The sequence below is a fragment of the Myodes glareolus genome, chromosome 6, assembly GCF_982192425.1.
Source record: "Myodes glareolus chromosome 6, mMyoGla1.1, whole genome shotgun sequence".
Classification (NCBI taxonomy): domain Eukaryota; kingdom Metazoa; phylum Chordata; class Mammalia; order Rodentia; family Cricetidae; genus Myodes; species Myodes glareolus.
Genome location: NC_142031.1, coordinates 102,971,164 through 103,095,721, shown reverse-complemented (window position 1 = coordinate 103,095,721; position 124,558 = coordinate 102,971,164). Strand labels below are relative to the sequence as shown.

Sequence of the window (124,558 nt, the reverse complement as noted above, 5' to 3'; positions counted from 1 at the left end):
AATGCTCCTTTCGTCTCATTTTGCAGGATAAGTAGAGGTGTTTCGGTAATAATTCTTCTTTGAAGGTCTGGTAGAATTCTGCATTGAATATATTGTTCCCCGTACTTTTTTTTTTTTTGGTTTGGAGACTTAATAACTGTTTTTATTCTATCTAGTGGCTATGGTTCTGTTGAAATTGCTTATCTGATCTTGATTTAATTTCAGTATCTCACATATATGAAGCTATCTAACTCCATCTTTCAGATTTTCTATTTTGGTGAAGTACAGGTTTTATTATTTATTTATTTATTTATTTATTTATTTATTTATTTATTTATTAAAAATTTCCACCTCTTCCCCACCTCCCTTTTTCCTCCCTCTCCCCACCTCTCCCTCCCCATCTCCCCCTCTCTCTCTAGTCTTAAGAGCAGTCAGGGTTCCCTGCCCCTTGGGAAGTCCAAGGTCCTCCCCCATCCATACAGGTCTTTAAAGGTGAACGTCCAAACAAACCAGGCTCCCACAAAGTCAGACCATGCAGTAGAATTAAATCCCAATGCCATTGTCCTTGGCTTCTCAGTCAGCCTTCATTGCCAGCCACGTTCAGAGTGTTCATTTTGATCACATGCTCCATCGCTCCCAGTCCAGCTGGCCTTGGTGAGCTCCCATTATATCTGTCCCACCGTCTCAGTGGGTGGACGCACCCCTTGTGATCCTGACTTCCTTGCTCACGTTCTCCCTCCTCCTGCTTCTTGTTTGGACCTAGGGAGCTAAGTCCAGTGCTCCAATGTGGGTCTCTGTCTCTATCTCCATCCATTGCCTGATGAAGGTTCTATGGTGATATGCAAAATATTCATCAGTATGGTTATGGGACGAGACCAGTTCATGCACCCTCTCCTCTGCTGCCCAGGGAACAATCTGGGGATCTCTCCTTGGACCTGGGAACCCCTCTAGAATCAAGTCTCTTACAAACCCTAAAATGGCTCCCTTAGTTGAGATATTTACTTCCCTGCTCCCATATCCATCCTTCCTCCATCCCACCCATCCCATTCCCCCAAACTATCCCGAATCCTCCCCTTCTCCCTTCTCTCTACCCAACTCCCCTTATATCTACCCCCAACCCCCCATCTCCCCCCGTGCCCCCAAGTTTGCCTGGCAATCTTGTCTACTTCCAATATCCAGGAGGATAACTATATGATTTTCTTCAGGTTCACTTTCTTTTTTAGCTTCTCTAGGATCACGAATTATAGGCTCAAAGACCTTTAATTATGGCTAGAATCCACTTATGAGTGAGTACAAACCATATTCCTCTTTTTGGGACTGGGTTACCTCACTCAGTAAAGCGTTTTATATTTCCATCCATTTGCATGCAAAATTCAAGATGTCATTGTTTTTACCGCTGAGTAATACTCTAATGAGTATATGTTCCACACTTTCTTTAACCACTCTCCTATTGAGGGGCACCTAGGTTGTTTCCAGGTTCTGGCTATTACAAATAGTGCTGCTATAAACATAGTTGAACAAATGCTTTTGTAGTATGATAGGGCATCTCTTGGGAATATTCCCAAGAGTGGAATTGCTGGGTCCTGAGGTAGGTTGACTCCCAGTTTCCTGAGAAACTGCCACACTGATTTCCACAGTGGCTGTACAAGTTTGCATTCCCACCAACAATGGATGAGTGTTCCCCTCACTCCACATCCTCTCCAGTATAGGCTATCATTGGTGTTTTTGAGTTTGGCTATTCTGACAGGTGTAAGATGGTATCTCAATGTTGTTTTGATTTACATTTCCCTGATTGCTAAGGAGGTTGAGCATGACCTTAAGTATCTTTTGGCCATTCGAAGTTCTTCTGTTGCGAATTCTCTGTTCAGTTCAGTACCCCCATTTTTTTAATTGGGTTAATTAGAGTTTTAGTGTCTAGTTTCTTGAGTTCTTTGTATATTTTGGAGATCAGACCTTTGTCTGATGAGGGGTTGGTGAAGATCTTCTCCCAGTCAGAAGGCAGCCTTTTTGTCTTACTGACAGTGTCCTTTGCTTTACAGAAGCTTCTCAGTTTCAAGAGGTCCCATTTATTCATTGATTCTCTTATTGTCTGTGCTACTGGGGTTATAGGTAGGAAGTGGTCTCCTGTGCCCATGTCTTGTAGACTACTTCCCACTTTCTCTTCTATCAGGTTCAATGTAGTCAGATTAATATTGAGGTCTTTAATCCATCTGGACTTGAGTTTTGTGCATGGTGATAGATATGGATCTACTTTCATTCTTCTACAGGTTGACATCCAGTTATGCCAGCACCATTTGTTAAAGATGCTTTCCTTCTTCCATTGTATACGTTTAGCTCCCTTGTCGAAAATCAGGTGTTCATAGGTTTGTGGGTTAATATCCGGGTCTACTAAACTCAGGAACACGACAAGGATGTCCACTCTCTCCATATCTCTTCAATACAGTGCTTGAAGTTTATTATTTTATGTGTATGAATGTTTTGTCTGCATGTATATGTCCCACAGGTATGGTGGTGCCCAGAGACATCAGAAAAATGCATCTTTGTCCAATGCTGGAACAATGCTGGGATAAGAGAATTACCTGGAGTGTTCCTTCTCCTAGTGATTTGGTTGTTTCTAAAATTGTTGCTGTCAATAACAATCATTTTATAATCTTCTATATTTATTAATTCATTTGGTTGCTTTGGAGTGCAGTGAACAACTCACATGTGAAGTCTGTTAAGTCTGATATCCAACATCCTTACAGGAAAGGAGCTTTCATGAGAAGGACCTGTCACAATAGCATGGATGCCACTCTCAGGACAAACCATAGGAGTCTGTGAAATCATTTCAAAGCTATGTAATGCACTTTCCATTTTAACATTAAGTAAAACCAGTATGCAAGATGTGCTGGCCATTTCCCACAGTAGTTACATTGCTTTATTTATTTTTATAACATCATCAAAAGACATATTTCAGCTTCTTTAGATTTTTCTAATGACATATAGGTATGAGTTTCAGATTAGGCTCAGTATTTTACCAGAATAACAGTACCCACATTTAAAATAACTTCAAGAATGCTGTAATAAGTATAAGTATAAATATATTCAAAGAAGCATAAACCTCAACACTTAGATTTTGAAAATAAATTATTTAGCAATTACTAAGTTCAAAAACTCAAAACACATTCCTTAATACAAAATATACATCTATATATCTCAAAACCATGTTGAAAGAGTGTATACTTTTGCTAAATCTTCAGAGTTACACATTCTTTCAAATCAATAGTCTACTATTGGTACAACAACATTTTAAATAAATATTATTTTATTTATTTTTAATTTACATGTATGAATTTTTTTGTCTGCATGTATGTCTGTGTACCACATCCAGGCAGTGCTCTGGAGGCCAGAAGAGGGTATTAGATCTGCTAGGACCAGAGTTACTGGTGGGATGTGACCAGTCACGTAGGTGCTCGGATTTGAACCCTGGTCCTCTGGAAGAGCTGCCAGCGCTCTTAACCACTGAGTTCTCTCTCTAGCCCCAATACTGAATACTTTAAATATTTAGCACATTATTAAATAATAATTGTTGTTCAGAAAACATTTCAGTCAAAACAAGCATTCTAATAGCAAGGTTAGGAATATATCAAAAGCTTTACAGAATTTTATTTCACTAAAAGTATTAATTTATAACTTCTTTATCTCAAAAAACTGTCCAACTAATTCTAAGTAAAATCCTTTAACCTTTTGTACCAATTAGATTAAGGAAAGACAGGAGAGCCCAGAAATCAAAGACCTAATTCCTAAGGCTGGTGATGAGAATGCTCGGAGTGGATTATTTCAGCATCAGGTCCATGAGGCAAAACCCTTGTTATTGTTGATTATCACTTGAAGTGCTTCCTTCATCCTTCCCATTGTAGAATATTTAGGCAGGTCTAGAATATTGTGACACGTCAATGATCTTGGGTTATCCTCTTCACTGAAAGTTTGAGGACAACGAAATCTTATTCCATCAAACTGTAGGCCTTCTATGTGAAACCTATCACATCCTGTAAGAAACACTAGAAAGGGACAGCTTTGTTAAGGTATTTCATCTTTTAAAAAAACCCTCAAGATAAATAGGAAGAAATTAAGGATGATATTTAATAAATATTGAGTACACTTTTTGTACTGCACAGGGGCAGGTAAAGCCTGAAAAAGTCATGACATTTGGGTTTTGTCCTAGACAAATTCATGCTATTAGTATATGTTATCTCATCCCCCTAGGGATGGGATACATGAGGGAATGGGATGGTTGAGTGGAGGGAGGGACAGGGTGGGAGCGCAATGTAAGAGATATGTCGACAGAGGGGTTAGGGAGAAACCTGGTGCTAGGGAAATTCCCAGGAATTCACAAGGATGACCCCAGTTAAGACTCCTAGCAATAGTGGAAAGGGTGCCTAAACTGGCCTTCCCCTGTAATCAGAGTGACAAATACTCTAACTGTAATCATAGAACCTTCATCCAGTAACTGATGGAAGCAGATGCAGAGATCCATAGGCAAGCACTGGGCTGAGCTCTGGGAGTTCAGTCGAAGAGAGCGAGGAGGGATTATCTGAACAAGAAGGGTCAAGACCATGATGAGAAAGCCACCCAGACAGCTGACTCGAGCTCCTGGAAACTCACGGACTTCGGACAGTCAGTTGGGGAGCCTACATAAGAGTGAAATAGACCCTTTAAATGTGAATAACAATTGTATGGCTTGGTCTTTTTGTGGGGGCCCTTGGCAGTGGGACCATGCTCAATGCCTGGTTCAGGAGCTGGTTTTTTGGAGTGGGATGCCTTGCTCAGCCTTGATGCAGTAGGGAGGGATTCAGTCCTGCCTCAACTTAATGTGCCAGGCCTTGTTGACTCCCTGTGGAGGTCTTCCCTTTTCTGAGGAGTAGATGGAGGGAGAGAGGTAAAGAGGGGAGGTTGGGGGAGAAGGAGGAAAAGAGGGAGGGGGAACTGTAGTTGATATGTAAAATTAATTTAAAATTAAAAAAGAATGATCTATTACATTAAAAATGAATACCTATCACAATACTTACAGAGGAATTTTTTCTTTTCATCTGAAGTTAATTCGTGGAAAGCCTTCCAAAAGAGTAGAATAGTTGGATGTGCTTTGTGATATTCTTCTTCATAGAGTGAATTCTTGAGAACACAAGAAAAAAAGAGAGTTTTAGGGGAGATATGTATGGGTAATTTGGAAAAGTCAGAGAAGGTTTTAGAGGACATATATATCAGTGAACTTAAAAAACTCAGGTTATCACTTACATTTTCAAATTGTTTCCAGTCACAATCAGCATTTCCAATTATTGCTTTCATTAGTTCTTCGGGATGGAACTGTCTAATTATATCCTGGTTACACACTGTGTAAAATCCTCTATGAAATTCCTCATAACTGGTTTTTACAGAAGTATTAAAAATGTAATCAACACACTTAGAAACATACTGTTGCCTTGAGGGAAGAAAAATAAAAAAATGGCATACTTTATCAGTGACTACAATATTATCTATTTTGCTTTTTTTACTCTATTGAGAAAGAAAAGTATATTTCTTCCGTGTAGTGCTATACAAGTCTATACAACACCAGAAGATTAAAAACCTGGCCAACTAGAAGAAAGGTCCTTAGAGACTATAAGAGAAGGGTTCAGACTTTGGTATGTTGTGATTTATAATTCCAATCTGAACATAAGCGCTCCTTGACTTTCAATAGGGATATGTTCCAATGAGCTCATTAAACATGGAAAACGCATTTAATAGAGCTAACCTACTAAACATTATAGCTTAGCCTCTTTCCCTTACTGGCTGCTCTCCAGCATCATGACGAAGCATTGCACTTCATGTAACTAGCTAAGAGAATCGTCAAGAATCCAAACTCTGTGGAGGATGCTAACTATGGAATGTCACATGCTTTCACATCACAAGAAAATAGGGGTGGACATAAGTCCAACCATCTGACCCTTGCTTTTTCCCCTTTCTATGTTCCTCTCTTGCTGCCTCTTGTTTGCAGGGAACAGTGCAGTGTAAACATTCTCTTTATCATGGCATGCTTCCTCTTTACCTGGGAACTCCTATCAAGTCATCAGATTGCCTTACAAAAGTAACATTCTCGGGGCAGGCACTTCTTTTCCTCCCCCAGTCTCTCTTCTAGCAACAACTAATTTGTGGAAACAAGTTCTGAAAGGTTTGTCTTAGGCAGAATGCACTTTCCACCGTATGATAGATATCCTGGTGGCAAGTGACACAGTGTGAATGTGGTTTGACTCTGTCCCATTTATGTGTTGACATTTATTTCTCCCATTGTTGGGTATTATGAAGATAGAAACTTGATCTGACTGTAGTGTTTATGGTGTGGCCTTGGAGAAAGATTCAAGTAACACAAAATTGCCATGCAAGATTGAACTCTGGTCGCCTTCTAAGGTGAGTGAGAAAGACCAAAAGGGACACATGTTTATGCTCCTTAGGTCATGTCAGGCGCTGCCCGCTCACATTCAAGATGCTGCCAGCGAGAAGGCCACGACAGGTGTACTTCTTAGATTTCCAGAACTATGGGACAAATAAAAATCTGTTCTTTATAAAGTTACCCAGTGTTTGATGTTCCATTATAGTGATGAAAAGGAGGCTAAGTGGGGCTGCTACTAGAAACAGTCTCTCTCACATACACATACCTACCCCTTTAAACTGCCTTTGTGAACTAACTTGTTTAACCCACCTCCTTCTGTCCTCCTCACAACCAGTCATATGCTGCTGGATGGTTAAGAGCTGTTTTCCAAAAGGAAGGTGGGGGAGAGTAGGATATAACAAGACAGAGAAAGGGAAATACAGAGAGAAGGCAGAGGGAGGGAAAACAGAAAGGACAGAAAGGAAAACCTCATTTGTAGCATTTGCCAATTTTTCTAATTATTCTTGCCATGACTGACATCAAGTTACTAATACTTTAAATAATAACCTTTGAACATTGATGAAAATTTGCAATCAGATTCCATAAGCTGGTACTAGCTGGTTTATTTGGTACATTACGTGGTGGTCTATTTGGGTATCTGCTTTCTACCCATTCTGATATAAGTTACACATTTTGTCTTTTTTCACAACTCCATCACTAGTATCTGGAATATAGTTTAGCATAGAATAGGGCCTAAAAGTCTCTTAGATAACAGAAATATTTATTCATGACCGTTTCTTCTCTTCTTCTACCTATTTACTATTCTAAAAGACAAGGAACTAAAATTAACATCTGAGAAGTTCAAATATATTTTAAATTGTATTGATACAAACATGTTATGCCTATTCAAAGTGGATATTTTAGGTCTTAGCTTTTACCTGTTGGTTTGGTTAACAGGTTCAGAGATCCCATTTGGAATTAAGTCAACATCTTCTTGATCCCAGTGTATCTGTAACCAAAATGCAATCGACTGATAAACACAAATGGTGTGGGAGAATTATCTGTATTCTGTCAATCATATTTTAATAAAACGCTGATTGGCTAGGCAGGCAGTATAGGCAGGAAAGCCAGACAGGAAGTAGAGGTGGAGCAAAGAGACTGGGAGTATTCTAGGATGCAGGAAGCTCCCTCTGCCATTCCTGCCCAGGCCACCGAAGAGGCAACATGTGAGCTGCCACGCTGAGAAAGGTACTGAGCCATGCAGCTAACATAGATAATGATAATGGATTAATATAAGTTACAAGGACTAATAAGAAGCCTGACCTAATGGGCCAATCAGTTTTTAACCTAATGTAGACTCTGTGATTTCTTTGGAACTTGCCGGCTGTGGGGTACCAGGTGGGACAGAAACCCCAACAAGCCGACCCTCATGTTACACACAAAGACAAGTCCACTGTTACTGTCAATGCATTTTCCCTATAAGATTTAAAATGACTTGAGATAGATAACTATTTTTCAGTTCGGTCTTTTGTTTGTTGCGACAGAGTCTGCATATTTAGCTCAAGCTGGCCTCAAGCTTGCTATTGTCTCCTGTACCTCCTAGGATGCACCACCATGTTCAACTCCAGACTTTTAAACCCACGCGTGCACGTGCGCGCGCGCGCGCGCACACACACACACACACACACACACACACACACATGCACATGTGCTTGCACACATACACACACAAATTTAGTTTCTTGAGATTTTTGAGACAGGGTCTCTCTATGTAATCCTGGCTAATCTGTAGCTTGCTATATAGACCATGCTGGCCTTGAACACAAAGAGATCCCTTGCCTCTGCCTCTCAGCTGCTGGAAATAAAGGCAGGAGCTACCATGCCCTGCCATATAAAAAAAATTAAACCCTTCTTAATACATGTTATATTTGTATATTTCAAGTACAAATTACCCTGTTTAGTTGAGGATATTGCTTGAATCAAATGAATGTTTGCTGTATTCATATATAAAAAGTCTATAGATATAAGACAAACAAAATGAAAACCAGGTAAAAGAAAAATTTTACAGAAATAAATTATCTTTTAAAATGTGGCTATTCCATGTTAAAAGTTCTATAATAAAATGGTGGTGTGGCATACTTTTCTTGGCATGGGCTCAATCTCCAGCAACTCCTCACCAAAACAAAACAAAACAAAACACCCAAAACAGATTAAAGCCAACCTATAATCTAGTTTTTTCTGTTACTCACGGAAAAATAGATGCAAAGTTCTTCGACATCACCAGCCTTACAATTGAGAACTTCTTGCAAACTCCTATTGAAAAAATAGTTTAAAATTATATATTTGATATTGAAAAGGTTTAAAGTAATAATCATTCAATGGGGAAAAATGAAGTAATAGCGACAAAATTCAGTGTAAATTTTCTCTCCTGCTCTTTCCCACTCATCTTCCTAGGGATATCTTGATTTAAAATTTGATTTGTTAGTCGACCTTGTTGATACTGCTGCATATCGTGAAATGATTGCACAGAGGAGCCCTTACCTCTAACGTGGGGAGAATTTATTTTGCAAAGTCTGGAGATGTCTTTGGTTGTCATAGTTAAGGGCTGTCATCTAGTGAGTAGTGTTCTCAGACACTAGTAAACCCATCACACTTCCCAGAACAATGTCCCACAAAGAGAATTCAAACAACCAGATGCCTGAGGTTCTAGCACAGTAGATGTTCTTGTCCAAGAGGGAGGAGACCCGAGGTTCAGACCCCAATCAAACACGTTAATAGTAGAAAAGCTAAAAATGTCAAAATTGCCAATCTTGAGAAACTCTGCTTAAATAAAAATCTACAGCTAATAGTCCATGAAAAAGAATCATTTCTCTCAATCTTTAGTCAACACTTTAAGAAAAATGTGTTGGCAGTAAAAGGATATTTCATGTAAACTCACTCAGTTACTAGTGATCCTAAGCATGCTTTTATTTTTTGATAAACCATATGCATATGAATATATGTATATATATGTGTGTGTGTGTGTGCATACTTATGGGACTATATCTATTTATAACCATATACATTTGCACTTATGACACTATATTTAAAAACCATATGTATATGCATTTATGGTAGGTTAATTTATAAACCATATATATATATATATACACACACACAAAGCACTACATTTATAAACCACATCTATCTACATAAACTTATAGCACTTTATCTCCTTATAAATAATATCTCTGTATACACATACTAATAGCACTGTATATATTTATAAATCACATTTATTAACATAGTGTACTTTTCACATTTCATTTGTAAATCATATCTCTGTACACACCCAAACTTAAAGCACTGAATCCACAAACCACACCTATGTATAAAACAAATCTATACATCTATCCACTTATAGCACTATCAATAAAGATAGTTTATAAATAAATAAAATTGCATGTATATGTGCGTATGAGCGTACCTAGTACTGTGTCTACTTATCAACCATATACATATGCACTGATACACTGCATATATTTATCAAGCATATCTATACATGTATGTGCACTTATAGCACAGTATGTATTTGTAGGATACAAACAATAACTGATGCGCATTCTGAGAACTGTCCTGAGCACTTTCCACTTTGAAAAACAGCCCAGGTCCAGACTCTTTTTATTGTGTTAGTAATGATCAGAGGAACATCTGACTTTTCTTTGTTTTGAAGGCTGACAAGTCACACTAATGATCATCTAAAGGGCACACAGCATTACAAGTGAAGACCTTCCTTGTGTGTGATACGATTTATGCTTCAGCAGCTGACCTTAATACCGTTCTTGACAAGCAACATGTCTACTTACTTCCCCAAGTGAAAACTGAGTTCTTTTAAATCTTCCAAAGTTGTCTTTTTTTTCAGAAGTTTTTTGTATAAAGCCAGTGGGAAAGGAAGTTTGACAACCTTTAAATTGGATAGGGAGAGTCCACACAAGATCCCAAAGAGGAAATATCTCTTCTTCTCAAACTTAGGCTGGGAAATAAAATAGAAAACATCCTAATGTATTATAAAGAATTAGTTATACAAATACACAATTAGACTAGTGAAGAACAAATTTTACCTCCCTTTTCTAATTAACATCACAAGTTAGACACAAACTGGGTTTTAAAGAATAAACATTTCATACTCTTTTTAAGTTATAATGAAATTTAAATATCTTCCATAACATTCTGTTGTTTATGTTTGTTTGCTTGAGACATACAGGATGTTCTCAAAACTCACTGTATAGTTATGGGTGACCTTGCCTGTACCTCCCCAATGTGGGATTATGACCATGTGCCAGTATGCCCAGCTTCTTGCACAATTTTTAATATAAATTAATAATACAGAACATTAAGTAAATGGACTTTTGTTACTGATAGCATATCTGAAATGTAGAAACAAATACTCAGGTGCAATTACAAAGTTTTCCTTTGTAACTTTAAGGTCCTGGCCTTCCGATTCACGGAAAAAAAAAAAAACAACCATGAGGAAGGAAGACTGACGCTTCAAGTTAGCAGAACAAATGCCAGATGAGTGTGATGTGAGTGCACACTCCGCAATGCAGCCCCACGTGGAGGTTTACCATTGGAGTAGCTCTCACGGGCCCCTTTCTCACTCTGGCATCCTGTCTTACTGTGTCTTCTCTTAGCCTGCAGAAGATCCTGTCATGATACCCTGTGCCCAGAGTCCTCGCGAGAGCCAACGAATGTCAGCACTATGCCCTTGGACTTCTAGAGCTCTGAGCTGCATAGGTTGTTTAACAAAGAACTCAGGTGGCTCATTAAAGTGACAACAAGAAAAGCAGGCTAATACAGCCGCCTTTACCTTTCCTCTCTGCATCGTGTAGTCCTGGGTAGAAAACCAAAACAAAGCAAAACTTTCCAGGACCAAACTGCAGCCTGGGGGGGAGGGGAGGGAGTATCACTAGAGTGACATTCAAGGATTCTTACTCCAGTGCCATTCTTGCTGTTGGCGGTCCAGGGGGCCAGTAACTCACAGAGTGATCTTCTTCCCACTTTCCTTGAGTTATTAACTCCTCAGATAGAATTTTGAAATGAGTAAAAAGTAGAGTACACTCTCGAAAGGCCTCTGCTAACCTAGTCTGTTTTCTATCCCTTAATTTGTAACACGTACTCTGGTTAAACTTTGCTCTTTTATCAAGCCATATACATTTTTTTTAAAACTGGGGATATGTATGTGTCTGTTTTCTACTGAGCAGAAGAGTATGAATATGCTTAAAAGTGAGGGCTTTGCTGAAAGTGGTGCATGCCAAATTCAAGCACTCAGAAGACAGAGGCAGGAAGATTGTGAGTTCAAGGCTAGCTTGGCATACATAGTAAGACACTGCATAATACAATGTATAAAAAGACAAAAATAAAAAATTGCAGTCAAATTAACTTTCAGACTCAACAGTTACCTCTAGTATTCTATCAACAGTTTCTACTAATTTGAAACATTCTATACTATAACTCTCAAAATTAAGGAAAAACAACCACTCCTTAGTGATTACATAATCAGTTTTAGGTTATCCATGCAATAGAATATCACTCCACGGTTGAAAAATAAGAAATGAACTATGAGCATATGCCATGGCATGGATGCATCTCAAAGTAATTATGTTCACTTTAAAAAGACAGATACTAAATTTGACCATATTTAATTTCATTTATATAAAAACACGGTTCACTCTCTAGTGACAGGAAGCAAAGCAGTGGTTGTTTAGGAAGGGTGGATGTGGAAGGAGTGTGAGAGAGTCTTTGGCAATGGTGTATACGTTTGTTATTTCACTGGTGTGTAAGTATATCATCAAATTGGATGTTTTCTGTGTTGTCTATTATATTTCAATGACACCTCATTAATGCTAAAGTCTAATATGTATACAAATCACTGTGAGGATTTTATATGAGTCATGAGTTCTGATTCTGGAGATCTTGAGTAGGGCCAGAGCGATGTTGTTTTTGTTTGTTTGTTTGTTTTATTTTGTTTTCTTGAGCTCACCAGTAACAATTCAAGCTTCCCTCAAGCTTTGCCCCTCTACATGTGCCTTGAACACTGGGGTTAAGTATGCAATACCACACCTAGATAAGCCTGGTGTTCTACATGCTGCCAGATCATGCCACGGCACAGCTGCTGCTTCGTGAGTGAGGTAGTACTCAACATGGAGAAGCCAGGTTGTACAGTCCTAATTTTACACTGTTATCTATGGTTTGCACATTGCAGCATTTACTATGTTTTATGAGAAAGACATAACTTACATTGACTGGAAACCACATTTTGGAGCTCTTTTCAGGATACACAAACATTCCATATTTGGGGTCTGTCATCTCTTCAAATACATAGTGGAAGAACTCTGAACTCACCCCTGCACTCTTAGCACTGACTTCGTTAATAAATTCAACCTATAAGAAGAAAATTTATTTCAAGGCTCTTAGTCAAAATATAGCTCTTTGCCCTTTATGGAAATATCTTGGGCCTGTCCTGACCATTCCACGAATTCTCTAGAACTGCCAGACCCACACACTGCTTTACCTTCTCATACCCTATTTTCCTTCAGTGTTTGCTGCCAAGAAGTGAAAGCCAAGATCCCACTGATTCTCAGGTTGTTAAGACCGTGAGTACATGGATCTTTTAGACGGACATACTCACCACTGGAAGAAGGAATAATGTCTTGGTATAAATTTTGATATGCTTCAAACTCCTGAGTCATGACATTTTCCAGTTATTTAACCTTATGGGCTGTCTTCATATTAGCTTTCAGACTGCGCAGACTTGTCTCTAATAATCAGCCTTTTGGTTTCTCCAGCCTCTACCTCTGGTAAGCAGCCCTCTCAGTGAGTGTGAGCTAAGCACCTTTGCAGTAAGCTCGTTGCCACAGCACCCACTCCTGCATCTGGATTTCATGACCCAGTATTGCCTTCATTTTACTCTGCCTGCTCTGACAATTCCTTTTCCGGCTGATTCCATTTCTTTCATTCATTTATATATCGAATGTATGGTGCTGGAGATTGAATTCGGCCTCCAGGCAGGCTAGGCAAGCACTCTGCTACTCCCTGGCATTTGAATATGAGCATCCTTAAGCTTTATTCCTCCGGTGTTCGCTCATTTACTCTAGCTGAGAAAGTTTTTCTGCTGGTTTTTGATCAAGCTCTTTGGACTGGTCAGGACTCATAGTAAGGGCAAGGATTAGGATGGACAGTCTTGTCATGCTTGGTCTATTTTGTATCTGTCTTGAAGCTAACATATTTCTTCTTAAGGACAGTCATTTTCTATAGAGGAAAGAATGTTCTATCGATATCCCCAGAAAGTATAAGAAAACTAGATACAAAGAGAGTCTGATTTCTAAAATCAAACTGTTTTGTTTTGTTTTGTTTTCAATTTGAATTACACACTGAGAAATCACTCTTTCTGGTCTGAGTGTTATCCTCCAGGATTTATTTTCTTTGGAAGCTTACCACATTCCATTCCCTTAATGGAAAGGGGGAGCTTCTAGAAACCTTAAGACCTTAATCACCATAGTTGTGAACGCAACTTCTTAATTATGAATGTCCCCTCCCACAATAAAAGAAGTCCAGCAAGATCTTTTTCTTTACCGTTAGTGGTTTCCTAAGGTCAGAGTTTTCAGCTTGTCCTAACTGACGCAAGGCGTCTTCAACCAGGTGACTTCGTCTGACTCTCAGTGTTAAGAGTTCTGGTCTCATGCTTCCTTGAGGTGCCATGGTGTCACACTTTTAGAAAAAAAAAACAAACAATTTTCAGTTCGTTCTTCTTTGGACCTTTAAGGCTATCAGGGATAATAGCGAATGGTGAAACAGGCCTACAGTCTCTGTGCGTGGAAACTGGAGAATCAAACATTCAAGATCTGGGGCCGGTGAGCTAGCTTAGAAGGCGAAGGAGCTTGCTGCCAATCCTCCTAACCACAGCTCCCTCTCTGGAACCTATATGCTAGAAGGAGAGAAAGGACCCAAACAAGTTGTCCTCTGAACTCCGTATGTGGATGGCAGCATACACACAAACAGCACAGAAATGTAAACATGTTTTAAAAAGAAATTAAAGACTGCCTTGATTATATACCAGGTTCAAATTCAAGACCAGCCTGGTCTACCTGATTCCCCACTTTTTTTTTTTTTACAAAAAATAATCCTAGCTTTTTTTTTTTTTGTATTTATTTTCTTTGCTCCTTTGGTTTTTCTCTTGTTGAAGGTCTCACCAGGCAGTCAAACTTCTTTGAATTCATAATACACCCCTCCATAAACCTCCTGAGGGCACAAAGTACTGGGCTTGATTTAATTTACATCTTAACATTTCTAATAAAATATCTTTTGTATCTTATTGCCAATACTCTATACATTTATAATTTAAGGAAGGTGCTATTAAACTTTTACAGTGTAAGATAATGAAATTACAGGATCAAACAAGCTGTGACATCTCATGTTTGTGTGCAAAAATTAGTGACTGGGCATGAACAGTCAAGGTATTAAAACTCTCTAAGATCCCTTCCTGTAGCATCAAACATGCTACATGAACAATCTGCCATCAGCCTTCAGAAGCCCAGTGTTTGCACCTAAACCTCAGAAATGACTCTAAGAGCTGTGGATGAGACAAGGGGAACTGTCAGCAATAGGAAGAAGACAAAGGGATGATGTTCTCTGAGCGGATACGCTCTACAAATCATAACCATCCATTTTGGAAGTCTCTAAAACTGTGCCGCCAGGAGTCACACAGTTTTGGAGCACTATTCTGACCATTCTAAACAGGAGTGCCTTGAGCCTCCTAAATCATCTATATTTCTTCCCTACCATAGGCCTTGGTCTTGCTTCTCATAAATTCCTTGGTATTGGAAGTTTAACAATGGCCTTGGCTAACTTTGATTTAACCTTCAACACACCTCGGAGCCTTCAGTTCTACCGCATGGACAATAAAGCAATATTTAGAAATCATGAGACAAGACAGTTCCCTTGGGGTCTGTCTTATAGTAGTGATAGTTTGATTAATGGATAACAAGTTTCTAGATTAGATGTGACTGCCCTTATAAGTTTTCTGCCATCTTAGGTAAGGATGTATGTGACTCTGGACTGGGGAACCCCTACTGCAGATCTCTGCAGCCACCACATACTGAGACATATATACAGTTCTACTAGATTGGTCTGTTATTCCCCTTCCCCCAGTTCTTTATTGACTTCTGTGTTCAGGAGTCTGTAGTTCTGAGATGCTTCAGCTACACTGACTTGACTTCTAAACCACATTGTCCACGGCTCTGAGGGATGCACAGACCACTGACTGTAGCAGGCAGAAATACCTGCAATTTCTCTTGCCTGGTGAAGACCTGAATGAAGACTCTCCATCTGACCTTATGGTCCAAATTATCTCCACTTGTTCTCCATACACTTCTGTAGAGAAAATACTATATGTGGAAGGAATTTTTTGAAGGAATTTTATGGGGAGGTTAAGATTGGGAAGGAAAGACTTCACTTTTCCCCTTTACCAGAGTGTCAGGGAGATGAAAATAGGAAAGACTTGATTAAACTGACTGATGACAGTGATTACAAGAGCTACTAATAGCAGAGGGGGAGCCCTTAGTTTTGGACTGATAGTACTAGGACATTCCTTGAATCTTGCTTACTTATTGCAAAAACCTGGAATTTATGGCATAGTACATTGGCAAAAGTCATAAGTCAGCACCGCGAGGCGGGCAATCACCCACTGATACAAGGGGACTGATCTAATGAGAGCTCCAAGTCCAAGGCCAGCTGGACTGGGACTGAATGAGCATGTGATCAAACCAGACTCTCTGAATGTGGCTGACACAGGGACTGTCTGAGAAGCCATTGATAATGGCACTGGGACTGCTTTCGTCTGCATGTACTGGCTTTTTGGGATCCTAGTCTGTTTGGATGCTTACCTTCCTAGACCTGGAGGGAGGGGGGAAGAACTTGAACTTCCCACAGGGCAGGAAACCCTGACTGCTCTTAGGACTGGAGAGGGAGGAGGAGAGGGAGTGGGGAGAGTGGGAGGGTATTGGGAGGAGGGGAGGAAGTGGAAATTTTTATAAATTATTAATAATAAAAAAATTTAAAAAAGGAAATATTTTGTTGTTGTTGAAATGGCTTCTTTTGTGGATGTTGTGTCCTAGACTTATTGGTTTTATAGAGATGGTCATATTGTTTAAATTTATAATAAAAAACAATAAAGTTTATGATGTTGGATTTCAATGAATCATTAAAATCTAAATACCATAAATCAATATGAACCTTTCCTGAGAAATGACCTAGAAAACAGTTTTAAAAACTGTTACACTGTCTAGGGAAAGAACATTATGTATCTAACAAGAAACGCAGAAAGAAAACATGTAAATATTGTGTAGTAACAATACAGTTGTGAGAGAGGGACAAAATGCTCAGAGTGGAAAGTAAGTTCTGTGACCAAACCAGCCGTCTTCTCAAACTCAGAAAATATATGATGGCTATAGGATATAGTTATCCCATTTACTCTACAGGCTTTTATTCTTTGAATTTTGAGCAGTTATGGGTTTCTGGGTTAATTGCCATGCACTATAAGAAGCCATTTAGTTGATGAAGTTTAAGAAATTCACTAGTAATCTATGGGTATAGCAAAAAGCTTTCAGTGATTGTTTTGATGTCATGTCCATTTGGTAGAATAATAGTAGTGGGTTCTCCCAAGGACCTAAACCCCGTTTCCTTGGCCCTAATAATGGTGCCAGGTATTGGTTTAATTCCAGAGTAGGCTTTAAATTGAACCAGAAAACAGCTGGTTATTTCCATAACATTCATGTCACTGCTGCACCACTGGGCATATCTTGCCAGGACAGTCACTATTGTAGCTTGCAGGATCCACAAATGAGTGAGATTGATGATTATTTAGCTCCTGAGGCAGTGCACATAGCACTTCCCAGTACCATGAAAACTAGTCAGTAGGAATGCAGCTTCCAAGTCTACTGCTTGATTTCTCCATGTTCTATGAATCAAGTACTCAACATCTTCAGTAATAGGGTCCATAGCCTACCCCTTCCCTACAGGCTCAGGGACTTTCACAGAAGAGAGTGTGGGAAAAATGTAAAACCCAGAGGCAGTACACACAAGGCAAACACAAGGGAAGTGTCTTCAGAACACAATAGGGCGGTTGCACAGATGAACTCATAGTGATTGGGACAGCAGGCACAACAATTGAGCAGATTCAACCCAGACAAATCCCAGCGTGGAGTCATGGGAAGGGATGAGTTCAAGCCCTCCACTCCTTGCTGAAGAGATACTGTTTTGTGATAACTGTTCAGAGGGATGTGACTGCTGGTGGGCTCGACACTCAAGAGGATTTGAGCAACACAAATTGGACTAGGGTTTAAAAAGGGAGCGGGCATGGGTGGAGAGAAAGACCATGAAGTTGGATGGGTAGAGAGGTGAGAATGGATCTGGAGGGGTTTGATGAGAAGTTAATATGATGAAAATACAGTATATATGAAATTATCAAAGAATTAATAAAATAGTGTTAAATATTGATGCTTATAAGTCAAGTTCCAATGAACTAAAAAACATCTGAAGACTGACACTAAGATCATAGCAATAGTTAAAATCAGATAAAATGAGGAGAGGAAAAGAATAGCTTATTAGGGAAATGATGTCACGTACAGACAGTGAGGACTGGAATGCAAAATGAGATGCTCAAATTAAATCAAATCATGATTGACTGGTCAGACTGATACAGGTCACAAGGTCATTAGCATTCTGCATTGGTGAAAGACTGAAAGAAGGGATTTATACATTGTTGGTGGGAACAAAGATTGGAAAAATAAATACAAAGTTTACTCTAGCAACATTTAATAATTAAAAAGAAAAAGTTAAACATTGCACTGCTTTGTTATGTGAGTAATCAAATAGCCTGGATTAACCAAGAAACTTTTTTTCAGAATTCTAAATAATGACTTAGATATGGTGGGATCAGAAATACTGCTCTATTGAGATCTATCTATTAGATAATTTTTCTATCTGTGCAAAAGTGTTAAAAGTTGGTAAGAAATTCTAAAATGGAAGAAGCGTGAGGTGACCCCTTAAATAATAAAATCAGCACACACAAAAAATGAGGTAACTGGAATTAGAAGATTAAGGGATTAAATACTGGAAAGAAATCCGAGCTGGCATTTCTCTTAAAATACTTCGGAAGAGAAAACTAGTAGTGACTGCAAAATAACTAAAGTGGGAGACCAACACTTGTGGTAAAATGTTTACACCTGATGACCTTGGTGATGAGTACCACTATTCTTATTTTATATATGTTTGAATTTTTATGACAAAAATGGCAACCCATATTGGCTTGAATATCATTTGACTATGTCTCAAAAAAAATTCTGTGAAACTTTGTCTCCAGCATGGTGATAATTAACTTCTAAACTGGACCTCTGGAAGACAATTAGGTTATGGGACACTACCCTTGGAAGGGATTTCTCTTAATCACACAGAGGTTATTCTTTATCAGAACAGGCTGTTATAAAGTGAGGCCAAACAACGCAATTGGCCCCTTCAATACATGGCAAAATCCTTTAGTGCTTCTCCTATTTTAATGCTGGTGGTGAGAGATAGGGTAGTGAAGAAGTGAGGATAGACACATCGGGATTCCTACATCACATTGATGAACTTCTAAAACTACAAGTTAAAAAAACACTTTATAAAGTATACAGCCTCAGTTATGTTGTCATGGAAACAAAAACATACATACCCTCAGTTTTGCACATAAGTCCCATTGCATTAACATAAGTTTGCATGGCAAATTGAAACCAAATAGAAAATCATTCAAAACAACAAGACCAGAGGATTCGGAAGGTAACTAAGAAAAAAATGGAAAGAAAAATAAGCAAACAACAAATTCGACAATAAAAATAAAAATAACATTCAATACTTTCCTTAATTTTATCACTTTATATACTGCTAGGATCTTTTGAATCTATTTTTAAGAATCTAATTAGCAAGAAGCACCCCCTTCCTTTTGTTCCTCTCTCTGCCTACCTGTCTTTCCTTGTTTGTTTTTAAGATGAAATGTCATAATTCCCAGTTTGACCTCAACCTCACTACATACCAGAGGACGACCTTGCACTTCTTGTGTTTTCAAAATTTAAACTATTTTACAAAATTTAAATTGCTTTATTCTTTTAAGTGTTTGGGTGTTTTATTGTTGCATGTATGTCTGTACCCCAGATGTGCGCAGTGTCTGCAGTGTCCAAAAATGCCAAAAGAAGGTCTCTGTCCCCTTGAAAAGGAGTTGCAGACAGTTGTGAACTACCATATGGGTGCTAAGAGCAGAACCCAGGTTCTCTGGAAGAGAGCATCTAGTTCTCTTAACCAGTGAGCTACCTCTCCTGCCCCAGCCTCACACTTCTGATCCTTGCTTCTCCACTGAAGTGTAGAGATCACAGGCATGCACTGCCATACCTGATTTATGCAGTACTGGAAATCAAGAATTCAGGCCTCAATTCATGCTAAGCAAACACTCCCAACTAAGCTCCAACCTTAGCCCTTGGAGGCACATTTATAGGACAATAATTTGTTTTGTGGGCAAAATGTTTAAATTTTCAATGGCCGTGCAATTTAGCCAATTTAGTATTATAATAAAGGCATTTTTAGTGCACAACTGCTAACATGTCCTGCCTTATGGCATGAACATTTTCACAAGGGAATATGTCATACTTACCTGATTTGTATACTTGAGAAACAGTTTCTTTTCCTCCACAAAGAAGTTTAAGATGGCAGAAAGCTCATTAATGATGAAAGTACTTGTTGGCAGTCGATGGTTAACCTTAAAGAGAACATGGCCTGGAATTTCACTTTCTACTAGTAAATGATGTAATGCATGACACCTACATTTACATGCATAACTGAATATGCATTTGACAATGATGGAATGGGGTGTTTTAGACAAGTTGAGTTCGATGGCATAAGCTTCATTCAGCATATTTCACCAAAAAGTCAAGAGTTTTTCACATGGTATCTATCAGTCATTAAAAAAAATTTCTGGCTTATCCATGGTGTTTCTAATGCCAAGCCCTCGGTATATTTGCAAGACAGTTGAATTCTTTCCTTTACTTATACTACAAATGTTAGCTGTCTGTCAATTTGTGTGTCTGTGTCTTTCTGTGTTTTCAATTTTACATATATTTATAGTGCTTGAGGAAATCCTTTAGATATTCGAAAATAAATCTATATAAGACACTTGTAGGCATTTTACAAAGATCTCAATAAATTCAATTAAAATAAAAAATAATCTTGAGGGGGACTAAATTCCATGTCAGAATAATGACAGAGGTAGTGTAGGCCATGGTAGGAACACAGTGATGAGGAGCTCTTTCCAATAGGGAATGTTAGGGATGGACCTCAAAGAAGGTGATGCAAGTGCTCTGAAAGAGGTTTTTGGTGGCACAAGAACCTCTGGTGTCACTTAGCATCAAATCAGTCACAGGCAATACAAAAGCAAGTCAAGAAGAATAAAGGTTCTGTTAAAGTTTTCTCTGCAGAGGGCTGGAGAGATGGTTGCTCCTCTGGAGGACCTGAAGGTATTGAGTTTGATTCCCAGCACCACATGATGGCTTACAACCATCTGTAACTAATAAAGCTTGCTTGAAGATTAGAATGCAGAGCTAGACACTAGAGGCCAGGCAGTGGTATCACATACCTTTAATTCCAGTATTAGGGAGTCACACACCTTAATCACAGCACTAGGGAGGTGGAGACAGGAGTGACATGGCTGGGCAGAGAGGAATATAAAACAGGTGACAGAAGCTTGATGCAGTCTGAGGAGCACTGCACTCTGAGGACAGGACTGGCCCTTTGGTGTGAGCATTGGTAGAGGTGAGAACTCTCTAGTGGCTGGACACTTTTTCTCTGATCTTCAGCACTAACCCCTATATCTGACTCTGGGTTTTTATTATTAATACCAATTTTAGAACTTGTGCTACAGGTTGCAGGGAAGTAGGGGAAGGGGGAAATGATACTACTGCATCTTAATTTAAAATATTTTAAAGAGCCTGCTTTAGGGTGGAGGGGTCCAGGAGCCAGCAGGAAGTGTTCCTGGCTCTGGGGCTTCTTTGTATTGTCCCATCATGCCTCCCAAGCCTGCCTTTTTATCTGCAAGGTCCTTGGAACCCAGCAAGAGGCCCTGCTTCCCTGCTGAGCAGATCCAGAGAGCACAGCCTGCTTCAGGGCAGAGGCAATCTGAGAGCCTGCTCCAGTGCTGAGGGGACCTAACAGAGGGCAGACCAAGAAAAACCCCCAAGTACACAGTCAGCCACAGCAAAGATTGGACCAAGATGCCAAGACTCTGCTGGCCTCATCTGAAGGAAGAGATGGGTAGGTACCAATGCAAGAATTCCTCCAACATCCTGAAAAGCAATATGTTAACTCCAGAATCCAGCGAACACGCAACAAGAAGACTTGAACATCCTAATCCAGAAGAAGTAGAAGAAAACAATTTTAAACATAACCTTATGAAAATGATGGAGACCCTTAAACAGGAAATAAAAACTCCCTTAAAGAAATGAAAGAGAAGACAAACAAAAAGTTAGAAGAAATTAATAAATCCCTCAAAGATACCCAAGAAAACCAAGAAAAAGCAATCAAACAGGTAAAGGAAACAGTTCAAGACTTGAAGACCAAAATGGAGGTAATAAAGAAAACACAAACCGAGGGATGGCTGGAGATGGAAAATCTGGGTAAATGAACAGAAACTCCAGAGACAAGTATAACCAACAGAATACAAAAGATAGAAGAAAGAATCTCAGGCACTGAGGATACAATAGAGGAAATAGACTCAGTGATCAAAGAAAACAGCAAATCCAACAAATTCTTAAGACAAAACATCCAGGAAATCTGGGACACCGTGAAAAGACCAAACCTAAGAATAGAGGTAGAAGAAGGAGAATTCCAGCTCTAAGGCCCAGAAAATATATTCAACAAAATTATAGAAGAAAACCTTGCCAACCTAAAGAAGGATATTCCTATGAAGGTAGAAGAAGCTTACAGAACACCAAATAGACTAGATAAAAAAAAATCCCCTCACCGTATAATAATCAAAACACAAAACATACAGAATAAAGGAAGAATATTCAGAGTTGCAAAGGAAAAAGGTCAAGTAACATATAAAGGTAAACCTATCAGAATTACACTTGACTTCTCAATGGAAACCATGACAGCCAGAAAGTCTTGGATAGACGTGCTGCAGATACTAAGAGACCATGGATGCAGGCCCAGACTACTATACCAAACAAAGCTTTCTTTCACCATCTATGGAGAAAACAAGATATTCCAGGACAAAAACAGATTTAAACAATATGTAACTACAAATGCAGCCTTACAGAAAGTACTTGAAGGAAAACCTCAACCCAAGGAAGCCAACAACACCCACAATAGCACAGACAGCTGACAACACTCCACCAACACAACTCAAAGAAGGGAAACACACAAACACTACCACCCAAAAAAATGACCAGAGTTAACAACCACTGGTCATTAATATCACTTAATATCAATGAACTCAATTCACCTATAAAAAGACAGTTTAAGAGAATGGATATGAAAACAGGATCCAACATTCTGCTGTTTACAAGAAACACACCTCAACCTCAGACAGACACTACCTCAGAGTAAAGGGTTGGAAAAAGGTTTTCCAAGCAAACGGACTTTAGAAACAAGTAAGTATGGCTACCCTAATATCTAACAAAATTGATTTCAAACTAAAATCCATCAAAAGAAATGGAGAAGTACACTTTATACTCATAACAGGAACAACTCATCAAGATGAAGTCTCAATCTGAATATCTATACCCCTAATATAAAAGCACCCACATATGTAAAAGAAACATTACTAAAATTCAAATCACACATCAAACCCCCAAAACAATAGTAGAAGATTTCAACACTCCTCTCTCACCAATGGACAGGTCAACCAGACAGAAACTTAACAGAGAAATAAGAGAACTAACAGATGTAAAGAATCAAATGGACTTAACAGACATCTATAGAATATTCCACCCAAACAGGAAAGAATATACCTTCAAAATCGACTACATACTCGGTAACAAAGCAAACTTCCACAGATACAAAAAAAAAAAAATGTAGTAATCACCTGTGTCTTATCGGATCACCATGGAGTAAAGTTAGAATTTAACAACAATTCAACCCCAAGAAAGTCTAAAAACTCATGGAAACTGGACAGTCAACTACTGAACCACCCCTGGGTCAAGGAAGAAATAAAGAAATTAAAGTCTTCCTTAAATTCAACGAAAATGAGGACACAACATACCCAAACTTTGGGACACTATAAAAGCAGTGCTAAGAGGAAAGTTCATAGCACTAAGTGCCCACATGAAGAAAACAAAGAAATCTTATATTAGAGACTTAACAGCACTGCTGAAAGCTCTAGAAAAAAAGAAGCAGATTCACCCAGGAGGAGTAGAAGACTGGAAATAATCAAGCTGAGGGCTGAAATCAACAAAATAAAAACACAGAAAACAAAACAAAGAATCAATGGAACAAAGAGCTGGTTCTTTGAAAAAAATCAACAAGATTGATGAACTCCTATCCAAACTAATCAAAAGGTAGAGAGAGAATACTCAAATTAACAAGATCAGAAATGAAAAGGGGGACATAACAAGAGACATTGAGGAAATTCAGAGAATCATTAGTTCTTATTACAAAAGCCTGTACACCACAATGGTGCAGGAGAATTATCTGTATTCTGTCAATCATGTTTTAAATAAATGCTGATTGGCCAGGCAGGAGGTGTAGGTGGGAAAACCAGACAGGAAGTGGAAATGATGCAAGGAGAGCAGGAGAATTCTGGGGAGGAGGAAGCTGATTCCTCCCACTCCTGCCCAGATCACCAAAGCAGCAGGATGTGAGCTGCCCCACTGAAAAAGGTACTGAGCCACATGGCTAACATAGATCAGAAAAATGGGTTAATCAAGATGTGAGAGTTAGCCAGTAAGAAGCCTGACCTAATGGGCCAATCAGCTTTATAACTTACTGAGTCCTTTGTGTGATTTTTCTCTGGGACTAAACAGCTGGGGGGCCAGGTAGGACAGAAAAACCCCCAACAAACAGGCTCTCTCATGTTACACCACAAAACTGGAAAATGTAAAAGAAATGGACATTTTTTTAGATAATTAAATCAAGACCAGGTGAACAATTTAAATAGACCTATAAGTCATGAGGAAATAGAAGCTGTCGTCAAAAACCTCCTAACCAAAAAGATTCCAGGACCAGGTGGTTTTAGTGCAGAATTCTACCAGAACTTCCAAGAAGAGCTAATATATATACTCCTCAATGTGATCCACATAAGAGAAACAGAAGAGTCATTGCCTAACTCTTTTTATGAAGCTACAGTTACCCTGATACCAAAAGCACACAAAGACTCAGCCAAGAAAGAGAATTACAGACCAATCTCACTCATAAACATCGATGGAAAAATTTTCAATAAAATACTGGCAAGCCAAATACAAGAACATATTAAAAAATCATCCATTATGATCAAGTAGGCTTCATCCCACAGTTGCACGGCTGGTTCAACATATGAAAATCAATAAGGTATTCCATCATATAAATAAACTGAAAGAAAAAAAATCATATGATCATTTCATTAGATGCTGAAAAACATTGGACAAAATTCTACATCCCTATATGAAAAAAGGTCTTGGAGAGATTAGGGATATAATGATCATATATAAATATAAAGCAATAAACAGCAAGCTGACATCAAATTAAATGGAGAGAAACTCAAAGCAATTCCACCAAAATCAGGAACAAGACAAGGCTGTCCACTCTCTCCATATCTCTTCAATATAGTGCTTGAAGTTCTAGCAATAGCAATATGACAACATAAGGACATCAAGGGGATTCAACTTGGAAAGGAAGAAGTCAAACTCATAATTTGCAAATGATATGATAGTCTACATAAGTGACCCCAAAAACTCTACCAGAGAACTCCTACAGCTGATAAATACTTTCAGTGATGTGGCAGGATACAAGATCAACTCAAAAAAAATCAGTAGCTCTCCTATACACAAAGGATAAAGAAGTAGAGAGGGAAATCAGAGAAACATCACCTTTCACGATAGCCACAAATAGCATAAAGTAACTTGGGATATCACTAACCAAGGAAGTGAAAGATCTATTTGAAAAGAACTTTAAGTCTCTGAAGAAAGAAAATGAAGAGGATACAAGAAAATGGAAAGATCTCCCATGCTCTTGGATTGGTAGGATCAACATAGTAAAAATGGCAATTCTACCAAAGGCAATCTCCATCAAAATCTCAACAAAATTTTTCACAGACCTTGAGAGAACAATAATCAACTTTATATGGAAAACAAAAAATTCAGGAGAGCCAAAACAATCCTATACAATATAGGAACTTCCGGAGTCATTACCGTCCCTGACATCAAACTCTATTACAGAGCCACAGTAATGAAAACAGCTTGGTATTGGCATAAAAACAGAAACGTTGACCAATGGAATCGAATTGAAGACCCAGATATTAATCCACAAACCTATGAACACCTGATTTTTGACGAAGAAGCTAAAATTACATAATGAAAGAAAAAAAGCATCCTTAACAAATGGTGTTGGCATAACTGGGTGTCAACCTGTAGAAGAATGAAAATAGATCCATATCTACCACCATGCACAAAACTCAAGTCCAAATGGATATATATATATATATATATATAATCATATACTTTCAGTGATGTGAAAGGATACAAGATCAAATATATATATATATTTAAATGTATATTTAATTTACATATTATATATGTAAATCCGACCACAGTGAACCTGATAGAAGAGAAAGTGGGAAGTAGCCTGCACAGGAGACTACTTCCTACCTATAACTCCATGGGCACAGGAGACCACTTCCTACCTATAACCCCAGTAGCACAGACAATAAGAACAACAATGAATAAATGGGACCTCCTGAAACTGAGAAGCTTCTGTAAAACAAAGAACATTGTCATTAAGACAAAAAGGCAACCTATTGAATGGGAGAAGATCTTCATTAACTCCACATCAGACAAAGGTCTGATCTCCGAAATATATAAAGTACTCAAGAAACTAGACATTAAAATTCTAAATAACCCAATTAAAAAATGGGGTACTGAACTGAACAGAGAATTCTCAACAGAAGACTTTCAAATGGCCAAAAGATTCTTAAGGACATGTTCAACTTCCTTAGCTACCAGGGAAATGCAAATCAAAACAGCTTTGAGATACCATCTTACACCTGTCAGAATGGCTAAAATCAAAAACACCAATGATAACATATTCTGGAGAGCATGTGAAATCAGGGGAACACTCATCCATTGCTGGTGGGAATGCAAACTTGTGCAAACACTTTGGAAATCAGTGTGGTGGTTTCTCAGAAAATAGGGAGTCAACCTACCTCCAGATCTAGCAATACCACTCTTAGGAATATACGCAAGAGATGCCCAATCATACTACAAAAGCATTTGTTCAACTATGTTCCTAGCAGCATTATTTGTAATAGCCAGAACCTGGAAACAACCTAGATGCCCCTCAATGGAAGAATGGATAAAGGAAGTGTGGCACATCTACACGTTTAGAGTACTACTCAGTGGGGAAAAAACAATGACATCTTTAATTTTGCATGCAAATGAATGGAAATAGAAAATACTATCCTGAGTGAGATAACCCAGACCCAAAAATATGAATATGGTATATACTCACTTATTAGTGGATTCTAACCATAAACAACGGACATTGAGCCTATAGTTCACGATCCTAGAGAAGCTAAGTAGTAAGGTGAATCCAAAGAAAAACAGATATAGATTCTTTTGGAAATTGGAAGCAGACAAGATCGTTGGGCAAAAGTTGGGAGCATGGAGGTGGGGTGGGATGGGGGGAAGGGGAGAGGGGAAAAGAGAAGGGAGAAGGGGAGGGTTGGGGAGAGCTTAGGGAAGTGGGATGGTTTAGATGGAGGAGGGACGGATATGAGAGCAGGGAAGAAGAAATCTTAATTAAGGGAGGCATTGTGGGATTGGCAAGAGGCTCGACTCTAGATGGGTTCCCAGGTGTCCATGGGGATGTCCCCAGCTATGACAGCAGAGGAGAGGGTGCCTGAACTGGTCTTGTCCCATAGTCAGACTGATGAGTATTTTGCATATCACCATAGAACCTTTGTCCGTCGACAGATGGAGATAGAACAGAGACCCACATTGGAACACTGGGCTAAGCTCCCAAGGTCCAGTTGAAGAGCAGAAGGAGGAAGAACATGAGTAAGGAAGTCAGGACCACTGAGACAGTGTGCCTGGTCTAATGGGAGCTCACCAATGCCAGCTGGACCAGGACTGAACTAGCATGGGAGCAAACTGGACCCTCTGAATGTGGCTAACAATGGGGGCAGACTGAGAAGCCAAAGACAATGGCACTGGGATTTGTCTCTACTGCATGTACTGGCTTTTTGGGATCCTATTCTATTTGGATGCATACCTCCCTAAGCCTGGATGGAGGAGCGAGAGCCTTGGACTTCCCACAGGACAGGGTACCCTGCCCTCTCTTAGGACTGGAGGGGGAGGGGGCAGGCTGAGTGGGGGAATGGGAGAGAAGTGGGAGGAGGGGAGGAAGTGGGAATTTTGAATGGTAATATCAAGTAATAAAAAATTATTAGAAAAAATATTTTTAAGCTTTTAAGCATGGGCTGGAGAGATTGCTCAGCAGTTAAGCTGAGCTGCTCTTTCAGAGGTCCTGGGTTCGATTCCCAGCAACTACACGGTGACTTACAACCATCTGTAATGAGATCTGGTGCCTTCTTCTGACCTGCAGGCATATATGCAGGCAGAACACTGTATACATAATAAATCTTTAAAAAAATATATTTTAAAGGTGTTTAACTGTCTGAGACCTAAAGAATTATTATTTAATAAATTAGTGTATGCATTCCTTTAGAGGATCCTTACCTTATGCACACATTTCATCACTTCTAAAAGAACTTTTAGACTAGGTTGATCCTTCATCATTAAACCTGGATGCCACAGCTGAGAGATGGCGGTGATGATAGTGTTCTTTAGCATCTGGACCAGTGCACTCAGAGAAGAAATGTCCAAAGATTTCCAGCACTTTTCTGAGGGTGTGAAAATCAAATATGGTAAATACATTCTTCCTCTCAGCCCTTAAATCCCGAAGTTTCTTCTGGGTTATTTATAACATATCTACCATCATAACCATAAGAAAACTCCTCTATGGATATTATCATAGACATCACACTACTCAACAGATGTATGGGAAAGCTTTACTAGGAAAATAATTCTTTAAAATTAAAGAACTCAAACTCAGGATTTGAAGAACCTTGTTAATGGCTCATACTTATGATTAGTTTATTGACCATGGTTTTCTTTGTGTTTATTGATTTTATTTGATTTGATATTTCTGAGATAGGGTATTTTTATGTAGCCCAGGCTGGCCTTGAACTTCTGCCAGGCTTCTCACCTCATCATATGAATATTGATTTCTTTACATTCAACCTAGCAATTTTGTCAAACAGCTGCAAAAATCTAAAGCTATTCAGATGAATATGCAATCAATATTATTGATATTATGCCTGTTTTCAGATTTCATAAACAACTGTAGCATACATATATACTTACTTTAAACAGCAGATACCTCACTTTTCACATTACTGAGATTAAACTGGATTTTGGTACTTTTAAATAGGAGTTCTCAGACAATAACTTTAGTAAATATTAAATCCAAGTTCTCAGAGGCACTGTCAGGAAGATGGCCATCCTGGGTTACAAGAGACTCCATCTCATAAAACAGCAACCAAAAAGGTTAAAATAAATTACCAAGCTAATGCAATTAAATGATATTACTGAGATGCATAATATGCAGATTATGGACTTGAGTACACAAGACACTTAGTACACTGCATATTCCGAAAATAAAACCTATTACTTAACAAGGGTTAAAGGGAAATTGAAAACTTGTCAGAAAGAAACAAAATCTAACTTTCATAAACTATATGGGTTAAAGATTTAAGCATGAAAATTATAATAGGAAAAGAAATTCTGACATTTTAGAAACATGGGTGAACTCAAGAACTTGTTAAATAAGCCAGGAACATGGGATGTTTTCCTGAGTGTACACTAAAAACGTTGATCTCATAAAGGTAGAAGGAACAGTGACCAGGAAAGAAGGATAACTGACTGGTACAAGTGGGCAGTTGGAAGGACTTCCAACATCCCAACATCGTAAGGCAGTTAATAATAATAATTAGTTGTTTAAAAACAGCCAATAGAGAGAAATTCAAATGTTCCCAACATAAGCATTAAATGTTTGAGATAATACATATGTCAGTTACTTTGATCTGATTTGTATACACTGTAAAAATATCATCCTGGGGCTGAAGATGGCTCAGCAGTTAAGAGCACTAGCTGCTCTTATGGATGACTGAGTTTGATTCTCAGCACCCACATGGCAACTCACAACCACCTGTAACTCCAGTTCTAGGGGACCCAACATTGTCTTCTGGCTTCCTTGGCCACAGGCATAAATGTGGAGCACAGAGATACATGTAGACAAAGCACTCGAGCACATAAAAAAAAATCTAATATAAAAATGTCATATTGTACTCCACAAATATATATAATTACTATTAGGGAGGGGAGTGGAGAAAAATGTATAGCTCAATAAAAACAATAACAAAATCTTTAAAAATAAATAAAATGGTAGTATGAAGGACTGGGAATACAGCTCAGTAGTAGGCTGTCTACCTAACGTACACAAAGTGCCAGGTTTAGTCCCCAGCTACATACATACATACATACATACATTCAAAAATTATGGTGGGAACATGGGAACTTTTTTTAAAATTTAAGAGTGAGGCAGGCCTTTTGAAATGTACCTCCTAGATCTATAAAAGAAAAGCACTTTTTGAGACAATGTTTCATATAACCTAGGCTTCACTGTTTAGCCAAGGCTGTCCTGAACTCCTTCCTGGTCCTCTTCCTCTACATCCCAAATGCTGGAACTACAAATGTTCACTCCCACACCCAGAAAAATCTCTTGTAAAAAATGCAAATGCTGGAGCTAGAGAGATGACTCCATGGTCAAGAGGCAACTGAACCCAGGTTCAGTTCCCAGCACCCACACGATGGTTCACAACTGTTTGTAACTCCACTTCTAGAGCATCTGATATTCTCTTCATGCCTCCACCAGCTCTGGTACACGTATGATGCACATAAATTCACTTAAAGTGTACACACACAAATTTTATTTATATATATAACATATATAATTTATATTTATTTATATATTTAGTTTAAAATACACTGCTCATTCAATCAATACCATTTAATAATTTAATTCTGCAACTGTGTTTTGCATTTGCCATTTTCTTGCATGTCTAAGTTTATGTCCATCCAAGAAATACATGTCCTCGCTACTATAGCAGCAGAAGAATGGAAGCAACTGATAGCACTGGCAATGTGAAAGTGATTGAAACTTTAAAAGTTGGTTTAACATAGTCCTTAAGCAACACCTGGTCTCTCTCTTGAGAGAGGGTTGTTATAAAAGTGCGTGTGCATGCACATGCGCCCATGCACCAGCACAGAGGGCAGGATATCCAGTGTCTTGATGAATCATTCTATGCCTTATTCCTTTGAGAGAGGTTCTTCCACTGAATCTGGAGCTAGTCTAGTAGCCCACAAGGCTCAGCTCCTCCTTTCTTTGTTCCTCAGAGCCCTGGGGTTACAGGTACCTGCAACCATGCCAGCTTTTCTTGTGGGGGCTGAGGATTGGAATGTGTGCACTGACCCACTTAGCCATCTTCCTAAGGACCAAAACAGGGAGTTTTGATGTTCACGCACAGAATTTAGAGTCTGTAACCTTTTTCTAAGATGCTTCTGGGATCATTTATAATTCACGTATATAAACTTTTGTATTTTTAAGCATCAAATCTTCAACATTCACTTAAAATTATGAAAATACCATTATTTTAAATAAAATAACAGTGCTAAGTTTAACCTTGCTTCTTATCACTCTTCATTAAATGTTTGAAGTTTTCAAAAAGTGAGCAAAAGCTGTAAAGTCTGATTTACCATGTTTAGACACTGTATGATTAACGAATTCTAATGCTAAAGTCCTAGCCACATCGAAGAACAACACTTGCTCTGTAGTAAGAGTGGTGGTTTCTGGTTAATCTTTGCAAAACTTCACATACCATGTACTCAAATAGGTATTATGAAATGTATCCAATATTTGCTACAATTTCTACTTCAAAAGTGATTCTACTGAATATATTTGTAGAATGATATAAAACTTACGCAAGAATTCAAATGATTCTGTATTCATTTTGTAAATAGCTTTTGCAAACTCAACTGTCAGGGTCTCCCAAAAGTTCCTAGGGTCCTGCATCATGGGACATTCCGGGAGCAAAAGAAAAACCAATAGAGCATCTTGATGTGAAGAATTGTCTGGAAGATCTTTGATAATATTACTCTGAAGACATGTGATTATCTGTGAACAAAAGGTGGGCAAGGAACAAGGCTGGGGTTATACAAGACACATTATTGTGAACAAACACAAGTTATGACTGCAGGTTTTACTCAACTGTCTTCCAGTTAGGAAGTTCATTTAAATCCTTCTGAAGCTTATTGATAAAACGTCATCAACTCTTACACATTCCATGTATCTTTGAGGTAGAACTCATTTGAGCCTGCTGCCCATTTCATTTTAGAGTACTTGAAGGAAATAAAGTGAAAGCACATTGAAATGGATGTACACACTAAATAGTTGGTTTGAAACTAATGCAAAGGCCCCCAGAAACAATTGTGTAAGCTAATCGCTGTGGCACACAGGGGGAATGCATTACTCAGAAGGCTGAGGTGGGGGATCGTATGAGCTCACAAATGAAAACCAAGTTGAGCGAGGGCTTGCCTACTGTGTCTGAAGCACTGGTTTTGACTCATATAAACCAGATGTGATTGGGCAACACTCAGAGATAGGAAAAAGGATCAAACGTTCAAGGCCACCCAAAGAGATGGAGGCCCATCTGTGATATGATAACCTTGTCTCAGAAAGAGAAAAGAGGAAATGGGAAGAAAATGCTGTTACCCTCTCTCACACACAGATACATACAAAACCCACTTTTGTCTTTATTTTTTTTCACAGTCTAAGTAGCTCTGAATTGATACTTATTCTACTCAGGGAAAGACTTTTAAGATACAACATATATAAAAAGTAACAGGAGGAATAATTGGAGGTTTGGTGGTGGTGGTTTGTATTTTATTTTGGAAAACAAATTTTATTTGGAAAAGTAAGGAGTCTTTCTGTGTACTTCAGGGTGACCTGGAACTCTTGAGCCCTTGAGCGTCTTTGCCTCAGCCTCTCAAGCGCTAGGATTACAGGCATGGGCCACTATGACTGTCTATATGGTTGCCTTTATATTTGTGTGAACATTTATTGAGTATGGATCACATGTCAAGGGATCACATGTGAATTATTCTAATAATTGTGTGAAGTAGTTTTTGCTTTTTTTCTAACCTTTTTCCCTCTATAGATGAAGAGGAGGAGTCTCAATCAAAAGACAATAGAGAGAGAAAGCTACTCAATTTAAGATAGCTCAAATACCCATATATCTGGCCCCAAATCAGCCTTGAAAAGAAACATTTTGTCCTATCTTTTTTCATTTTCCTTCTAGTGTCCAGTCAGATGACATTTCTCAGTGTTCCCTGGAGCTGAGTGGAGCATTGTGACCGAGTCCTAACTTCTGAATGTGAAGGTGATATGCCACCCTTTCAGTTATGGCCTCTATGGCCTCTCATGTGACCAAACTCAGGAGAGCCAATGAAGGATTGTATAGTCTTAGAGTCTTAAGACATTGGAATGAAGCCAGAGTAAAGAAAAAAAAATTATGAGAAAATTCTCCTCCATCCCTCATTGGGCTTTAGTGAGAGGATTAAATCTTCATTGGATTAGGTCCTTGAGGTTCAGAAGTTGTCTGCCAGATCAGCTAGCATTAAAATTCTCCACCTACTGAATGTTTGCTTTGTTAACTATAGTGTATGCCTATACATGACACAGAGCTAAATAAGATGATATATGCAGCATTGAAGTATGAAATTCTTCATGTTATTTTATTACATTTAACCCTCTTACAGTTCATTCTTTTCAGGTCTAACAGAATTTTTTAATTTTAAATAATCGAGTTTATTTTATCTTATTTGAAGACAGGATCCCATGTACTGCTGACTAGCCTCGAACTTGTTACAGGGCTGACAATGAGCTTAAATTCTTTGAATTTCCTGACTCTACTTCCGGACTGTTATAATTACAGATATCTTTTTTACCATGTCCTGTTTTTAAGGGGTTCTAGGGAGCAAATAAATAATAATTTCTGTGGATGGCTAGTAGGTGTTAAATAGAAAAACTCATCACAATGTCAATAACTCCAAAAAATAGTAAAGTTAGACTTCTTTCTGTATATGACATCATGGAGTCTTGAATTTACTAATGTGCATCATAATTCACAACAATGTGCAGCATTATTTCCCAAGGGATTTCATTAAGAACTCCCTTCCATGAGTTTGCTTCCATGAGAAGCAAACACTTCTCAGAAATACATGGAGAAGAGCACCCGGAGTTATCTCCCTATCAAGTAAATAAAAATTCTTGGCCCAAATGTACTGGATATCTACTATTCTTTATTTTGAACATGAGAATATAGTATTTATTACATAACAACCACAAGTTCCCCCATTCTCTTCCAAATGTAGAATGTACTTGAATCTTTTTAAATGGCATGGGGATTAGCTATATGTATATATGTGTGTATGGCAATGAGGATTAAACTATGACTCGTATAAGCAAGTGCACTATTACTGAAAATTACACCAGCATTGAAGATTACTTTAAACTGAAGTCAACTGAGATATAGCTATGGCAAAAACAGTCATTTTGGAGCTCCTCATACATCTGATTCAAGCAGAGACTCTTAGGAGCAAAGCTGTGATAAATCCCTTTGGGGTAACTTTATTACCAAGAAGGAAATTAAGCACTCAGATCACATACATCTGTATGAGGAACTGTATAAGGAACACCACAGGTAAACATTTTTTCTATCTGCCTCCATAGAAACCCATCTTTTCTGTCCATAGATGTCCTCTCTTTTTCTTTACCCTAATAAGTTAGTGCATAAGCCCTGTCCCTAGCTTTCAATGCAAATGAAACAGCCTGTCTTCCTTTCTTCTATGCAACAGATTGTCTGTGTCTCCCCAGAGTTCATTTGTTGAAATTCTATTCTTCAATACATTAAAGAACTAAGACAAAAATTTTGGTTGATGATTAGTTCATAAAAATAGAGTCCTCATCAATGGGATTAGTGGCCCTATAAGTAAAACCCCTATACCTTTCTTTCTACTATATGAAAACACAATAAGGACATAGTCTTCTATCAATTTTCCCCTTATCAGATACTGGTTATGGTGGCATCTTAATCTTAAAGCTTCCAAATAACCCAGCTCCAAAGCTCTAAGAAGTCAGTTTCCTTTGTTTGTAAGACACCCATACTATACTATGTTGTGGCAATCCCAAAGTGCCAAGACATCCTGATAGCTGTCTATTGTTAATTTGCAGCTTCCTGTAATCACAACCTAAACTTGTAGTTTCCTTTCTACACAGTCCAGAACCACAGACTTTAAAAACAAACTTAAAATCATAGGTAAAGAAGACATTACCCAAAGAAAGGACGGGATGAATAAGTAGCAGAGGTGGTGTAGAAGGTCCTTCGGTATTTGTGTTGCTTTCATTGGTTGAATAAAGAAACTGCCTTGGCCTTTAGATAGGGCAGAACTTAGATAGGTGGGGAAGACAGAACTGAATGCTGGGAAGAAGGGCAGTGTGGCAGATGCCATGAAGCTCCTGCCTGAGACTGACGCTGGTTAGAATCTTTCCCAGTAAGCCACAACCTCATGGTGATACACAGATTCATGGAAATGGGTTAGATCAGGATGTGAGAGCTGGCCAAAAAGAGGCTAGATATAATGGGCCAGGCAGTGTTTAAATGAATACAGTTTCTGTGTGATTATTTCGGGGCTAAGCTAGCGGGGCGGCAGGGACCAAAAGCAAGCCCCCTCTCCTACTACACAGAGGTTCACCAGAAATATGCCCAAGATTCATCTCAAAACAGACATTGGTCTTTTAAAACCACTCACCAGAGGGTCTCCTGCTTCCTAAACCACAGTTCTTTTCATGTGCATTGGTAGATGCTTTGTGTCTCACTGTTGCTTTCCTCATACTAAAAACCAAAAGACTACATCCATTGTGCATTTAGTGGTTAAAAAAAATGCCACCACCTATCACAATGTCTGGATTATAGCACCTTCATAAAGGAGACTAGCCCCCTGTTTAGTCTCATTCACAGGTCCTGGCCACCTACCTCCCACCAAAACTAGTGTGATTATGCTGTATCTTAAGTAAGCCAAATAAATAATGGTTGTTACCAAGGAAGAAATCCATGGCACTTCTGCTAACTTCTTGAAGACATCCCTTGCCATTTTTAAGTCCACATCAATGAAATTCTTCTCTCCAGGATCTCTATAAATACAGCAAATGTTAAAAACACATAAACAGATGAAAAAAAAGAACAGCATGATATTATTTTGTTTTTATCTTACCATGCACAAAATATTTATTTAAAGCTTTCCTCTTTTCAAAATGACAGACTAGAGTGACACGGAAATTGTTCAATGTGCTCTTGTTAAAAAGGAGTAAACAACAGCTTGTTATCTCTATGTCAGTAACATCAAGTATGGGCTGCAATTTTGGCAGGATTTTGTTTTATGTCACTTTACTATATTCTACTTTATGGTACAAGGATTGAGCCCAGGGCTCAATTTCAGACAGAGGGCCTTACACCTAGTATAACATATACACAAAGTTACAACTTGATCCCTAGCAAGATGTTGTATACTAAATCCAAGAAGCCATCAATCCAGACTGTCAGCTTATTCCACAGACTGAATTGCCTCCTCTCCATGTATGGTTATATCTATTTGTTTCTTTCCTTACTTATTTGCATATTTATCTATTACTTTTTGAAACAAAGTCTCACTCTGACCAGGCTGGTCTTGAACTTGTGATCTTTTCACCTCAGCTTCTAAGTGCTAGGATTACAGGTGTGCACCGTTATGTCTAGCTGCCATTTCAACTTAAGCTTCATATTTCCATGGTTACATTAGAGGTGGAGTGATGCAATAATAGTGGTTCTATTGTGCCTTGTCAGCACAGAGGTTTGATAGTTCATTTTAGAAACTTTTTGAAAGATGCATTAACTCATTGATGGAAAACATTAACACACAGCTTGTGCATTGGGAGTCTCTGAATCTTCTGCCTTAAAGCCCTTCCCTTGCTATTTCTACCAGCCCAGGATTCTTACTCAAGTCTTCTCAACCCCATCCCTTTCTACACTGAAATAATGCCCAAATCCTGTCTAGTTAGCAGTTTGATTTGGTCACATTTCATGACCAGTATCCAGCAAGTCTAGCTGCTTAAAAAATAATAAAATAGTTTGTGCTTGCTGAATTAAGTATCACTATTGATATTAGAATTAGAATATTTATACAAGCTCTAGCTGTAAATTTCTCTCCAAAATTCTTTCTCCTTTGCAATCTTTGCCTAGAAGTTTAAAATTCCCAGAAAGTGGTCATAGATATATTTCTTCTTTAAAAAGGCGGTAATGTAGAAGAGGAAGAGGACACTTCTGCCTTGTTCTTGGCCCTGAGGACTCTGTGGGTAGGTCTAAAAGATCAATTAGTATGAGGAAGATTATCAAAAGAAATGCATATAAGTTTTATTAAAATTACATGTACCTAGGAACAAGATAAGTCTGAAGAAATGATAAAAGCATGGTGCTCTATACTTTTAAACAAAAAAATACGTTTTTGAAGAAATGATAAGACTAATGGGTGGATAGACTCAGGCAGTAACTCTTAAGGATATGAGTAGGAGGAGTGTGCATGCGTGAGTGTGTGTGCGTGTGTGTGCATGCGAGTGTGTATGCACACACGTATAGCTATGAGGGTTACTCCAGTGAGTATCCATATGTGTTCCTTACAACTCCCCTTACCATTCGACTTTCTTACTTCGATATAGGGTGACACCTTTCCTTTGGCCCTTCAATTTTGATTGCTTGCTGCATGTAGAAAGAAATAGACCAGATAATCTGTTCAATAGTTATCATGTTGTTAGGTAATGTCAGCACTTGGGAGGTGAGGGCAGGGGGATCAGATATTCAGGATTCTCCTCACCTACACACAAGATCAAGATTAGCTGGACTACATGAGTACTACATGGACTACTAAGTCTGTCCTAAAATTTCAAAACAAATTGACTAACTAACCAACTCTCAGAATCAGACCTACTATTAAACCAAATGAGAGAGAAATTAAATTTTTGCGATATGTGAAAAACAAAACGAACAAGGTCTCATTTCTTTATTGATCCGACTCAGCAGGAACTGGAAAGAAATATCAGGCATAGCTGATCATCTGTAGATATAAATAGCCTGAATAAAATACCATTCCCTCCAACAAGGCAACAGAGGAAAACCCTGGAAGAGTTAGTTTATAAAATGAAAGAAACCTTTGTCAACCAGAGAATTCTCTATGTTGGACTCTGTGTGCTGACAAAATTCACACTCAACCTGGTACTAAAATTTTCATTTTAAATACCCCCAGTATTTTAAATTAAGGTAATTCCCATTGAAGTTTTACCTTTTCTTCAAAAAGCTTGCCGTCAAACAAGCAGAAGATGAAAATATAGTCTTGATTTCTCTGTAAATATAATTAAAAAAACCAAAATCACAAGTGGACAGAGTGTCCAATCTTCTGAAATTGTGAGGTAACATTATCATATACCTGATTCTCAACCTGTGGATCATGACCATTGGAACTATTTAGATATTTCCATTATGATTCATAACAATAGCAAAATTACAATTATGCTGTTGCAAAGAAAATAATTTTATGGTTGTGAGTCACTACATTATGAGGAACTGTATTAAAGGGTTGCAGCATTAGGAAGGCGGAGAACTGCTGCCATATACACATGTGCTGTGTCATACTTATAGCTAGCCTAGGATTTGTGTGGCCTGTATGCTGCAGGCTAGAGACACTTAAAGCCTCCTTTATCTTATGTCTGAATAAAAAATAGAGCTTCATGTTCATTATTAATATCCAGTTATGAATATATTACTTGTGATTTCTACCTAGTCTCACTAAAATGCTTCATAGTTGATTTTCTAGCCATTTGAATAAAATCCACCACACCGAAGACCTAAATTCTGAAATGCTAGTGAGTTAGCTATGAAAACCTGCAAACAATGCAGCTTACTGTTAAGAGTCATTTCTACATCTTCCTTCCTTAGAAAGGTATGTGGGGTATACATTCTCTCTGTAGCTCTTGTATACTAAATAAAAGACTAATTATTATGCACATCAATGGCTGATCCAACCAAGAAGTAGTAAAAGAGAATCACACCCAAAATAAAAATTTTGCCATGACAAAGTCAAACCTTCTTTCTTAGAGCTAGGACAACATGATCAACATTTGAGAAACATGGGAGTGGCTGTGGGTCATCAAGCTGGGTCACCTTTCGGCTTCTTCACGCTCTTTCTTTCTTTTTGCTGCTATCCACTTCTGTACCAGTGACTGGTTGATTCGATTAATTTCTGGCAGAATTTTCATGGAAACACTTGTAGACCTAGGATCCTTCAAGGAAGAAATTAAAGGCAAAAATGACCAGGAAAACGCCACATGTATTGAGTAACAATCAATAAAGCACCTGGCACACACGAGCCCTGCCTTCTTGGGCAGATGTTTGGACCCTTGAGCTTTGACATCAGGATGGCCTGAACGTTTGGCTTCCTAACTTGGGCCATTTCGCTTGATCTGCATTTTAAAAAGTGTAATAGCACAAGAAACATTGAAAATAGAGACTGAAATGAGCGCTTATAGATCAAAATTCATCTTACCATTATTCACATGGCCACAAGAAGAAAATAACACATGCCAATCGGTAGGTGAATGCAATTTCAATATGATAAATATAGAATATGCAATAAAAATTATTTAGCATTGAAAAAAATTGATATACTAATATAAGATGGATATATCCTAAAATATGCTCAGTTCAATAAATCAAATCAAAACAGAAGGCATTATGTGATTCCACATATGAAAAGCATGTCCATATACCAACTTTGCAGAAAAAACAGAAATTGTCTAGGACTGAGGAGGTGGGGGGAGTGAGGAATTATTGTTTAATAGATATCAGGTGTCTGGGGTGATTAAAAGGTTTGAGTGGTAGTGACAATAGTTGATGGCATTATGAATGCAATTAATGCCACAGAATACTGTAGGCAATGTGTTTTAAATGGTAACCAGTACCACATATATACATCTTATATGTAATTTCAGATAGGGCCTCACTATATAGCTCAGACTAGCCTGAAACTTGAAATCCTCCTACTCAGCCTCCCAAATACTGGGTACTTGGTGTGTTTTATATATTTTTAAAAGAATAAAAAAATTAAAGTGGTTGGACACAGGGACACATGCCAGTCATCTCTGCACTCAGGAGGCTGTTGTAAGAGGATCCTAGTGCCAGCTCAGACTAGATACATAGTGAGAGCTTGTACAAAAAGATGAAGAACAGGGAGTGGCTTTAATGTTTTGCTGCAAAGTGTACCTCTGGCTCTACTGAACTGGTCAGGAATGGCAACATTCTATATCATTTTGCTTTTCAAGAACCAAATAAAATCCTCTTGAAAAATATTTGTAACCAGTATGCTTCAAGTCCTCCACCCCATACTGGTGATGGGGTCTGAGTCAGGACTTTGTTCTCATAAGCAGAGGTGCCACTGAACCACACCTCCCCACCCTACCTGTGCTCCTTGATCTAAATCCTGGTGACTTTGTAGTTTATCAAAGGCAAGATTTATTTTCTCTTACATCCAAGGATCTCAGTACAAGGTGGCACCCCCTGCTGGCACTTATGCGTCATTTATTTTCTTCAAAGTCCTTAGCTTCTCTGTATACATGACATCAGACTGTGCCCTCTGCCCCCCCTTTCTTGGAAACTTCATCGGTCCCTGTCGCTTGTGTGCGCGCCACTGCTCCTCTCACCACGCTTCCTGTCGTCACTCTTGGCAACTTCAAAGTTGATGAGAGCCATCTATCTTTTACTCCAATATCCCAGCTCCCAATCTCGCCTCCACTCCTTCCTCTCCTCTTTTTAGCTAGTCAAGACCTGGATAAGGTTTCTAAAGTGAAATTATTGACACCTAGGGTTAGAGAACTCTTTGTTGTGACATCTCCTACACTAGTACGATATTTAATATTACGGTTCCTAGCCCTTACCCACTAGATACCAGTAGCAGTCATCGTCAGTGTGCCAACCTAAAATGTCTGCAGAGTCCTCCACATGATTGTTAGGATACTTAGTCACACTTATTTGAAAGGCCCCACTTTCCTTCCAGGGCATCAGCTGGACTATCATTAAGAATTGCTCCATTTTAAGCAACCGTTTGCAGCAGTCTTTCTGCCCATCACAAAACGTTTTCTTGATTCATTTCCTTAAGATGAAGCCCTGAATCCAGCATTGTTCATGCACTTTGTGATCATCATCATCCTCTTCAGTTCCCTTAGCTCCCAGGATTCACTACACTAACCACCCCACAGCTCCTTTATGCCTCCCTTATCGAACTGTGAAATTCCACATGTTCAAGTCTGGATTACTCCGAAGTCAATTTCCAAAAGGCGAACGCCACTAAAGACAGCTTCACAGCGTGCTGACCAATCACAATCAGTGGTACACATCTTCCTTCGCCTTTTCTCACATAGCCTGCTTCTCTCACGCTCACATCCGCCTTGGTCATCAAGCAATAAATGACCACCAACTCACCCCATTCACAGTCACAGCGGACTGTATTTCTGCTCTGGCATCTCAGTTCTCGACTTATCATAATTGTTGTCAACTTGACATAAAGCTTAGGGATTCTCAGCTGAACTGACTCTATCAGATTGCCTGTGTGTTTTTTTTTTAATCTCTAGACCATTTCCTTGATTAACAATTGAGTGGGTAGTGCCATCCCCAAACAAGTGAGCCCAGGATGTATAAAAATGGTAGTGAAGCAAGCCAGTAAGCAGTGTTCCTCCATGGTCTCTACTTCAGTTCCTGTCTCTAAGTTCCTGCCATCAGTTTCTACCCTGACTTCCCTTCTCTATGGAATGTAAGCTGTAAGCCAGTTCAACCCTTTCCTTTCCTATTTGCTTTTGGTCACAGGGTTTATCCCAGCGACAGAAAAACAAACTGATTCTGCACTGGACTTTTGCACTAGGTTTTCTTCCTACTGCTCTGGAACATTCTTCTGTCACTCCTTCAGAGAATCATGGGGAACCCTCCTGTGATCTTCTAATTTATCTTTCTGTCAAACCATCTCAGTTGTCACCAGACTTCCTCTCCTCCTCTTGTTCTGAGCACACCCCAGGCAGATTTCTTGCTCTCTGTTAAAACAATGCAATCTTCCTTTCTTTCCCTTTCCTTCTTTTTCCTTCCCTTCCCTTCCCTCCCCTCCTCTTACCTTATTTTCCCTCCTCTTCCCTTCCTTTCTGTGACCTCTGACTTGACTTTTGCACACCGTAGTTTCCCTAGATAAGCTACTTCCTAGACCCCGTGCCAGGAATTTTGCTTTCATGTCTCCTTTACTCCTCCTCTGCATTCTAAACACCCACAGCCTGATTTTGTACTTCATTCTCCCCTCTGTTCCAGGCATCTCCCCTGTCCCATCATTCCTCTCTTCTTTTGTCCTAAATCTTATCCCCACTGCCTCCATCCATTGCCTACCATCCCCACTTTGGAGTCAAATCCAGGGCTTTTGCATGCTAGACGCGTATTCTCCCATGGAGCTACATCTCCAGCCCTCTGTTCATTATTTGAGTCAAGGTCTTAAGTTGCCCACTCTTCTAACATTCAAAACCATTCTCTTAGAGGCATACATTAATCTAGTGAGAAATCTGAAAACATAAAAAATATACCGTCTCAAACCCTAGCCTGAAATTAAGGGAAAGGTGTGCATAGCTCAGGGGAGAGTGTTTGCCTAACATATACAAAGCTCTGGGTTTAGCTTCCCAGCACCAGAAAAAGAAATAACTCCTGAAATCTAGAGGGAAAAAAAAATAAGTTTAAAAATAAATAACACCTACTGATACCCGATGAGTTGTAGCAAAGTTGGCAAATGTTCCAGCAAAAATGTCTTTGACTTGAATATTCACGAGGTCTAAAAAGGTTAAAAAAAATGTTCAGAGTTTTACCTGGAAAAAATTAATCTATACATAACTAAGTCAAATTATTCATTTGTCGGAAATTTACACTCTCCTAATTTTTATTACAAATATCATAAAAATTTAACTTTGACCAAATCAAATGTTACTTATTCATTCAATAAACATTTTTGTTTCTAGGCATTTTCACAATGAGTTGGGGTTGGCATGCTTAGGCATTTGCTTAAATATATCAAAGCATGTTGTCAAGATTATTAAGTAGCCAACTTGACGTCTTCCTTTGTATTGGTTAAGTCTTTAGAAACGATTACCCATACTCCAGGGGGTGAGGAGTGCAGCAGTTTAAAATTAAAGAACTAAGAACCATAAGCATAATTCAGTGTTATATTGCCGAAGAAGGCTGAACAGAATGACTTCTTTAGCCGTGCTGGTGGGAGCACTTGTACCTTTTGCAGAGAGCAGGCAGGTGACACCAGAGTTCTCTGCTGGGGCTTCCTGGTGGGTTAGGTTGCTTGTGAGACTTGGTCCATGGCCAATAGATACCACCTGACCAGTGGTGTAGACATATGCAAGAGTATGATAGCTGCAACATAAAGTACAAATACAATGATATGATATTCCTGAGTTCAAGGAAAAACAAGACGATAGATTTACCTTCACCACTCAGCCAGCTGTCTTATTACAGTGCTAGTGTTGCAACAAACTAGGTGACGTCACTACAGGTGTCATTAACTTACTAGTAGTATTAGCAATGGGGATTTATTATAGTTCTATCGTGTGGCTTTTTTGTTTTTATTTGAAATCAAGTCTTACGTAGACCAGGCTTGTTACTATCTCTCCACGTCACACAGGATAATCTTCACTTTCTGTAACATGAGGGCTGGCTTGTTGGGGTTTCTGTCCCGCCTGGTACCCCACAACCGGCAAGCCCCAAAGAAAATCACACAGAGGACTCCATAAGATTATAAACTGATTGGCCCATTAGCTCAGGCTACTTATTAGTTCTTATAACTCATGTTAGTCCATTATTTTTATATATGTTAGCCACACAGCTCAGTACCTTTCTCAGTGGGGTAGCTTACTTCTTGCCTCTCCGGTGGTCTGGGCAGAACTGGTGGAGGGAGCTTCCTGCTTCCCAGAATACTCCCATTCTCTTTGCTCCACCTCTACTTCCTGTTTAGTTTTCCCGCCTATACTTCCTGCCTGGCCAATCAGCATTTATTTAAAACATGATTGACAGAATACAGACAATTCTCCCGCACCAACTTTCTAATCCTTCTGCCTTTATCTCCCTAGTGCTGGGCTTAGAGGCATAGCTCACCACCTCCACACCTGGTACCACTAACATGTCTAGTGCATGTGGTTGTGGGGAATCTACTCCAGGACTTGGTGAGTGCTAATAAAGGGGTTAAATTCTTCCACTCTCACAACTGAATTCAGGTTTCGGATGCCTGAGAGCTGCAAGGGCCCATTTATCCACAGCATCCTTGCATTCAGAGATAAGGGACAGAGCACAGACAAGGCCTTAGTCAGTGCCACAATATCTCAAGGACAAATCCAGCAGCCCCCTTCTGAGTCAGGTCTGGACTTGCTCAAGCTTGTGCAAGTATGTCCAAAAATGGTAAAACTAAACCTCAGCCAATTAAAAGTATACTAGAGTATCTGCTGCTTGCTTAACCAACAATGTATGAGATGAGTACTGTCCCTGAAACTCCCCTAACTGCTTAAGAGGACCTGTGTGCCTTTGTTCATGGTTATCATTCTGTACAAGAGGCTGACCCCACATATACTGGTTGTTTCTGCAGAATGAACACTCTCTGCTCTTGCATACTATTTGAGTCTGGGGTCTTCCTTCAGCATTTTCTTGGACCCTTACTCTACCAGTAGGGACTCTACCAGCTTAGCTATGTATCATGTATTTTATGTATTTATTCTTAATTTTTAAAACTTAGCATGTAAACCAGGCTGTGGTAGCACATGCCTTTAATCCCAGCACTCGGGAGGCAGAGGCAGGAAGATCCCTGTGAGTTCAAGGCCAACCTGGTTACAAGAGCTAGTTCCAGGACAGACTCCAAAGCTACAGAGAAACCCTGTCTCGAAAAACCAAAACCAAAGCCAAAAACAAAGCATGTAAAATATTAGGTTGCATCATGATGCTCTCAAATGTTTTCTTTTGTTGCTCCTCTTTGCCAGGTGTGCTCACACCTCTCTGTATCCTTCTTCTCCTGCCCTCCCACCCCTGTAGCAGCCTTTCTGCCTTCATGTTACAAGCCCTCCATTGCCCTCCTTTCACAATATGTCTTTTCTCCCTCTTTTGGTCCCCTTTATAGTTTCATGACATATCACGCTTTCACCCACATGCATACATACAAACAGTAAAAGCGAAGATTTGCCTGAGAGAGAACATGTGCTTGTCTGTGTTTGAGTCACCTCCCTTAATATAGTAATTTCCAGATCTATTCACTTTCCTAAAAATTTCACACTTCATTTTTCTTGATAGCTGAATAAAATTCTATTGTATATGTGTATCACATTTTTGTTATCAATCGTCTATCAAGGGATGTCTAGGCTGATACAATTTCCTTGCTTTTGCAAATAGTATGCAAGTATTCATGGTAAAGTATGGATTCCTTTGGGTGTGTGCCCAAGAGTGCGACAGCTGGGTTCAATGGTAGTTCTACTTTTTAAGTGTTTGAGAAATCTCCATGCTGATTTCCATGGTGATGGCACCAGTTTACACTCCCACCAGCACTGGATTTCTTTTTTCCATCCTCACCAAGATTCCTTGTGCTTTTGTTTTTAATAATAACCATTCTGACAAGGGTGAGGTGGAATCTCAAAGGCTAAAGATGGTATCCATGTTTACAGGTCATTTGTGCTGCCTACAGAGAGAACCATGTGCTCATTTCATGACCCTTTTCTTAGCAGTTTGAGGTTTTTTCCCCCTATGTTCTAGATCCTAGCCCTTTGTCTGAAGTAGCTGGCAAGAATTTCCTTTCATTCTGTTGGCTGTCTGTTCACTCTGCCAGTAGACTCCTTGCTTCCAAATGCCATGCAATTCAATTTGTTAATTCTTGGAGCTGCTTCTGTTCTATTGGAGTCCTGCTCAGAAAGTTCTACCATGCCTGAGTCATGAAGGATTTTCCTCTTGTCTCCCTCTAGCGCTTCCAGGGGTTCAGATTTCAAATTAAGGTCTGTAATCCACTTGAGTTAACTTTATTCTTTCTCCTGTATCTGTACATGGATGGTGTCCAAGCATGTAGGTATGCATGCCCACATGAGTGTGGGCAAATGTATGTGTGTGTTTGTGGGAGCCGTAGGCTGATATCAGGAATCTTCCTCCATCACATTTATTCCTTATTCATTAAGATGGAAATCTATTAATGAGGCCAGGAAAAGACTGCTGAGATGACTAGTCTCTGGGGGGTACCTTGTCTTCGCCTGCCAGGGCTGGAATGACAGGTGGACTGCCATACCCGCCCCTGGCCTTTATGTGGGTTCTGGGGATATGATCTCTGGCCTCATGCTTGTGCAGAGAGCACTTCAGTCCCTGGGCTACTTTCCAGACTAACTTTGAATTAACTTTTGGGCAGGGTGAGAGGAATAAATCTAATTTCATTTTTATTCAGGTTGATAGTCACTTTTACTAGAGCCATTTTTTCAATACACTGCTGTTGTTTTTTCCCAATAAAGAGGTAGGTAGCTGTATCTGTGTAAATTTATCTCTAAGTCCCATATTCTATTCCATGCGTTCTAAATTCAAGCATTTTATTTTTTTAAAGTACTGGGATAGATACAGAAATAGTCAAATTGCCCTCATAATTAAGCTATCTAAAACCGTGAATATATTCAAATAGTCACCATGTTCTGCATGCATGAGATTAATGTGTTTTATCAACTTAAGCAGACAAACACTACCACCTTTGCTACTTAACTCTCTCCTACCCTCTACTCATAGTAAGGTGGTCTATATATACTAAACTTCTAATGCTTATTTGTTACAAAACTGTTATCATAAATGAAAATTTTAAATTAAAATATATTTAAAAGAAGCAATTTTTCAAAAAAAAAAAAAAGCCGGTTGGCAGTGGCGCACACCTTTAATCCCAGCACTCAGGAGGCACAGGCAGGTGAATCTTTGTGAGTTTAAAGTCAGCCTGGTCTACAGAGCGAGTTCCAGGACAGGCTTCAAAAGCTACAGAGAAACCCTGTCTTGAAAAACATAAATAAATAGATAAAAGTGTAGCCACGCTTTGGGTTTCTTTCTTCTTTCCATCCTTCCTTCCTCCCTTCCTTCCTTTCTTTTTTTCTTTCTTTTTTGATATTTTGAGACAGAGTTTCTGTGTGTAACAGCCTTAGCTGTCCTGGAGCTGACTCTGTAATCAAGCTGGCCTTGAACTCACAAAGATTTGCCTGCCTCTGTCTCCCGAGTGCTGGGATTAAAGGTATGTGCCAACATTGTCCAGCTTGTTTTAGTGTTTCTAAGTAATAATCTTAATATTTTCTATTAAAATGTTTTTAAAAAGCTCAATACCTTCCACACTCTATCATCGAAACAGGGCCATCAATTCCTTCCACGAGCTGTGGGCCTCTTCTCTCACTTCGGGGGCTGTGCTGTAGCTGCCCAGAGCTATCTCCAAATGTAAACACTTTCCCATCCTGTTTAAAAATAAGGAATCAGATTAATTTCATGTTTTAAAATATAACTATCACAAGATGAAAGCAATATGTGAAATTGATTTGTATATTTTATAAGTTGATTTATAAACTTCCATACATTTATTCCAAAATTATCTATATTCATTTATAAATTTCCAAAAACGTATTACAAAATTATCCACCTTATTATTCCAAAAGTTATTTATAAATTTATCTATGAAATTTCCTTTAAAATTATGCACAAAATATTAAAAATACATTATACATTTAAAATTGCTAAGAGAGAGGCTGGAAAGATGGCTTAGCACTTAGGATCATGTACTGCAGAGGACAGAGTTTGATTCCTAGTCCATGTCAGACAGCTCACCACCTCCTGGAACTCTAGCTCCAGGGAATCTGAATCCTCTTGCACTTTCACTCACTTACACACGCACACACACACACACACACACACACATACACACACATACATACACACACACATATACACCACACACACACACACATACACACACACACATACACATACACACACATACACACACACACATATACACACACACATACACACACACACTTCTAGATTTCTCTTGTCAACTAAGATTAATATCATTCAAACAACTGAAGTCATGGTTTTAAAACAAGGAATAAAAAAAAACAAAATAATTTGGCGGACTAGGAATATAGCTAAGTGGTAGAGAGCACTTATCTTAATTCCTAAGGTCCTTCATTTTATCTATTGAAATCATAGTAGCTAGTAGTAATAATGCTATTTAAAAATCATTTGGCATATAAACTTTCTTTCTGGCATTGAAAATTAGCTCCAAAAAGTCAAGGATTCTACCATTGATACTCTACCTGGTCCTGCAGAATACACTCTTTAAACAAGCATTTAAGTTATAGAAATCATTTTCAAGCCTGTTATTTATGATGATGAGACCTCTTTGTCCCATTAGAATACACTGGACAGCCAGGGTAAGAGGCAGAGGAAAACACTAACCAAACTGGCTTGTCATATCAAGCAAGGAATGGGATGAAGTGTGTTCTTGTCTGTGGAGTGGGTTATTGAAAATGATGCCATAAATTTTTCTGTGCACCTGCACTGACAGTGATAAATGGCCTACAATGGCTCCTACATTTGCTTCTACTATGGTATCTTGAGAAAGTTCCTGATTTATGTTCAGTTTTCCACTTTAGACATTTGCACATTAAGTAGGTATGTTTTAATATTGAAATCCATCTTATGTCATATTTGAACATTTGTGTTTTTAAATTCATAAATTTAAAATCCTAATTTCTGGGAACTGGAGAGATGACTCAGCAGTTAAGAACACTTGTGTCCCAGCAGAAGACATAAGGTCTGTTCCCAGCACCCATAAAGAGTCTAACAACTGTCTGTAACATCAGTTCTAGGAACTCTGGACCCCTCTTCTGGCCTCCATGAACACTGTGTGTGCGTGTGATGCTCAGACATACAGGCAGACAAAACATTCATACCCACAAAATAATTAAAACAAAACCTAAATTCTATTATAGTGCTATTAGGAGGTAGACTGGGGCCTTTGGTAGATGATTCAACCATGAGGGTAAATCCTTCATTGGTGGAATTATTCTCTTTATAAAAGAAGACTCGAGAGAGGATACTCTGACCCCTTCCACCACATGAGAACACATCAACTGTCACCTAGCAATCAGAAGGGTACCCGTCACTATATGTAAGTCTGCTGGAGCCTTGATCTTGGACTCCTGGCTTCCAGAGCTGTGAGAAGTATGTCTATGAGCACCCCAATTGATAGGACTTTGTTACAGTAACCTGGACAGACTCAAATCACTTGTTTTTAACATTAGACAGTACACGTATTATTTTACCATTTCTCCAACGTCTAAACAGGAGAAGCACGTCTTGAATTACCTGGGTAAGCACTGCAGTGTGCTCGTAACCACAGCTGATATAAACCACACCCAAACTCTTCAGGGCACCAATTGAATAAGGCTTGTGGATTTTCACTGCTGAAAGAAAGCAGACTTTCTAAAATATAAGAGAAAGACTCAGAGACCAGCGTGGGCTACAAAGTGAGACTCTGGTGTGCGTGTGTGTGTGTGTGTGGTATGGTAGCTCAGAATTCTTCATAATTCTATAACTTTTGTAGTATCCACATCTCTGTCTTATAGATCAACAGGACTTTAAAAGTGAAAAATTCAGAAGTATTAAAAACATGTTTGAGGGGCGGAAAGTCACACTTTAACACTTATTTCTGGAAACCCTTAACTTTCTAGAAAATATCAAGCAACCTCTAACACATCAGGGCTCCCAATAAGTTTTCATAATTTGTATTCATTTCTGATATATAGCAGGTGCCAGAACGTATGTTAGTGACACAGAGAATGCGAGAACTCATCTTAAGAGAGTTAGATGGGATGCAAGTGATCTCGAAAGTACTAGCATATAGTAGGTGCTGATATGTATTAGCCAGATCCAAAGAGATAATGAAGGAGAACAGAGTTCTTTGAGAAGACTTCTTACTGAATTGGATTTTAGAGTGACAGGTGCTCAGAGACCTTTTTTTGCCCTTAACACAGGAACTAGTCATTTCCTGTAATATGATCGGTGATTCCCAAGCCCAGAAGGGCTGAAGCTTGACTGTCACTCACAGACCTTCTGACCTAATGGGCAGGGAGCTCAACCTGGGCATCAAGAGCTTTAAAGGTAGACAAGTGGTTTCCATCCCAAGCGCAGAGCTTTGCAAATATAAGTTACCTGGCAAAGGAACAATGAGGAACTCAGCTAATTAAAAATGCTAATCAGTTGACCATAAAGTAGTGAGATTAGCCTGGATGATCCAGGTGGGCTCCTTGGTATGCCTTTAACTGAGAGAATGAATGCAAAAGAGCCAGTGTCACAATGGCATGACTTAAAACAGACTTAATCTGCCACCGCAGACTTTGAAGACACGGGGAACAGCCTATTCATGCTAGAGTTCTACAGAAGCTAGAAAAGACAACAGAGTGGATTCTCACCCAGAACCTTCAGGAAGCAAGGCAACCCTGCTGCCGGGTAACAGACTACTGACTACATAAAAAGTGCATTATTTTGTATACCTAAAAGTTCTGTGGTCTTGTTCCGAAAGCAATGGGACACTGACACAGTTTCCCAGGCGATGCTAACGTGGCAGGGCTTGGAAAGCACTGTGATGTGCCATTCGGCAGGCTAGTCTTTCCACTGCGGAGGAAGAATAATTTGTTGTACAGACAAAACTATTTCCTTACCTTTGGCTTTTTCACCACTGAGGGCCAGCTGCCCAACACTGTTGCTTCCCCAGCCAAATGAAGTCCCCGTGAGAGACAGGGCAAAGCTGTGAGTGCCACCTGCAGCCACCTGAGCCAGTGGGATTCCCTCCAGGGACTTCACCTTCTGGGGGCTGGCTTGGGAACTGAAGTTCTTCCCCAGGCCCAGCTGACCTTGACTGTTACTTCCCCATGAAAACACTTGGCCATCTACAAAAATAAAGAACATTTAAGAATTGCACACCAATTACCAAAATAGAAAAAAAAATCACTTTAGTTCCACACACTTCTTTTCCTGTTTTATTGAAGTTTAATTGACAAAAGAAACTTACATATATTTAAAATGTTGAAGTAATATTCTAATATCCATATACACTCTAAAACAAATGCCAAAATTAGTGATTAAATTGCCTCACACAGGGCTTTTGGTGGTGGTGTTTTTTCATATCCTGCTTGCAGAGCTGGGGCTGGATAGATAGAGCATGCTCAGACTAAGTAAGGTCCTGGGTACAATGACTACTGTCAAGTATATAAGTAAACAGGAAAGTGGAAGAAAACAAAACCCTGTATTCTTAGTCAAGGTCGCACATATAAACCATTGTTGTTAATGGTAGGTACATTACAGAACAACAGGTTTCCAGACCGCGTTCATCTACACATGAACACTTCACCTCCCTTGCCTGCGTGTTCCTCACAACCACCATTCTGCTCTGTTTCTAGGAGTCCAGCGTTCTTTGATTTTACATGTAAGTGAGGTAGGTAGTAGTTGTCTTTTGATGTTTGGCTTAAGTTACTGCTATAATTTCCTACAAGTTCACCCATAGTGTTGCAAAGGCACAGTTTTTTCCTACTCTGTATTGTGCTTCAGTCTACAAACTCAAAAAGTAAAACAAGGACAAAGGAAGAAACAAGACTAAAATTTTCTGATGAAAGGCAAGGCATGGATGTCATCAAGTTCATATTCAGGAGCCCCTCCAAAACAACGTCCATTCTTTTCCTTTGCAAAAACAAATACTTGGAGTTGCCCTTGACTTGTGTTTCCTATAGCATTCAAACTAGAACCCTAACTCTCACCTCCCTGCTGCCAAGTGTATGCAGAATACAACCATTTCTCATCTCTCAATTATTACCATTTTAGTCAAGTCACCATGGGAAATTATAGTAGCCTCAAACTATTATTTCACACCCTCCCCGCTCCCAACAATCTTTTCTGCCAAGGGTGGTCAAAGTGAAACTGTAACAATTTAATTCCAGTTCCCAAATCATATCACCCTGCAGGTGCCTGCCAGGGCTGGCACCCAACCCCACCTCCAGCCATTCTTCTCTATGGGACTCGCCCTATAACAGGCTCCTTTCCACTAAGAACCTTCCGCTGGTCCATGTGATAAGGAGACACGGGTAACCCTTCTGCATGCTTTGGCATGACCCTTCCTGACTCTGGTCACCCCATGTGGACTGGAATAGATCCATTCTCCAGTCCAAGTCGAGTACACACATCCTGTACTAGAGTCCAGTGTCACAGCATGCCTTGTCCACATCAGAAACACAGCCAACCAAAAATGTCCGCATGCCCTTCTCTTCTTGTAGAAACATGAAAGATCAAGACAGTATATACGCCCCCAGATACACCCGTCCTGTAAAAGGTTCTTCAGTGAGAATTACTCAGATGGGCAATGAGGTACAGAACCTAAAAAGAACAACGTAAACTTCATCGAAGAATTCAAGGAGTTTTAAAAAAAAAGACACAGAGAACAAATGCCTGTCTCATATTCAAGAAAAAACAAACATGAGAAAAATGATGAAGCCAGTATGAATTTGAGATAGAAATCTAATAAAAAGTTAGAAATATTGAGGAGCACTTAAGTGGAAATGGAGATGGAATTAAAAAGAAAACACCAAAACACTTTCAAAGCTCAGTAACCCAGGTTAACCCAGGTAGAAAACTCAGAGGAAAGGCTCACAAGTAGAATTGATCAAGCAAAAAATGTAATATCAAGACCAAAAATAGAAAATTAGACAACAAAAAAAGAATGTGAAAACTATTTTAAAAGATAGAAAAGGAACAGGCATTAATTGTGAGAAAGCAAAAGCATGAAAAGAACAAATCTTGGCACTAAGGCATAGATAAAGGAGACAGATCCCGGGTGAGTGTCATAACCAGAACTTCAGCGTGATCACAGAAGGAAACAGTCCCAAACTAAAGAAAGAGCGACCCAGAAAGACACAAGAGACACACAGAATACAAAATAGACAAGACCAGAGAAGAAATTCCTCATAGTATGCAACAGTTAAAACATTAAAATGTACAGAAGAAAAGATATTGAAAGTTGCAAGAGAAAAAATAAATAAAAAACCCATCATAATAATACCTTATTTCTCAATGAAAACTCTGGAAGCAAGAAGAGCTTGGAGCAATGTATCCAAGTTCTAAAAGATCACAAAAACAAAACTATTTATCTGTACCCACTGAAACTATTAGCTGTATATAAGATAGAAAGAAAAAAAGAATCCTAATAGAATTCATACATACAAAAGTAGACCTGAAAAGAATATTGGAAGAAATGCTTCAGACTGAAGACAGGAATAAACATATCTAAATGACTGCAGAAAAAAAAGTGAAGATATAATTACTAAAACGCAAACTAAGAATAAGAACACAGACAACAAAAAAAGAGAACAAGACTGCAATCAACACACACCTTTAAGCAGTAACTTCAAGTATTAATGGTCTGGACTGTCCAATTAAAAGACAGAGGCTGAATTTTTTTTAAAAATCCATATTTCTGTTAATTACAAGAAAGTAAGTGTAGTTTTAAGGAAAGAAACAACTCTAAAGTAAAAACATAGAAAAAAAAATATTTCCAACAAATGGGACCAGAAAGCAAGCACACATTGCCATCCTAATATTTGACAAAATAGACTTCAAACTAGAATGAATCAAAGAGATAGTTAAAACTCAAATAAATTAGAATTCTTCTATTCATTCTAACCAAGGGACCAGTTAACCGATAAAACATTAGAATCCTAAACATCCAGGTACCAAACTCTAGTGCACATGACTTCATAGCAACTATAGGATCAGAATTAAAGACACAGATTAACACCACCCCAATAATAGCAGATGATGCTACCACCCCATTTTCTCTAAGTATAAAGAGATTTAGAAGCCATCTGGAGAAGAAAACATACACAAAGAAATATCAGAATTTCATGACATCATACTTCAAATGAACCTAACAGTTATCTTCAGAATATTCTTCCCAGCACAAAAGAACATACATTCCACTCAGCATCCCATGAAAACTCCTATAAGATAGAACATATACTATGACACAAAACAATTCTAAACAAATTTAGAAAAATTTAAATAACTTAGTATCCTATCTGACCATAATAATATAAGAAATTATCAACAAACAAATCTCTATTAGTATACAAACTCACAGAGATAAAACAGCTCATTACTTGGAGATGAATGACCAACAGAGAAATCAAGAAAAATAGTTCTCAACTTTCTGGAAATAAATTAAAACAAGAACACAACACACCCAAACATCTAGTATACATTAAAAGCAAGCCACAGGGGAAAATGTATAGCTCTGAGCTCCTATATTGAAAACTAGAAAGATTATAAATGAATGACTTAATGATGCAACCCAAGAATTGGAAAAGCAAGAACAAACTAATTCCAAAACCAGCAGATGGCAAGCTATAATACAAATCAGTACAGAAATCAGTGAAATAGAAATAAACAAACAATACAAAATATCGACTCTACTAGGTAAGAAAATCTAAAAGAAGTGGATTAATTTCACGATTCATCCAAACCACTAAAGTTAATTCAAGAAGTGATCAACAACCTAAATAGGCCCATAAGAAATAAGGAGATAGTAACTGTAATAAAAACCCTACAAACTAAAACAATCCCAGGCCCAGATATATTCACACCAAAACTCTGCTGGACTTTCAGAGAAGATGTATAACCATTACTTCTTAAATTATTCAAAAGGAAAGAAACAGAAAAAACACTTATCACTCTATACCATAACTGGGTAAGAACTGGGCAGATAAACCAAAACCGCAAGCCAATATCCTTTATGAACATAGTTACAAAAATGCTCAATAAAATACTTTTAAATTGTGGTGGCATATGTGAAAAAGATCACCAAAGTTGGCTTTATTCCAAAGACGTAAGGATGGCTCAACATACGTAAGTCAATAAACAAGTAACATAACTAGATGTAAGGAAACAAATGCTCATCTTAGTAGATACGGAAAAATTCTTTGACAAACTTCAACAGACTTTCATAATAAAAGTCTTAGAGAGACTAGGACTGGAGGGAACAAACTTCAAATTAATAAAGGCTACATATGACAAACATCCTAAATGGAGAAAATGTTGACTCATTCCCATTAAAATCAGGAATGAGGTAGAGCTGTCTATGGTCCTCACCGCTGTTCAATATAGTGCTCCCAGTACTATCTGGAGCAATAAGGTAACAAATAGAGTTATGTAATTTAAGAATATTTAAAACTAAACATGTCTAGTGTTTAATTACACAAATAAATAAAGGCCAACACATCTTAAGCATTTTCTATTATTGATAGCAAACTTTTAACTCTTCTAAAGTTGTTTAGTCCTCTGAGAAAAACTCTTGAGGACATATGAGATGTGAAGTTCTTATAAATGTCTGTAAAAACATACAGTTCACTGTAGCAAATGAATGGAATGCCTTTCATGCAGCCGCAATACTCCAGAGCAGTGTAAAGATGGGTGGATGCCATTAAGAAATGATTTGCACTGTGCCAACCTAAGAAAAGAATAGAATGTTTGAAGGCTTGTGGTACAAAAGAAGAAGGGAGCTTGCTGGGGTGGGAGAGTACAAAGTGTGAGCATTGGGGTAAAAAAAGGAGAAAGAAGCAGGGAAGAGAATCAACAAAAACAAATCAGTTTGAAAAGTGTCACGACAAACCTTAATCCTTAGTGTGCTCATTCATTAAGAGAGAGGATGAAAGAGGGTGGAGGCTAAGGTGTGAAATACCCCACTCTATGCTGTAAACAGCCCTTAGCACACACCATGTACATTCTCTCACTGAATTTTCTTACACAGCTTGTACATCAAGCATCAGTGTTCCTACAGATGAGAAAGAGCTGAGGCTCAGCAGTTAAAGATGCAGTTGCAATGACACATAAGACATCACCGAAAGAACTTGACAATACTACTCGTCACTTCAAGGGAATCAACAGACGTTAACTCAAAATATGTCACTATCACCCTGGTGTGAGAATTAGTTTGAGCAAGGCACCTGGAAATCACAGGCGTGAGAAGACCCCTTCCCTCCTTCCTCCCCCTTGTATAAGACAAGATGTGGTACTTGCTGTGAAAAACAGCAGAGAAAGGAGAGCAACGCTTAGACCGAAAATTAGAGCTGGCTCTGAGAAAAATCTGCACGAACCAATCTTACTAAAACCCCCTTTATCTTCAGTTATTTTCTCAAAAAAATTTTAACCATTTTTCTGTCACTTATCCACTGAAGCACAACGCAAGTCACAAGTTCTAAGTATTTCTTTTAGTTTTTTTTTTCTTTTTCGGTTTTTTGAGATAGGGTTTCTTTGTAGCTTTGGAGCCTGTCCTGGAACTAGTTTTGTAGACCAGGCTGGCCTCGAACTCACAGAGATCCACCTGTCTTTGCCTCCCGAGTGCTTGGATTAAAGGTGTGAGCCACCACCGTCCAGCTTTAGTTTCATTTCTTTTGTGTGAATTATTGCACATAAAAATACTAACAATAACTGGGTGCCTTTTTATGTTAATCATTTTTTCATTTAATTTGAAGCCACCATGACACTCCTCACAAGATAAAGTAGATTTTCTCCTGACTATGCCCCATCAAAAAGTCTGAGCTGAGGATGAGGATGGTGAGGTATGAGAGAGATCAGTGGGAAAATATACGGTCCTGAATCTGACATTCCGACTTTTGTTTTATCTAAAGGTTCAGTTTACTGATGAGGATGAGACATTGGGCATAAAGGCAGCGCTAAAGTTGGCCATTCATGTGAAAGGAAGATCCCGGATCGCGGTGAGACACACACTACTTTGAATAAGAACAGAGACATTTGGAAAAAAAATGAAGAACACCATATCTGATGAAACCTACAGTTAAAATGTTCTAAATACAGCTAGATGCCCATGCCTTTAATCCCAGCACTGGGGAGGCATAGGCAAGTGACCTTTGTGAGTTCAAGGCCAGCCTGGTCTACAGACTGAATTTCATTCAGGATAGTCAGAGCTACACAGAAAATCCCTGCCTCAAAAGAGAGAGAGAGAGAGAGAGAGAGAGAGAGAGAGAGAGAGAGAGAGAGAGAGAGAGAGAAAGAAAGAAAGAAAGAAAGAGAGAAAGAAAAAAGTTCTAAATGCATTCAGATGAAACTTGGTGGATCTGGTGAATTAAAAATCCATGCTTATAATTTATATTTAAAGTATTTTTCTAGTGACATTCAGAGGCTCCCAAAGTATTCTTTACCTTCCGATAATGCCAAGGAGTGGTAGTGTCCACAGGAAACTTGGATTATTTTTATGTCATCTGGAAATTCTATTTTCCTATAATGAAAAAAAATCACAAAAGTCTGCTAAACCTTGTTTAGGAAGAATTAGCAAAGAAATTACAGACATTTAAAAGTATTCTAGATAATACATCAGATCTTAGAGAATGATTTTATCCTCTTGTGCTTCTGTAATACCATTATCTCAAAGAGCCACACTGTTTTTTTTTTCCTTCCTTCTTTTTGTGATTTTAACTACTGAGGGGAAGGGTTTCCCTCCCAGCCTCTAAGAACTCCAGATCATCTCTGTCCCCTTGTGATGACAGGGTAGCATTTGGGGTTCCCCCACTTATTTTGCACCTTTTAGATCTCTTCATCAGGCCAAACATACTCTTCCTTCCCACCCTGACCCTGATAATACCACTCCCACCATTATAATCTCCCTGGACAGTGAAGGAGACCGCAGCAATCTCATTCACCTAACCATATTCTTTGATCATGCATCACTAAGTGACAAGACCTTGACTACCAAGGAGGACCTGCTGTCCACTCCTTCCTAATCGAATTTCTTCATTTCAAAGTACAGCACGCAGCCCAAATACCATTCCATCAGTTGGCTGTTTGGTTTGGTTTGATGTAGTTTGGGTGTTTATGTCTTTATGAAGGGGAGGGTGGGAAAAGGTCTCACGTAGATCTAGCTGGTTTCTGACTCCCTAAGCAACTGAGGATGACCTTGAACTCCTGTCTCTATCTCTGTAAAAGTCTATGTATCCTAGAGCTTCACTGGAAGAGTACGGCATGTTCCGTCAGGCTTTTTCATCATAATTTCATTCATTGAATATTTGGGAAACACATAGGGTATGGCTTAATGTGAGAAGCTCTGCTTTACTCAGATGCAAGAGAATCAAGGGAGATTTCTTTCTGAATTCTTGGTTTCGTGATAGTTTGTACTTAAAATAGTTGTTTTTGATTTTTATTTACTGTAGGAGTCCAAGTGCTTCCCCATATGTATACTATAAGAAATAAAATTGGGACTCAAGAATGACATATCATTTCATTCTGATTTTCTCCTTCATGAGCTTGAATTAAACAATTGGCTCTGTAAATAATTTTCTGACCACTTACTTCTCTTACCGCATTTTAATCCTTGAGGCTAGGGATACCTTAGTCAAGGTCATCTTTGTGTCCTGGTGTTTGAGTACCTAGCACTCAAATTTTGGGGGGAAAGGAGTGAACTAAAATACTTACGTAGGCATTAAGTTTATGTCCTTACATTCTCCAATCCCCAGCTGCCCGTTAGAACCTGCTCCCCATGCAAAGACCCTTCCTTTGTGGCTGACGGCTATGGAGTGCTCCTTCCCACAGCTCACGAGGTCAACATGCAGAGTAGCCAATGACTGGACTTGTTCTTTGGAAACAAAAATGAAGAGAAAACTCCCATAACGTTATAAGTTTCTAGAGTTTAAGACAGTAATTGCCTTCAAAACGCAAGACTTTACTCAGAGACTTTGTCTCCTTCAATGTCTCTTAAACCAAAGTCTAGAGACCTTACTAAACACCGGGAGGAAGCAATCCAATATGCTCATAGTACATATGTGGAAACACAGCGGTGTTCTTCTGACTGCCTGGACACAACTTGGCTGGCAAGGCTTATCACCTTGAGTTCCTACATAAGCAAACTGAAACCCAGCTGTTAATGACGTCACAGTCCAGGGAAATGAAACTGAAACACGCCCAGCTAACCTCTACACAGAGAAAAGAATCTGCCCAGTAACTTTAACCAGGCTCTGACCACTTTAACCAAGACAAGTATTTTGTCTTGCTCCCTTATGCTCTGTACAAGTTTGTGGAGATTTCTGTCTGGAATCTGCTCATGCCCCTCAGGGTGGCCTGAGCCCTTATACTCTGGTGCTGGCCTCTTCAAGAGTAACAAATGCTACAATTAATGCTTTAGGCTATTAATGTACATAGGTTATCTTTTTATTTCATTCTGCTTTTTCTGTTTTTGCAATACTAGGGTATGACCCTAGGACCTTACTCATATCTGGCAAGTGCTCTGTCACTATTTTCTAATGGTCCCACACAATTTATTATCCAGTAAAATCCCAAGTTCCTATCTTTTGTTAAACAGAGTACACAAGTTCCTGGGTCTAAGCACCTCTTTGGGTTTTATTTACTTTCTGTGAATTTCCATGAAGACAAATTGCTCTCTAGGCTCTCTAGGTAAAAGACTGATAAAATTGAATGCTGTTTTTTGCCTGTTGTTTTTTTTTTCCTGCTAAATTTGCAGCTTTCAGGAACTGCATCTAAAAGGACAGAGGCTGCTTTTCATTTTCCACACAGTTATTCAAATTATTCTAAACACATAATCAAATATGGTCAAGGCCTGTGAATGTAATATGGCCCTATGGTAGAGTGGATGCTTAGCATATAAAATGACAAACAAACAAACCAAAAAATCCTAGAACTTTAGTTAGATCCATATTTATAAGAATATGAATCAGTATAATATATTAAAAAACAATAGATGAATATATTTTGGTAAAAACACAATTTGTTTACATACAATACTTTATAACGACATGATTCTATAAGGATCAAATACATACACAGAAAATAAGACAAGCAGGAACTATGCCCTGTTATTAGAGTTCTTGGTGTGATTACAGGTGGCTTCTTTTGAAAAATATTTTTTTATTTATTTTATGTGCGTGTGCGATACTGTGTGCATGTGTGTGCTGGTGCCCACGGGCATCAGATCCTTTAGAGGTGATTGTAAACTGGCACATAGGTGCTAGGAACCTAACCCTTAACCACTGAGGGATCTCTCCAGACCCTACAGGTGGCTTTTTTTTTTTCTAGGTTCCTACAACAGCCTTAATGCCCAAAAGTGATATTATACTTTTGTTTAAAATTAGGAGAAAAGATGTCCCCGGGCATTGCTACAACCCACTCGGTCTGGAAGACAACCTCCTCCCCATCCCCTGAAAGTCTGAAAAGTCAAGGGGGAGGGACCTTTTTTCTGTCTAGAGGAACGCAGTTCTGATTGGCTCATCGTTTCTAAAAAAAGAGGAACTGGAAACCGAAACAAACAACGCAAACTAACTCTAGAGTCTTGGGAAACGGAAACCACTGACTTGAGCAGCTCAAAGCAGGCAAACTGGCTTCGAGGTATCCCTGGTCCAGTGACCGAGGCGTCCACATCCCGTCCGGTTCGGGCACCCACTCCTGGGCTGCGTACTCACCTGGCCTTTCGGTATTCTGCTTTCTCTTCTGGCCCAGCTGGCCCAAGCTGTTGTCCCCACAGGAGTACACCCGGTGGTTGCTGAGCAGTAGCAGGGAGTGGCGCTCCCCACTGGCTGCCTGCAAGAGCTCGCCGCCATCTGGCGCCTTCAGGCGCCGAGGCTTGCGACAGTCCGCAGTCCAGTAGAAGTACATCTCTGCACATCCCAGCCGCCTGCGACTCCGGCGCGTCATCTGGGTCAAATGGGCTCCCAAATGCGAGTGACTGGGCTTCTTAACTCCTCCTAGGAATGCTACTTTATCTCTGACGTCACGATTCTTTCATTCGTGTGAGTGTCCTCTTATCTGGAGCCACTAACCGCTTCCTCCCCGCCCACCGGGCTTCCCGGACAGGTCATCTTAAAACCTGGCTGTTTGAGTAGCAGGGAAGACAGGGAAAAAGAAAGTATCTCCACCATAAATAAGCCACTTCTGAGTCCTCTACTCTGGGCAAATTGTTAGGTTTGTGACCTATTTATTAAGTGACAAATTCAGAAGGTATAGAAATTTCAGTGGCAGCCGACATTCAGAAATTCCACTTTCCTTGGCAACCCTGGCTAAGGTTCTTTTATTCCAGTCTTGATTTTTTTTCAGATCACACATTAAATACCACAAGGTAAATCCATCTATAATATATAGACCATGGAGGGCATACAAGGGGTTAAAGGGTGAGCAGTTTCCAAGAAGCCTAGAATGTCAGAGCTGGAAAACCTATTGGAATGCAATAATGAGCCCCTGACTAAGCTGCTAGGAAGAAGCTGTTGTCCACCTGAGTCCAACTTTAGAGGCAAAATTGAGTCCAATTGCAAAGACTGAGGGCAGGGTCCACCTACAGAGAAAGTAAAACCTTCGTATCAAAATTGTACAAACCCAGCCCCTTTGTATATCAGTGTGGTGATTTCTCAGAAAATTAGGAAACAACCTTCCCCAAGACCCAGCAATACCATTTTTGGGTATATATCTGAAGGATGCTCAACCGTGCCACAAGGACAGGTACTCAACTATATTCATAGCACCATTATTTGTCATAGCCAGGACCTGGAAACAACCTAAATGTCCCTTAACCTAATAATAGATAAGAAAAATGTGGTACATTTATACAATGGAGAAAATTTACACAGCAGAAAAAAAATAACATCTTGAAATTTGCAGGCAAATGGATGGAGCTAGAAAACATCATTTTGAGTGAGGTGACCCAGACCCAGAAAGACAAATACCATATGTACTCACTCATAAGTGGCTTTTAGACATAAAGCAAGGAAAATCAGCCTATAATTCACAGTCCCAGAGAACCTAGACAAGAATGAGGATACTGAAAGACACAAATAGGGATCTAATCTACTTGAGAAGTAGAAAAAGACGAGATCTCCTGAATAAGTTGGGAGCTTGGGATCATGGGAGAGGGTTGAAGGGGAGGGGAGAGGAAGGGGAGGGAGCAAAGAAAAATGTAGAGCTCAATAAAAATCAATAAAAAAGCCAAAAAAATTAAAAATAAAAATAAAAGAAATAAGAGTTCAAAAGAAAGCCATGTAAAGATGAAAAATAAAAAACAAAAACAAAATTGTACAAACCAAGTCAACAGAAAAATAAAAGAGCCCCCCAAAGAAGGCACTAAAATCAGAGACCCACCCACCCACTCACTCACACATTTGGGAGTACTGTATAGACTGAGAGCTATAGCGCATATGCAGAGGACCTGGTGCAGATCCAGGTCGGCTCTGTGAGTTCAAGTGAATTTTGCTCAGTTGATTTAGAGGGCCTTGGTTTCCTGGTGTCTTCCATCCCCTCTGTCCCTGCAACTCCTGCCTTCTCTTTCTGGAATTCTGCGGGATTCCAGTTCAGTTCTCTGAGCTCTAAAGGGAGGAATTTAATGGAGATACCTTCTTTAGAGCTGTGTGTTCCAATTCTGTCTGTCTGTCTATCTGCCTACCTTCTTCCTTCCCTTCTCTTCCTCCTCCTCTTCCTCCTCCTTCTTCTCCCCCCCCCCCCCCTCTGAAGTCTGGCTGTGAGTCTCTGTGTTTGGTCCCATCTGCTGCAGGATGAACCCTTTCTGATGATGGTTGAATAAGGCACTGACCTGGATATAGCAAAATTTCATTAAGATTCATTTTATTGTTACCTTTTTTTTTTCTTTTGATTTTTCAAGGCAAGTAGCATTTGGTTTTAACCTAGGTCTCTGGGCTATCTAGATTCTGGTGCTTGGTCACCAAAGCAGTTTCAGGTATGGAGTAGGCCTTAAGTCAAATCATACATCAGTTGGTTGTTTCCACAAAATTTGTGCCACCATCCCCCTGGCGTATTTTTTAGGAAGGACAGATTTGTGACTGGGTTGGTGTTAATGTTTCTCTTTTGGTGGCCTTCAGAGTACGTTTCCATGTCATAGACACTAGAACATAGGGGTGAAGGTTTTATGTAGGCACCAGCTCGACCTCTCTATGTTCAATGAGTTGTGTGGGTGTTGGCTTCAGCAATGAAGCCCCTGCGATCAGTTTTTTGAGGACAACCTATAGTCTTGGCAACAACCTGGGTTGTTTGGGATTTTCATAGGGACCCTTTCAGCCAACAATTCAATTGGATGAAACTTAGTACTGGACTGTAAGCTTCCTTTGGGAACAAGAGATGCCGCTTTGTGGTTCTGTCTCCCTCGTTACTTAGAAACTTCATTAGGATCACCTTTATATATTTTAGGAAGTTTCCACTGAACTAGGTTTCCATACTGCCTCTGAAATGCTTTTCAATTCTAGTTATCCCTCCCTTCGTTTCCCTGCTAAATCCCATCCCTTTTTCCATTCCCACCAGGTCCTCCCATTCTCATACCCCCTCCAGACCACCCATAAAATCTAGTCTGTTTCCCCATCCTAGGAAGATCCACGTGTCCCCCACCCCAGCCCCTTCCTCTATGCCTAACCTCTCTAGGTATATAGGTTATAACTAGGTTATCATTATTTAATGGCTAATATACAGATATGAGTGAATACATATTTATCTTTCTAGGTCTGGGTTACCTAACTCAGGATGATTTATTTTTAATTCTGTTCATTTGTCTGAAAATTTCATGATGTTGCTTTTTAATAGTTGACTGATACTTCATTGTATAAATGGACCACATTTTCTCTATCCATTCTCTAATGAGGAACTTCTAGTTTGTTTTCTATTTCTGGCTATTATGAGTAGAACAGCAATGAACATACCTGAGCAAGTGCCCCTGTAGTAGGATGGAACATCCTTTGGGTATATGCCCAAGAGTATCTTGTATCTGTTGAGACTTCCTTTGTGATCAGTTTTGGAAAAAGTTCCATGAGGTGCAGATAAGAGGGTATATTCTTTTGTGTTTGGGCAAAATGTCTTGTAAACAGCTGTTGTGTCCATTTGGTTTATAACCTCTGTTAGCTCTAGCCTTTCTCTGTTTAGCTTTTGTCTGGATGATTTGTCTATTGGCGAGAATGGATTATTGAAGTCTCCCACTATGTATGAGGGTGAATACCTGATTTAAGCTGTACTAGTATTTCTTTTACAAATGTGGGTGCCCTTGTGTTTGGGGAATAAATGTTAAGAATTGCAGTATCCTCTTGGTGGATTTGTCTTTTGATATATAAGGACTTTCTTGTTTCTTCTGGTTAGTTTTGGGTTGAAGTTTATAGATATTAAAATTACTACACCAACTTGTTTCTTAGGTCCATTTTCTCAGAATACTTTTTCTAATACTTCCCCTGAGTTAATGTGTATCTTTGATGTCGGAGTGTGTTTCTCAAATGTAGCAAATGTTGTGGAATATTATTTTAACTAGGAAAAGATGCATTACATTTGTTTATGCTGTAGAATATTACTTTAACTGTGTGAAAGTGTGTTACATCTGTTTCTGCTGCCTTTGTTAATTATGTAAAGTTGTGTTACATTTGTTTGTACTGCATTTAATTGTGTAAAGACATGTGGCATTTGTTTTGCCTTGCTGCCTAAGGCATCTGATTGATCTAATAAAAAGTTGAATAGTCAATATCTAGGAAGGAGAGGGATAGGCAGAGATAATATTTAGGAGGAGAAATCTAGGCTAAAGAGAGAAGGAGGGGGAGAGAATGAGGGAGAAAGAGAAGGACATACCAGGACCAGAAATAAGGCATCCACCAGCCAGACTTGAGAAGCAGTGAAAGTAAGATATATAGAAGAAAAGAAAAATAAAAAGTCTTGAGCAAAATGCAGATGAAGAGAAACAGGTTAAGTTATAAGAGCTCGTGGGACAAGCGTAAGCTAAATCCGAGAATTCATAACTAATAAGACGTCTCTGTGTCATAGTTAGGGAGCTGGTTGGTGGCCCAAGGGAAAGCCTGTTACAAGCAGAAGAATAGGTCCTGGTTTTGTGTCCATTCTGTTTGTGATTTTTTATTGGGGGAATAGAGTCCATTGATACTGAGATATATCAATGACCAATAATTGTTGGTTCTTGTTATTGTTATTTTGTTGTTTTTGGTGGTGGTGATGGTGTTGATGGTAATAAAGATTGTGTGTGTGTGTGTGTGTGTGTGTGTGTGTGTGTGTGTGCGTGAGGTTTCCCTTCTTTTGAATTGCGGGTCTGGGAATATTTATTTCCTGTGTTTTCATAGTTGTAGTTAACCTTAGTTTGGAATTTTCCATCAAGCACCTTCTGTAGGGCTGGGTTTATAGATAGACGTTGTTTAAATTTGATTTTTATCATTGAATATCTAATTTTCTCCGTCTGTGGTTATTGAAAGTTTTCCTGGGTATAGTAGTCTGAACTAGAGCCTGTGATCTCTTTGAGTATTTTGAACATCTATCCATGCTCTTCTAGATCTTAGAGTCTCCATTGAGAAATCAGGTGTAATTCTAATACGTCTGCCTTTATACGTTACTTGGTCTTTTCCCCTTGTAAGTTTTAATATTCTTTCTTTGTTCTGTATGCTTAATGTTTTGATTATTATGTGGCAAGGGTACTTTTATTTTTCTGTTCCGAATCTATTTAGTGTTCTGTGTAATTCTTGTACCTTTATAGAAATCTCCTTCTTTAGGTTAGGAAATTTTTCTTTTATGATCTTATTAAAAACATTTTCTGGGCCTTTGTGCTGGTTTTTTCTGCTTTCTTGTTCCTATTATTCTTAAGTGTAGTCCTTTCATGGTATCCCAGATTTTCTGCATGTTTTGTGTTAGGGATTTTTTAGATTTAACATTTTTGTTGACTGATATATCCATTTCTTCTTTGTATCTTTAACGCTTGTATCTTACATCTCTTGTATTCTACTGGTGAAGCTTGTTTCTGTAGTTCCTGTTTGAGTTCCTAAATTTTTTTCTTTTCATTTCATTCCCAGAAGTTTGTATTTTCTTTACTGACTCTATTTCCAAATTTGGCTCTTAAACAGAACAGTTTTATTTATTTTTTTATATGGTTTGTGTTTTCCTGAATGTTTATAAGGGGTTTACTAACTTCCTTTTTAAGGATTTTTATTATCTTCAAATAATTGGTTTTAAGGTCTTTTCTTGTGTTCTAACTGTGTTGAGACACTCAGGGCCTGCTGTGGTAGGATAGCTGGGCTCTGGTAGTGACATATTGCCCTGGCTATTGTTGATTGTGTGCTGACATCTAAGCATCTGGGTTTGGGGCGATTTATAGGTCTAGGTGCTGATTTCTGCATTTGTCTTTGTTAGGTGAGTGTTTTGTTCCTTGGTTTCTGTTTCCTATCTGAGTTTTTGTAAAGTCTGATAGCTGCTGTTGCCTGTTTTCCTGGCCTGCTCAGCTGATGTGTTCACAGGTAATGCTTGCTGGTGTTGGAAGCCAGGATAATGGGCTGAGTTGGGGAAGGGAAGGTGAAGGGAGAAGATCTTTGTGATTGAGGATAGGGTCAGAAAAGAAAGGGAGACTGCATCTTGGTTCCTGCTACAGAGCGGGGGGGGGAACGAGGGATGAGATGGGGGGGGACTGTATCTCAGGAGCAGTAGGAGTGGTGTGGTATGGGTCCAGCTTCAGCCCACTTGTTGCCCTGGGAGGAGAGGCCCTTTGGTTAGCAAGGGGTGCCTGCTGGGGCTGGGGTCTTGGAAAAAGCAATGAGTGGAGTGAGGAAGGTTAGAAGTGGAAGGAAGATCTCTGGGATCTACAGGAGATGGGAGCAGGGAGTCAGGGAAGCGCCCACTGGTGTTCTGATGCAGAACTGGGGCTGAGGCTGGGGGAACAAAGCGCCTGATCTGTTCTTAAGAGGTTAAACAATGCTAATAAATTTAATGAAATGATCTCCTTTCATAATCATCTTATTTGCTGTGATCATTTGGTTACTCAGAATTCCCTTCTTACATGAGCCTAGTTTTAGTGTCTAAATGGCTCAAGTTTTGCACTGTCTCTATAAAAAAAAATTTCTCATTATTCAGTATAATTTGGATTTTAAGAATTGTCATATCCAAAAGAAACTCCAATTCCCCAAACTCCAGAAGGCAGTACACATGTCCAGAAATGAAAGTCTTGGTCCAGCTCGAACCAGGTTATAGAAGGATTGCTGGCAGTTAGAGAAAAACCAGCATTACCCAGGAACTTGTGAAATGGTTTTTTTCTGCCAAAAGAACTCATTCCCTTGTCTCGGGCAGAAGGACCGTGTGGTTCTTCATTGACACATACTGTGTTTGCCTATCAAAGCCCCTGCTGACTCCGGGCTAGTCCCTACCCACAAGAACCCAGTCTACATTTCAACGTCCTAGCCCTTCTGACCTACTCCTCTACCCTACAGTCCCAAGCCTGTTCCAGCTTACAGACTTCCCTCCCCTCAGTTATTTATTCTTCCTCCATATAACGGGCTATTCTCTGCTATCCCAACTCTTGCTCTTCCTCGCCATTTCTGCTTTCCTATCCCTGGGCATGTCCATTCTGTGTCTTTTTCTCTCTGCTCTGGACTCTTCCAGATGCCTCTGGATGTTTTCTCTCTCTTACCCACAATGAAAACCTTCCCCTAGTGGAGTGGTCATTTTGGTAGTTTCCTGCCCCTGCCATCTTCCCTCTGCATGCATCTGGTACTGAAGACCTGGGAGGACCACCTTTACAAGGGGCCCATCTGTCATAACTGAATCAAGCCACTGATTTGTCCCTTCTGAGATGTGAATCATTTGCTGTTGCTGGCTTCTACCACCCACCATATTTCACTTAGAATTCTAGAGTTCACCTCTCAAGACACTTCGTTACCTGCTGGAACCACTCATCTCTCCTTGCCCACTGGGAAAGTGTCCCCTCACTCTCTCTGGCTCCTGGAGCCTGCCATGCCCTCCTGGATGTCTATCACTTGGAAAGGTTCTGCCTCTCCTGGGCAGCCTGGAACCTTCTGTACACTTCTCCACTGTGATTCAGGGCATCTCTCTGCTAAGACACTTACCCCCCTCCTCTACTGGAATTCTCCCTCTGGCAGAGTTCCTATTTATGACCATTTTCCATAGTTTCACTCTTGTTCTGCTTCTGGCTTCCTCCCCTCCTCTCTCTCAACTCACTTCTGGAGCTTGCTCTGTAGCTCTTGCTCACCTACTGGTGCCTACACTAGCCACCGGCTCTCATTAGACTCACTGACTCTTCTCCTGCCTCTGAATCTCCCCACCACACACCACCACCACTTGTTCTCAGAGACCCCCATAGAGCCTCACTGTCTGACTGCAAACTGCTTGGCCTCACTCAATGGCCACAGAATGTTACACTCAAATCTCCAGATTCTCACAGATGATTACAACTTCTGCCACTGCACAAGCAAATGATCCCCCAAATCACTTATCTCTTGGCTTTCTCTACTCTCCATTCTTGAAAGTCTCTACACTTTCTCTACTCTCGATTCTTGAAAAATCTACTAAGACCATTGTTTACACTTTCTGTGTCTCAGAGTTAGTAAGTTTATTGGTTATGGTTAAACGATCTGCAAAATCTATAACAGAAAATTTATTTAAAACGTGTAACTAATGGGGTTGATAATGAAAGCATCTATACATAGCCAGACTTGGTTTGCTATAGCAAGTTCGTGTGACAGGACAAGAGAGTACAGAGGTTGCTTCATCCTGTGCTCTTCCTGAGACCATTTTCAGTTTGACTAGAATTTAATCTCTTTGATGAGAAACCCCTTGGAAAATTATCCAGCCCTATTCTAGGAACCCAAGGGCAAGATGCCCCAGCTAGCTTGTCATAGTTTATACTAAAATGCTTCCTTGCATACCCCCCCCCCTTACTTCAGCTGCCAAGGGAGCTGCCAGAACATGTTAGTTTTTTATTAGTTAGTTAGTTTGTTTGTTTGCCCTCAAAACCCCATGCTCTGGACATTCCATATCACACTTGGGTGCCCAAATACCTGAGTGTAGTGCCAGTGGCTGGAATAAAGGTTTTCAAATGGCTATAAACTGTATTTGAGTGGTCATCTCTTGTGGCTCCCCGTAACACTAGTATGTAACTTGGATTCAACTCTTATTTTAAAAAAATAGATTTGCTATAGCATACTATATGTGTAATTTGAATCCAAATCTTGTCCATAAATATTAAAGTTACTAACAACAAATGTTTGGTAAATAAGGTTTATAAATTCCTAAGACTGTAAAGGTCTACTCAGGATTACAAAAACTTATAGATGTATGTCTAACTACGTATGTATTTGTTAACCATGTTCAACACCAGACTTCTAAAATACCGAATAAGGAACACCTTGTATTTGATAGATAAGGCTTATGATTTCTTAAATCTATTCAAGCTGGCAAAAACTGATGTGAAAATGTATGTCTAGCTTCTTTTCCTTTACTAATTTTGTTAAGCTTTAACTCTTTGGATAAACTGAGTTATACAAGAATTGGAGAAATGAGGTTCCTAGTCTCTCTGTGGACTATATTTCTGATTTAAACTTTTATTTTGATGCTAAAGGTTCTTCAATTCAAACTATTTAAGGTTCAGATTTAACAGGGATAAAACTGTAAAATCGTAATCTTATAAAAGCTACTAACTTGTAAACTGTTAAAGAGAATAAAGACACACAAGGTAATGGTCTGCTTATAGATAGTCAGATTCTTTAGCGTGCTTGGAACTATGCTTGTTGTCATGCTGATTACAAATGTAATTCATTTGCAGGGACAAGCTTTAGCCTTCTGTATATGCTGGCCAGGTTAAGCCTAAAGCAACTAAAACAAACAAAGTTTGTTTACAACCAGGTATACTTAGTAGATTAGATAATGGCTCCCCAACCTCTCAGAGAAATCTGCTGGATATGGCACATAAGGTTTTTAATGAAAAGATTTCCCCCATAGACAAAAATACCAGCTTCTGGGAGCCCTGTGGCTATCTCCACAGAAGACACAACTTGGACTTGCTTCATGTGTGGGAATATGGATCGCTGAGCAAAAAACTGCCCCATGCCTTACCCAGCGCTAGGGCCCTGTAATAACTCTGGAGACTGTTGGGCTAACTGTCCCCCTCCTCCTTGCCAAGGTAGGCCAGTTCCCCAAGTTCCTCCTCCACAGGAAAATCTCTCCAACCTTCTGAGTCTGGTGACCAAAAGCTGATGTTGCTTTGTGTGGCAGCTGGAAAACTTAACACTTTCCTGTGTGGCAGCCAAAGACTGATGACCTCCGCACCCATGCAACAAAGCCATAGAGATAACCATGAGGGTCCCAGACTGACTGTCCAGATAGTGGGTAAGTCACTGTCCTTTGAGTTGGTACAGAGGTCACTTGGTCTATACTTCCTGGTCAAATGTATCCTTCTCAGTGATGGCCTTGATGGAGGGCCCTAGCCTTATTAGACAGTTTAGTAGCACCAATCATGAGGTTGTCTAACCATTCATAGCTAAAATGTCTGCTTTAACCTTTGAAAACATTTGGTTTTACAAAAAGTTTCAGTACATACGATAGGCATGTTACTTGATGATACAGGTTAAAAAAAATTTAAAGTTTAAATTACTTGACTCTTTTAAATTAAAAAAAAAGGTTTTGTGGTGGAAGCTTAACTACATACCAGCCTAATTTGTTTTTATATGTAAAAATCAAACCTTGCTTTGCCTAGACTAGATCTCCCTACTAAGTCTCCCATTAAGAAAAGGCAAACTCAGGTTTACCTGGCTTACAGGCGACATGCTGAGAAAGACAAAAATCACAAAACCAGTTTCAGTGTAAAAGCAAACTCAAGCTACAGTGCTGCTGTATAGGAAGTGATTCGAGGTTTGTAAAAATGATACTTCAATATTAAATGTAAGCAGAGACTGCTTGTTTCCTGGCCACCCAGACCTGAATAATATCAAAGAAACTATATTAATTACAACACTGCTTGGCCTATTACCTTAGCCTTCTTATTAACTATCTCTTAAATCTTAAATTAACCCATTTCTATTATTTTGTATTTTACCACAAGACTCATGGTTTACAGTAAGGTTCCCAGGCAACTGTCTCCTTTGGTGGCTACATGGCATCTTCCTGACTCTGCCTTCGTTCCTCCTCTATCTGTTTGGAATTTCCACCTTTCTCTATTTTGCCCTGTTGTAGGCCAAAACAGCTTTATTCATTAACCAATGGTAGCAAAGCACATCCACAGCATACAGAGGGGAATCCCACATCACCTCCCCTTTTCTGTCTAAATAAAGGAAGGCTTTAACTTTAACATAGGAAAATTACCTATAACAAAACAGGTATCAAGCAAGAATTACAGTTACAATATTTATATCTACCTTATCTTTTATCATAACTAAGGAAAACTATAACTATTTTTCTTCAACTCCATCAAAGACACCAGAAGGATATAGTATTACCTAAATTGACAAGAAATGCATTGTAAACAACTTCCAAAACTCTAGAAATGACAGGGACATCTCATTTCCTGGGCAGTCACCCAAAGTTCTTCTGTATCACTGCAGCATCCATCTTCAGCCTATAGGCCCATAGTATCTGGCAGATTTTTCCATGAAGCAGGAAATTTGCATATCTCTTATTTCTTGTACTGGCAAAGTTCATCAGTTGCTTTCTTCTGTGTCCTGGAAAATGTCTGACAGTTCTCTCATGAAGCAGGAACCCTGAAGGACTGCATCATCTTCTTAGGCAACCTCAGCAGTCATTTTTTTTGTGGGTCCTGATGTCCAGTTCATACAGCATATTAAGCAGTCCAGGCAAGAGCAGTTTTTGCCCAAATAACTAACCAACTACATAGGGAGCCTCTTCGATGCCCATCATCCTCTTGAAATAGATTGGTGCTGCCAGTAGCAGATGTGTCTCATTGTCATGAAAAGTCCTAAGTTCTTTTTTGTTTGTTTGTTTTGCATCTGTCAGTTTCAAAACTAAGTTCTTAAAAAATTTTAAATGACTTATTCTGTTAGCTTTGAAGGGTTTGAAGAATACTTACCTGTCTGAAATATATCTTATGTATCTAGAAAACCTAACAAACATAACTACAAGCTTGACTATTATAGATGACTATTAACCTGAATTTCTTTGTTATACATTACATTTTTAAATGAGCTGCACAAACACAATACCTTAAATAAGAGCAGAAATACACATTTAACAAAATTGATCTTAAATTTATATCAATAAACCAAGATCCATACAAATGCAAAGTATTTATATAATATCGCGCTTTAAATGCAAATAAACATTTATAAACAATCATTCAGGGAATTTGATCATTGTTCTCTCTACTACTTCCTGCTGATTGGGGGTGCTGTTAATCAGATCTTTTATGGGGTATCCTGTGTGTTAGGATACCATCCCAGCCAGTAGTCCTGAAGCTGTCATGGATGTTGGACTATCTGGGTAATCGCCTCAGGGAGTCTTTTTTAATTAAACCACATTAGCCAGTAAGGAATCCACAACTTTTTACCCTCTGTGGAAATAAAAGCAGAACCTCTTATCCAAAGCAACTTATCCTTAGACCCAAATTTTGAAGTCAAGATACCTTTAAAATATATATGTTGGTGTAGCTTAGCAGCCCATACGATGAAATATCTCTCTGTACTTAGCTCGTTCACAGTCAAAAAAATTAAAGAAAATGCAATAATATACATAATCCAGGTTCTCTGTGTATATTTCATCTTTTCATGACTTATTTTCTTACTCTATTACTTTTCTTACAAGCATAATATTTATTTTATTACCTTTATTCCTTTAATCTCTGGCTATACTCTTTTACATTATAACTGTCTTCACTCTTTTTCCTTTCTCTCCTGCCTATGTACCATTATTAAACACACTGTGTCTCATTTAGAGGTCTTCTATGTCTGAATCTGTCCTATCGTGTATCTGAAATCCTTTTCTGACAAAGAACATTCTAAAATGGTAAGCAGTGTGGTCGCAGCAACCCTCGATACTGGTTTTGCCTCTCTCGGCCTTTTTTACATGGTAGAGGTAATTCTCCGCTAGCTTAGGACTGTGAGTGGGAACTGAGCTCACCACCTCAACTCTGGTAAGCAGTTGACTCATACTGCAACCAAGTAGCTTGCATCATGCTGCCCACAAACCCCACTCAAGTGCTCAGCCTCCTGAAAAGGCCAGTTTGTGCTGCCAACATCAATCAGGAAGCTGCAGTTTCTTATTCTGAGTTTCTTATTTCTTTCTTTCTGTTTCTGTTTTTGTTTTGTTTTTTGTTTTTTGTTTTTTTCTTGTTTGTTTGTTTGGTTGGTTTTTTTGAGACCGTGTTGCTCTGTGTTGCTTTGGAGCCTGTCCTGGAACTGGCTCTTGTAGACCAGGCTGGCCTTGAACTCACATATATCCCCTGCCTCTGCCTGCCCAGTGTTTGGATTAAAGGCATGTACTACCAGCCCCTGGCCAATAAGCTTTTTCTTAAAGGAGCTGCAGTGCCCCTGCTTGCTCCAGCAAACAGAGCCCTTCTGAAAGAAAAATGCAGCTACCATGCAGTCCAATTTGTAGACAGAGACTGCTCATTTGTTTCCCAGCCACCCAGACCCAAATAATAGTACAGAAACTATATTAATTACAATGCTACTTGGTCTTTTAGCTTAATCTTCTTGTTAACTAACTCTTACATCTTAAATTAACCCATTTCTATTATTTTGTATTTTATCACAAGGCTTATGGTTTATCAGTAAGGTTCCCGGGCATCTGTCTCCTTCAGTGACTACATAGCATCTCCCTGACTCTGCCTTCTTTCCTTCTCTATCTGCTTGGAATCCCTGCCTTATTCTATTCTGTCCTTCCATAGGCCAAAGCAACTTTATTCATTAATCAGTGGTAACAAGGTACATCCACAGCATACAGAGGGGAATCCCACATCAATTAGGCATATAATGCTGACTTCAGAGTTCAAAGTTTAACCTTAATAAATGCAGTTCTGATATATTATTTAGCCTTGGTAACTAGCATTGGCTAGTTACTAAACCTCTCTTTTTTATAAAAATCATAATTACAAAGTTTAATTTTTAAATTTCTTTTGGACATGACAATAATAACTAGTTTTTAAAATTGACAAAAGCTTACTTTAAATCTTCAAAAGAAAACTCCATTTGGGGTACCTATATTTTAAATTAAAAATCTTGCAGCCAAAGAAAATAAATTTGTTTCTATTTTAAATGTGTGTGTGTATGTGTGCCAACTTTTATCACTATGAATATACAACAAATTAAATATTGTTCAAGGCATTTTAATATACTCAGATGTTTAACAAACTTTCTGTTTACTATAGCTAGATACCCAAAGATTTGCATTAACTCTTCTCATCAAATTCTACAAAAGACATCAATATCTAATAACAACCGCATTCATGATGTTTTATACTATAGGTATTGAAATATCTTGATTAAATTAGTGTCTATGGTGTCTGTAGTATAATAAGCCAGGATTTGTAAAGAACAGATCAAAAGCACTTGGATTTTGCTAATAGATAGGAAATGAGCACTACTACGATGAAGCCTTTGAGAGTCTCATTGTATCTCTAACCATTAGAACAAAAGTTAATGTTTGCTTACGACTATAAGGAGTATCAAATCTGATACCTAGCCCGTCTAATTTCCCGTTTCTATCACTATCAATATTTGGTGTGTAAAAGGACAATCTTGTTAAAAGAAAGTATAGGAAGATACTGTATTGTTATCTAATCTTTTCTGTAGCATAGCTTTCCATACTTTTCCAAACTAAGTAATATCAGTAAAATACATCAGACCAACTCAGTATTCACATGGAAGAGCTATGATAATTTAAATGCTGAAGACCAGTCAATCTTAGAGCTACAGCTAACAATGCCACATTGAGTTAGACAACAGGATCTAGCCAGACAAAAATCCTTAAAGAAAGAGAGGGAGAGAAAGAAAGAGAGAGAAAGGGAGGGAAGGAAGAAGGGAGGGAGGGAGGAAAAAGAATTTACTAAAAGACCCCAAATGTAAGTACAGTAGTTCATAGAACAGAAATAAATTTGTGGAAACAAATCCAGCTTTTAAAATTTAATTTTAAGTGTGGTGATCTTATATGTCACATGCAAATGTCACGTCAGGTTTGGAGGACATGTGGGAGGGAGGAGTCTGATCTAGATCATGATGGCAGATAATTTGATTTGATTCAGGACTTTCTTTCTTAATGGCTTCACCAGCTATTCTTCTCTGCTGAAGGCCACTGTCCTGCTCTCTACTGTGCCTCGTCTACATCAGATCCTAGGAATCAGAATCCTAGCTGTGGTAATAATCATGTGGCTTCCTGCGCATACACAGTGTGATGCTTGGTCAGCAGGGGGAGCTGTGAATACAAATTCCTGGGAAATGTCTGTGAAGGCTTATTAACTGACTAGAACATCAGCGATGTGGAGAGTATAAAATGTTGCTCTTTCAGAATCTAACTACAGTTTATGTGGGGATGTCTATAGTCCATAAATAACCATTGATTTTTCACCTCTGTGTTAAACTTAGCATTCTGTGACTAACAGATGCAAACCTATAATGTATTAATTTAACAAAATTTAGTTTTCGCCCATCAAAGGACTACTTCTCTTGGGTGTGTTTGCTTCTTTTGTTCTAGGGCTTTCAGGTGCACTGTTAAGTTGCTAGTCTGAGATCTCTCTAATTTCTTTATGAAGACACTAATCCAATCTAAAAACGGGGTACAAATCTAAACGGAATTCTCAACAGAAAAATCTCAAATGGCCAAGAAGGAATTAAAGAAATGTTCAACATCCTGAGCCATCAGGGAATCTCAAAACTACTTTGAGAGTTCATCTTAAACCTGACAGAATGACTAAGATTAAAAACACAAATGTCAGTTCATGTTGGAGAGGATATGGAGCATGGGGAATCTTCCTCCACTGCTGGTGGGAATGCAAACTCATACAGCCACTTTGGAACTAGATATGTCAGTTTCTCAGAAAATTGAGAATTGATCTATCTCAAGACCCAGCTATATATTAACATACACCCAAAGGATGCTCCATCCTACTACAAGGACACTTGGTCAACTATGTTCATAGCAGCTTTATTCATAATACCCAGAAACTGGAAACAACCTAAAAGTCCCTCAACAGAAGATGGGATAAGTAAATTGTGGCACATTTACACAATGGAATATTACTCAGCTATTAAAAACAATGACATCATGAAATATTCGGCAAATGGGTGGAACTAGAAAAATAATTCTGTGTGAATTAACAGACCCAGTTAACACAGACCCAGAGAAACAAACATGGAATGTACTCACTTCTAAGTGAATATTAGCTATAAAGTAGCAGATAATCATGCTAAAATCCACAGATCCAGAGAAGCTAAGTAGCAAGAAGAGCTCAAGGGGAGGAACGTATGATTCTTCCCTGGGAAGGGGAAATAGAATGGACATCTTGGGCGGAGAGGTGGACGATGGAAACAGAAAGGATTGGGTAATGGGAGGATGGAGAGAGGTAATGGAAGAGACAACTGGAATTGGGGGGCATCTCAGCTGGTATTGGGAGCATCTCAGGGATGAGCTAGAAACCTAGAGCAGTGAAAATTCCCAGGGATTTATGAAGGTGACTAAGACTACCAGCAAAGGGTGATGCGGAGCCCGGACTGGCCATCTCCTGTAAGCAGGCAGACTTCCAGTGGAGACAAAGGGACACCAACCCACCCACATAACCTAAACCCATAATTTGTCTTGCCTACATGTGCTGAGAAATAGGTGGTGAAGAAATCGGGAAAGTGGCCAACCAATGACTGGTTCAGCTTGAGACCCATGCCACAAGTGGGAGCTCACGCCTGGCACTGCCTGGAGGACCAGGACCCAGAAGCTGGATAGCCCAGAAACCTAGCATAGAACCAAATCTAACTGGCAAAAATGAATCAATGAAATGATTCCTAATGATAGTCTGCTATACTCATGGATTGGTGCCTAGCCCAATTGTCATCAGAGAGGCTTCATCCAGCAGCTGATGGAGACAGATGCAGACCCACATATAAACATTAGGCAGAGCTTGAGAAATCCTCCAGAAGAGAGGGAGGAAGGATTGTAGAAGCCAAAGGGGTCAAAAACACCATAAGAAAACCAACAGAATCAACTATCCTGGGCTCATAGGGGCTCACAGAGACTGAACCGACAACCAGAGAGCCTGCATGGGACTGACCTGGGCTTCATACATTTATGTGACAGTACTGTAGCTTGGTCTTCTTGTGAGACTCCAACAGTGGGAGTAGGAGCTATCTCTGACTCCTTTGCCTGCTTCTGGGACTCTTTTCACCATACTGCCTTGCTTTTCCTTGCCTTCAATTTGATATGTCATATTTGGTTGATATCCATGGGAGGTCTGCTCTCCTCTGAATAGATATGGAGGAGGAGTGAATGAGAGTGGGACACAGAAGGGGCATGGGGGGTGCAACTGGGAGGAGAGGAAGGAAGGGAAACAACAGTTGGGTTGTGATTAATTAATTAAAAGATCAGAAAACTAGTGAAATATACTAGGATCTCAGGAAGTTACAAAGCTCAAAAGACCCCTCTACAAGATCATATAAACAATGAGAAGTTGCTATGGAGATGAGACTTTCTGGCAGAGTTGTCTGCAAGGTGTATAGGGAATTCCAATGGTGCGGCTTTTCTGAGTATTGCTCAAGATGCTCATATTCCTATAAATTAGCCTCAGAGCTATGCTCCTGTAAGGAGTACCAATGTATTCATGAAGTTAAATTTAAGTGGGATATCTTTGATCTGTTATCAGTGCTTTATCTATGGTGAATAGACACTTGTTCATGCCCCCATCCCAGAAAAAGTTAGACAACAGAAGGGAGAGAGATATTAAAAGGAAACCCAATATTCAATGGAAATCTAAATAAGCCTTATAGTTTCACTTCCTTTTAGTTGACTTCAAAAATCACTGGCTTAGGGAATGGAGAGATGTCTCAACGGTTAAGAACAGCTGCTATTCTAAGGTCAGGTCCCAACATCCAGATGGCTCACAATCACTTTTGTGTATATGTGTGTGTGGTCTTTAAGAGTTCATTAAGACATAGTTCATATCCCATTTAATGAATCAATTTAAAATAAAAAGTTGGTCAGTTGGTAAAGTACTTGTCTATCATGCATAAAGGGCCTGAGTTTTATCCTCAGCACCACATAAAACTAGTCTTGGTAGCATACACCTGTTATTCCAGCGTTCTGGAATTGTCAAGAGGATCAGAAATGCAAAATTGGACTGATCAGGGTAAAGGCACTTGCTGTCAAGACTGATGACATAACGTCAATCCTCTAGACTAGTGGTTCTCAACCTGTGGGTTGTGACCCTTTGGGATCAAATGACCTTTTAACAGGGATAGAGATATCCTGCATATTAAAATTCATAATAGTCGCAAAATCACAGTTATAAAGTAGCAATGAAATAATTTTGTGGTGAGAGTCAGCACAACATGAGGAACTATATATACTCAAAGCTTGTGTTGTAAATCTCAATCTTATGATTTTACCAATAAAGACTTGGGAGTCAAATGTGTGTGTGTCGGGGAGAAGGGAAGTTCCTAATCAAAGAGGCAGAGGAGCAGTCAACTGGCATTCCTCCTTAAACAGCAATTCAGAAAAAGAGTTTCCCTTCCAACGTCCCAAACCAAAAAGAACCATAAAACTCAAAGTCCTTCCTCACTACTTCCCATGTGTTTCTCTATCTATTTTTCAGAGTCCCTCTAATTTTATGGCTACTTCCTGTCAACTAGTTGCTTGCTCTTACCCAAGGTTGGTTTTATTTCATTAATGCAATCTCTGGGTTCATAGTGTGATCAAATATCTTGCTACAGGATTGCACCATTAGGAAGGCAGAAAACCACTACTCTAGACCCACATTGTATGGAAAGAACAGAGGCTTGTAACTTGTGCTCTGATCTCCACACGTGGCATCATACATGTACACACACACACACAGTCATATTTTTCTTTCTGTTGTGATAAAATATATTGACAGAAAGCAAGTTGTGGAGGAAAGAATTTATTACATTTACATGCTACAATCCATCATTTAGGAAAGGCAAGACAACGCAGGAACCAAAACAGAGACCATGGAAGAACATATCTTCCTAACTTGTATACAGATGAGGTTGACCAGCCAAGTCATAGTACCACCCACAGTGGACTGGACTTGCTCATATTGTCGGAGAAACTGCCACTCAGCCTACACAAGCCACAGTGGCCCTGCTCAAGTCAGCCGCATGAGCATGCGCGGTAGATACTTTTCCCCTGAGCTAACCTAAGGCTTGCCGCTACACCCAGTGACTGCTGATGCAGAGACACCTGACTGGAGAGATCAATGAGAAGAGGACAACGCTGCAGAGTCAGCCATCTGAGCCAATAGGATCTTGGGAGGGGTATATAAACAGGCCCAGCTTCCTTGTTAAACAAATCTGCACTGAGCTCTGCTACTCACTTGATTCCTGGTTGTCTTTGACCCTGGCACCTTCTCACCCCCTCCCCCAAAGGGTGTCTGAGCAGAGTCACCTGCAACCTATCAATCATTAATCAAGAACACACTCCACAGTCCCTCCTACAAGCTCAACTGATAGAGGTATTTTCTCAACTTGAGGTTCCTTCTTCACAGATGACCCCTATCTTTTGTGAACTTGACAAAAAGTGCAATTGACCCTTTGTCACCTTGACACACAAACACATCACTATTAAAACTATAACCTTTATTTTCTTGCTTAGCCATACGATTTCAAGTTAACATCACAATATAAAACACTATAACTTTTAAAAGCCCTAGTGTTTAAAAAAATTCCAACAGTTTAAAGCCCAAATTATCTTTAAGAATTTAAATTCTCTTTAAGTATGGGCTCCTGTAAAACCAAAAGAACTTTTATATTTTCTTATTTCAAAGGGAAAAGGCCAGGGTGCAGTTAAAATCAGATCAAAACAAAATTCCTACAGTGTAAATAATGCAATGCCTATAATCTGGGATTCATGACCTTTTGGGTTCCAGTGGGCTTGGGCAATTCCACTGGCCAGGTTATGGCATCCACAGCACCCATACTGTGTCTCAAAAGCTCAGACCAGTTCTGCTCCACACCTGCTGCCATCCTTGGTGGCCATCTCATGGTTCTGGTGTCTCCAACATGCTGTGTTTATTACAACTGAGAGCCTTCTGGCCTTTCTTCAGTACTCTGATCTTGCTGCATGGTGCCAAGCCTCAGCATCTAACCATGACCTCTTCAAGTCTGTAATTTTCATGAGTGAAACCAGTAACACGTGGGAGACTCTTAATATTACTAAGTTCTGCTTCCAGCTTGCGGTGCAAGCCCCTATGGACCACAGTTTCTGTGTGGTTACCCAGAGGAAACATTTCCCAGAAGATTTTTGCCTCAATGATGATGGTCTTTTGCTCCTCACAGATGACAAGATACTCCTTGGATTGTCATGGGAAATGGTGTGCAATCTTATGAGAACTTAACCTGTCTGATCTCATTCTACCTATAGGGACACTATATCAGCATTAAATTAAGTTATAGGACATTCTATTGGTATCCTCTGGACAAGGGCTAGGTATGTAGGGGAATACTTTCACATATTTGATAATAATCAGTTCTGTTCTGATACTTTGAATTTAAGGTAAAAAGTTTTTTAACCTTCACACAAATGTGGATAAGGATGTGGAAAAAATAGAAACTTCATGCATTGCTGCTAAGATTTCATTTAGAATGATACAACTACAGCAGAAAACAGTACAGGAATTGTTGTTACCCTATCATTCAACAAATCTAACTATGTATCCGAGAAATTAAAACACACCCATTGAAACACATGCATATAAATCCTTAATCATCAAAAAGTAATTAGGCAGGGCTGGAGAGATGGCTCAGTAATTAAGAATATTTGTTGTTCTTACAGAGGTTCCAGCACACGCACAGTGGCTCACAACAATATGCAGTTCCAGTTCCATGGGATCCAGTGCCCTATTTTGGCCTCCAGAGATACATGGCATGCACACAGTTCAAAAGTAAATAAATAAAATCTTTTTTTGAAAACAAATATCCAGGCAGACATGGGGACACAGGCCTGTGACCCCAGCACTTGGGGGTTAGAAGCAGAAGGATAAGGAATTCAAAAACAGCCTTTCTAAGTATTAAAACTGATGCTGATTTGGCTACATGAGATCCTTCACAAACAGATAAATAAATAAATAAACAAATAAACAAATAGAGACAATTGTGGTGACACATAACTGTATCCTAGGAGGCATTTAGTAGGCAGAAGCAGAGAGATTACCCATGAGTTCCAGGCTGTGTAGTATACCTAGTGAGTTCCAGGCCAGCTAGGACTATATAATTAGATCCTGACTCAAAAATAAACCAAAAACAAAATCAAAACAAAAAAGAAATGTGACCAAAAAGTGGTGAATGAAACAAGTAAAGGTGATATAGTCATACAGTAAAATATTATTAAACAATGAGGAAAAATAAAATTCTGTTATATTGTATGACACTGATAAACCTTGAAACATGCTAAATTAAGAAAGCCAGTCTCAGCCACATTCAGAGAGTCCGGTTTGATCACATGCTCGTTCAGTCCCGGTCCAGCTGGATTTGATGAGTTCCCATTAGATCAGGCACACTATCTCAGTTGGTGGACCAACCCCTCGTGGTCCTGACTTCCTTGCTCGTCTTCTTCCTCCTTCTGCTCTTCAGCTGGACCTTGGGAGCTCAATCCGTTGCTCTGATGAGGTTCTCTGTCTCTATCTCCATCTGTGCCAGGTGAAGATTCTATGGTGATATTCGAAAGGGAGGGGGAGGGAGGAGAGGGAATGGAAGAGCGGGAGGGGAATGGGAGGAGGGGAGGAAGTATAAAATTTTTAATGGAAAGAATAAAAATATAAAAAGAAAGCCAGTCTCATAGTATCTCATTCACATGGAATTTTCATATTATAATACAACTTGTAAACATATATCTTTTAAAAGAACATTTTAAATAATGTGTCTTGATCATATACACTACCAGTTCTTCACATGCCGACTACCCCAGGACCCATAAACAAATCCCACCCACCTTCATGACCTCTTCTTCATTCACTTTTTTTATACCTAACAGTTTAATTCATGAAACCACTATCCACATGGATGTGGGGCAATCCACCCCAGTATGAGCAACCTACCTGTGGACATGCCCCAGAAAAGTGAGGTCCTCCGCTCAACAGCCAGTGACTGTCCATAGCTCCTCATCTGTAGGAGTGACCTTAAGAGCTCCTCCCCTGTCCATGATGGAATGCTAACAATTTATATACTGGACAGGTTACTAAACTTGTGAGTTCATGGGTACAATGATCATGTCATATTCAGAAGACATTATTTTTTAACACATATTCTTTTCCTCCAGATATTACCTTTTTTCTGTTTTCTCTTTAATAATGTTTCCTGAGTCTTGGGGAAGGTTGATATTGATGACCCATTTAAGGATGAGCACCAAGCAGTCACTCTTCTCAGCACTTTGGCCTATCTAAAATGAGTTTTTGTGTTGAGTGCTGCCCACAGCAAAAAGAAGCTTTTCTAACCAAGGTTGAGATCAACGCTATAAACATAAAGACAGAGAAGACAGTTTGGAATGTCTATTTAGCTAAACAACTGTTAGCAGACTTTTTCTCTGTCCCACCAGCTAGGTCCCAAATAATGACATGGAGACTTCTTATTAATTATAAAAGTTTGGCCAATAGCTTAGTCTTGTTTCTAACTAGCTATTATAACCTAACCCATTTCTATTAATTTACTTTCTGCCTTGTGGCTGTATTACCTTCGTTCTGTACTGTTCACGCTGCTTCCTCTTAGTTCTGCAGTCTCCTTCTGACTCCGCCCTTCTTCTCTCCAACATTCTCTGTGCCCCGAAAATCCTGCCTAGCTATTTGCCGTTCAGCTTTTTATAAAACCAATCTGAATGATACATGTTCACAGTGCACTGAAAGATTATTCCACAACAAAGAACAGTAGTAAGCTTGCCCCCTAAGGCCCATGACCTCTAAAACTCTAAGGTTTTGACCAGGTTCACAATATCAGGGAAAAAAATTCCCTTCCTTAGAGCAAGTGTCAAATCCAATCAGGAACTGCTTGGTTACCCCATAACCATCATGTCATGGTTGCAAAAGTTTCATGTTGCAATCTCTGCCTCACAAGCCAGAATTATAGCATGTGGGTTTCACCCCTGCTTACTACCATTAAGGACTGTTTTCTCCCAAAGCACTTTCTGACACTGTGAGAGCTGGCTAGCAAGAAGGTTCCAGGTCAATATTCCAGTTTGATTTCTCTGTATCCTACCTACACTTGAAATACATTATGCTTTCAACAATAGGGCCTTAATATATAGTTATTGATGGCAACCAAGAATAATGGCAATTTGTTTACAGACAAGGAGATCTGTCTCATATTTTGTAATAACATTTTCTTTACACCTGGATAAAATTCATTTGTGTCTACATAGTATAATTCATTATCCATTCGTCTGCTGATAAGCATCTAGACCTATTCCACTTCCAAGTTATAGTGGATAGAGCCACAGTAAACATGGATTGCAAGTATCTGTAGTAACATATGATAAACCTATTTTTCAAGGGGAAGGGGTTCAAGACAGGGTTTCTCTGTGTAACAGACCTGGTAGTCCTGGAACTCACTTTGTAGACCAGGATAGCTGTAAACTCACAAAAATTCACCTGCCTCTGCCTCCTGAGTGCTGGAATTAAAGGCAACCTAGCTGGATATGGTATATTTTCAATATATGCCCTGAGGTAAAATAGCTAAGTCAAATGGTATTTCTACTTATAGATTGTAAGAAACTGCCATAATTGAAGCACGATTAATAAAAACTCGGGGAGAAAAAACTTTTAATAAATTAATAAAAATATATTTATAAAAACTTCAGGTTTGCCGGGCGGTGGTGGCGCATGTCTTTAATTCCAGTACTCTGCAGGCAGAGGCGGACGGATCTTTGTGAGTTCAAGGCCAGCCTGATCTACAAGAGCTAATTCCAGGACAGGCCCCAAAGCTACAGAGAAACCCTGTCTCGAAAAACCAAAAAAAAAAAAAAAAAAAAAAAACCAACCAAAAAGCATCCAGCCACTTGCTCTTACCTTGACCTCAGTCCTCAGTCTGAAAATGGCGATCCTGCCTTGAGGAGTCTCAGAATGAGACTGTGACTGAAAACTGTCTCCTCCCATTTTATAATCCTCTCTAGTTTGGGGAATAAAGCATGCACCACTGGTATTAAAGGCATACACTGCCCCATTTCTATGGCAACAGTGTAGCTACTGGGATTAAAGGTGTGTGTTACCACTGCCTGATCTATGAGACTGACCAGTGGGACTGTTTTACTCTCTGATCTTCAGGTTAGCTTTATTTATTAAAATACAATTGAAATGCCACTACACATACTGATTTCCAAGATAATTGTACCAATTTACACTTCTACTAACAGTGGATAAGTTTTGCCCATTCCTTACATTCTTACTAGTATTTATTGACATTTGTTTTCTTGATTATAACCATTTTGATTAAGGTGAGTAGAATCTCAAAATAGTTTTAATTTGTATTTCCTAAATGGCTAACGATTTGAACACTTTGGACATTGTTTGCTAAACATATTTATTTATTTTGACAACTCTGTTCAATCTCATGGCCCCTCTTTTTAATTGGATTGCCTTCACGATGCTTGCTCCTTGAGTTCTGTGTATGCTCTAATCCTCTGTTGGATTCCCAGCAAATTTTCTATCTTTCTGTAGACATCCTTCTCTCTCAATCGACAATTTCCTTTGCTGTAAAGAAGCAGTTCAATTTTCCAAGGTCCTCTTTGTTGATTATTGATTTTATTTCCTGAGTAATAAGAGTCCTGTTCAGAAAAGCCTTGCCTGTGTCTATATCTTAAAGTGTACTTCTTTTTTTCCCTAACAGTTGATGAAGAATTTTAGGCCTTATGTCAAATTGAAGTTCTTGATCCATTTGGAGTTGATTTTTGTGTGGGGTTACAGATAAGGATCAAATTCAATTTTTGTACATGTAGATAACCAATTTCCCCACATCATTTGTTGAAATTACTGTTTTTTTTCCAATGTGTTGATATCTTTACAAAATCAGGGAGTTGTAATTGCATGGCTTTGCATCTGGTTCTTTTAATATTGATTAATGCAACTGTTGTTGTGCCAGCACCATGCTGTTTTTATTACTATGGCTTTATAGTACAATTGAATCAGGTATGGTGATAACTCCAGCAATATTCTTTTATGCTCAACACTGCATCGGCTTCCTGGGGACTTTTTTTTTGGTTTTTATATCTTTGTGAAGAATGTCCCTAGAATTTTTGATGGGACTTGTAGTGCATTGATAGAATGAATATATTCACAGTATTGATTCGTCCAATCTAGGATCATAGAAAGTCCTATGTCCTCCTCAATTTCTTTCATCATGATCTTAGTTAGGGGTTCTATTGTTGTGATAAAATATCATGACCAAAGGAAACTTGAGGAGCAAATGATTTCCATGTTACTGAGGGAAACCAAAACAAGAACTCGGGTCAGGAACTGAAAACAGAGGTCTCAGGAGAACACTGATTGATCGCTTCCTCCTTCTCGACTGCTCAGCTACCTTTCTTATACAACGAAGGACCACTTGCCTGGGGATACTGTAACCTATAATATATTAGACCTTCTGCTCATTGATCAAGAAAATGTCCCCACAGACTTGCCCCCAAACCAATCTAATGGAGTCAGTTTCTAAATTGACCCTCTATATTCCCATATGACCCTGGCTTGTGTCAGGATAGTCAAAAGCACACCAAATTCTTATCTTGATTTCTTTCTCAATATATTTGTCATTGATATATAGGTAGACTCCTAATTTTGTATTTAAATTATATTATACATTATCAATTTTTATATTAGTGTAATACTAACTTCACAGAATTTAGTAATGTTCCTTTTGCATTTTATGGAGTACTTTGAGAAGCACTTGTTCCTCTAAAAAGGAACCTCCTTCAGCAAATGGCTTTTAATAGGCTGGACCAGGTTGGGGCATGACTCGGTACCAAAAAGCTGTGTTCCCGCCCTGCTCCGCCTCTTCTTCCTGTGAGCCACACCTGGATGTCGAACCCCATTCCTATTTCCTTGCTATGATCTGTGAGCTTTCTTTTAATAAAGAAAAACCTTAGAATACTCTATTCGAAGTGGTTTGGGATTATTTGACTTGCGTTCCCCCCATTTGATGCATTCTGCATCATCGGTCACCCCACGTGAGAACAAGTCCACGCTTACCAGGAACCTCCCAGGTCTCCAGCCTGGGCATGTTTTCTTGCCTGCTAACAGCCCATCCTCTGCTGATAAGGAACCTGATGTTCCCTCCTGGCTGCTTCTCTAGCCAGCGATCCCTGCGGTGTTTCTTCCCTCAACATGAAGCACACAGTTTATGTCTTGCGATTAAAAGCTTTGGGCTTTCTTCTTATTCTGAACACTAACTCTCGGAATCACTTTGATTGTCCTTAGTAACTGCTCTTAATTTGTTAAACAAAACATGTTTATCAGTATACAAAACATGTATATCAGGTAGGCGACAGCGCAGAACCAAAGCGAAATCGTACATTCTATGCTGATACAAATAAATCAGGAAAGGAAGGTTACAAATTAGAAGATTTAAGTAAGGTGAAACAAAGCCCTTACAATCTGTCCAAAGGCAGAATTATATGCTATTTTCATGGTACTAAGGGATTTTAAACAACCTCTCAACATAGTTACTGATTTGCAATATGCAGAAAGAGTTGCCTTGTATATTGAAACTGCTGAATTTATACCAGATGTTATGGAATTGGCTTCATTATTCATATTCATTCAGGTTCAAGATATAATCAGGAATAGGCTATGTCCCATATACGTAACACACATCAGATCCCATACGGGTCTGGCAGGTCCTCTAGCACAAGGTAATGCAGAAAATGACTGATTATTGATTGAAAGTGTGCTGAAGGTCTAGAATTTTATTAAAAAATCATATCAATAGCAAAGGTTTAAATATAGAGTTTCCTGTTGCATGGCAACAAGCTAAGGAGATTATAAGGAGATGTCCTACTTGCCCTTTCTATAACGAAATACCATTACCTGCAGGGAGTAACCCAAAGGGTAGTCAAAGGAATGAAATCTGGCAGATGGATGTGTTCCACTTTGCACATTTTGGAAAGTTAAAATATGTACACCACTCCATTGACAATTACTCAGGTTTTCAATGTGCAACTGCCTTGAGCTCAGAAAAAGGCTGATTCAGTAAATACACATTTATTAGAAGTTATAGCCATCACGGGTATACCTGCACAAATAAAGACAGACAATACTCCAGCATATGTCTCTAAGAAAATGAAAGTTTTTTGCTTATTATAATATAAAGCATATTACAGGTATACCAAACAATCCTACAGGTCAGGAAGTTATAGAAAGATCAATTTGAACTATAAAGAATATACTAAACAAACAGAAAGGGATTATACCCCCAGAAATTATTGCATAATGCTTTACTAACCTTGAATTTTCTTAAAGCTAATGAGAAAGGAACAACGCCAGCAGAAAGACATTGGATAATAGAAAAAACTTCTGAATTAAATAAATTGGTGTATTTCAAGGATGTGTTGACCACACAATGGAAACCAGAAGATGAGCTATGTTAGGGAAGGTGTTTCGCTCCTGTTTTCACAAGAGAAGAAAAACTATGGGTACCATTGAAATTAATAAGGATTCAGTTTGAAAAAGAGAAACCTCTTGAGATAGAGGAAAGACGGCTCATCCACAGAGGTGACAACCATACAGGTGGTAAGGAAACCTCAAAAGGATTGGGGCAGTGTTCTGTTCTTGTCTTTGCAGGAAAATACTCATCTTCAAAAAGTCAAGAGACCTTGGACATTTGGATGCCTAAAGGGAAAATATAACTACCCAGAAAGGATCACCAAGTAAAGAGGAATATGACTCATGAGGGCGGGTCATATGTGGGTAAAACTTCATCCTCTAAATATTTATATATTTATATCTAACTTCCTATAAAGTTACAAAATCACTTAAAAATCAAAGCTGGCCTTTGAGTTGGACAATGGCTCTGTCCTCCTCTAAATCCAATCATGTTATTGAAAGAAAAATTTAGAGTTTCTGTTTCATGTCAGGAGCCATCTGGTATGGGACAGAAAGAAGAAAGAATTCAGGAAAAATTTTACTTTTCTTCATACTATTTTGTCTATGTTGTATCTTGAGTTGAATATGTGTCTATATGAATAATGTTTAAGTTTTCCACTGTGAACAATAGATTTTCATACAGTAATCTTTGAAGTTTCCAGGAAGAAGTGGGGCCCATGGTGCGGGAGAATTGTCTGTATTCTGTCAATCATGCTTTAAATAAACGCTGATTGGCCAGGCAGGAGGTGTAGGTGGGAAAACCAGACAGAAAGTGGAAATGATGCAAAGAGAACAGGAGAATTCTGGGGAGGAGGAAGTTGATTTCTCCCACTCCTGCCCAGGCCACCAAAGCAGCAGGATGTGAGCTGCCCCACTGAAAAAGGTACTGAGCCACATGGCTAAAATAGATCAGATAAATGGGTTAATCAAGATGTAATAGTTAGCTAATAAGTAGCCTGACCTAATGGGCCAATCAGCATTATAACTTATAGAGATCTCTTGTGTGGTTGATTTTCTCTGGTACCTGCCAGCTGTGGGATACCAGGGGGGGGACAGAAAATACAAACAAGCAGGCCCAACATGTTACAAGCCCACAACAACGACTCCACCTGGTTGATATGACATCGTGATGCTGATAGCACTGATATAAGACTGGTTTTGGGTACCAGCTGCTCAAGATGGTTCCAACTTGATTAGTTGAAGTGGTGCACTTTATTACAACATTCTGGCTAGAACTCCAAATAAAAACTTCAGAAAAACCCTATCAACTACTCAAAGAGCATTTGCAATTATACCAGACAATAGTTTTGAAACTTAACTATCATTTTACTTTTGCTGGATCCCATAGAAAGAAAATCACCCCCTGACAGCCAAAAGCAATTCTAGAAGATGGTGTCCTCTCTCCTAATAAAGTTTGTCCTCAGGGTTAGGGACATCATTTATTGCTTGATTGTTACTCGTATAGGGTTGGGGGTTAGGGTGGAAATTATGTAGGCCCAGAGAGCTCCTTGGGAAAAAAAGGGAAATTGGGCGAGATAATAGGTAAATTAGCGTGAGCTTACTCATACTACTACTAATAATAGTAACAGAGTAAATACTTGTGAGTTATTGTTTATGGATAATTTATATTGCTTTGGATTTTTGTTTTTCTTCTATGAGATTGATGTATCTGGGTTTTTTCTCTGTTTAGTAATCACTCATAATCTTTCTATAGAAGAATTTGCAATGATACATTTGAGGTACACAGTTCAGCAAATAATTCAGGAGCAGATATAAAGCACATAGAAAGTACAAACTTTATGTTTTTCTCAAGTAGAATTTTAATTATGAGAGCAACATAGTTGCTAGACATTGCCACTCTGCAAGTCAGTTAATGACAGTGACTCCTTTCACTTCAATAACTGCTTGAAGGTAAACCATCAAGGACAGTATGAAGTATATACAGATTTAAGTTAATAAGATTGGCATTGGGTGGGAAATAGTGTCAGCAAGGATAGGGATGAGTGACAGATTATCTTTTAAAAAAATAAATTTAAAAAAACATAGTTTGGGCTTGGGGAAATTGGGTAAGTGAGTATAAGCATGGATGACAGATTGTCTTTTAAAGGAAGAAAAATGGAGTAAAGTAGCTGGGAGCAGGGTAGTTAAACCATTGTTAGAGTTCACAGACTTTAGAAACTGTTAAAACTATGATACTTTTATTTATTTATTTGTATTTTTTAACTATATTCTTCTCTCACATAATACATTTTCCCTCTCTCTATTCCTCCCAGCTCCCCTCCACCTCCCCTCTTCCCCAGATCCATTCCTGCTGTTTTCTCTTCAAAAAGAGAATACCCATAAAAGACAACAATCAACCCTCATATCAAGGCTGGACAAGGCAACTCAACAGGAGGAAAAGAGTCCTGAGAGCAGGCAAAAGAGTCAGAGACACCTGCTTCCACTGCTAGGTGTCCCACAAAAATACTAACAGCCATAACACATACATAGAGGATAGGGTGCAGACCCATGCAGGCCCTGTGCTTGCCAACTCATTTTTTTTAACCCATGTTAGCAGTGTTTAGTTGATTCAGTGGTCCATGTTCTCCTGGTATCCTCCATCACCTCTGACTCCTACAATCTCCCCCTCGCCACTTCTGTGAGCTTCCCCTAGCTCTGAGGGGAGGGACTCGATAAAGACCTCCAATTTAGACTCTCTCTGCACATAATGTCTGGCTGTGGGTTTCTGTATCCTCTTCCAGCATCTGCTGGAAGAAGCCTCTATGATGACTACTGGTTGAGGGACATCTAGATTGTTTCCAGTTTATGGCTATTATAAATATACTTGCAATGAACATGATTGAGCAAGTGTCCTTGTGATAAAATAAAGTATCCTTGGGTATATGCCTAGCAATGATATAGCAGGGTCTTAAGGTAGATCAATTCTCAATTTTCTGAAGAACCACCATATTGATTTCCATAGTGGCTATACAAGTTTGTTCTCCTACAAGCCATGGGGGGACTGTTGCCCTTGTTCCAAATCCTTGACAACAAGAGCTGTCACCTGCAATATTGATCTTAGCCATGCTGACAGGTGTAAGATGGAATTTCAAAGTAGCTTTGATACACATTTTTCTGATGGCTAAGAACATTGAAGATTACTTTAAGTTCTCTTTAACCATTTGACATTCCTCTACTGAAAAATCCTCCGTTTAGATCTGTACCCCATTTTTAACTGATTTGTTAGGGTATTTTTGACATTTATATGTTGAATTCTTATTTATTTTGGATATTAACCTTCAGTTGAATGTGGAATTGGTAAAAATCTTTTCCCATTACATGAGGTACCTTTTTGTCAGATTGGCAGTGTCTTTTACCTTATAGGAACTTTCAGTTTCATGAAGTCCCATTTAATAATAGTTGATCTTAGTGTCTGTGCTATTGGTGTTCTGTTCAGAAAGTTGTCTCTTGTGCCAATGTATTCAAGGCTATTACCTGCTTTCTCTTCTACCAATGTTCAATGTTCTTCTACTTCTGTTCAATGTGTCTGGTTTTATATTGAGGTCTTTGATCCATTTGGGCTTGAGTTTTGTGTGGCGTGGTAAGTGTGGATCTATTTGCATTCTTCTATATGCAGCCGTCCAGTTTGACCAGCACCATTTGTTGAAGATGCTGTCTTTTTTTCCAGTGTGTAGTTCTGACTGTTTTATCAAAAATCACCTGTCTATAGGTGTATGAGCTTATTTCTGAGTCTTAAATTCAATTCCATTAATCAATGTGTCTTTTTTATGCCAATGCCACGCTGTTTTTATTACTCCAGCTTTGTAGTATAGCATGAGACCACCAGCAATTCTTTTTTTGTTGTTGTTGTTCAATATTGCTTTAGTTATCTGGGGTTTGTTGTTATTGTTGTTGTTTTCCATATGAAGTTAAGAATTGTCCTTTCAAGGTCTGTAGAAAAATATGTGCTGGGATTTTTGATGGGGATTGTGTTGAATATATAGATTGATTTTTGTAGGATGGCCAGTTTTACTGTGTTAATTTTACCAATTCAGGAGCATGGGAGAGCTTTCCACTTTCTGATATCTTCTTTAAGATAAAAAGAGGAGGGCATAAGGATGAAAGAAAGATGTAGGAATAAGATGAAAATTGTATGAAGTATGGTGGAAAAGTCTAGTAAAAATACTCTTGAGGGTTAGAGAGACAGCTCAGCAATGAAGAGCCCTTTCTGCTCGTGCACAGAGCCAGAGTTCAGTTTCCAACTCCCATGTCAGGTCACTCATAACCACCTGTAAGTCCAGTACCATGGGTCTGTTCTCTTCTGGTCTCATTTGGCACCTGTACACACATACACAGACATACAAACACATGATATAACTTTTTAAAAGAATGTTTAACAGTAATTTAGATGTAGGAACATACACAGTAATCCTAAGATATAACTAAGTAATATAAATCCAAATGCAAAACCCTCATGAGACAAACATAGAAGAGTGGGAATTACATACTATAAAAATAAGACATAAAAATATTTATGGGGTGATTTACTGCCATAGCTTGCGCTGAGTTGAAACTGGAAGATCTAAAACTCCTCTGGCTCTAGCAGGCCCCTTTATTCATTTCTAAATTGGGTTATTGGAGTTTAATTGTTGAGTTGAAAAAGTCTTTTATATATTACAAATATAAGTCCCTTAGCACAAATATGATTTACAAAGACAGTATCACCCCAGGGATACTTAAATCTTTGAATATTGTATAATTAGCACAGTGCTAACCAATAACATTTATGTGTTTTTCATATACTGTAAACCACCTCAATTATTTATAACACCAAATACCATGTAAATGTTATGAAAATTGATATTACACTATACTAAATCAGCAATGATACCAAAAAAAGAACACATCTACATCTTCAGAACAGATACTTTTTTCTGAATATTTTCTATTCATAGATGGAGAACATAAAATCTAGAAAGCCAGCTGAATTTTGTTGAGCAAACTCTATCTTAACCTAACTTTGTTATTATGCCATTGTTTGGAGTTTAGTAGTCTAAAAATCAAAATGCATCACCTAGGATATTGGAACATGCCATCAAGTTTATATTAACGTGTTATCAAAACCAAGAGAGAGATAACACTTTTCCCAAGGAAATCAGTTTTGGTCGTCCAACTTAATCCTTACAAGATAACCTGAAGTAACCTCAGCTATTTGTCTATTGTTCTGCCCCTCTTTTCTGCTTCCACATTTTACAAAGACAGTAACTTTGATCAATTAGCTCTTTGTTCTTTGTTTCTGCTTTTTTTTCAGCTCTTATCTGTCTACAAAACATCTTTTTCTGTTTGGTTCACTAACCACTTACTCTATTTTGTGAAACAAAGCATTACCTGTTTATAAAAATTGAAGCTCATTAGGTTCACCTTCTTATTTAGCTTCTCTAGGATCACGAATTATAGGCTCGAAGTCCTTTAATTATGGCTAGAAACCACTTATGAGTGAGTACATACCATATTCCTCTTTTGGGGTCTGGGTTACCTCACTCAGTAAAGCGTTTTCTATTTCCATCCATTTGCATGCAAAAGTCAAGATGTCATTGTTTTTTACCGCTGAGTAAAACTCTAATGTGTATATGTTCCACACCTTCTTTAACCATTCTTCTATTGAGGGACACCTAGGTTGTTTCCAGGTTCTGGCTATTACAAATAGTGCTGCTATGAACATAGTTAAACAAATGCTTTTGTAGTATGATAGGGCATCTCTTGGGTATATTCCCAAGAGTGGAATTGCTGGGTCCTGAGGTAGGTTTACTCCCAGTTTTCTGAGAAACCGCCACACTGCTTTCCAAAATGGTTGCACAAGTTTGCATTCCCACTAACAATGGATGAGTGTTCCCCTTACTCAACATCCTCTCCAGCATAGGCTCTCATTGATGTTTTTGATTTTAGCTATTCTGACAGGTGTAAGATGGTATCTCAAAGTTGTTTTGATTTGCATTTCCCTGATCGCTATGGAGGTTGAGCATGACCTTAAGTGTGAACCTAAAGAAAATCATATAGTTATCCTCCTGGATATTGGAAGTAGACAAGATTGCCAGGCAAAACTTGGGTGCACGGGGGGTGGGGGTGGATGTAAGGGGAGATGTGTAGAGAGAGGGGAGAAGGGGAGGATTGGGAAAAGCTTTGGGGAATGGGATGGGTGGGATGGAGGAAGGGTGAATATGGGAGCAGGGAAGTAAACATCTTAATTAAGGGAACCATTTTAGGGTTTGCAAGAAACTTGATTCTAGAGGGGTTCCCAGGTCCAAGGATAGGTCCCCAGATTGTTCCTTGGGCAGCAGAGGAGAGGGTGCCTGAACTGGCCTTGTCCCATACCCACACTGATGAATATCTTGCATATCACCATAGAACCTTCATCTGGCGATGGACGGAGATAGAGACAGAGACTCACATTGGAGCACTGGACTTAGCTCCCAAGGTCCTAATGAGGAGCAGAAGGAGGCAAAACATGAGCAAGGAAGTCAGGACCACGAGGGGTGCATCCACCCACTGAGACAGTGGGACTGATCTAATGGGAGCTCACCAAGGCCAGCTGGACTGGGACTAATGGAGCATGTGATCAAACTGGACACTCTGAATGTGGCTGGCAATGAAGACTGACTGAGAAGCCAAGGACAGTGGCACTGGGTTTCGATTCTACTGCATGGACTAAGTTTGTGGGAGCCTGGTTTGTTTAGATGCTTACCTTTATAGACCTGGATGGAGGAGGGAAGACCTTGGACTTCCCACGGGGTATGGAAACCTGACTGTTCTTAGGACTAGATAGGGAGGAGGAGGTGGGGAGGAGGAGGGAAAAGGGGGTGGGGAGGAGGTGGAAATTTTTAATAAATAAATAAATTTTTTTAAAAAATGAAGTTCATGGCAATTAAGATACTTATAATTTTGTCCTTGGAGAGATTAAATGTCTATAGTGCTGGAGTTATAGGCATGTAACCATACTCAGCTCCTTACAGGGGTGCTTGGAATTTTAATGCAAGTTCTCACACTTTTACAGCAAATGCTCTTATCCACTGAGCCACCTCCCAACTCTCCAAGATTCAGTTTTTTAAACACTCTTGCAGAAATGACCAGGTACTTGTCTACAGCACCAAGAAGTTTGCTGTGTCTTCTAGAAATGGCAGAGAAGTGACACCCATAATATCTCTTTTTTAGGCTGCCTAAACAAGACCTGAACAATGACAACATCAATAGACGTGCTAGTAAGAAAAAGGGAGGTGACATGGTACCAAGAGAGGGAGATAAGCCTTGCTTGGGGATGATTCTTCCGATTGGTTATGCAAAATAATCATCCCTGAAATCATATACACATAAGCTACACTGAATAAACCCAGAACCTTTTATTTATATATTTATGTGTAGTTGGACTTTCTTTGGACTGCCAGTTCCAAAATAATGTCATGAAGACTTATTAAGTATGAAAGGTTGGCTTTAGTTTAGGCTTGTTCACAACTTGCTCTTATAACTTAAATTAACCCGTTTATATTAATCTACATTCTGCCATGTAGCTCATTGCCTCTCTTCCATATTGAATATCCAACTTACTCCATGTCTTACTGGCAAATTCTGCACCTCAGATTCCTCCTAGAGTTTCCATTTCTCTCCAGAAGTCATACCTATCCTCTCCTGCATAGCTATTGGCTGCTTAATTCTTTATTAAACAATTAGAAGGTGCCTTATTAGAGACATTTTCACAGTGTTCGAAAAGATAATCTGATGTTCCCCTTTTTGTTTAAATAAAAAGGAAAGGGCTTAATTCTAACGCAGTAAAACTATATATAATCAGAAGACTTATCAAGTAAGAATTACATTCACAATTTCCAGTCCATTAATTTTTTGCAAATTTGGATAAAATACTCTATTATCTATCCTATCTTGGTGAGTTCAAGGTGTTATACCTAAACCACTTACTATCATAACTTGTATTACCATACAAAGATATAGTTTTAGACCTTAAAGCGTTTACTTAAACAGCTGGAGCTTTTGTTTCTCAACCTTATAAACTTTACATCTCTTTTTTTAAAATTTGCTAACAAAGAAAACAGTAAAACTAACTAGTCTCCAACCTCATCATGACATGATCTGAGAACGATAAAGTATTACCTTAGTAAACAAGAAATCCAGAGTAAACAACTTAAAAACTATAGAAATGACAGAGACAGCTATATGCGTGGACAGTCACCCAAGGTTTCTCTGCAACACTGAGGCAACCATCTTTGCCCTTCAGGCCTAGAGTATCTGACAGGCTTTTCTGTGAAGGAGGAGTTTTGAAGGATTGGCCTGCTGCGGGAGCTCCTTCCGCTCCTTCAGCCAATCGCTGTTGAGTTACCAGCCCATTGGGGCGTGGTCTCTCTCTCTTTAAGAAAAGCAGCGGCTGTCCTCCACTCCCTCTTTGGCTTCCGGCTCTGCTTCTGGCTCCTAGATTCCTTTCCTGTTCGGGCGGAGGGGCTGTTGTCTGGGACGGTAATCTGTAAGTTTTTTCCTCTTTGAATAAATAGCCATTCTATTAATCATAATTCCAAACTGGTGTGGGATTGTCTGTGACTTATGCCTTCATTGGCCTACCTTTTCTTGTCAAAGTTCAGCAGTCACTTCCTTTGTGTGCTGCTTGCCCAATTTGAACAGCATACTGTCAGCACTTGAGACGAGGGCAGCTTCTTGCCCAGTGGCTAGCTTTGCACAATGAAAGAAAACTCCACAGGTTCTTTGATACCCATCATCTTCTCAGAAGTAGATTGGTGTTGTCATGAGCAAACATATTTCACTGTCATAAAATGCTATGTGTTATTAAAACATCTTAAATGCCATATTCTTCAGATCTCTGAAGTGTTTGAAGACCAGCTATCTTCCTAAAATACATCTGATTAATTTTGAAAACATACCCAACATGACTACAAGTTTGATTGTTATAGAGGACTATCTACTAACCTGCATTTATTAATCATCCTAAATAATTTGTAATAATAGCTTTCAAGGACTAGAACTTTGTATCACATTTTTAAATGAGCTACACAGGTACAATACCTTAAAGAAGAGTAAAAACACTGTAGAGTACATTCTAAACAAAAACTAACCTTACATTTTTCTATCAATATATAAAAATTCACACCAATGTAAAATATTTCAGACTAGTAGTTGCTTTTTAGTCTAAAAGTAGAGTCAATAATCTAACATTTAATCATATTATTCCTATATTCCCTCTTTTTTTTTTCAGAAAGACGTCCCTAAATCTAACCTCCTTTGTTTAGTTTCCTCCCTAACTGTAACCAATAACAACTTGTAACCAACCTCCCCTAACATTACATGCTATCCTTTCCTATGATAAGGATAAAGATTTATATTACAGTTTAGTTATGCATTCCAAACAGACTTTGAAAGTTGACAGGTATCTTTTATCTTTTCAAACATAAAACAGAGCATCACCTTGTTACAGATATTCATAAACCACTGAATGACCAAAAACACCTAACCCACCTTTCAGGAATATAGGCATCATGTTTTTAAAATTACTTTCTGTTGTCTGAGGGCAATGACATCTTTAGGGGATAATGGTCAAGTCCTGGGAGAGCTAGCTATATTATTTGTTGCCCCATCTCTCTGGGATGGGAAAGTGCAGGACTTATCTCAAGTCCTAGCTACAGTAGCCTTTGAGGCTGGACCATCTCAACTAGCAGCTTTGAAATTTTTGGATATAGATTTTTGAGGAAACTGAAACTGAGGTATTCTGAGAGGCTGGATAGCCTGGGCTACTTGTCTTTATTGGTATCTGGTCCCTTTTTCCCCCTGGAAACACATAAACTTTTAAAGATAGCCTGTGTATCTGCATTAACACTATGGAATGTGTGGTGTTTATAAATCAGCTAAAGATTATTCTCTGCTCTGTGTTTGAGCAGGTAAAAGGCATCTGTCAACTTTATAAGTCTATTTGGATTGCATAACCAAACTGTAGCATAAATCTCCATCCTTGCCATATAAAAGGATGGCATGTAATAATAAGTTATGAGGACTTTGTAGCCAATAAGATCTATCATGTCTCATCCATTCTTAGAGCTGTCTCCATATTAGATGGATCAACACATGCATAACTTGTTTTGTAGACTTTCTTGGTTTCTTCTTTCATGTCTATAGTCTAGATTTTCAGGAGGTCTCCCCTGGTAAAATATAATCTTTATTAACATTGAAAGAATCCATATCTTTTTTGTTTCCCATAGAAAAAAAGGCATATACTCTCCCCCAAACATAGCACACTTCCTGACTTTCATTCTGAACTTAAGACATTCTTAAAATACATATGCTGGTTTAATTCAGCAGTTTTTTTTTTCTACAATGCAATGTCTCTCAGCATTGCTTGTTTTTTCTTATTAGCATTAAAATATTTAACGTTCATAAAGCATTTCAGACACCCTGCACATTTCCCATCCTTCTGTCTTATTCTTTTTTATATTACTTTACTCTTTCTTTAAAGACTTCATCTTATTATTTTTAAACTATTTTTTCTATGATTGTCTAGACCCATTTTCTTTTCTTTCTTCAACATGTAAAAACATTTCAAGAATATTGTTTAGAGGTTTTCTCAGTCTGAACCTGGCTTTTTGCATGTCTGTAGCCTTCTTTGACCATGTTACTAAGCCTTAAAGGACCAGGCTACCCATTGCATGGTTCTGCTTGGTACCTGGCACTGGTGCCTGGCTCTGTCCCTACTAAAGTCAGTCCAGCAGGCTACCCCACTGGTTCTTGGCTGCAGTGCTGTTTACCTTTCCATGAGAGCATAGCCTCATGCCTACAGGCATCAACAAGGAGTTGCATTTATCCACCCCAGCACTGAGAAGGTGAGCCTGCATGGAGGCAGGTGTTTCTATTGAATTTTGCCTCCACAACAGGACCTCTTAAAGGAGCCAAGCCTTTTAAAACCAAGAGCACAAGGCCTGCCTGAGAAACTGGTTGCTAAGAAACTGACTCTGTATTTGGAACATTTTTTAAAGTCTTTTCAAGCCCTATGTGGATATTCAAATCTCACATTGGGTGCCAAATGTAGTTGGACATTTTTAGACTGCCAGATCCCAGATTATGACATAGATACTTCTTGTTAAATATGAAAGCTTAGCTTTAGCTTAGGTTTGTTCCCAACTATGTCTTAGAACTTAAATTAACCCTTTTATATTAATCTATGCTCTTCCTCTTGGCTCACTACCTTTCTTCCATGCTATATGTCCCCTTACTTTACCTCTTGCTGTTGAATTCCAAGCCTCAGATTCCTTCCAGAGTTCCTATCTCTTTTTGAAGGCCTGTCTATCCTCTCATGCCTGTTTATTGGCCATCCAGCTCTTTATTAAACCAGTCAGAAAGTGCCTTAGCAAAGATATATCTTCGCAGAGTACAAATAGATTATCCCAACATTTATGCATATATATTGTGGTATATTGAATAAAAATGCCCCCCAAGGCTCTTATGTTTGAATACAGGCTCCCCATTTGGTGGAACTGTTTGTGTAGGAGGTTTGACTCTGTTAAAAGAAATGTGGTGCTGGAGCTGGCCTTTGAGTTTTCAAACACTGTTGCCATTCCCAGGGCTCACTCTCTCTTGGCCTCCTGTTTGCTTTCAGCTCTTTCTTCCACCATGCCTTTGCTCTACATCATGGGCTGTGACTCTCTGAAACCAAAGCCCTTAATTAAATAGTTTCTTTCATAATTTGTCTTGATTATGGTGTTTTATCAAGTAACTAAGATACACATACATACATACACACACACACACAGGAGAGAGGTTATTAATATGAGATGGAGTAAGGATACACATGGGAGGAGTTGGTGGGAGGACAGAAGTGGGAATCAACCCAATTACATTTTAGTTTTTTAAAAATTAATGTAAAAAAAAGGCCAAACAAGTTGTTGGGATCAGAAAAGCATTATGCTAAATAAAAGAAGCCAGTCTTATAGTTTACATATTTTTTAAATGTCAATTTTTTCTTTATATAGCCTAAGAGAAAAACAGCAAAATCATGCCATGAGCTTGCAACAAAAGTTTTGAAATTAATTTTGTGTTCAGTTTGCTTCCATTTTCATGGGTCAGAGATGGACCACTAATGCTATTTATAAATTTCTTATTGTTGTCCTCTTTGCACAGTTTTTCACTTGGTGTAATTTTCCCCTCAACAGTCCCCAGCACAGTACAGAAACTGAGGATTCTTCTTCCATTTGCTCATTCATTTAACAAAGATTTTGAGCCTTTAGGATCTGCTCTAGGTGCTGGGAATACCCTCATTTATATAGCAAAGATATTCCTCTTAGTGTCCTAGGAAATGACAAGCATAAGTAAATAAATACATAATAAATAGCAGAGGAGACAATCAAGAGACTAGGTAAGAAAATAGGTCACAAAGGAACTGTGTTTCAAGGTGGTGGTCAATGATGATGATGTACCCTCTAAATACACTTGTGTGTGATAGAGACCTAAAGAAAGTGAGAGCGTTTTCTACAGCTGATCTTTTTTAGATAGGGTCTCATAGTCTCAGGATGAAATCATATAGCCAATGAATACCTTGGAGATGAACTCCTAATCTTGCTTTCTCCCCTCCTGAGTTGAGGATTTACATGATGTAACACCATGCCTGGTTTATTCCGTGCTTGGAATCAAAATCAGTGCTTTGAAGATGAGAGGAGCACTCAAGCAAGCTGGCTTCATCTCAGGCCCTTCCATCACTTACAGAGATCAAGGCCTGCAATGAAGTGCTTTTGTAGAGAGAAGAGAGAAGATGAGAATATTTAGTTAACACATTTTCTGTGTTTGGCATCATTTCTGTTTCATGATTTATTTGATACACTTGAGGCTTCTTAGTATTTTGAAACAGGGTCACACCATGTAGAGCAAGCTAAATTACACTCTTAGATCCTTAAGGGCTTAGAAGCACGCAACACTCCTGGAATGATCGAGTTCTGAAATCACACAATATTGTATTTCTCAACCGCGGTGTATTTTGAAGAATACCTTCCGTTATCCAAGGGAGACATATTCTGAATTGTGGGTCAGAAATTTGGATTTATAAGAAATATATCTTCATACAAAGGAAAATGAAGTCGTTTATAGAAGCTAAATGATCTAGGAAGCACAGGTGGAAGTAAAACCTGACCTAATGCATAGTACAGGCACTTGTCATAAACATTATTTGCTCAATGCAACATTATTTGAAGCAAACAGAAAGTGAAAACAATTCCCAAATATCCACCAAATGTTGGTATCTTTGTGGTTTTCCTCTTGGGTTGGTGGGACAAGTGAGGAGAGTTGACCACTTGTCAGTTGTCCACACTGGCACGAACTCCTTATGGTCCTGCTTCTCCCTTCTGAGCGCTGGAGTTTACAGGTATGTGGTGCCACCTTCAAAGGTTAAAAAAAGGTAATAAAAATTTAAGTCTTGAGAGAGGATTTAGGGGTTTCTTAGAGTTTGCAGTAGGATCTAGGGTATGAGCCTTAAGCTTAGGCATGGCAGAAGAGTTGAGAAGCATCCTGCTGGGATAACTGTAGAAGATATGTGGGCAACCTCAGTCTTGGGGCAACTTGGAGAGGAAGGTGATGGCGAAGCACCTTTCAGCTGTTCTGCTAGGTTGTGACCTAGCACCGAAATAGCACCGAAAATTGAGCACACGAAAGGACTTGTTCCTTACCTGATGGTGCTACTCAGTGGATCAAGGTTTTCCTAAGGTCCTTCAAAATTCAGTTTAGATCAGAAAACAGACGCGCCTCTCGGGATGCCAGTATGTCATGCACCAGGAACACATTCCAAATTCAAGCCTACTTCCACATTACTCATGTAATAAGGTGAAAAACTTGATTATATGTATTAGTTGGAATTTTCATCAACAGTTCAACCACATAATTATTCCTTTAATGAGTCTTCAAGTTTCCGGTGGTCCCAAGACAAACCATCATCACAGTATACAATCAGAATTCTTGTCCCTCTCTATAGGTGGTGAACCCTGTTAATCTGATCTTGTGTCTGATTGTCTTTTTAGAGGAGACATGATTTCTTCTATGAGGTCCCTAATCCTGATAACAGTAGCAGAAAGATAGGAAATGGCCTTCTTCTTGACCAGGGTGTTACAGGACATTATTTTATTGGGCTATTTTAGGCCCTTTTGATTAAGTTCATTAAGTTCTGAAAATACCTAGAAAAATTGTACATAGTAGCTTGGTAATTTGGCATGATTATTTGAAAAAATTAAACCTACAGCAGCAATTTCATACAGAAAAATTATGTTCCACATTTTTATTCTTATATTGTTTAAGATTACAATGTAATTGCATTATTTTTTAAGATTACAATGTAATTGCATTGTTTCCCCTTTTCCTATTGAGCCTCCTCCACCTGATATACCCCTTCTTGTTCTCCTTCAAATTCATGATCTCTTTTTTTGTTGTTGTTAATTTTTATTCCATATTCATTACACTGACCTTTGATGTTAGGGCTTTGTGAAGACAGAGTGGTTTCTGCATAGGAGCGGCATGGCTCCCAGTCACTCAGAGTAGGAACGCCAACTTCAAAAGTTTATTGTATCATAAAGCAAGCATTTCAGTTTTCTACTGTCTTTTTATACTGCAATGATTTCTTATCAAATATTTTGGTGCCTATAATAGAAAATATCCATGTTGGCAGTTCTCAAATGGCTGTCTATATTTTGCTAATAAATTAGAAAATATAAATTCTCAGTAACCCATGTTATTAACATTTCATTTGAAAAGCTTAATGGCTATGTTTGAGAATGAGTATGCTGCCTAACAGAGAATTCCATAGTGATGGTCTCTAGAATTGTACCCCAACTGAGCATAAAGCTACATTATTTCATTCTAAAGACTTTAGAATTTTTAATTAAAGAACTTAGTTGATGTAGGACTGATCATTCAAAAAGTTAAGTATTTTTACATGTACATGTTTATATCAAATGACAGGGTGACTGAAAAGTCTCCTTTTCTCTTGACAAGAAGTATCAATGTGTGGTCAGAAAAGACAGCAAAATGTTTCCATACATGGATTCCTCTCCAGATATGATTTTCAAAGCCTTTCTGGGCTGCCTCTGTCTGTTAAATCTTAGAAATTTTAACATTTTCAAAGTGTGCAGGGCATTTGCGCAAGGATATGTTTATAGTGAAATTTGTGCAGGCTACATTTTCATGTATGAACATTGGAAAGAACTTTATATTAACATTTTCTGATCTTAATTTTTAAAATCTTATTTAGCAAAACTTTAATCAAAATACTGTTTCTCTTTCACTGTAAAATCACTTATAAAAATTCATTCCTTGAAAAATTTGGATTCTTTTTAGTACCACAGAATTGGTACTGTTTTCTTGCTTAATATATTAAGTATATAAGAAAAGAAAATATGTCTTTTTGTGACATCATTGACCTTAGAGGCATTTTATTCAGTGTTAACACCATATTTTTTTCATATTTATTGGTGTTAAAATTGTTAGTCTTACAGAATCTGCTGTAGATTTGCAACTTGAGATATGTTGTGGCATAATCCTCTTGTACACTGTTCAGATTTCTCACTCAGATTGGTTTAATAAAAAACTGATTGGCCAATAGCCAGGCTGGAAGTACAGGCAAGGTGGCCAAACTAAGGATGCTGGGATGAAGAAGCGCAGAGTCAGGAGTCACTAGGCAGATGCACAGGGAGAAGGAGAAGAATGTGCCATGTTAATAAAAGCACTGCCCCATGGCAGAGTGTAAACAAGGAAGATGGGTTAACTTAAAATGTAAGAGCTAGTTAGTAATAAGCCCAAGGTATTGGCCAAGCATTTATAATTAGGATAAACCTCAGTGTGTTTGTTTAGCAGTGAATGTGGAACAAGAAAACTTCACCTACACAGTGCATAGATTTTTTTCACTGGCCTGTGGATTGCAGTTGAAGCACTATAAACTGATGCAATTACTGCATCTGGTCTCTGGTTTACACTCAGATGTTCTGATTCTAAACATCCAATTCTGTGTCTGGTAATGAAGCTATGTACCAACTGAACATAGTTACATTTTTTTAAAGTTTTAGACTTATTAAACCATTTAAATTATCATTTACTTTTAAGACAAAACTTGGTTTCTTGACTGATTGGTAGAAAAAAAAACTAGCCTGCATGAGAGACTGAGTTCAGTCTCTAGCATCATAACACAGCACAGCAAAAGAGGGAGCTGGGTCCTGCCAGGAAAGCGTGGTGAAAGACTGTGAGGACCTGGTACAGTGAGTGCAAGAGAATGGCAGTTTCTGTGTCAGCCCCAGTCAGAGTCTGAGCTTCCCTTACACAGAAGAGGAAACAGCCATCCATGGACCAGAAAGAGGACACAGGAATCTGAAATCAGGATGTGTAAAGGGCCTGCATCACCCTTTCCTCCTATTCCCTGAAAGATAAGTGATCGGGTGGTGGGAAGAGCTCCCAGGAGGCTGAATCTGGTGTACTGGCAGAGGGGAGCAGGCACAGCGCCCTAGAACACAGTGCTGTGAGAGTACCTGTGACTGTGAAGTTGAGCAATCTGTGTCTCCGCCCCTGCTGTGATAGCACGCCTTAAGGGATGGAGCAAGATAGCAGGAAGGGTACCGCAGAACGTGGAATGCAGTGCAGCATCCTGATGGGATTGACAGATCCTGAGCCGCGGAGAACACAGTGGGTAGCTTGAGTGGAGCAAGAGAGTCTGAAGCCTAAGGCCTCGACACCCTCTCCCCCATGTAGCAGGAAGGAGCCGTACAGAGCACACAGCAGCAGAAGCAGCGGCAGCAGCATTGCCTGAGACCTAATGCCCTGGTTTCCTTCATTCTTCACTCATATTTGTCTCAGTTTAATCATTCATTTAAGTGTTTTATTTGCATTTTATATTCTTGTACACTTGCACGCAGTTTTCAAAGTTAGTAGGTACTCTTTTGTACCTTAGGCGTCCAGCTACTACGCGGTTACTTGTGTTTCAAGAATAAGGGTTTTATGTGGCAGTTCTCAACTGTGGGTTCTGACCATTGGAAAACAGATATTTCTAATGGTCTTAGGAACTCCAACCATAAATTTATTTTTGTTGCTACTTCATAACTGTAATTTTGCTGCTCAGTGGTGCGGGAGAATTGTCTGTATTCTGTCAATCATGTATTTTAATAAAACGCTGATTGGCCAGGCAGGAAGTAGAGGCAGGTCTACCAGACAGGAAGTAGAGGCGGGGCAATGAGAATAGGAGAAGGCTAGGGAGGAGGAAGCTCCCTCTGCCACTCCTGCCCAGATCACCAAAGAAGCAACATGTGAGCTGACAGCTGAAAAAGGTACCAATCCATATGCCTAATGTAGATAAAGATAATGGGGTAATATATGTTATAAGAGCTAATAAGTAGCCAGAGTTAAGGGCCAATCAGTTTATAATCTTATGGAGTCTTGTATGTGATTTTCTTTGAGAATTGCCGGCTGTGGGGTGCCGGGCGGGACAGATATCCCAACAAGCCAGCCCCTCACACTACAGTTATGTCTTCCTTTTTCTTCGAACCTAATAGTTATTATTTCTCGGTTTCCTTTCATACTTCCAAAGCATTGTGGTTTCCTTCTTATTCTTACTTTCCTCATTCTTGTTCTTTTCCCCATCCCCTCTTTACTTCACTATTCAAATATTGATACCCATAAAACAACACAACTACAGACTGTGTTTTCCCTGATCAGTATCCTAGCACTATCTCCAAACCTTACGGGGGACACAGGCGAAATGCACAAGTGTCTTCTGCCCCGGCCAACGCTGGGACTGCTTGTTATGTGGCAGTGTCCTCCAAGATTGAAACTTTCCATCTTGAAGGAACCTTGCCAAGACGGGACATTTACAGGCAGGAGAAATGACAGGATGTTCTAAGGGAAGGGGGAACACTGCAGGGAGGCTTGGTAAGACAGGAAGTACATAACTCAATGCAGCACGTCACCAGGAAGACCCTGAAACTGCCCAGATTCGCTAGGCCACTCCTCACCGGGCATATAAACAGTAAAGACTGCCAGAAGAAAACCAGACCACACCAATGCCTGGGAGAAACAGAGACCAGCAGAGCTGCCTAAAAGAGGTTTGGACCAACTGAGCCATCTGGAAAGGACACTTTCCAACAAGTTGAGCTGCCTACAGGCTGTGCTGTGTTCTCCACGTTGCCTGACTTTGTGAACTGTCCCCCTTGTAGGGGTGGGTTTTGTTGGTGCAGCTGTCTTTGAATCATTTTCGCTCCAATAAGAAACCCATCACCCCATATTCCTATAAACAACTGAAATAAAATTCATTGGCTCACTGACCTGAACTTTGATTTGATTACTGTACTTTGTATCTGTATCTGTACTTTGGAATTATATGAGCTCCTTGTCTGTGCTGAGTAGATGTGTGTGTGGTGGGGGGAGGTGTTGACTCTCCCTAGGAAACATCTGTCACATAGCACTGCTGTCTAACTATCATAGTTCTCGTTGCAGTCAACACTCTCTGAACATAAATATAAGTGAAGGCAACCTCCCAGAAGAACTCAACAAGATAAACTAATCAAAAATCAGTGAGAAAGAGGCAGAGAGAGAGAGGGAGAGAGAGAACATACATTCCAACACAAGGGTAAAATGCAATGGAGGAACAATATCAAAAAAACAAAATTCTACTATGATACTCACACAAGGTGATGACTACTGAATGCTGGGAAACAAAGATGTTAAGGGAGTTGAAATGCCAGAAAAAGGTTTCGAAGTCCACTTTTAAAAAGGATTAACAGCCAAATGGTGCACTCAAAGTTATGAAGTTAATCATGACTTAGAGAAGACAATAACCAAAGTGGGTGAGAGAATCATTAATTCAGAAGAATTTCTCAAAAACAGAAATAAAATGGAACGACTAATATTTAGAGTTATTGAAAGATGTGTGTTGCTTCTTGTCATTCTGTTGATGTTGTAGTGTTTGGGACTTTTTTAGTTTTCTATAATGAGTGCAATAGCATCTTTTTTTATTCCTGTAGTGTGTTTATCCTCCTCTTTAGTCTGACATATTCCTCCCAGTATTCTTCTTAGGAATAGTTTGATGGTCATTAATTCCTTTAGCCTGTTTTTGTCATGGAAAGTTTGTCTTTCACTCTCAATTTTGACAGATAGTTTTTCTGAGTGTATTAGACTGGATTAGCAGTTCTTTAAGAGTTTCAAAGACATCAGTCTAAATCCTTTTTGCCTTCAAGGTTTGTGTTGAAAAGTCAACAATTATTCCAATAGGTCGACCATTGTATGTTATGTGGTCCTTCATAATGATTAGTATGGCTATACATGTCATGGGTGCAATAGTGGTACAAGTATTATAGGAATAACCAACTACTTTCTCAATGAACTTAAGGGCCACTCTTGAGGAAGAAACATTTATCTATTTTACTATAAATCTGGCCAAAACCCATGAATGGAGATCTCCTAAACTTTCAGAGTGGAAGCCATCACTATTATTTTGCTAAAATGCCATAGTATCAAACTGCTTTCTAAACTCCTATTTTGATATTTCATAGATCAGTACCAGCTCTCTGAGCTCATTAGAGAAGTTTCTTGTGCAGGAGATAGGAGTTAACACAGAAACTCATAACTGATCAAAGTGTCTGTTGAGTGCTCAACCCAAAAAGGGACACCTATATAACCTGCCACTCAAAGCTCAGACACTATCTCTAAGGAGAGGGTGTGGATATTATAAGGTCCAGAGGTTGGGGAGGAGTGGAGGAAAACAGTGTCTTCTGGACATGGCAGTACCACTACACACATGAACTCACAGCAACCGTGGATTCCTCTTAGTAGGTTGAACACAGTAAAGTGGATACTAACTATCCCTATAGGGTTCCTAATAACTAACCCAGTTAATCCCCCTCCCACTTCTGAGATAAGGTCTTACTATGTAGTCAAGGTTGGCCTGGGACTTGAGATTTTCTTAATTCAGCCTCTCCCCCTCGGGTGCTAGGTTTACAGATCTGTCTCCTATTGATTCTTTAATCTCTTTTCATTTCTCTGAGAACCTTGACTAAGACAGTTAGCAATTGTTATTTCTATTTGCAACATAGAACAATACTCTTTATTCTGGTTCTTTGTTAAAAGCACAAACAACCTGTAACCATAAGACAACCCTTCATTTTAATCTTCCCAACTCTTATACTGGGGGGAGGGAAAAAAAAACTAGGTAGAAAATAAAGATTATTTCCTGGAAAGGTAACAAAGAGGCAAGAATGCTCCTGGCAGGTTTGGAGATGAGGAGCTTGGGTGGAGAAAGGTTCCATTTAGAAATGCAGTGAGAGTAAAGATTGTTGAGAGCCAGGATCTGCCTGAGGCAAAGTTTTAAAAAAAAATGGCATAGGCGTTTTGAAAACACCCAACTTTCCTCAGGACAGGAATTGAATCAAAACCTGCTTCTCCAGCTAAGGGTCCAAGTTACTCAGTGAACACACCTTACACACAGAAGGCCCCAGGTTTGATCCCAGGCAGTACACACAAAAGCCCCATTTCTTCTGTCCATTTCTGTCTCCTTGATTTGGGGAAGTGGCTAGTGGAGTTTATGGGTTCTAACCTTAGGGTTTAGGAATTTTTTCCCCCTTTGGTAATAGAATGTTAGTGGAGTTCTGTGAGGCATTGCTGTGAGTTGAAAAAAAGTGTCAGTGGGTTCAGAATTAATTAGAAGAGGGAGAAACCATAGAAAGGGAAAGAGGAAATATGTAGCTCATAATCAGAAAAGGAATACATTCCTTTGCTATTTACACTGGTCACATTTCAGGCCACACAGAAGTCTCCAGTGGTGGCAGGACAATGACCATTTGGTCCCTTTTCCTTCTACTCACATTAGAACTCCGCCTTCCTCCCAGATTGCAGCTTCCTGTCTCTTCTTATCTTGCCTGTTTGGAGGTAGGTTGAAGTAGGGAGCAACCATGCTGTTGTCCTTGGATTTAGCCAAGTGTTTTCTGATTTTGCTATAGAAGTATGCCTGGGGATTCTAATTTTCTGTACATGAAAGCATCTTCAGAAACTAGGCCTCTTGCCACCTTTGTGGCACACACCTGTAATTACAGAAGGTGGATGGAAAGAGGGGCTTGAGGCAGGAGGATCTGAATTTTGCAATAGACTCAGCTACAGAGACTTTGGCTCCAAACACATAGCAGAATATAACCACCATTTGGTGCCATTCATTTATTTCAATATTTTAAACATTTTCATTTCTGGAGTCCTTTTGAATCCAGTCCTGAAAATCCTTGGTTTCTATATCTATATTTGACAGGAGCAGAGAATGAAACACAGTTGTTTTTTTCCCAGAGTATGCTAATTAACAGGGAAAATAGCAGGTTCTTTTTTGCTATTGGAAGATAATGTAACCAATAGAAACACAGTTCAGCACCTACACCCACTCTATGCACAAAATAAAGGAGTTCGTGCCAGTAACTTCTGCCTGTGGTTGCTTGACAACCAGCCACAAACATGCCTTTCATCATCTCTTACAACGTTAGCTTCAGATTCCAAAGGGTAGTTTGCACGAGACCCAGACTAGAGTAGTGAGTTTAGAAAACTAGGTGTCCTTTCCAATAAGTTATAAACACATAGGCTTCTAGACCTGCAGATCTCAAAATGAGGGCAAATTTTTCCTAATATGTGTTTACATGAAAGGAAAGGAATTATTCATTCATTCACTTCATTTCACTGACAAGAATCATTTTTGGAACACTGCTTTTGAGGATTACAGGCGAAGGAACTTGGTTCTATTTCAATTATACTCTAACCCTTCAGCAATCACCACTTGCTGGTCAATACTGTGGTCCATGTGATCATGAGATTTACAAAGTTTAAAGACTAAAAGGAATCAATTAAGTCTGGCTTCTAGTGCATGAACCAATAGATGGGGCTCATCTGGGCAAATCGATACGTTTTTAAAAAGGACGGTTGTTTTGAGTCTAGCCAGTTGTCTCTGAACTCAGTGATGAGTGTCCTGTTCAGTGACAATCACTAGATTCAGAGTCATAGTTATAGTTTAACAGTAAATTCTCAGGTAATATTTATTTATTATGTAGGAGTTTGGATTCAACTTTATTTTATTAAGATGGTGCTACTGTTATTGTTTCATAAGATGGTTAGATGTTTTTACAAAATGAAAAAGAAAGCTCTAAAGCTTAAGCAAGTTATAAGGGTCTGAGAAAGTTATATAAAGTACATTAAAGGTCAAAGTTCAAGGCATTGAGGTGAAACATCTGTTTGACTCAATGCAGTTATTGATCTGCTCTCCATGGTAACTATAAAGCCTGTGTTAAAGAACAAAAATGTTTATCTGACCAATGCTTAGGTGTTTTATTTTTTTTTCCCGGGTTTTATCAAAATATTATACAATAGTTAAAAGTATCAGACTGGTCTAACTGACTTCCTGGGTATCCAATATCCACACTTGGAGGCTTGCTAATAGAGTCAGAGGGATTAAAAGGGAGAATGGCGCTTTGCTATCCAAGGTCAAGTGAGTCCCAGGAGAGTGTGGGGCAGTCTCAAATGTCATTATTGTGGGGACTCATCCATTCTCTTGTTCAGGGAGGCCATGGAGACACCACCTGGTGAGCTATAGCCAGTAGTCGGTCTACAAAGAGGACGATCAATACAGAGGAAACTTGCCATGATTCCAAGTGAGGTCAAAGTCAAGCAAGGCTTTGAATTATCTTCATGTAAACATGAATGAAGTGATAAATGAAGACTAGAGGAGCCAGAGGTTCTTCTCAAGCCCAAGTGACCCCTAAGAACAAAATCTCAAATGACCATGACAGTAAAAAAAGAAAATGGAAAAATCATTAGTTTTGGCCACTAGCATGATCTTAAACATCCAACGGAAAAGGATAACCGAAGACAACAATGACTGTTGTTTTTTCTTTAATGTTTTAAGGGATCACATTTAAGACATTCGGCTTAAAAACCATATGAGATCTTGCTTAGATAGCCATTTCTCATTAAGAATTTTCTTCATGGTTAAAAAAAAGAAGAAAAGTGCCAGCCAGATAATAGGACATCATGACCTGGCTCAACTTAGCATTGCAGAGCCTTGCTGCCACCAAGATCAATGACCCGTTATTATTTCAACTTAAAAAAAAATAGCCGGGCGGTGGTGGCGCACGCCTTTAATCCCAGCACTCGGGAGGCAGAGACAGGCGGATCTCTGTGAGTTCAAGGCCGGCCTGGTCTACAAGAGCTAGTTCCAGGACAGGCACCAAAAACTACAGACAAACCCTGTCTCAAAAATAAAATAAAAAAAAAAGAACAGTGATTAAATTTCTTCTTCCTCATTCAGGAAGTGCCTCACACCAAGTGCACCCACTCCAACAGCAATTAATATGCTTGAAAGTGGACCGTGGGCCCATCGCTCTCCAGGCCAACCTCAACAAGACTGCTCCTACGTGGGAACTTTTAGGAATGGTCCCTCTACTCTGGTATTTTTTTCTCCACTCCTTCAGCCCCTTTGTTTGTACAAATGGTCCTGAAGATGGAGCTCCAGACACACTGACTGCCAGAATTTTACCATAGCCCTCCAGTCTAGCCCCAAGAGCCTCCTTATAAAAGCCTCCTCTCTCATGGACCAGTTCCCCCAAGAAAACTCCCCATTGATATGGGATTCCCTTCTGTACGCTGTGAATAACACTGGTTAATAAAGGACTGCTTTGGACCTATAGCAGGGCAGAACTTAGCTAGGCAGGGAAGACTGAGATGAATGCTGGGAGAAGGAAGGCAGAATCTGGGAGAAGGAAGGCAGAGTCAGAGAGAAGCCATGCTGCCCCGCAGGAGATAGACACGGGAACTTTATCCAGTAAGCCACAACCTCACAGGGATACACAGATTAATGGAGATGGGTTAAATTAATATGTAAGAGTTAGCCAATAAGAAGCTAGAGCGAATGAGCCAAACAGTGATTTAAATAATGCAGTTTCTGTGTGATTATTTCAGGGCTGAGCAGCCGGGAACAAAACAAGCAGCCTTCCTACAACGCCCTGTGGCTTAATGTACCAGCTAGAGCTTTCATTCCCCCTTTTCTGGCAGAAGTTGGTCAATCTCTGCGTGGGGGCGGGGACATGAAGCAGTTAGGGGGACATCGGTAGATAAGGAAAATGAAAGCAGGCTTCATGAGATGGCTGTTTCTTAGTCCCAGAAAACATCTCAAGGTGAATCAGTGGAAAGGCGTGGGGGCAGGTATCTATCTAAACAGCACAGGGGAGGATCCAGGGGCCATATAAAATACCCAAGCCAGCACCAGGTTGTTGGATTTCCAGCATGAGGCTTCTTATATCCTGGATATAGGAAGTTGTTAGTTTTCTCTGTGGCTTGGTCTTCTGTCTTTCCCAATTGCTAAAGTCTTTGTGCCAGGGAAAGCACTGGTGATCTCCTAGACAACTGCTATCACCCTGTTACAACTGGATTTTAGATCCACAGAAGTGTAACTTAAATATAAATTCCATCTTAAAATTTAACAGCTAGATGCATGTTTATGTCCCTCTTCTATAAGATTTAAATTGACTTGGCTATTCTGGAGTTGGGAAGCACTTCATTACATAAAATGGATAGGTGATCTCTAGATGATGTCTTACAAAATATCCGGGCACTCCAGCCTAGCAAAATTGCTATAAAATTAACCCTGATGCTAACCTTTACAATCGCTTACTCCTTCTGTGCAAGGGTTATAACTCATTTAATTTTACCCTACAGTTCTGTGAGGTAGTCTCATGTACTGTGAACTGCCAGCCCACAAATAACAACATGGAGACTTATTAATTATAAAAGCCTGACCTTAGCTTAGGTGTGTCCTACTAGCTCTTGTAACTTAAATTAACCCTTTTTTTTTTTATTAATCTACATCTTGCCACGTGGCATGACTTTATCTCTGTTCTGCACATCCTGCTTCCTCTGAGTCTAGTTGGCAACTCTGCTTTCCTTCTTCCTAAAGTTTTCTCTCTACCTGGAAGTCCCACCTGTATCTCCTGCCTAGCTATTGGCCATTCAGCTTTTTATTTCTCCAATCACAGCAATACATCTTCACACACGTGTTCAAATATCCCACAACAGTCAACCTCATTTTATTAAAGAACAGAAAGGTTAAGTGACTTGCCTGAGGTTATACTGCTTGTAGATAGTTCACACTGGAACTTTCAGACTGACTACTAAATATTGTACTATTCCCTTGTCAAAAGGATAAAAACTGAACCCATTGGCTCTTTGTGTTCTGACTCTCCTTGTAAATGTCCTTGACCTACCAGTAACGTCAGTATCATGTGTCAACTTTTACACTTCCCACAATAGCCCTTGATACAGTCAGCCCCATCCTGATTTTCCAGTTGAGAGGATTTTCGACACACTGAGAAGGAATGATTTGCTGCAGCCCTCAGTGTGGAACAGAGATGATTTGAATCCTGACTCACTCTCTAAAGCTCATTTCTTTTGCCCCTCTGTGTTTGGTTATTGATGCCAAATATTGTAAACATGGCCCTGCTAATATTTTGCTTTATAGATCCTGAAGAAGTTTGGTCAAAGTCAGCTTTCTGTTATGTTGTGTCCCTCCCATTAAATAGTTCATACAAAGAGTATAAGTTTCAGGCCACTTGATGCCTCTGGAAAGAATATACAATGCAGAGAATGGCAGGGAGGAGAAGAGGAAGGAGAGAAGGAGAGAAAACTACATAACACATCAGTTGCCACGCTGTGGGTTGTTACCCTCTGGGGATCTAATGACCTTTCATAAGGGTTACTTAAGACCCTCTGAAAACACAGATATTTGCATTATAGTTCATAATAGCAGCAAATTTAGAATAAGCAATTGGGTTCAGTTAGAGCAGACTATAAACCACGCCTGTAAGGTAAATTTGATCAGATTTGCCTTCTGGCAAGTTCTTTCCTTAGAAAAGGAGATACAATCCACAAATGAGTGACTTTGCAATTGGCTTGTTACACTGGAGTTAGGTAAAGTTACCTTTAGCCTGTTTTGAAGTGACGGATGTAAAAAGCCTTACGCCAGGAGGCTGTTTCCCAATGGAGCCCAAGAGAAGGCAGAGTGTACTGTGAACTTACTACAGAAAAGGGTCATAATGACCTAACCTTTGCTTCTTCCTCCTAAATTTTGTGATAAGGTTCTTATGTCAGAAGAGATAAAGTCTGTCCAGGAGTTCCTATGGAGAATCAGATCCTGGGTGTGCACTGGCACACAGAAATGCTCTCCCTTTCCTTTTCATTCTTAAAAATACCAGAAACAGTTAGTTCCCAAGAGATAAAAAAGGTCTGCTGAGACCACAGATTGATAAAGGCCTCCTTAATACCTGTTCACACAGTGCACAATCATTAGTCCAAAAAATAGAACAGACAACAATCACCAGAGAATCTGTGAAAGAAAAGCCACGTTGTGTCAAGGCTTCAGAATGAGGTGGTGCTGCTTCTGCAGTGCTGTGGGAAGCACGTCAAGGATGCTTCACAGAGAAGGGCACTGGGTAGTGCTGCACACTGAATGTGAGTTCGGGTCATCCCACTTGCCTCTTCTAAGAGAGCATGTGATCCAACAGTTGAAACCATGGCTATGAGGAGACCTTGCCTGTTTAAGTGCAGTTTGACCACCTGCAAACTGTCTCAGGTCACTTTCTCAGTCTCTTCCCCCAGTTTCCACGGTCACAAGTACAAATGATAGCAATTATTTTTCTTTCTGTTTTAAAACATGGTTTATTTTGTTATTTTTAATTGTGTCTATAGGTGTGGTCTGTGTGAAGGTATTTGCACATGAGCTGGTGCCCTTGGGAGCTAGAGGCATTGGATCCCCTGGAGTTACAGATCATAACTGTCCCACATGGGTACTGGGAATCAAACCATGGTATTCTGGAAGAGTCGTATGTGCTCGTAAGTGCTGAGTCATCTCCAGCCCACTTTCTGGTACTAGGGATGGAACTCAAGGCACTCTGCACCATAGGCACTAACTATAATAGCTCCGAACTCAAAACTACTTCAACATCACATGGGGCTGGACCCCTTCATAAAAACAAACGCATCAATTATGATAAAATTGAAAATATGAAGATCTGAAACTGTACAGCAACATGAAAGAATCTTACAAATAAATTGTTGAACCAGAGCAGTCAAACAAAAGGAGAATGCACAGGTTATGGTTGGATTCTACATACTAAATGTATAAACAAAATTAATCTACCATGTTAGAAGTCAGCATAGAGGTTGCTTCTGGAAGAAAGCAGCAACTGCTTGGCAGGATGAAGTGTTCCTAAGTGTTAATAACATTGTGTCTTGATCTAGTGCTAGATACACAGACAGGCTGCATATTGTGAGGACCCCCTGAGCCATATTCAATATGCATCTTTTCTGTATGTCTGTCAGATCCACTACCAATTTCAATAGTTTTATGAAAATTGACTCTCTACCCAACATAATCCTCAAGTCATTATTAGAGTTTGTGAATCATCAACACGAACATTTCTGTCTAAATAGACCAATATTAAATGCACCTGATCTCCAGATGCTCTTGGACCAGGAGGTACAAGTAGGCAACACAACTTAATCATAATTTTTAATAATATTCTAATTAAAACTTTTATCATACAGTGTATTTTGAGCATATTCTTTCCCCTCCTACAGTTCCTTTCAGATCCTCCCCACATCCCTACCCACCCAACTTCGTGTGCTCTCTCCCCCCTAAAAAACAAAAAGAATCCAATTAGATAAAAATATCAAAACAAAATGTGTATACAAGAAAACATGGAGTCTGTTTAGTATTGACCAATACTCCTGTGCCTATGACCTGCCCTAGAGTGTGGTGTTACAGCCCAAAGGGTATCTGCTATTGCCTTCTTGTTAGAACCACGATTACTAGTTCAGTGGAACTCCGCGTCCTGTGTAAAAATCTGCTCCCCAGTGTTTTAGACACACACGTCAGCTGTTCCCCTCTCTTGACATGATTTATTTTTTACTCGTTTGTTTATTTGTTGGCTTGCTTCCACTTCGGTACTTGGCCGAAGATTCTAAGGGCTGTTATCTGACTATCTGAATCAGTTTAGACCTCCAGATCCTAGGCAATGTTTCTTTCACAAAGATGGAAATCCTTATGGCAGGCAGGACAGTTTCAAGCCATCCCAAAATGTCTATTAGTGCAGCCCGAAGAACAGTGCTCTGTGATTTGTCAAAGAACTTGCAAGAAAACTGGAAGGTGTACAAGCGCTATACACAAGCCAAGCGTGGCTGTTATGTTCTCGATTTCTTGGGTCATAGCCAAGATATCTCTGGCCTAAGCAACCAACACTCCCGGGCATCTCTAATCCAAGCCACCTCGGGAGGGCGGGGCGCCATGTCGAGCAGCTACTAGTCCAATTTGCCATTGCTCTGCCACACTCAGTTGGCATTTAGAGAGGTCAAATTACCGGTGCAGGAGGCTCGATCCCATCTAGATCTATGATTGGCTGAGATTGAGGGCAGGCACCGAGACTTGCAGAGTATCAGTTGGTCGGAGTTGTTGTCAATCATCAGGAGCCGACTCCTCCCGGTCTCCATTTGGCCAGCGGCTGAAAAAAATTTCGAGCTTTTCCAGAGAGGACATTGTGGCTTCCCTAATTGCTAGCTCTGGAGATCCGCATCAACAAGAGAAGTCAGCCTTATTTATCATCCAAGAAAGCCTTCTCTTTCCTTCCATTAGCTAGTTAAGAAATTTACAGACAAAACCATCACGAGGTAAGCGCTTGAATAGTTCAATTCGCTCATACCCCTAGGTTGTTGACGAGAATCTATTGGCGGTTCTCAGAATGGAGCGTTCCTCGGGAAGGCGGAGAAATATGGGATGGGCTCCCGCAGCTTCCTCGGCCTCGGTTTGAGGCCGAGCCCCATGCACATCACCCCCGGCTCCGTGTGCCGGGTGGAGAGCAGCTGTTTGCCGAGGCCCACGGAGGCTGCACCCGGGTATCCAGCTCTTTCGTTGCTGCGATTGGCCTTGAACTTGACCTCAGGCGGGAAGTGAGCGTGGTGGGACCGGGGCTAGTAGGGTGGGCAGAGTCTGAGGGAGGGATAGAGAAAGTGGGGAAACCGAAGCCGCCCCAGATTCCCTGCAGCGAGGCCCCCCAGGTGCGCTCCAGCCCGAGGGAGCAGGCGCGGCCACAGCGGGACCTATTTCCCGAACTGAAGACCCGGGCGTGCCCGGAGGTCTGCTGGGCTGCGCTGGCCCGGAGTCCTGCCGCGTCCAGATTCGGCCACGGCCAGAAAACCAACTCAGAACCCTGGGTTTGTAAGGAGATGGGTGTTGAGGAGGATTGCGGAGCGCTGGTGGTTCGGATCTGAGGGCTCGTGTTTTGCTTTGCTGGGAAAGCACCGTATCTTAAGGCCAAGTGGCTCCTGGTGCCTGTTTCTGTAGATGAGCGCATTCACCCGGAGGAGACAAAGATGAGGCTGTGGGTAGAAGCAGCTAGACGATTTCGAGTCTCAAAAGCGCCGCTAGTGTTTTGTGGTAGGAGCTGGAGAAATAGTAACAGCAAAAGCCCCCAGCCTCACTCCAGGTGCCTCCGGTGAGAAAAGCAAATGTGCCCTCTGCGGAACCTGGACCCCAGGGAGAAAACAGTGGGGGCCGCCCGAGATCTGCAGGGCTGCGCGGAAGGGAAGGTGTTGCCCTGCTAGAGTGTGTTAAACCTTGTAAAAACTGGAAACCAGATCACCACAGTATGACAAATGCCATTGAATACGGAAGCTTTGAATAATGAGTTCTTGTTAATAACTGTTTTCCTTGCAATCTGAGTCTCTTTTTCCTTGACAACGTCAGCACCCCTTTCACAGAATTGAGTAGTAAGTACTTTTCATTACTAGTCTCAGTTCGCATGTCTAAACAGACACCTGGAGCTCACTGGGGGTTTTGTTGTTTTCTTTGCTCCTGTAAGCGAATACATTTGCTTTCCTCCTAAAAGGAGGTAAGGACATTGAGTGCAGATTTGCTAAAATACATTTCAGAAGTTTTTCAGATGATTTTAGTTGCTTATTGGAGTGCAGTGGGTTTTCATTGGTGATGATAGTAAAGACATTTGGAGTTTAAGAATATTAAAAATCGGCTGGTGATGTCCCTTGGACTTGGCCGGTGAAGTTGCCTGGTGCCAAGCCTGCTCCTTGAGTTCTACCACCAGGATGGCAACACAAGGCGCACCTCCAAGACGTCCTCTGACCTTTGCCGGCTTGCACTGGCACACACAATAAACAAATAAAATGAAAAAAATATTAAAAATTACCTTGTGTTTCCCATTATGGTAAGTTAGCACAGTGCCACTACGCGGTTAATTACCGCACAGGGTTCCAGGAGAGAGGAAAATCTCAGCCATATCAGTAATGCTGCTTGCCAGAACTCCCGATTCTGTCAGGGCTTGGTTAAAGTAGCAGCAGTAAATTTCCCATTTGAACTGTTTTGGGCATTCATCAGCAGTTGAACTCAAATTCCCCATGCCAAAACCTGCTATGGAGACAGTGCCTCCTTTTTCCAGAAATAAAATGGAACAGCTCTGGGAGTTAAACTGCTCGGCAAGCATAACACGGGAGAAATACGAAGAGTAAAATTGGTCTTGCAGCTGTGTAGGTGGGCGCTTGTGCTGTAAATTCAAAGGGTGGTTTCAAAGGTTGACAAGGCAGCTGCATTTTTCAATCCTGATGATTTTGTTGTTGGGACAGGATCTCAAGTAGCCCAGGCTGGCCTTTAACTCCTGGTCATCTTGCCTCCACACCCTAAGTGGTGAGATTCTAGAGGGTAGACCACCCCACAAAGCTCCTTTCCTGATGTCTTTGGCCCGGGATTGCTGCTCCGTAGAAGTGAGTTTCACCAGTGCTGTCTTGAAGCAACTGTGCCGAGGACATCACACGGCTTCTTTAGCCTCTTGGCTGAGATTCCTGATAGATGGAGTTACTTACATGGGGATAACTTCGTTCTAACACTGACTTCTTTCTTTCCTTTCTGGTCACTTTTAGGTATCAGGTAGAGGAAGAAGGTAGGGAGACTGGCTTAGTCACAGGACTCATTGTGAAAATGGTGGAAAGGCATGTTTTCAGACGTTTATAATAGATAGAATACATAAGATATTTTTAATTATGTGCATGCACACATATAATTTTAAAGACCAATGTTGATTAAATTGTGATACTCACATTTGTGTTTTGATTGGGAAATAAAGAATTTGAAATAGTTCAGGCAAGCATTCTTTCTTCCCCTTTTATGTACAATTACCTATATATTTGTGATTGTTATGCTGTATAGCTAGGATTCCAAACATATTATGTATCTTTACTCTCTCCCTTACCATAGTTCAGAGTTACTTTACCTTACCATAGTTCAGAGCAGACTGTGCCCTGTGCATCTGTGTATGTGCTTTGCGTTCCTTGCACTTCTCTGGGACATTTTTGTGTAATAAACACAGTAAAGGGGTGATTTCACTTTGAAAGATTAAATATAATTGTTTAAATGGCTTACTAACATTGGTTAGCTTAGATTTCTAATCCTCAGATTTACATAACTCTCCCTGATTAGTAACAACTTGCTAAGTAACTGCCTTTTAGTGGACAACTGATAAGCTTATCCCAGCTCACTGCTGCTTGCTGGCCTGACAGACAAAGCCAATGCTTGGGCATTGGTCAGGCTGTTCTCCATTCTGTTTAAGGGCACAGCATTTTGTTTTGTTTATTGCTGTGTTTTAAGTGTTTGCTGTCTTTCACACTTCCCTTCTGCTCCCCCCATCTGCTGTTCAGTTCATAGTCATTTCTGCGCGTGTTCCAAGATCTCTGGGTCTGATGGTGGTTTTGTTTTTGTTTTTGTTTTTCCAAACTTGAAACAGGGGATGTCTTTCTTGATGTACAAAGTTTTGTTTGGTTTAGGGTGAGGGTGTTTGCTTTTCTCTTGCTGTTTTTATCTTTGTTTGGGGGCTGGTTAGATTTTGAGTTGAGGGTCTTCTGCAAGCTAAGACCTAACTCCACCATTAAGTTAGACTTCTGGGTTGTGTGGGGGTTTAATTGAGAGTTGTCGTGTAGCTTGGGAACACAAGTTGTCTTTGAATAGTTTTTTTGAGGCCCTAAAAGGGATCTGTGTGGTTTAGTTTTGGTGTGGTTGGCGAAGGAGATGGAACCACTTGAATCTGTTTGTCTAGGTGGTGATGACCTAGTTCCGGAGCTGCCCACACTGAATCTCAGCCAGCAGAATGCTCTCCAGCACGTGTTTCTTTGTAAGTGCTCTGCTAACTTTCTGGAGTGACAGTGTTGATAATATAAAGGAAGGTCAAATTGATGGTAACTGTTAGTTTATATAGGCTCAAAGGAACTGTCCACTTGTACTTTAATTTTATCATTCAGTAATATATCTTGTGAACATTTCTTCTCTGATGAGAAAGCAGTTGTGTTTATCATTTGACATTTTTTGAGGGTTAGAGAGAAGCGTAGAAGGAGGGCAAGAGAATTCTAGAAGAGCTGTCTTAAAGCTTCAGTCATTTATCTGCTGTCCTGTTACTTTATCTGCTGCCTAAAAAGAAAGTGTGCACAAGCTAACGTCACCTAAACAAACTTATTTTTTTTATTTTTCACACATATTGCTTCATCTGTTAGAAGTAATAATTACTGCTGTGCCAATCACATCCATCAGTGATTAATACTTCTAATAAATGCCACATTATATTAGTTTGAAATTTCTCTTTGCTGGCACATATAACTCACATATTTTTTTATTGAAACCTGTGACTCGGGGAAATGGTAAGAAACATTTGTTTGGGGCCAGTGAGATGGCTCAGAGGATAAAAGATGCTCGCTGCCAAGACTGGCGTTCTGTCCCTGGAGGCTACATGGCGGAAGGGGAGAGCCAGCTCCCTTCAAGTTTTTCTCTGACTTCCTCGTAAGCACCAAGGAACTTGCACTCGACGCCCGTGTATAAATAGATAAACCAATAGGTGTGAAAAATGAATAAAAACCGAATAAGTTTGTTTGGGTGACTTCAGTTCAGGTTGCTCTGTGTAGCATGAGGGGGCCTGTTTGTTGGGGGTTTTTCTGTCCTGCCCGCCCCCCCCAGATGTTTAGTCCCAGAGAAAAATCACACTGAAATCTGTGTAAGTTATAATGCTGATTGGCCCATTAGGTCAGGCTACTTATTAGCTAACTCTCACATCTTGATTAACCCATTATTCAGATCTATTTTAGCCATGTGGCTCAGTACCTTTTTCAGTGGGGCAGCTTACATCCTGCTGCTTTGGTGATCTGGGCAGGAGTGGGAGGAATCAACTTCCTCCTCCCAGAATTCTCCTGCTCTCCTTGTGTTATTTCCACTTCCTGTCTGGTTTTCCCACCTACACCTCCTGCCTGGCCAATCAGCGTTTATTTAAAACATGATTGACAGAATACAGACAGTTCTCCCGCACCACTTCTTCCTCTTTAAAAAAAAAAAAAAAAGGAAAATATCCATAGTCCAGTTTTTGGGAATGTGGGCGTAGTATTCCAGGCTACTTCCTGCTGGTTGGGGGCACTGATAAGGACTAAACATCTGGGGGGGCGGGCAGCACAGAAAAACCCCCAACAAACAGGCCCCCTCATGTTACAGCTCTGGGTCTTGAAGGAGATGGTGCTGTCAGGCGCTCTGATAAGGACTCCATGGAGGGTGGCACCTTAACATCAGGAGGACTTGTGAGAGGGGACAAGTACACTCTGGCAGGGAGCCAGAGAGCAAAGTCAGGGGCTGGCTGGGTCTTCCAAATAAGTTGTTCTATTGGGAGCTAATGGGTCTCCGAAGTATGACTTGAAATTTTTATGAGCCCAGTGTGGGGTTGAAGGTCCATTAACACCCTGGAGAATAGCTAGTGTGAGTCTCCACTCAAAGACTGACGAAGCTGGGCTCTGGTGTTCACTGGATCAGGAGGGGAAATGTCCCCTGAAGAAGAGGGCCTAGCTTATTAGATGATGTCACCCATACTTAGGATGAGTCTTTTGCCCTCCATTTGCTGACCGAGCACTAACTCATTTCTCATGGTCTCTGAAAACATCCTCACAGACACACCCAGGATGTGTGCTGCCAGTTTTCTGTGTATCTCAAAATTTGGTCAAAATATTTTTATTACTTTAAAAAAAAAGAATTGCATGCAGTGTATTTTGATCATACTCAACCCCCCACCCCCACACACACTCTTCCTCCTAACTTTTCTAAAATCTACTTCCCAGTCCCCACTTTTGCCCTTAGGTCATTTTTCCCACTTGACCACTGTTTCCAGTTTATATCCCATCAATTCCAGATGTGGGGCCTTCCTGAGCATAGTCAACAGACCAGCTGCTACACCTGTAAAGAAAAACTGGCTCTCCTTCTCCCAGAATCCACCAGCTGTCCACAGCACCTCAGGGGTGGGTTGGGGGAGTACCCATCAGCCCTTCCATCCTAGAATGGTGACTGGTTTGGTCTTGTGCAAGCAACCACAGATGTTGTAAGTTCGAGAGTGCAGCAATGATGTCAAGTTTAGAAGACACTGTTTCCTGGTACGCCTCCCCAGCAGCTGGCTCTTAGACTCTTTCTGTTCCATCTTCTTGGATGGTCCTTGAGGGGAGAGGTGTAGTATAATGTCCCACTGTTGTCTGGGTGTCCCTTTGATCAGTTCTGCATCAGTCACTGTCCACACACAAAGCAACATCAATGAGGTCTGAGAGCGGCACTCATCTCCGGGTATAGAGATAGGACTTTACAAGGCAGTCTCTGCGGACAAAGTGTGTGGTGGGTGGATTCAGCAATGGGGTCTTACCATATAGTTCTAGTGGGCAACCAAGAGCAATCACAGCAGCCTGGATTGTGTAAAGAGTTTCTGGTACACCCCTGACAGACAGCCAGGGGCGGCGGGGGGGGGGGGGGGGACTATCCTACACCCAGCCATGAACTTTTATTTGGCTACATTTGGCTTCCAGAAGTGGTAGCATCTGTGTACAATTTCTCTCTCCCTCTTCCATGACCCCCAGAGGATATTATATGTATGTGTATTAGGCAGTTTGTATGACTTTTTCACACATCCTTAGTGTTAGCTATCCCTCTCCCTCCCCCCTCCTCCCACCTAGCTCCCATCTTCATCAGGATTTCTAAGGGAGTTCTTTTGTATTGCATCTTTCTTTGACTGTTTTACCTGCTGACCAGGTTAATGGCCCTTCCCACCCTTAGCTAAAGTGAATTCACAAAAATTCACCTGAAAGTTGTTGTTTAAAGTTTGTAGTGTGGGCTGGAGAGATAGCTCAGAGGTTAAGAGCATTGGCTACTATTCTAGAGGTCCTGAGTTCAATTCTCAGCAACCACAACCATCTGTAATGAGATCTATGCCCTCTTCTGGCCTGCAGGCATACATGTAGACAAAACACTACATGCATAGTAAATACATTTAAGAATAAATAAATAAAATTTGTGATGCATTTCTACATATATGAACTCCAGCTGACTTTTTTGTGAATGTTGATGCATTTTGGAGAGATTAATTGATACCGTCATTTCCACAGGCCCTGAACAGATAGATTTTTTTTTAAAACTCATTTTTATTGTGGGATAAATTTCGACTGTTTGTTTGAAACAATGTTCTACTGTGTCTCCTAGACTGATCTTATTTCATTGTCCTCAGTAACTAGCACCACAGATGCGAGCCACTGCAGACATAATCCTGATTTGTGTAGTTGAGAATCATATAATACCATTTTCCAGCATGGAGTGGGAAGGGGTGCTTCATTTCCCAACTGAGGAACTCTGGACAACAGATGGCCTCTGGGAGAGAAAGAGTCAAGTTTAATGACTGGCTCCCCGAAGGTCAATTGTGCCCCTACCCAGTGGACCCACACCCAGGAGTACTTGGGTAACTCAAATTGGAGTTGATGGGTTATTTTTAAAAAAGAGGACACCAAGTATGGGGCTGGGAAGTAGGGTGGATCTTGGAAGCATTGGTGGGAAGAGTTAGGTGAATATGACAAAAATACACTGTATGAAATTCTTAAAGAATGAATAAAAATATTTAAGGTAAAAAGGAAACCCTGATCCCAAATTGTGTCTTTGTTAAACTTGGCTACTCTTTGAGTATAGAATTATTATAAATATTCTAGCAACCAGCCGTTTTTCCTATTCCGTCCTTAGGAGAGTCAGTTGTTCTTGTTAACATTTACAGTATCTGTCTTCATAACGACTGAGTTTGCGAGGAACGGATCTCTACTTCCAGAGTGTAACTTGATGACCAGCATTGTGTGATCACGGCTGAGTAGCATGTACCGTGTGACCTTGCTTCATGCCAGCTGAATTAACATGTTCATTTTGGCAAGGCCCCAAAGTGATAGCAGGTTAAATCGGAGATACATGTGTTGTTTGTATATGCATATTATCCAAATGTTATAGAATTCAAACACTGTGAAGGGGGTAGGTAAATTATTTGATTCAACATTCTCAAGAATAGAGTGTCGGGTCCGTATACATGCCTGCACGCACGCGCACACAGGATGTCAGACTCTTTATGGCTTTTGTTTCTGGCGTCTGATGATGTATTAGCAGCGTTTTGGATTATTGACTATGACCTTGTCTTTGCCCCCACCCCTAGGTGCATCAGTCTTCTTCAAGGAATTCTGTATTGCTCTGTCTTTCCCTGTGACTGAGGCCTTTGGCGTTGCAGTATGTTGTCGGCGGCCTTAACTACTTTGGCCAGAAGTGGTGGGAACCAGGTGAAGAAGAGAGTGTTGCTAAGCTCCGTCTTCCTGCAGGACAACAGGCAGGTGATTCCTTCCTGCTACAGCTCCACCACCGAGCCCAGGTGTTCTCGATTTGACCCCGATGGAAGCGGGCAGCCAGCCACTTGGGACAATTTTGGGATCTGGGATAACCGCATCGATGAGCCAATTCTGCTGCCACCTAGCATCAAGTATGGCAAGCCAATCCCCAAAATTAGCCTGGAGAACGTGGGCTGTGCTTCCCTCATTGGCAAACGGAAAGAAAACGAAGATCGATTTGGGTTCGCACAGCTGACAGAGGAGGTGCTGTACTTTGCAGTAT

The 124,558-nt window shown here is 39.7% G+C and overlaps 2 protein-coding genes across 7 annotated transcripts in view; one reads left to right on the top strand and one right to left on the bottom strand.

The window, feature by feature from the left end:
* Nucleotides 1–3,340: 3,340 nt before the first annotated feature.
* Herc6 (HECT and RLD domain containing E3 ubiquitin protein ligase family member 6) lies at nucleotides 3,341–60,756 on the bottom strand. Of its 5 annotated transcripts, none has more exons than XM_087907453.1 (23): nucleotides 60,458–60,751; nucleotides 58,461–58,620; nucleotides 57,194–57,270; nucleotides 50,654–50,881; nucleotides 49,299–49,393; nucleotides 47,262–47,386; nucleotides 43,174–43,310; nucleotides 42,650–42,723; nucleotides 39,036–39,154; nucleotides 38,158–38,217; nucleotides 35,887–35,980; nucleotides 31,711–31,903; nucleotides 28,348–28,511; nucleotides 20,079–20,183; nucleotides 19,110–19,217; nucleotides 13,976–14,110; nucleotides 12,641–12,784; nucleotides 10,210–10,376; nucleotides 8,614–8,677; nucleotides 7,303–7,373; nucleotides 5,254–5,437; nucleotides 5,028–5,130; nucleotides 3,341–4,019 (listed from the first exon to the last, which is right to left on the bottom strand). In XM_087907453.1, the coding sequence occupies exons 1-23, from the start codon at nucleotides 60,687–60,689 to the stop codon at nucleotides 3,805–3,807; spliced, it is 3,054 nt and encodes a 1,017-aa protein (XP_087763579.1). In that variant the 5' UTR covers nucleotides 60,690–60,751; the 3' UTR covers nucleotides 3,341–3,804. The 5 variants fall into 5 exon arrangements, with proteins under 5 accessions (XP_087763579.1, XP_087763578.1, XP_087763580.1 ...); XM_087907452.1 differs by having other exon boundaries at nucleotides 49,299–49,396; nucleotides 60,458–60,750; XM_087907454.1 differs by lacking the exon at nucleotides 19,110–19,217 and having other exon boundaries at nucleotides 49,299–49,396; nucleotides 60,458–60,752.
* A 55,296-nt stretch (nucleotides 60,757–116,052) lies between these two features.
* The window catches only part of Ppm1k (protein phosphatase, Mg2+/Mn2+ dependent 1K), a 20,203-nt gene continuing 11,697 nt past the window's right edge, over nucleotides 116,053–124,558 (top strand). Inside the window, exons 1-3 of one of the 2 annotated variants that reach the window (XM_048436676.3) lie at nucleotides 116,053–116,253; nucleotides 119,682–119,756; nucleotides 124,110–124,558. The exon at nucleotides 124,110–124,558 is cut by the window's right edge and continues 64 nt beyond it. In XM_048436676.3, coding sequence (XP_048292633.3) covers nucleotides 124,183–124,558 — 376 coding nt within the window. In that variant the 5' untranslated portion in view covers nucleotides 116,053–116,253; nucleotides 119,682–119,756; nucleotides 124,110–124,182. The remainder of the gene's footprint in view (nucleotides 116,254–119,681; nucleotides 119,757–124,109) is intronic. The other variant, XM_048436675.3, reaches the window with a different exon arrangement.

Coding starts and splice junctions, on each gene's coding strand:
- Herc6 (XM_087907452.1), bottom strand. CDS start 60,689: ATGACGCGCCGGAGTCGCAGGCGGCTGGGATGTGCAGAGATGTACTTC. Junction 38,218..39,035: donor GAGCGTGAAGAAGCCGAAAG/GTGACCCAGCTT, acceptor TTATATTTACAG/AGAAATCAAGACTATATTTT. Junction 28,512..31,710: donor AGAATCATTTGAATTCTTGC/GTAAGTTTTATA, acceptor TCACACCCTCAG/AAAAGTGCTGGAAATCTTTG.